The sequence below is a fragment of the Phoenix dactylifera genome, chromosome 1 (assembly GCF_009389715.1).
Source record: "Phoenix dactylifera cultivar Barhee BC4 chromosome 1, palm_55x_up_171113_PBpolish2nd_filt_p, whole genome shotgun sequence".
NCBI classification, from domain to species: Eukaryota; Viridiplantae; Streptophyta; class Magnoliopsida; order Arecales; family Arecaceae; genus Phoenix; species Phoenix dactylifera.
In genome coordinates this window covers 1861794-1983689 of record NC_052392.1, presented here as the reverse complement: position 1 = coordinate 1983689, position 121896 = coordinate 1861794, and the positions used below count along the sequence as shown (strand labels likewise).

General features: G+C 38.8%; 2 protein-coding genes and 1 non-coding gene across 4 annotated transcripts; all 3 read right to left on the bottom strand.

Annotated features, from left to right (window-relative positions):
• Positions 1-10693: 10693 nt before the first annotated feature.
• TRNAH-GUG lies at positions 10694-10765 on the bottom strand. The gene has a single exon. It is a non-coding gene; the product is annotated as a tRNA-His (tRNA).
• A 3575-nt stretch (positions 10766-14340) lies between these two features.
• LOC103720139 (mediator of RNA polymerase II transcription subunit 13) lies at positions 14341-46576 on the bottom strand. Of its 2 annotated transcripts, XM_008809716.4 has the most exons (23): positions 46375-46563; positions 45750-45864; positions 43642-43715; positions 43410-43549; positions 43242-43328; positions 43011-43098; positions 42841-42924; positions 39947-40024; positions 39761-39843; positions 36214-36292; positions 35657-35992; positions 35494-35580; positions 27407-27668; positions 25320-25589; positions 23055-24404; positions 20435-20696; positions 20213-20348; positions 20009-20096; positions 19793-19871; positions 18939-19231; positions 17392-18481; positions 16923-17294; positions 14341-15261 (listed from the first exon to the last, which is right to left on the bottom strand). In XM_008809716.4, the coding sequence occupies exons 2-23, from the start codon at positions 45771-45773 to the stop codon at positions 14624-14626; spliced, it is 6000 nt and encodes a 1999-aa protein (XP_008807938.3). In that variant the 5' UTR covers positions 45774-45864; positions 46375-46563; the 3' UTR covers positions 14341-14623. The 2 variants fall into 2 exon arrangements, with proteins under 2 accessions (XP_008807938.3, XP_038979457.1); XM_039123529.1 differs by lacking the exon at positions 14341-15261 and having other exon boundaries at positions 17066-17318; positions 46375-46576.
• Positions 46577-54362: 7786 nt separating this feature from the next.
• On the bottom strand, positions 54363-74357 carry LOC103720145 (double-stranded RNA-binding protein 8-like). The gene is made up of 4 exons (XM_039123516.1): positions 74004-74357; positions 72800-73059; positions 55287-55500; positions 54363-55192 (listed from the first exon to the last, which is right to left on the bottom strand). The coding sequence occupies exons 1-4, from the start codon at positions 74248-74250 to the stop codon at positions 54741-54743; spliced, it is 1173 nt and encodes a 390-aa protein (XP_038979444.1). The 5' UTR covers positions 74251-74357; the 3' UTR covers positions 54363-54740.
• Positions 74358-121896: the final 47539 nt, after the last annotated feature.

Below are 121896 nucleotides of genomic sequence, written 5' to 3'. Positions count from 1 at the left end.
AGTGTGCTGCAAACGCCATGCCAAATATGAGAAAATACTCCAAACTAGAAATGCAACGTCAAAATCAGAAGCCAAGTCGTCGAGAGGAGTGCTGAAGTTGGAAAGTTTCATCTTTACGCGTAGCGTGGATTCAGGACTAGACAGTCTTGGGTCTGCTCTTAACTCCATCTATCTCCAATATTCTTTTTCTTTAAAAAAAAATGAAAGATTAGGCAAAGGGTAATGGCTCTAGCAAGAGTCAACCTTTTACCTAATCAACGCAAAGTTGATGAGAAAAATTTCTTGTTGATGTAACGAAAAATAATTAAATATGATGAAGAACAGGCTCTTAAGGGTCTTCCTAGTCGAGTAGTTTTCCAGGAGAGACGTTCATGGCTGTCGTTATCTTGGTTCGGAATTAGTCTCAAGTCTAGTCCACGGGCATTAGGATGTTAGATTTGAGAGACCGGTTCCATCTGTCACGCTGCAAATCTGCAAGATAACAAGATAATTCTATGATAGGGTACCATCTATGATAGCACGAATTATAAAAAATTTATCAAAAATAAAATATAACAAAAGATCCAAATTTATCATTCATTAAATAAATAATTAAATATAGAATTCCCAAATATTTGAAAATCTATTACCTCAAAATTTATAAATTAATCAACTAAAACCATAATAAACTAATAAATTAAAATTCTGCCACAAAAGCTTCTTCGTATGAACATTGAGCCTGAATCATTTCCTACTCCTAGCAACCTTAGTCATCTGAAGAGTTAGAAATATAAGAGATATGAGCTACACCATTTGGTAAGTAAATTGTACACTACGGATCAAGCATAAGTCTTTTACATTAACCAATGTATCATCTAAAGAAAATAACTACCATTGTAAAATAGAATATTTACATATATAGTGTCATAAAACAAGTTAAAAATCAATCATGATTTTGCATATACATAAATCATGCAAATTTCATAGATATGGTTCCAAGTGCATAGCATAAACAAAGTCATAAATCATGCCAACTTTATAAATAAGTCCTAAATCCTTTGTCATTTTGCCGCATCATAATTCATAATACTTCTCATGGACTAAATACAAAGATCACTTTATATCCGTGAGCGAACCATAATCAATAATATGCCAGCTACTATAACTCACTGGTGGGACCATATGCCAAGCTACTATAACTCGTTGATGAGGACTATATGCCAACTACTATAATCCATTGGGGAAAACTGTATGCCAAGTTACTATAACTTGCAAGTGTGAGTTGTATGCCAAGCTACTACGACTTGCTGGTGAGGGTTGTATGCCAAGCTACTGCTAGCAAAAGTCATATGCCACGCTATTTGTAACCCGCTAGCAAAGGTTGTATCCAACTACTATAACCTACTGGCAAAGTCATAAATAGTTATCTGAGAGCTTATAATCATATTTTCTTAAATTATACATGAATAAATAAGATTAAAGATGCTGAATAGTTTTATAAAGTTCAAAGTCTATGGATATGTCCTTAACAATAGAGCAATCGTGAAATCATTCTTTTTTATAATAAAAATATAAATTTCATAAATATAGAGTTTATATTTCATAAATAAGTCATTAATATTAGAATAGTCATGAAACTATTATTTAGCAATAAATCATGAGTTTATGATCCTTAATTTTAAGAAAAATGTAGTATCATTCTTTTCATTATAAAACAACCAGTCGTTCGAAAAACTGGTAAAAGGTGTCAAGATTACATACCTCTTCCATTTTGAACCTTCAAAGTTCAACTATATGTATCATCTGATTCTTTCAAAGCTACTAAAATCCATAATCAACAACTTTGAAACTCTATAAATTGAAAACGGGTTAAAATTAGGCAAAATGACCCAATTTAGGATACTGCATGATGTGTGGCTTTGTGCTCGAGTCAAGTTGTAGGAAGGACAGAATAGGCTAGATAGCTATGCCCAACTACATGGTTTGGTGCAAACAGGATGAACTCAGCTGATCAAGATCAACTAGGTTTTAGGTGACTCAATAAAACTCGATGATGACCAAATTCTAAAAGTACCTTGCAAGGGCCGAGATGGAATCTGGCATGATGCCCGATGACCAGGGGCCAGGATCTATTACTGTAGTCTACCTATGCTATAGCAGATCCTATTGGTGGGGCCCATGGATCATGAAGAGGAGAGAGAAAGGTAAGGATGAGATTTTTTATTTCTTTTTTTTGGCAGCATAGAAGAGGAAGACCTTTTGCAATTCCCTAGGAAGAACCGAAGAAGAGAAAGAAGAAGAGAAAGGGAGAGGGTGGTAGTGACGGCAATCTAGTGAGGTGTGGCGGCAGAGCCAACAACCCAACGATAGTCGAGTAGGGGAATGGCTGGCGATGGAGACAATTGGAAAGAAGAAAAACAATGTCAGAATAGGGTATGCATATGGTGAAGGCCCACCTAGGCCTGATCCATTTGAGCGGCCCAAGCTTGGCCCAAGGGAGGGCGAACCGCATTCATCCCAAAGACTCTCAGATAGCTATGTATGGCTTCTCAAAATGGGGTAGATCGACATTCAGTTTCGTACGACCATGCCAGCGGGTAATAGTAGTTGGCATACAATTCTACTAGTGGATAATAGTAGTTAGCATACAATCCTACCAGCGGATAATAGTACTTGGCAGACGACCTTCTCAGTGGGTAATAGTAATTGGCATATGACTTTGCGGGTAATAGTAGTTGGCATACGACCCTACCAATGAGCAATAGTAGTTAGTATTTGTTGACTACAGCCTTGTCAGGATATTATATGACCTAGCAGGAATATCTATGAGCAATTTTTTAAACTGTGATATGGCTAAATGGTAGAAGAATAATTTATAAATTTATCTGCAAAATAAATTTGAAACCATGTTTATGAAAATGAATAATTTATGCATGCATGATTGACTTTATGACTTATTTTAATATATTCTACTATAAAATGTTCTATCTTGCAATAATTATTATTTTTACTTTATGATGCATCGATTCATGTAAAAACTTATGCTTGAACCGATAAAATACTGAAAAATATATTTACTGAGCTGTGTCGCTCGCATATTTTTATTTTTTGTTTTCTCTCTCCAAACGAATAGGATCGATAAGAATGAAGAATAGTATAGGCTTGAAGTTCATGCTAGCAAGCTTGAAAATTTTGTAGAAGAATTTAGTATTTTAATTGACTATGAATTTGTAGCTAATGATTTTCTAAATATTGAGAATTATGGATTTGGTGTTTATATTTGGATTTAGACGCCCTGAACTAGTAATGGTTTTGATCTATAGGGTGATGAAATTTGACTTTTAATTATTATATTTTGTTTGTGATAGATTGAAAATTAAGATATAATAGTTGGCTTCATGTTATTGTGGGTTGTATCCTACGGTAGCACAGTCGTGTCATGCTTTGGATGGGCGTGACATATATAGGATGGTTTTCTTCGTTAATTTTCGGTGGATTTCTCGACTGGTGATGAGCTCCAACATAAGGGAAGATGAGAAGAAGAATAAGCTCCAACATAAGAGAAGATGAGAAGAAGAATAAGGAAGGAGATTAGGCTCTTACTTGGCTCTGGCGAGCATTGTTATCCCGATTTCTGGTGGGCACCATATTAAGAAGTGGCGAACTCGAAGAGGGAAATGAAAGAAAAGGAAGGGCTATGCTCAACGATAGAGGGTCATGGAGGCAAGAGGTTTTCTTTATATAGATGAGCCTAGGGTTCTGGAGTTCTTTAATTGATTCAATTGGACCTAATAAAACTAGGCTTAACCTTATTGGATAAGGATGGGAAGGCCTAATTAATTAAAAACTCCTTATTAGATAAGGAACTTAATTCATGAAGTCCAATTTGGATCCTAATTGGATTAGGATTCATATGAATCAAATTGGAGGACACATTGAGTTCTAATTGGATTAGAATTCAACCGATCAAGAGGGACCAAAAATTTTCTAATTTGGATTAGAAAATTTGAGCATGAAAGGATGGGATTATCCCATCCTTCATGCGGGCCACACAGGGAAGAAAAGGAGGGGCGTCCGCCCCTCCTCCTTGTCACACGCCTAGAGAAAGGAGGGGGGCGTCCCCCTCCTTTCCTACATTGGTCCCGCATGCCATATGGAGGGCATCCGCTCCTTCTCCTCTTTCACGTGGATTGCCACACGGTATAAGCTAAGCCCTTAGATTCTCTCCAATCCTTTTTAAGTAAGGGGTGTGATAAAATTAAGTAAGGAGTGTGGTAGAATTTGGAGGGATCAATCAAGGAGTGATTTATCATTGAAATTATTTCTTATTTGAATGGGCATGAGATGCCTAAAAATGGGGGCCAGGCGTGAGGCATTATTGGAATTGAAAATTCTCTAGAATCAGCCACCCACCCCCTTCCTCCTTCTTCTTCCTGGCGTGAGCAAGAAAGAGAGCTGTGTCCTCTTCTTCTTCTTTTTCCTTCTTCTTCCTCTCAAAGCAGTCAAAGGGTTGATTAAAAAGAGAGGAAATCAGCCATCTGCAAGGGAGCTAGCACCCCGGTGAGATCTTGGAGCGATCTGTACTTCGTGTGGATACCCCTATAGAGGCCGGACGCTTATGCGGCTTCAAGCGAACCAAATCCAACGATCATCAGATGGCGGTGAAGTTCTACCCGCTCAAAGGTAAAGATTAGATCTTTATAAATCTTTTACAATTAAGAATTGTAATAGATCTGAAAATTAATCTAGTATTTAATTTTAATCTTTTCTTTAGATTTCATAAATCTGAGTTAGAGAACTCTAAATTTTTTTTGAAATCTACGTTCTCTAGGACGTTCATGAGATGAACGACCCTGCACGTGTCTTTCTGCTGCGATTGTCGCAACACGTGCGGGGGTAACCCGACACCATCTTCAACCACCCACTTGCTTCCAAGAAAGAAAGAAGAAAGAAAAAGGAGAAGAAGAAAAGGAGAGAGGGAGGACCATCTCTCTCTTATTTCTCTCTCTTATTTTTTCTCTCTTTCTTCTCTCTCATCTTCCTATTTCTCACTCTAAGAAGACCCATGGATCCATGAACCGAGTCCTATCTCCCTATCCTATGGACCCAAGTTGACCCTTGCAAAGGGCCTTGCTCCGCCTTGGTGCCCGGGCCGCCTATTGAACCGATCACTACAACCCTGTTGAATATCCCTGAAACCCCCATTTATGAACTATGTTGATTGATCTTGGCCTGATTGAGACTAATTCATTGAGAAAAACATCTAGACTTGACCCACACCAAACCACCGTATGCTCGATCAAGTCTTCTCGAATTATTTATTTAAAATTATTATTTAAAAATTAATTTTGTTGTTAATATTTTAAATAGGTCTAGCAAAATCGTCTAACAAAGTCTAACAGTCTACGACGAAAGAGATAAGTAAATTTTATACCCCCTACTAGTTTTTGAATTTATAAGTAACCCTAACACTTTTTATTAGTTTTCAAATTTTTACTTATTTTTTGGTATTATAAAAAATATGAAAATAGTATTAAATGTTGATGATATCATGTTTTCTTAAAATCAAAAATCAAGCATACAATATTATGAAACTCATGATTTATTGCAAAAATAATGATTCCATGATTGTTTTACCGTTAAGCACTACTTATGAACTATAAACTCTATATTTATGAAATTTATGTTTTTGTTATAAAAAAATAAGTTCATAATTATTCTATTATTAAATGCTTATTTATGGGCTATAAACTCTATAAAGCCATTTAGTATTTTATTCATATATAATTCAAGAAATATAACTTAAGAAAAATTATTTTAAGAACTATAGTAAAAAGACTCTCAGATAGCTATGTATGGCTTCTTAAAGTGGGATAGATTGATATCCAGTTTCGACCCTGCCAGTGAGTAATATTAGTTGGCATATGATCTTATCAGCGGATAATAGTAGTTAGCATACGACCCTGCAAACAGGTTATGGTAGTTGGTATACGATCCTCCCAATGGATAATAGTAGTTAGCATATGACCCTACGGATAATAGTAGTTGGCATACGACCCTATCAATGGATAATAGTGGTTAGTGTTTGTCGATTATGGCCTTGTCAGGATATAAAATGACCATAGCATGAATATCTATGAGCAATATTTTGAATTGTGATATGGCTAAATGAGAAAAGAATAATTTATGAATTTATCTGTAAATAAAGTTGAAACCATGTTTATGAAAATGAATGATTTATGCATGCATGATTGACTTTATGACTTGTTTTAATATTATCTACTATAAAATGTTCTATTTTGCAATAATTGTTATTTTCACTTTATGATGTATCGATTTGTGCAAAAACTTATGCTTGATCCAATAAAATACTGAAAAGTTTACTTACTGAGCTGTATCACTCATATATTTTTATTTTTTATTTTCTCTCTTCAGACGAATAGGGTCGATAGGAATGAAGGATGGTCCAGGCTTGAAGTTCGCACAAGCAAACTTAAAAATTTTGTAGAAGAATTTAGTATTTTAATTGACTATGAATTTGTAGTTAATTATTTTTTAAATATTGAGAATTATAAGTTTGGTATCTATAGTTGGATTTAGACGCTCTGAACTAGTATTGGTTTTATTTATTGGATGATGAAATTTGACTTTTAATTATTATATTTTGTTTGTGATGGATTGAAAGCTAAGATATAATGGTTGGCTTCATGTTATCATGGGTTGTATCCCACGGTAGCACTGTCGTGTCATGCTTTAGATCTGGGGCATAACATATATAGGATGGTTTTCTTTGTTAATTTTCGGTGAATTTCTCGACCGGTGATATTGAGCTCCAACATAAGGGAAGATGGGAAGAAGAATAAGCTCCAACATAAGGGAAGATGAGAAGAAGAATAAGGGAGGAGATTAGGCTCTTTCTTCGCTCCCTGCGAGCATTGTGATCCCGATTTCTAGTGGGCACCATATTAAGAAGTGGCAAACTCAAAGAGGGAAATGAAAGAGAAGGAAAGGCTATGCTCAACGATGGAGGGTCACGGAGGCAAGAGGTTTTCTTTATATAGATGACCTAGGGTTTCGGAGTTCTGCTGCCCAATACGTGCAAAGCACGTACGGGGCAGCGATAGGTTAAGCTTAGGTTAGGCCGGTCTGATGGATCGGGCCTTGACGATCGATCAGGCTTTCGCATCACCATCCTTCAAGCCTGTAGAGTCGGTCAACTAGGATTTGCCGCTGGTGTAAGAATATTTCTCAGCGTTGAAAATTTCACCCCCTGCAGGTGGTCCAAAGGCCAAATTAATCCCCACGGCCGGATGCATGCTTTTCTCCCTTACGTGTGGGCTAGGACTCTCGCATGCGTACGTTTAACTGTTAATGAACTGGGTTGGATTTCTCTCAATTAAATTTAGGAAGGAAAAAAAACGAAATGATGAAAACACTAGAGCTTGGAAATGATTTGTAAACCTTTCTTAGATCTGAAACCACAGTGCTACACACCACCCCCACTACCGCTCCGAGCAAAGAGCACTTGGAACGGAGCGTATTTTGACACCCATGGCCGACAGCAGAAGGTCGATGGTTTCTCCTCGGTGGGTGGGCGAAAAGGACGTCCGAGTTCTGCCACATCTCTCTCCCCAGTTGACTGCTTGAGGGGGCCATTCCTCTCGTACAGCTCTCCTCTTTCTTTGTAATTTCTTCGGTGGGCACATGAATATCCCACCATGGCCTCTGGCGAGCAGCCAAACAAACCGCACCAAGTTAGCAACCAAGTCGCAGAAGCGAACAAAAGTCCAACAGCTGTTCCTTGTTTTCTTTTCTGTTAATCTTTTTTATTATTATTTTTACTATTAGCTAACGTTAGCTTCAAGTCTGCGAAGTCTCTGACTATTTGCATTGCCTCTTGAACGGATTTTTAACACAAAAATGAAAACAAATGCATGAGAACCCTTGGATTTATGTTCCGTTGCTAAAAGAGTGAGAGGATTTACCTTATTAGAAAAAGCTATAAGTACTTACCTTATTACCAAATTTAATATGGTGCTAGCTTGGCTAGGGCAAAGTAGAATATTTTAATCCAATCCCCTCTGAGTTACACTAATCCTCTCCTTTCATATTGGACATGGTAAAATCTAATAGCATCAACTTCATTTCCTTTTTGTATCATGGTTGAGATTTAAATGAAGCATGTGAAAGAAATATGCTAGTTCATGTATCTCTAGGCATACCATTGTATATGTATTACAAAGAGTAGAAGGTATCTACCACTCTTAATTTTAAAATCAACGTCCGAGTACTAGAATCGAATGTTCATATTATTGATCATGATATATGCCACTAGAAATGCCTAAAAATCAAAAATTATGTATTTTGGTTATCTCTAACTTATGTATCAGGTAGAAACAACAAATGAATAGTTTTTATTATACTAGCATGTTAAAGAATACAATAAAATTTTATATTAAGAATCTATTTTATTGATCATAATCTATGTATATTAAAGTATGTATAGATTGAAAATAAATAGATTTCAATACGGAGATCATAATAAAATATGATTTTATATTATTTTAACTATATGTTTTTGCACTCACTCAATGCATAGGCTAGAGATCATAAAATAATTGTGATTTTTGGTTCTAGGCATTTTTATTAGTATATACGATGATTGACTGCATGAATCTTTGATTTGAGTACTTGAATATTGACTTTGAACCTGAGAAGGGTAAATACTCTCTCCTCTTTAAAAATGAAGATACATACTAATTGTGTATGTTATTTAGTCACACGATGCAAGATCACATAATAATTACCATGAAATCTAGGTGAATGCATCCAAACATTGTAAAGATGGATATATGAGATGGAAAACTAGTGTGTGGGACTTCTCACATGGATAGATAGATTAGAAATTGAAATAAAGAGATGCTATGAAAAGACATGATAATGGTTTTAATAAAAAGATATGATGGTGAAGGGATGTGATTGGTGGCCATTTGATTTAATCCCATGGGCACCTTTTCCTAAGTGACTATTGATAGAGGGATATGATAGTGAAGGGCAGCACCTCTTTATAAGTGACTATTGATAGAGAGACATGATGAGAAAGGAATACACCTCTTCATAAATGACTATTGATAGTCTATAAATACATAAATTTTGATCCAAGCCACTCACTTTTCTTTCATCACCACAACCATTACACATACTACCATTCTCTTCCCTTCTTTCTCTTTATTTCTTTTCAAGAAATTTTGTATTCCTAACCTTCCTTGTTCGATCACTAGTCTAGCAACAATCACACAAGAGTGTATTCTCCATCTCAAGTTATCAATAAAAGAAACATAGCTTATCCTTGTATGTATTTATATAGGTACATATATGTGTATACATACATATATACATATATGCATACATACAAACACACATGTACACAAATAAATAACTATTAATAAAAAGACATGATGATAAAGGGAAGCACCTCTTCATAAGTGACTACTAATACAGAGACATGATGGTGAAAGAATGCATCGCCTTCTAAGTAACTATTAATAGAGGGATATGATGGTGAAGAGATGCAACTCTTCATAAGTGACTGTTGATAGAGAGAGGTGAAAGGATGCCTCTCTTCATAAATGACTATTGATAGTTTCTAAATATACAAGATTAGATCCAAGCCACTCAGTTTTCTTTCATCACCATAACCATTATATATACTACTATTCTCTTCCTTGATTCCTCTATTTTTTTTCAACAAAGTTTGTATCCCCAACCAACCCTATGTAACCACTAGTCTAGCGACAATTACACAAGAGTTTATTCTCCGTCTCAAGTTATCGATAAAAAACCATAGCTCATGCATGTTTGTATGTATGTGTATATATAGATATATATGTATGCATATATTTATGTGTGTGTATGTATATATAGATGCGTGTATGCACGGATGCATACATACATACTTTCATGTATATATATGTGTTGTGTATCCAATAGGGTAGCTCTATACAAATTCTTTTTATTCCCCTAAGCCCCAGATTTTAGTCTGAAGACTGCTCAAGAACTTTTAATCATGACTAGTTGCGTTGCTACCTGAAGTTCCACATGTCCTATATATTCGGCTCCACAAGCATCCATCCTAATGTAACCAAATTTGGTGGGCAATAGAAATCGAGACCCACACCTTTAAAAGGCGTGCGCCCGTCAACTTATTGTCACAAGAGGACAACTTGAAGCTGTCATCATGGTCAAGGGTGTTGCGAGATACTCGAGATTCTCCTACTGGTAGAGCTTTATTCTGCTGTAAATCATGTCATAGCAGCCGAAAATAGGCATTCTTACCTGTACCCAAGTGCTGCTATAATTCTAGACTGAAAGTAGATTAGCTAAAACCAAAACTATTCATGTGATCTTCTTTTAAGAATGGTACGTTCGATGGCTAAGGAGGAATTGTTTTCTTCCCCAGCCGACAGCCATGGTGGGGGGCGTCAGCTTTTGTGCTGGATCAAATCGTTTGTCCAAGAGCTGAAAGACAGCTATTTAGATGCTCTCGTTAATGTGGACTGAGGCATTTGGCCTGACTACAAACCATAGAAGCTGGCTCGACCATCTTATAAAAATAATAAGACTATTAACTTATAAGATGAGAAATACTAAATTATATATAAAAATTACTGAATTACTTGAAAATCAAATTCAAAAGCTTCAAAAAAAAAATTACTGTGGCTGCTGGGATTCGAGCCCAGGTCTCCACGGCCACAACGTGGAATTCTAACCACTAAACTACAGCCACATGATAACCTTATGTTTAATAGCGATGCCTATAAAAGTAGGGATCTCACTCATTGTGGGCCACCAGGAAGAAACTTAATTATAAAGTATACAAAAATATGTTGCATATGAAGTTTCAAGTTAAGGTCAATTAGATAAGCAACTCCAAGTTTAACATATGAATATTTATAAAGAATATTCTTTGTCAATGTCTTCGCCCTCTTCTTACAAGAGATTGTATTGAACCATGAAAAAGATGTGCTTCGTACACTGTTATGAAATCCTTTAAATTGCTTTTTTTTTTTCATTTCGTTTCCTCTCCATTTTGAGTTATCTTAGATTTTGCACCTTTAAGCTGCAATTGGAATAGATGACAGACAGGAGCAAGATGTAGTTACAATTCTCCCCATCCTCCTTGCTACATATTTTCTTTAATAATCATGTATTAAGAATCTAATTTTAGAAGTTTTCTTTCTCTCTTAGTTTGGGTTTTCGATCAACTTTTATTTGCATTAATTTTCTCAAAAGCTCCTATTCGAGTGAAAATAATTTTACTGATGACTTGAAGAAAACTATTGCCTGCATAAATTATTGAATATATCTCTATCTCTAAACCACTTACACACCCACCATCAGATGATTTGTATAACCCTAACTTATACATCAAGCAGTTAAAAAAAATATTATTTCATCTTATTGAAACTATCCAGCCTTTTTACCACTCAATGCATAAGTTAGAAATTTCAAGGTCATGTGATTTTTTATTTATAAGTACTTCAGAAATAGTAGATCATATCCAATAATCTGGTCATCGACGTGAAATTCCATCATCTAATTTAGATCTGATTGAATCTGAGTGGAGATCCATTTGAGTGTAGCCAAATCATTCTCTCTTCCTATATATGCATCATTTTTTATTGCAAATAATAAAAAATAACTTTGAAATGTGGGAAAAGCATGTGGTGTTATCAGAAATACACCTAATCATCACCCTTGGCCTACCTTCCAAGCGGAGGCTCTATTTTGGACTCCTCAATGAAGCGCTCCCAAAAATTTAGATCTAGATAATTATAATACCAAATGCTAGACATATCAAATAATAAAAACAAAGCTTATTATGTCAATGATGTGGCCCAGCCATGTTGCAAAAGGGATACGCAATAGGACAACAATAGAAACATGAAGTTTGGAATCGTATTATACTGCGTATTATTGAGGGATTGAACCTATCTTGCGAAATAGCTTTGTCTAGTATTTGATTGGAGGGATAAATTCACAGAACAAAGTGAACTGGATTACATGGTGATTTGGATTTTATTATAAAGATGAAATTGCCCTCCTGCTTCTTGCTCAAATTAAAGAGTAGATAAGGGAAAAAGCCATTTATTCTTCAAACTATTAAATACCTAATTTTCCAATCATCAAACCATGCCTCAATTAAGGCATGGACCATGATATTATTATCACTATCATAAAGACATGGAATGGATTTGATCAAAGAGCCATATCTGTATCTGCCCTATTAATAGTCAAATTGGTCTCAGCGAACTCAATCCCAACCAAATTATAAAATATCCCATCCAAAGCCATTTATCGTGAGTGGATACAATTGCCATCCCTCTGCATGCCGAGCTCCAACCAATGGTAAAATCTATATGTTGAAGGAAAAAGGTGAACCGAAGCTCACATTTCTTAGATAAAATTGATGTATATATGGCATTTAGTTGATATTAAGGATATGGATCAATCAACTTCTTGCCAGCTAGACCTGAAAATTGGTGAAGTTGACTCATGATCCAAAGATTGGATGGGACCTGGTTGGACCTGCTTGTGAAAATCCATGGGGCTGTTTGGCGTCAAAAACTAGTTCTACTTTAAGGTCAAGGTAAAAAATTTGTTTTAAGATCAATCCGAGTTTAGGTTTTGTAATTTCTGACCGGATCCAACCTAACCCTTTGCCTCAACCCAAAATATACTTAACCCAGCATGGATCGGACGACCGGATCCAAAAACCTAAATCATTTATAAACCCCTTCATCTTCTCCCTAGCCTTTCCTCATTCCATTCAATTAAACCTCAGCCTCAACTCATCCTTTGCGATTGATTCCACCTGCTTTCACCGCCCCTCATATAGCTGTGTTTAATTTTATCGTTTGTTTCAAATTTATCGAGCATTTACTTTTTATAGTTCTAATTCGTAAACCTTGATGCTAAAAGAATCCATTTTTTACCATAACAAAGAATGCTTTTTGGAAAGAAAACTCATGTTTATTTTATCAAAACATTTAGCTCGCTTCAAAAACGGTTAGTCATTTGCGTTTGATACCAACTTTCATAATTTTCAGCTGTAAAAGAATTGCTAAAAGCTTTACACATGTTGCAGACTAAACCAAATCCAGTTGCAACCCAAAGTTTGAACGGGCTCAACCCAACCCTGATCAGGTTGGATTGTTTTCGGGTCCAAAATCATGACCTGAAACCCAAGAATATCAGGTCAAGCGACCCATTTGCGACCCTATAAACAATCCCCGCATCCAAAAAAGACTAACTCGTTTGGTTCGCGGGGAACGAGAATTGTTGAAACTAGCATATTGGAAGATCAATCGGCCAAAATAACCATGAGCAGCTACGATATTATACGGGAAAAGGAGGAGGAAAATGTGGTCAACGGAAAAGTAATGAAATGTCTCTTGTTTGGTTGGAGTTTTCAAAAGAGAGAGATGGAAAAGTTGTATTCCCATGGGAATATGATTCCCACATTTCATGAAAAAGTCTTTTCCATGAGGTGGGAATCACTCCATTTTTATTTTTTCCCAAAAAGACCCTTCAGCATTAAAAAAACATTAAAGAGGCATTAAAGACCTAATTTTTATTAAAAGTATAATAGAAATTATATATATCTTTTCCAAGAAAGCGGATGGTCAACCAAACATATACTTTGGAAATCTGTCACTTTTCCATGGTCAACCAAACATGCCAAAAGTACTTTTCTAGGCATCCTCTTGCTAAAAATCTGCTTTCCAAAAATGATATTTTTAGGAGGAAAAATGCTTTCAGCAAACGAAACGAGCCCATCTTGAAAATACCCATTTTCACCGTCAAAATCCCTGCATCCAAAAGGAAATTGAGAGACTCCATATGTTATTTTCTCAGTCATTCACACTCTCCGCTTGTGCTGCAGCAAGAACGAAGGTGCCCTGCTGATAAAGTAGCTACAGCTTAGAACTGATCCAGACGACCCTGTTGTCACCAACACACTGGTAATATCTTTGATAATTATCTCTGATCAAAGCCAGCGGAGTTCAAGGAATCTAAGATTTATGAAAGAGGGCTGTCGCTGTTTTGGAGAAATCTAATAATTTAATCCCTTTTCCCTCCTCTTTTATGTGTAATAATAAGAAAGGAAGGGAAGGCGATTAAACTATTAATGGTCAGCAGTAAACCTGATCCAACTAATAATTGTCCCTTCTTTTTTTTTGGTATAGCGCATTACCTATGGGCCTTTTTTTCCCAAAGAACGAAACAAAGACATGAGATCCGTTGAGGAATGCAACTGATTCCTCAATATGATGGATTAAACCAAAATATCACAACACATACAGCAATATGCTTAAGGAAGCATGTTAAAAAAAAAACACAAGTATACAGAATGAGATGATACAGATGAGATCCTCAGTGAAAATCAATTGAATGTGATGACTATACTTACAAGAATAGATATATATTACATCTCCAGGCAACCCAAAATATCAAAATTATCAGTAGCAGCCTGCCGGGCATCCTGGTGTTAGGAGCAACTTAAAATGTACAAGATATGTTTAGAAGAGAAAATCAGCTGGTAAATTTGGTGTTATAGACTGCCTAAAGACCGTAAGCTTGTCTAAGTTTGATGTGCCTTTTCTGGTGGCCGAGAAAACTCTTTATCCGCATAGTGCAGTAGCCTTCTTAGTCTTAGAAGCATTTCACAGTGAAAAGGTAGTGCAGTGCGCCTTTCAAGATACACCGGACTTGCAGTCATCCAAGAAAGAGAGTGAAGCTCAGCCGCTACAGACTCTAAAACCAAATGCGTCTCCATCTCACAGTCCCTATTGATGGCCTCCGGATTCAGACTCCTACCTTGCTTACCAACAGTGATGTTACCAGCACCTCGGACCATCTTTTCTTGGATGCTGTTATTGTTGCGTCCGTAGTGATCAACGAGGCTGACTGCAAGAATAGAAGGCCAATCTTCCTTTGTCAATTCTGTTGGGTCTTTTCTCATGGTTGGGACTGCTTTGGAAACGACGTATCCAGTGGCCAGGGGAACTGCAGACCCTTTGCTATGCAAGAGATGGGCAAGGGGCGGAGACTCCGAAGTCAGGCAAGTGGGAAGTTGCAAGGGTGTTGAAGGTAGGTAGCGCAAACTGGGCGAGGGGATTAGGAGAAGAGATTCCTGCATAGACCCTAGAGACTTCACTGGTGTGAATCCTTCCAAGTAGCCTGAAAGGCTTGAGCTGCTGGTGCTCTGAGATCCTCCACCTGTATCAAACATCATTACCATAATGACCAGAATTTTGCAGTAAAATTATATTAAAAAAATGAATATTCCCCATGCATATGACAATCAAAATTTCATAACTTGGATAAGCAGTCTTACTAAAATATTTTAAATATAGTTAATTATATTCGAGCAACATGTGACTGATTTGAGCGCTGATATATCAATAATCAAGATAAGTTAGGATATGATAACAAAAGCTAAGAATTCATACTATTGAGACAGCAGAAGATAATGCATGTGTTAAATTCATGAGTTTATAATGTCCATAGATTCAGTGTTTAAAAATGTGGTGCATACTACCATATATGCACCTGCATATATGTATAGAGTACCTTGAATACAGTGTATCACCAATATACAGTATTATATGCAATTACACTGCATGCAGACCAAAAAGACAGTCCACTTAGCATTGCATGGCCACATATATGGCTTGTTTTGTATTGTAAAGCTGCATATGTAAGCCCATGTATCATTCTGGAGCTATATATACGCCCCAATCTTATGTAGGCTCATGTAAGGGAAGCGGGTTCAAGCTGATAATTAGGTTTGATGTGGTTCCATGAGGGCCTGATACAAATATTCTTATTGGATATTAGATACCAAGTAATAAGCAATAATTATTAGTTGTTTTTGTTATTAATACTGCTGCTATCCATCCATAAAAAATTAATAGCATTATTATTGTTTTTATTGTACTTAACATATTATATTTAATTTTAAATATTTAAAAATGGTAACCACATATGCACCTGCATATATAGCCCACAAGTTGTCTATGCACTATGCGGTCCCTTGACCGCCCATATACTGCAGCCGCTTTTTAAAACACTAAATAGATTGGATGAACTCTAGAGGTGGAAGATTAAGAACAAAGACTCCTGTTTCTTTAACACAACTTGCCAAGAAATTAAAAGCCTGAAACCGTATCAAAAATATGACACAAGAAACCAACAGGGATGCTAGTATTGTTCAAACTAGTGAAGGCACATGCAACCACTGAATAGATTGAGCACAGAAAATGCTTGAGATAAATCTTAAGAACCTCAAAAACTTTTAAAACCCAATTTTTTGAGTTCTGCTTTATAGCTCATCATCCACCAAGCATTTCTATTTGGGGCCACCTCAAAAAGGTTCGATAATAGATTAATGAGCAAAAACTATCCGTGTCTCAAGTCTGCCAAGGAGTCATTAGCCAGCTAACGAGTTGCAGTTTTTTGGCTTTAACAGATGCTGAGAAATGAAAAATGCCAATTACTGACCATCTGCCATTCAAAGCCATGGATTTACTAGAATGACAACTAGCTTTTGCATAGATCTACTAAACTGTGACTACGGCTTAGGTTTGCAAAACGAAACCAAGCCAGTCAATTTCATTGTTCAATTTTATTGCTAAAGTTGATTTCAGGACTCGCAGTTGTTTGCATGACTGGACGATCCCACCAATCCAGAAAAGCAAAAACACAATTTCCATCCTCATATAAACCGCATTTGCATCACGCAAAGAACGGTCCACCTCGACACACCCTTCAGCCCTAAACATGTAACACATAAGAAATGCAACATACACTAATATCTCATAAATGCATATTTGATTTTCTTGACACATTTGCAATTCAGTAAAAAAGATGGGACTTACCGGCAGAAGATGCATCTGGTTGAAGGATTAAATGCAACGTATGATCAATAGAAACTCCAATTAAACTGATGCTCTGCACCAATTGCAATAACCCCCTTGCGCTGTCCACACCTGTCTGTCCTGCTAAGAGCTGTTTTTTGGTGCTAGATTGAGCCAGACCACCTTTAATAAAGCTGGACTTGGAATGAGGGCTGTACAACGAAGGGCCAGGTGAGGAAAGTAGGTTTCTGTCTTGAATTAAACCCAATTCCTGCTGCTGCAGAGAAGTCCCATTAGTTGTTGAGGGAATGCCATCAGGCATAGACCGCCGTAGTTGTAAAGGCCATTTCTTGACTTCATTACCGCCAACTGAGTAGATAGCTTTCTGCCATTCTGTTCACAACAAGAAATTGGTAACTGAAAGAACAGAATACACATGACCTGCGTTACAAAATCTACAAAATAACATAAGTTTAAGCATTCCAAATACCTTGACATTCAAGCTCAAAGAAACATCCAAAACGTGTGATTATTATGTCCCTTGGCCTGGCAGTAGAAGAATCAGTGGATGGACATGATAATATTTGACAGCCCTGTTGCAGAATCTGAACAAAAAGGCTTTGGAGAACCTTCGTGTCTTGGCGGCTACTGATGCCACCAAAGGGAAATATGTAGCCGTCAAGCAACTCTCCTCTAGAGTCTGTCCAGATGCAGACTAGCCAGCGCCAATCCTCAGTCCACCCATAACAACAATGAAGGCTTGCTGTTTTAGAGTCATGCTCCGATCCATCAAGCAGGGAGGTTGTTCCAATATCTGCATTCGTTCCAGATGTTGAACTTTGCATGTACATGCCACTGTCATCAATAACAGATTTTAAACTTGAAGTCTCTGACACTGCACTCCCAAACACAGTGGAAGGGGTTCCATGCTCTACCGAGCTGGGTTCTGCCAATATAAAAAGTGGTTCAAACATGTACCTAGTATCATCCTGACCACACAAGTCTACTGGTCTAATTGGCTCGCAAGTTAACCCTGCACCCCTTGATGGTTGCCATGAGTTATCCCAAGTGCCAGGTCTCAAGGCAGAATCAAGTTCAGCCTCTCTTGTAAGAGTTGGTCCAGATAACCGAGGAGCATGACAGTCCTTCCACAGGCCTGGAATAGGAGAAGTTACATGCATCAATGTGGATTGAGATCTCCCTGAGGCAGCTGATGACTGAAGCACGTCAGAGGCAGGAGCAGCCCACGGGATTCGTCGAGCCTTATTGTATACAGTGAATGCAATGTCCTTCAAAATAGCGAGCTCATTAACTGGCCTATTGATTCCTAGCAAAGATTCCACAGTTACAATCTGCAAAACAAGCTTAGGAATACTGAACCCTGAGAGCATTACAACATTTGATGCTGATGCTTCATCTGCAGCGGCAGTACAGTTTAGGGCCCTAGCAACATGAGAATGTAATAGAGATCGTCTTTCTTTGTCTGGTGACAGAACCACTGATCCAAGAGCACTGGCGCACTCAATCAGTGTTTGCAGAACAGCCCTGGGTTCAGGGAAGGGGCATACGACATAAACTACCTGGACAAATTAGAAAGTCAGGTAAGTCTGTTATTTTAATTTAGCTATAAGACCCTCTATGTGTACATTTTTTTCCATTTACAACCAACAATGGAAGATCACAGATCATTCATGAGCAGAAGAAAGTAATTATCTAAATAAATTATTGCAGAACATTCAAATCAGAAGTGTGACTATATGCAATTAAAAACCTAAAAAGGCAGTGGAATCAACAGAAGTATGAGCTGCAATAGAGAATCTCAAGTAATATGAGACAGAGCCATGTGTCAACATATCTTATTTCCTTTTCATATAGCAAAATGTAATGTTTCCAGATCTTCACTGAATCAACAAAGAATTGGCATAAACATAACTATCCCATCAAGCCTCGTAAAAACAACCTGAAGAACTTCATCTTGCCATCAAATATCAAATGTGAGGTTTTAATGTACCAGAAAATAAGAATATAAAGACATACCGTACAAGGCCCACTACTTCCTTCTTTTTGATTTACTGACAAATTTGGAGCAAGTTTCAATTCCTTGATAACCTTTGTAAGAGACTTAACGAAGTTCTTCACATTCCAACCTTTGGAAAGGGCCAAAAAATAATCACGTATTGAGCTGATAGCAGTAATATGATTGCTGGCGATCTTCACTTGTTGAGGGCAATCAACAAGGACAAGGCCAGAAGGTAAACATTTTGCCGAGGATGGGTCCATCTGTCCACCTATTTGAGGTGAATGTGTTCCCAGCTTGCATGCTTCATAAACTGGAGAAACAAGAAATTGGTTAGGAAGAATAGCACTTACTGTGAAATAACCTCATATGAATATCAGAAAACATCACAGACATATATCCAGGCCCATTCAATTTAATATGACAAATTTAAGATTCGCAAATTATTTTCCCTGAAAACTTAGAAATGTCTTTTCTACAAAAATAGATATAGACCTAGAGGAGAAAGGCATGCAAATTTTTCACAAATGAGGATTCATAAAGCTAAACCAAACAGTTGGGACAAGGCTTGATGGTTAGAGTCATGGTTAGCCATGATATGAGACTTCAATATGTAAGATTTGCCATGCACATCTGTGATGTCATCTAGAGTTTGTCATATTGTTCATGTATCTACAGGATGCCCAATGATCATTGGAAAGTTTTATGCCTTGGTGTGTCCGAGTTATTTCCTACTGGAAAACCCAAGGATGCTGGGTCTCACTTCCATAACTGTCACTGAATTAAGAGAATAAATCACAATTGGAAAAGGATATGCTTTACAAACTAAAAGAGAAAACCATACATCAATAATAAAACTAGATAATAGACTTACTGGTTCCTAACTGTTGAAAAAAATCAGCAGCAGCAGATGAAAGGAGATCAATATCTGGACATAAAGCATAGAAAATAATCTGCAAGCGCAACAGCAACAAATGAGCATTACTAAAACAAAATACACTCAAACATCTATGATGACACCAAAAAAACAAGAAAGTATTTGAGAATTTTGATTCTTTATGGCACTTAGAGCTAGCTTTTAGTAACTTACTGGCTTCGGTGAAGCATAAGGTTCAAGAGGACCCTTTTCCCAAAATTGTAGATTCTTTGCTGGCATATCCAGCCAATCATCCTGATACCTATTGCATTACGATATCATGTGTCTATCTCATATAGGATTCACATAATAAGGTTGCTCAAAGTAAAAAAGATTTGGAAAATTAGCATCAGCAAGCAACCAAAGAAAAATACATACCCAACACGTATAGCAGGTAATGGGAGAATTGTAAGTATTGGCCTGAAACGACAATAGCCTTTTTGTTGTTCTGACTCTGAATTGCATATCTCTTGGCTTGATCTCCTTTGAGATGACTCATCAATTCTTGCTCCCTCTGTGGCAGTACTTTCTCAGTCAATTATAATGTTGACATAGTAAGATACCATGAAATATGAATCCTGTATGGGCAGCAAGATATACCTCTGATGCAAGATGAACCGCCGGTAGACTGAGGTGGGCTAATTGGCTCTCCAGCCAGGGTTACAGTGCTTGAAGAATCTTTAGCTTCACTTACAGTGCACTGAAAAGAATATCCATCTCCTGTGGCTTTCGAATCACCTGATTGGCCACGACCCCTGCACCAATCGATCGCAGATAGTGGACCATCCAAAATTCCGAAAGCAGATTTTAAGGCTAATTTTATATCTGATTGCAGCAAACTAATCACAGATGATGCTTGAATCTGTAGCAAGAAAAGAAAGTCAAACAATAAGCTGCACGACCACATTGATATCCATAAAAAACAACCATAGAAGGAAACAACACCAAAGACTTCAATAAGCACTCTATTACAGGAAATGTCACTAATATAAAGTACTTGATGATGCTATAAATTAATATGGCATCGAAAGCAAAATGGCAGTACGAAGTGTCACCAATACAGGAAAGAAAAAAATCTCTTTGCTGATTAACCAGTGATACAAAAGGAATGTATCCAGGCACAAACTTTAACCTTCTCAACTTTTTTCCCTAGAGAACGATGTTATGCTTATCACCTTGATGCGCATGGCTTATTCTTTCTAGAGTTATGTTAGATCTACAAGGCAAGATGAGCTGCCCCCTCCCTACTCTAGACTTTCTATCAAGGTAGTTGTAGTAGTCAACTGTAAATCTTATAATTACTCAAGGAATTAAAAAAAAAAGAAAAAATAATGAGTCTTTAGTGGGCGTGGAAATGTTGTAGCCTTCTACATGGTCAAATAGTTTCTTCAAGGATGGTTTAATATTATTAATACTTTTTGTTCAACTGTAATATCCTCGAGAGTTGAATAAATTCAAGTCTCAGATCAGGACACTAAACATCGAAATTTCAAAACTTGCAAAATCAAATATTACTCTTAATTTAATACTTTTTGAACTTCAAATAAATAAATATACGACCCCCGCAAAAAAAAGGGAGTTGTTGGCCATATACTGAGATTCGGCCAAAAAGTAGCCTTGGAATTTGGCTGATCCCATGGAATCGAAATATTTTATTTTGATTTCAAAGTTTCAAAACCTTTAAACCATGATGCCAAGTATTAACTAGGTTCAAGGTAACCATCATTATCTTGACCAATATTCCAAGCCATCCGCCCCCCATAACTCAAATGTTACAATGAACATAACAACAATAGAATTTTTCAATTTACCACTATTGAAATCAATTAGTACCACCAATTCACCATCATAAATCATTTGTCACCTCATTTGTAATCCTACTTCCAACAACTTAATATGTTAGAAAAGGTGGGAAATTTGAATTTCCATGACTAGCATAAACTAATCATATGCTAAAGGTTCCACGCCCTTGTCAAATGAACTGGCATGGCAATAAACAAGGAGAAAGCCCAAGAGAGAGATCAGATATAATAGATTTTATTTCAAGATAAAGCTAAATAAGGCTCGATATCAAGACCTAGAGGCCAACCCTTTTTATTTCTCCTCAATAAAAAAGTCTTTCTCTTGTGTCACAGCTAATCTAGCACATTATCTAAACAAAGTCAAGAACCCAGATAGGACATGTTAGATGTTAAACTCTAACTTCATTCTGAACTGATATCTGCCACAATGTTTTAAATCAAATATTGCTACCCATGCATCTTCCTGACCATGTTAATTCTTAATTAATTCCTTTGTCTTCTTAATAGATTTCTTATTTCCAACAACTAACAAGAGTTTATTTGATTTATATCCAGCTTTTCCTCTCCCTCAACTTAGCTAATCTTTTCTTCTCTCATCACTTACTCAATATTGTATAAATCATTATATAATGCATACTCAACCCTAGTGGGTTTTTTCCTGACTTGTTAACCATCTAATATCTTTCATTTTTTCCTTTTTTTTGTCATTTGTTACTTGTATTCCTTGAAGCAAAATCTCCATTTTTCCACCTTCAGCCATTGACATTTCACCAGATATATGCATTGCTTATTCTTGAGATTATATGACCTCTGACAACACTTTGGCATATCTTCTCTTCTTATAATACAAACTCTGGGGGCGACTCCACCCCCATGTTTGGCTCACGTTAAGTTGACAATTCTTTTTTCCACTCTTTTGGTTTTTCTTCTTAGACAACTATCGGCAGGATCGCCCCTCTTGACTACTGAGCTCACTTTCTTTCCATAACCACATGCATAGCACATGAAAAATTCTAGTGTGATTTAATTAGATCAGGATGGATGAATTTGGGGAGGTAATGTTGAACCGTATGAGTAATAATATGCCTTCATTGTGTGAGGGTGAAGGAAGTTTGTACCACATTGACCAAAACTGATAGGAGGAAAGAATGTTATATGACAATAGGAGCATTATAAACAAAAGGATGTTATAGGGCAATGTTATCATGCTTAAGAATTTGATGTCTGTTCACACTTCAAAATTTTATTAATCAATATATAGAAGTTAATTTTGCATAAAGGATGGTATTCTTGTAGCAAATGAAAATGGATTGCCTCACTATAATAATTAATGCAAGTACAAACAAATAGTCAGCTGTGCAAAATTATGATATGAAAAAGCAACAATATTGAATCACAGATCATAGACAGAAGCTTACATCAGCAGAAAGTGGATCAATTAAGTCAATGCCAGCAATATCCACAGAATGGCATGTGGCTAGAAGTCCACCACAACCTGCATGAACCATAGATGGACCACAAGAAAATCCACGCCTCCGCTGCTCTTGTAGTGCAAGCCAACAATATGAACCATCACCATCATCTGAATCAAGTGAGACATCAACGAAGGAAGTAGATTGCTGGACTAACAAGGCCATAGCATCAAGAAGATCCTGAAGAGGTTGCCTTTGCCCATAGACATTTAAATTCTCGTCATGCAATGTACTGAGTAGCAAAGAAGAAGAATTTTCAGAATTGCGTGTAATTGAAGACTTTGTTCCTTTAGGAGCTCCAACCGAGCGCCAAACACCCACTTGTGCAGTAACAGGCCCGTCATGCATTCCTCCATCACTATCACCAGCTATTCTGACTGGTATGTTATCTTTCTTCTTTATCTCATATTTACCAGTCATAATGTCGGATTTGGTGCTTGTGTCACTTTGTACTAGATCTGATATAGCACTTCTCAACCCAATAGGAACTTTATTGCTAAGAGATAATAATGTATGTCTTATCCGACACATGGCAGCTTGGAACATGGTGCATTCAAGTTCTGTAGCAAGCACAGTCTTCAGAGACAGCAGAAAATGTGCTGTCTCCAACATGTTTTGGTTCTTCCTTTGGAGAGTAGGGACAGTAGTTAAGGAACTTATGCTGGATAAACAGAATGAAACGTCTCCTTCACGTGAAGAGACGTCATCATTAACGGATCTCTTGTTAGTCTTTTTTGTCCCACTCTGTACATGCGTGTATAATTTTGAAGATTGAAAAGACAAATTCCCACCATGCCCCATGGAACCCAGTTTGAGTTTAGCTGACACCTCAGGCTTTTCTTCTAATGTCATCATTCGAGGAGAAGGTGGTGCTGCATTATATACATAAGCAACAGAGCTAGAATGTGAACTCTCAACCTTTCTAGATCTAGGCAAGTATGGGCTTTTAAAAATTGATGTTGGAAGCTCGCTAGCAGGCATCTCAACTGCTGCATATTCTGGGGCAAATGTCATCATGGCTTCAGCTTTTGTCAGATAGTCAAACTTCCCTGTTGAGGGTGTTGAAGAATGGGTTCCTAAAACAGATGACCTAGCATCCTTAGTAAATTCTGCACTATGGTTTCTAGTATCCTCTGTAAGTGCAGTGGATTGGGGGTTAATTCCCTCAAAAGATGCAAGACCAACAGGAGAGAGTTTCTGATGTGACACTTCCATTCCTCCCATAGGGCTACCACTGATATCCCCACAATCTGAAGCTGGAAAAATAAAAGCTTGCGACTCTGCAGTACCTGGGGGCTATATAAAAGAAATAAAACTTCAGCATTTGTTATCAAATAATATTATAAATAATAAACAAGATGCTATTTAAAAACTATAGAGAGAAGCAAAATATCGTGCATCCATCACAAATGATTTTCTCAAATCACGACTAGGTTAGATAGTTAAAAAAGAGGACCTTATAGGGAATTTGTCTCAATTTGCATCTTTCATGCAGACATGTGCTTAGCCTATATTGAACCTTCCCATTTACCTTCATCATTTCAACAGTTTGAAAGATAAACCAAACTGTAGCTTGCTTACAAGTACCATGAGCTTAAACTATATAATCATATAATGATTAGGTTCATTCAAACCAACAATAAACCAAATTTCAGGGTGATGTTATGCACTACTCTAGACAATATTCCTAGACTGAAGCTGTCAAAGAATCAGCACAAGGAGAGGGCCATGGTACGTTATACTGGCCCGAACCAGACAGTACAGGGTGTACCATGCTATACCGGTTCAGTACCGGTATCTAGTATAGGTCGCGTACCGACCTTGGTACACCAAAAAAAATCAATACCATACAGTACCGACACTGTGCTAGTGTGGCACCGGTATAGGATCCGGTACCAAGACAGCAAACCTTGGAGAGGACCATACGGTTACAGTAGTCAGAATAAATCATCATTATTTTCCTATTCTACCAATCTCCATCTTTCAATGCATCTTCTCTTATATAAGCAATTTTTTCAGATAATAACATTCCAGCTTTTTGATCTCAACTGTATGTTAGACACTGCTGGAAAATATAAAAGTGCACACATACAAGTCAAAGAGTGAAAAATATAGCATATTAACATCAAATTATTACTAACAATAATACATGTAGCTTAAGACAATATATTATGCTCTAATCCAATCAGTGCCCCTGGGGGGAAAAAATACCTCACCAAAAGCCAGGACATCATTTTCAAAAAAGTCACCAAAATCTCCAAACTCAGAGATGAGTGCTTGGATGTCCATGCCAACGCCTCGGTCATCATCATCCCAATCCCAACGAGATCCAACCTGGATATTTGCTGCTCCTGCAGCGGCTGAATTGTTTGCTTCAGCAACACTATATTCAGTATTATAAGCATCCTGGGTAGTTGCACTTACAACGGTGCCTGCTTGACCAGTTGTTTCTGTTGTGCCAGTGCGTGCACGTTTGGAGACCTAAGTTTAAGAACAAGCATATATCAAGGTCACTAGATGACATATCTGATTCGTATAATAGACATGTAAAAAAACGTAATAATTTCCACTTCAATCAAATAATCCTAGTATTGAATAAGACTTCAAATAATTTACACAACAGAATTTAACCAGGACAGTTATTTATGATGGTCCTTAGGAAGCTAGAATAATGCATACTATGAATTATGGTTTAAAAAACCACTGAAGTGGGATGGTACGACCGGTACTGCCATTCCAGCACGAAACCAGCATAGGTACAAGTTCTGGGATGTCAAAACAGCTGCAGTAATGCATACCAGCTGTATGGCTATGTATCAGTCCATACTGATGCATACCGACCGACAGTACCATACCATCCGTACTGGTTTGCATGGAGGTTTTTTAGTTTTTAGAATATGTTATTTTCAGCATGTACCGTCAATACCAGACTGTACCAATAGCATACCCTTCTAGTGGAAAATGATACGCGGTTCGACACCGGTATTCAAAACCTTGCTTTGGATAATCCATGCTGGCTGGTACCACTACATATCTGTCTGTATAAAGGCATGTGAAACTATACATGGCAGCACAAACTTGTACAAAGTGGCATTGCCTCAGTCCTACCTTCCCATTATAAACATGTGCATGGCTATCCTAAATCTGAACACCCTAGGTTTCATTTGAAAGCTTAACTTACAGATGAGACAACGTAATAACAAAAGCCCATTATCCTTCACTAACCCAGGTTAAAAATTAAGGTCACATAGAGCACATAGCTTCACTATTACAACAATTAATATAAGACCAACAGTATTGACACTATATATACAAAACACCTAAATGTGTTGTTAATATTACTAATTCCTTTATTCCAGTTAGTAAGAGGGATCTTGAACTAAGAAATAGACCTAGAAGCTAAAAGAGGGTATCCTGAGCAATTGCAAGAATTGGGTTCATTGATATTCCTGGTATAGTAGATGCTATCACACATACAGTCATACTCAATTCGATGGAATTGTTTGATCTTAAAGGAGATCTTCTATAATTTCGCACGTAAGGGGTTATTTCTTGGTTTCGTCCAATCATTAATAACCTAATTATTTTTAGATAATTTCCATTTTTGTATCATCAATTTTGAGATCATTTGTGTTGTTACTTGTTAGGATGTAAAAATGACTGTATCTGTTAGTTTGCATGATAAATTACTTAAAACTATTTAATGCACGTGCTGAAAGCAATGATTTCATATATTTAGAATATTGTATTTCCATTAACTTGTTGAAATCAGATTTATTTGCTCACCACATGCATCAAGACTAGTACAAAGCAGTAACTTTTGCTCTATGTTTAAATTTGATTAAAAAAGAGGAATTAATTGATGCATTGTGGATGCTAATTGTGTTCTTTTTGTTACAAACTTCTGTATTTCCCAACGCTAATGCATTATAACTGTAAGCTCAAAGTACAATTGTATGCATATCATGCAAGCTCCTGACTGGTTTGAGCATGGCACATAATATTTTTTTCATGCATGTTCAATTTGGACAAAAGGCATGAAATGTTAGACTAATTATAAAGCATACATACAGTAAGCACTTCCAGATATCAAAGCAAGAGTAATCAAATTTTAGCACTTATTTATAACATCAATCAGATTACACAAAAACAATAAAAAAATTCTCAAAGGATGAGAAGGAAACATATCAGTGATGATTACAAAATTAAAATTCTGATTCCATAAAAAATTGCAGAAATGATTTTCTTTATGTGCAAGTGAAGAATAGATAGAATTGATGCCTATCAGTCTACAGTACCATTTTGCGACCATCATTCTCAAACTGATCATTGGAAGACAAACCAGAATGTCTACATGTAAGAGAGTCAGCATCGGCTTCAAGATCACCAGCTCCAGCAGCCACTGCATATTCACTATCGCTGGATGTACTGCTCACACTGCTGATGCTACTAGTTATGCTGTTACTGCTGCTATTATATTGTTTTTGCAGTCTCATACCACTAAACTCACCTCCAAGTCCATCCAAGGGCCCACTACAACAAGTGTTTCCAAATGCAAAACTGGATAGAAGAAGAAAATCTTAAACAATATAAAATAGATAAAATAGAGGACAGTTTCAAGAAAATTAAAGCCAAAATACAAGGACAAAAAATATTATAAGCACCCATCATACCGCAAAAATGGCAAAAGCATAAGTTATATAACATAGAAAAATTACTAAATGCATTACACAGTAAAATAGCATAAAATAGTTAGTGCAAAGTTGTTTGCACACTATAATCCTCCCGAAAACAAGCCAAAAAGGTATAGATGCAAGCAAAGATCACAAGAATACAGGTTATCAAAGATATAACATATATGTCACAAACAGACACAAAGGACCAGTATATATGATATTCTTGTCTGGAGTGTCCTTAGAATGCTCGGTGTGTAAAAGAAGAGGAGATTTGGTTTTAGTTTTGAAAGCTAGTTAAAAATGGTTCAACAAGACTGCTGAAAAAATAATAATAATTGTTTGATTTTAACAGTCTCAGATTTACAAGGACCCTGTGCGAACTCAAAGCTACTACAACCCCTTTCAAAGATCAAAAGGATAAGCCCTTCCAAAAATCATGTTTCTGCTCAAAACAACTAGATGCAGCAACGTACATAATATGACACTAATAGTGGGTACAATATACATCAGTACACATTAGCAAACTGCCCATCACATCATGCACTTGCCTCGCATTGCTCTTCAGACAATTTCTAGAGAGAGAGAAACAAGAAAGCCATACTAATATAAGAGGTATGTCAATAGAGAGAACTTTCTTTATGTTAGACATCCATAAATCCTAGAAATAAAAGAATATAAGCCACCAAGACCAAGCAGCTTTCCCCATGTGTTAACCCCATTTAAAAATATCCTTTAAGAATATTAAAGCTACTATAGACTATGGTTCAGTTGCTCCCACAAAAACCCTGTGTGCAAGTTAGTTTGCCTTCTTTTCCAAATTTTCAACCTAAAATAAATGAGTAGCACTTGAAATGGTTCCCCATCAAGGTTACAGTGTATTTTTTTCTTTTTGTGGTTCTGGGATTCGAGGAAGAGTAAACCTGGCAGCTGAGTGCCTTGGCAATTGGCCAACTCAAGGACAGTTTTGGATGGTTCAGGGCGATTTAAGCAATTCCATATCAATATATATTGTTCAAGCATGGACTAATGCCAAATTTTTCACGATAGTCGATATTTCAGGGTTTTTTTTTGTGCACTAGACACTTTGGGACATTTAATGACACACCTTGACACTTCAAATCATTAAATCAAAATATTAACACCGCTATATGTTACTTTTGGCAATTCTACAAAAAAGTTGCGCAGTCTAACATTATCGTACAAAGACTTCATCATATTAGAAGATTTCACATCAATTTGTTCGATGATATCTACAAATTCATAAATAATTGGCGTACTCATCTATAAGATACATAGTAACTCCAAAACTCATTACCTAAAAGTTTCTGCATCGGATTTTTCTACCTTGATGCTTGACACCCATGCCACATGTCCAAGTAACATTGCTACAACTGAATGAAATGTTTAGCCCATATCTGGCCCAGCTCGAGGGTAGTTTGGAGCAAATAGACATGGATTTAGCATGGTTCTTGTGTAGTTCGCGCCCCCACCCAAGGATTTAAGTACCAAGTCATATAGGTCTGTACAGTCCATAGTATGGACTCCATACCATAATAAAATACAAGCAACGATCCATGTCAACACATGGCACTTCACCTCATATTTTGATATGTTGGCAAATACCTTGTGTTGATATGATACCATACCATATCAGTAAGGTTCTAGCAATGGTACTTCAAACTTTCTACCACCAATTATATAACTCACTAGCATACAAATTGAACGATCCAACAAGAACAAAAAAAGATAGAAAAATTAAAAATAGAATCATGGCCAAATTAGGGGCTATTTCACTTAAGCATAAACAAAAAATGATCAAATTCACATTCTGCTTCCAAATGCTTGTTCGATTACTTCAATAAGTGTGATGATGTAATAGCCTTGACAAGGGCTACAACAAGAGTGACAATGGCAATGCTCGATCATTCGTGGCATCTTGTTATCATTTTTAGGTTGCATTTGGATCTTAGTCCTTATAGTCCTATATAAATGTACTTGTTTAAGGCTTTAACTAGATGAAGACACTAACCATCAAGTACTTCTAAGCTGTTGGAGTCTTGTAAGTTGTTTAAATGCTTTGACATTCAAAAATTGTCAAAGGAGCATGCTATTTGTGTTGTTCTTTGAACCAATAAAGATTGTTTCCTATTTGTTTACAAGTAACTAATATTCTTCAGGATGATTTATATGCAGCTATTTTTTTTAATTTAAGCCACTCTTGGTGCACTGGAAATAAAGTATGTTTGCCTTGCATCAAAGCATTTTTTACATCGTATATAATCACAATCATAATCATCTAGCCTTTTTCCAACTATTTGGAGTTGGATGTATGAATCCTCATTCACAAAGTATTCCTATATACTGGCACGTTAGATGTTATCCAAGTTTCTCCATACCCTTCCTCAAAATCTCCGTCCATGTTAATTGAAGTCTTCCTCTTCTTTCCTTACAACCGTCAATACAAACTAAAGTACATTTCCTTAAAGTAGCATCCTCAGATCTTCATTCTATGTATTCATACCATCTCAATCGATTTTTCATCACCTTGTCCTTAATTTGTACAACTCCTGTAACTCATCTGATATATACATTCCTTAATCTATCCTTCTTAGTTCTACCATGCATCCATCTTAACATTGATATTTCTACCACACTTAATTTGTTTTCATGTACTTTATTGCCCAAGACTGAGCCATACAACATTGTAGGCCTTAATGTTGTTCTGTAAAACAAAATTTAAGTCTCCAAGATATGCACCAATTATATAATATTCCAAATAACAAGCTCTAATTCTATTGCATATATTTTCATTTATCTCCTCATTATTTTGTATAATAGATCCTGAATAATGAAATCGAACACTCTAATCTATTCTAATTGATACTACATCTTCATTTTCATTCTCATTAAATTTACATTCCATATACTGTCTTTGTTCTACTAATTTTTCTTCCAAAGTGTTCCTCCACAAATCCACATTAGTATTTAATCTAGTTTTCTTTTCATCAGTTAACAATATATCGCCTTGAAATAACATGCACCATGGTATATCTTCCTGAATATTAGTTGTGAGCTTATCCATAGTTAATACAAAAAGATATGAACTGAGTGCTGACCCTTGATGTAAGCTTATATGACTACAAAAATACTTGTACCGCAACAACTCCTAACACTTGTTATTGCCCTAGCATACATATCCTCTATTATACCATTTATGCACACCATTCCAAAAGCACATCAAATCACTGTTGTTGACACCCTATCTTAAGCTCTCTCTAAATGAATAAAGACAACATGTAGATTTTTTCCCTTTTCTCTAAATTTTTACCAATTATCGAAGTAAAAAAGATAGCCTTCATTATGGATCTTTCAGGTATAAAGCCAAATTGATAATCTAAAATTGTTATTACTTTTCTTAATCTTTGTTCAATTATCCATTCCCCATAATATCATAGAGTAACTCAAAGCTTAATTCCCATATAATTAGAACCATCTTGTACAGCACCTTTATTCTTATGTATAGGTACTACAACATTCCTCCAATCATTTGGCATTTTCTTAGTTCTTGTAAGTTCGTTCAATAGACTTGTACGTCATTTTAGCTCAATCTTCCATGATTTTCCAAACATCACTATATATTTCATCTAGCCCTAATACCTTATCTTTTTGCATTATTTTCAAAGCTATCTCAACTTCATCTTTATGAATTGTACAACTAGTACCACGACTTCTCCTTGATGTACTAAAGATTTCTTTAGCAGAATCCTCATTTAAAATTTTTCAAAACAATACCTTCATCTTTCTTAATTTTCTCATCTTTCACTAATATCCTACTATCCTCACTTTTAATGCATCTAGCTTAATCAATATCTTTAGTTTTCCCTTCTCTAACTTTAGCTATTTTGTGAATTTCATTTCCACCTTCTTTTGAATCCGATAATTTCATATAAATTATCATATGTCACCTATTTAGGCTTACTAACTTTTTTTTGTCTTTCTTAGCTTCCTTATATTTAATGAAAGTATCAACATCTTTTGTTTTTTTGTCATTGTTTAAAGCAAATTCGTTTTGTTTTAATTGCCTCTTTACCTCATTATTCCACCACCAAGTATTCCACTATACTTGTTAATTGCCTCTTTACCTCATTATTCCTTTGTCTCTTTTAAAACATCTTTAGCTATCTTCAATATAGTTCACCATTTGGTCCCACATTTTGCTTGGTTCAATCCTTCAATTTCAATTGCCCCTCTTTAATAATTTACCTTAAAAGCTATAATATTTTTACCTTTAAATTTCACCATCTTATTTTTTGGATATTCGTTTTTTCTTTTCTTGTTGCACTTGATAAAAACCCCTCTAAAATGAGTAATTTATGTTGTGTGGTTGATATCATCTTAAAATCCTTACAAGTTGACAATTCTCTTTTCTTAATGAAAAAATAATCTATTCATGACAAATTTTATCCACACTGAAACGATCTCTTTTCCTAAAATATGTATTTACAATTGCTAAATCTAGTGCAAATTCAAGGATAGAATCTCCCATTAAATTCCTACCTCCAAAACCAAACCCCCATGAACTCTCTCATATCCTATACTATTCTTCCATGCATGCTCATTTAGGTTACCACCTCTAATTATCCTTTTTCCCTTTAGAAATACTTTGCATTAACCTCTAATTATCCATTAAATTGTCCCTTAAACCTATCCTCTAAGCCTATCTGTCCATTTTCCCATTGAGGTTGGACCTAAACCTATGCTCGAGAGATAGCTAGTGCACAAGCACTAACTACATTAATAATCTCCTCATCTAAAACTAATTTAATAGTTATTCATCTATCACTTATACTATTTACATGTAAAATTTTTCAGTTATTTCTTTATCCACTACTACTCCCACTCCAATTCTACTATCATCCTTACCTACATAATTGTTTCTACCATCTCCAATCTCCTTAGATTTACTACTTCTCCATTTAGTTTCCTGTAAACAAGCAATATTGCTTCTCCTACATATCATCATATCCACTAGTTTTCTACTTTGTCCATTTAAGGTTCCAGCATTCAAGTAGCAAATTTTATTTTCTTCTTTTGTACTGCTTCTTTGCATGATGTAATTCTCCTAGTCTCCTTACGGCTCCACTTGGCCTCCACTATTCTAAGTTACTACTAGAAGATTCCCTAATCCAAAATACTAGTCATTTGTCACCACATTCAGGTTATACCACAGCAAGTTGTTTATGGCCAACAACTTAACCAATCCTTGCCTATTTGTCACTGCGACTAAATATGCTATAACACGTTTCTTATAGGCAATGATCTAGCCAATCAATGCCTATTTCTCAGCACAATTGGCTCAGGTAGTGGAGCATCACATAAAATTGAGAATACCCTAGTATCTATCATGTATCAAATTTGGATCCATTTCATAGTTTTTGACATTATCTTTATGACCAACTGTCAGCCTAGCATCAACCCTCCACCTCTCTCATCTAGGCTTGGGAACAGCAATGGCGGTGTTTTTTATGTCATATATAACATTTTCATATTTTGTTAATTTTTCAAAACTAATTTACAAAGTTGATTAGCCAATTAACAAGTTGACACACTAGTTGACATGTAAAATAGTTGGAAAATATTAGTCAACTCTAGTAATAATATTTTCAAGTTCTACAGGTATTCTATAGACCGTTGTGTAAGATCAAGACGACCTTGTCTAGTGCTATTGAGGTACCATTGTCCACGCATCTAGAGCTATGCAACTTCAAACTACAATACTAATGATGTAGCCATGCAAACAATCATTGAATTATTTACTGTTTGGTGCATCAAAGTGCAAAGATGAAGAAAGTACGAACTCATCATGCCTCAAGGTTGTCAAACCACCTAAATGAGGCCAAGCAGTGGACCCCTTGTATGGCCTAGCGAGTGCCTAGGCATCTATGCGGCCACCAAGAGAGAAGCCCTCCAAACTTAATTATGCATGCCTTTAATGGTACACATAAATAAGCATGTCCATGCATCATTCATAAGCACTTTCTTCACTTCATATGGCATCGTTAAATCTGTTTTCATAATCTTAACAGTACAACAATAAAAAATTCAGAACCACAAGGAGAGAAGCACTAGCACTGTTATGGCCAGGAAACATCCAACAAGAACTGGAAGAAGAGGACGGAAGAGGAGGAAGAGAAGGGCAGGGAAGCAATAGCCAATAGGCTATAGAGCCATAGACAACACCTATTAAGAAGAAGGAAAAGAGGAGGAACAGAGGCCACCAAGCTGAACAAGAGGGAACACAGATAAAACAGAGAAGCTTGGCAAACGAAGGAGCGTTGTATAACTTCATGTTATTACAAGTAAATATATAATTATTCTCCCTATTCCCTCCAATACTATCTGCCTTTCCAAACTCATCATATCCTTCCGCCTCCATGTTCATCAAAGTGATAACCAAAAACGGGTCCAAACCCAACCTGCCTGCCTAGGCAGCAAAATTGCTAGGAGCTGTGTCCCAGAGTTCACCAGGCTTACGTGAGTGCCTAGGCAGCATATATGATCATTCTTTTTCTTAGAAAAAAAATTCTTGTTTACCATATAAAGATAGCAATACTGAAAATGCTGAGTTAGCCAGAAAGATGGTTTTATTAGGTCTAAGATATTGGGGCAGTGACAGGACAAAAATAATCAGGAATTTGCCCAATATGAACTAATGGCTTTGTGAACATCTAATGACAACACAACCAGAATTTCTAGGAGATCAAGAAAAACTACAAATAATTAGAAAATCTGATTCGCGGAGGGCAACCTTGGGGCAAACATAGTTTATACCATACTCCAAAATTATGTGCATGAGGTAATAGTTCTTTTACATTTTTTTGGTAGTGTGGAAGGATTTATGATTAATATATAATATATGTTGCATACTATCTAGGGCTCGTTTGGTTCGCGGAAAGTATTTTTCCTCCTAAAAATATGATTCCTGCGAAGCAGATTCCTGGAAAGAGGATGCCTAGGAAAGTACTTTTGGCATGTTTGGTTGACAATGGGAAAGTGATAGATTTTCAGAGTGCTTATATTTGGTTGACCATCCACTTTCTGAGAAAGTTATGTGCAATTCCTATTATACCCTTAATAAAAATTAGGTCTTTAATGCCTCTTTAATGTTGAAAGACTTTTTTGGGAAAAATAAAAATGGAGTAATTCCTGGCTCACGAGAAAGTAACTTTCCATGTTTCTCATGGGAAAGACTTTTCCATGAAACGTGGGAATCATATTCCCATGAAAATACAATTTTTCCGTCTCTCTCCTTTGAAAACTCCAACCAAACAAGAGGCATCTCATTACTTTCCCGTTGACCACACTTTCCCCCTTTCTTTTCCCGCGAACCAAATGAGTCCCTAATGGATTTTGCACTTGGGTATTCCTATGTCATGACAGTTTTACTTCACTTTCTTCATTCAAAATGATGTGGATGTGAAAACAATTAAAAATAAAGAAAACAGAAAAAGGTAGACAATATGCTTTAGCTGAACCTGCATAAACATAGTCAGAAATAACATGTCTCATGCCATCTATATCAGGTGAGAAATGCTACATTAAATAAGAAAAAAGCTAAATGGAATGCTTGAACAGTTCATTGCCAAAAAAAAAAAGACTTGAAGATCAGCAAGGATTTCTTGAAGAATATATTGAATTATAAGACTAACCAGTGCTCAATACGAGAGGATCCCAAAAAATTCCATATTGGCCACATCTCAAGTACTGATGTTCCGACCCAATTTTGCAGCCAGAATCTGCAAATAAAGGAAAACCATTATGGCACGGCAATCAAATACGAATTAAAAGGTATAGAATGTTGAAATTTAATACCTCTTGACAGAAGATCGAGCAAAGGCTCTGTGCATCATAGGAATTACCACAGCATCTGCTGGGTAAATGAATGTTCTTTCAAGAATTGGAAGCTGATAAATTGTTCCCTGCTTCTGCTGGCCTTTTCCAACAGATGAAAAATGAGACTCTTCGGTATGAGGACGAATGGCATTGTTGCTTTGATTACTATTTGATTCCAAAACTTTATCACTACAAGTGGAAGGGCAGCCAAGGGTGACTTCAACATAGCAACTTTGCCCCCTCAACTGGCAGCCAGAAGATTGAGCAACAGGAAAACGCACACCAACTGTAAACCCATTTGACACCTTTGAGTTGCTGAAAATGTTCAAGAACATAAGACAAATCAGGAGAAATCATACATCATATTAATTTCCCTATTACTAAAGAAATTCAATCAATTTTATCTTTTAAAAAAATAAGGGTGTGGAAAGATTTGTACTTGAATTGTCTCTTCACCGCACTGGGCTTCTAACTTCCTTAAATTTGAATTCATGAGCAAAAAAAAAAAGCAAGAAGAATATATACATTACAAGTACCTGATATATACTTGCTTCACAAGATCACTGGGACAACATCCAGTAAGCCTACCTCGCATTCCATTAGGACCAACAATAACTGTCAAAAGAGTCCAATATCAGAATTATCCGTGCAGGCTTTTGGCAAAAACCATATACTTGAAACAAAACATCGCATTAACATGCAAGGATAGTATGAGGTTGTCCTATAATATACATTAAGAAATACTACTTTTGAGTTGAATCCGATATGAGAAATATCTGCAAGTAGAAATTATGTAAGGAAATAGTAAGGCGTCCATTCAAAGAACAAGAGTATTAACAAAATTGAAGGATATGCAGGCTCCTTTGCAAATAGTAAATCACATGCCGACCATCTCATACAACTCACAGTCTCATAAACCTCACATGACGATAAGATGTATCAGCCTAACCTCAGCAAATGAATGTGCATGACGTGAGTGGCGCTACCAATTAATTTGTGAGTGGCACTAGTTTATTCCTGTTAATGAAACTTGAGGGCTGAATTGGATAAGACCAATTTTCTACTGCATCTATAAGCACAAAGCAGACTCACTCAGAAAGGCCCACAAGAAGGCCAACAAAAATAGTGCATTTAGGGAAAAATAGTTCCATAGCTAGATTAGATAAATAGCAATATTCTGACAGACATAATTCATGCAGGATATGGAAATGCATCTGCAGTACTTTTTATGGTTTGCCAGAAAAGCACTGTTAACTGGATAAGTAACAGGTGCATGGTGTCCAGAGGATTCAGACACAGGACCCTTTAAGAAAACTTGAGGACGGAAGCCAGTTTTATTCTTTTAATCAGTATCAAGGTTCGTTGCCTCGGTATCGAAACCCATATTGGTACCATCCTATTAAAGTGTCGGTATGTCTGGTACGGTATCCAGTTCGGCATACCGGGTGTCAGTACGCCCCCCATACGACGTACCAGTTTAATACCAATATAGTACGATACAGTCGGTATGCACGGGTACCGACCAATGCAGCAAACCTTAGTCAGTATATATGTAAGAATAGGCATATAGGATTAAGGCTGCAAATGGGTCGGGTCGACCCGTGACCCGACCCGACCCGACCCGACCCGAATTTTAGGACCCGCGGGTCCGGGTCGGGTCCTAAAATTGGACCCGAATCATTTTCTGGGTCGGGTCTGGGTTTACCAAACGGACCCGACCCGACCCGAATGGACCCGAAGAGAGAGAGGAAAAGCAAAAGAAAGTCTTTTCTTTTTCTTTTTCTTTTATGAATTTAACTCCAAAACACTTTTATGAATCCTTTCTATCATCAGAAAAATTACTGTCTGTAACCTTTCACAGCTCGGCAGATGTGTTTCCTGCCATACTTCATTGTGTAGAAGACATTGAAATGATCATTTGCTAACTTACCATCACTTGCTGACAGGGCAATGATGATTCTTAGTATTGCTCCATTTAAGTTGAAAGTTTAAATATGCACATGCAAGGCACTTAACATCTGTGGAAGTGTATTTTTTTTTAATGCTCAACAAAAATTCATAGCACATTGTGTTTTCAACCATGGGCCCTTTCACTCAAAGTCATGCCAAGCAATGTTTAACTGGTAAATTGCCATTTAAACACCAGACCCAGTTCCTTTGTTTCTTTATGTTTTGTTAATTCTTTCTAAAACACCTACCATACAGCATACTGCATTTTTTGTGAGATGCATAAGCCCCTCTAAGAGATTAATTGAATACATTCACTTTAGAACATCCCAACCTCACGTGCACTACCAAAATTAATGCCAACGTACAGCGCTTTTTCCATGGCAGCCACTCTAACACTTAATAAGTTGGGATAGCTTAGTAAAACCAGTTAATTGGGAAGCATTGATTTGCCCAAATTTTTTCCCAAAAGCAAAAAAAAATTGGACCCGATCGGACCCGAACCCGACCCGAATCAAACCCGGACCCGATCCGAACCCGACTCGGACCCGACCCGACCCAACCCGATCTTCAACCGGGTCGGGTCCGGGTCCAAAATTGGGACCCGAACAAAAAACCGGGTCGGATCGGGGTCACCTAGGACCCGACCCGACCCGACCCATTTGCACCCCTAATAGGATAAACAGTTAGTAAGACCTACTACAGTTAATCCATGGAAAATTATGTAAGGCGTGCAAAAAAGGCAACAAGTGACAATGGGCAGAAACAAATTATATCAAAAAGACAATAAACAGCAAATAAGAAGCTTCATGTCACACATACATTTCCATTGAGAGATACAACCTATGTAGAACACACATATCACATAGAAAACAAACGATTATGGTTACCATGCGGCCATACACTATTCAGAAAATTTTCTCTCTTGAACTCTAAAATCAGAACTTGAATCTAGGTTCCTTCTGCTCACCTTTTTGAGGAAAATAATCCGTTTACAAATTCGACCACTTACCATGTTCAAACGCAGATACAAAAGAGAAAGAGAGAGAGAGAGAGAGAGAGAGAGAGAGAGGAAAAGAAGCAGAGCTCTAAATCTGAACAAGTATAACCAAGATCATCGAGTGAGCCATTAATCCTTTAAGGCTATTCTTCTTGACTGCTCTGGCAAAAATACTTAAAACCCTAAAGAATAATAAAATGGTAAGAAAAATGAGCAAAGAGAAAAAGATTAGAGGAAAAAGGAAAGGAGAGACGGATTTCGGAGAAGAGAGAAATCAAAAGCTTTTGGCTACTTTGATGGCCAAGCAATCATTTTTTTCATTTAGGAAAATGGCCAAACTACCCTTTATCAGCCAGATTTATTTAGACACATAATTTGTTAAATACATATCTAAAAGACCATCAAATACAAGCCAATAAATATCAAAATGTATAAATAAAGCAACCAAATGAATTTAACATCTTCAATACTTTTCATCAAACAGAAGCAAAGATATTTTCCAAGACCAGCTTGGAAATATCTGAACTCCTGGTCTGTTTAGTCGCTTGAAGGCCCCGGTTGGTTGACCAGGTAGCTATATCCATACCCTCGGTATCCCCTCCGAGATTCTCTTACCCCTAGTTGGTAAAAAGTGGTGTTTGGATGGAGTTTGTAGGGTTAACTAAAAAATATGGGACCATTGATGGAAATAAAGTTGGTCTCCAAAAGTAACCAAGTTTGGTGGGATAACAAGATAACCCACCTCTATTCCAGTGTTATTCCGCAACCAAATACAGCCTAAAACTCTAGACTAAGCAGAATCTAATGTCTACTTATGAAAGAAAACACCAAAATGTAAATTAAGCATATCCAATTAAGTGTGCAATATGAAACAAAACTCAAATATGTAAATGATATGGTGGTGCAGTAACAATAGATTAAAGTGTACAATATACAAAAGATACAAATTAAGCAAATCCACAACATTTCCTTGGCATACATAAAAATAAAGCATATTCTATTAAGTGCAGATACAAGTTTTTAAACTAAGTTGAATTCCAAAAGGCACAGTACAGCAACTAGATATGCAATCATCACCACCCAAGGGGAATGCATAGGACAGCGCAGTAGTAGAACAATAAAATTGCATCATATACCTGGGAGCCCTTCACGAGTGGAACGAGAGGAACCATTCCTTGATATTCTTTCTATATCATCACCGCACAGTCCCCGGATATGCCTAGAAACCAAGTACAGATACCACACAGTGAGATTCGAACTAGACTATAAATTTAGTAAAGAAGAACTGGTGAAACAAAATGATAGATCATAAATTTACAGACTTTGCGGATATTATTGCATGCACATAGATTGCTTCTTCCGTGGCAGAAAAGATGAACTCAAATGTTGGCTGTGCTCTCCTGCAACAAATGTACATAACAAAGGAAGTATTTGAACATACTTACAATACCATTACAAAATCCTGGCCATATTTTCAGCATATAAGAGCATAGAATATGCAAATCCTAGCCAAAGCTCAAATTATCAATATTCACTTGAAACTATTAAAAAATAAGATCTAGCGAAGCAACTACAAGAGAACTCTCTACATTGGGCAGGTGCTCCTATAAAGTAAGCCCACCATTCACCCAGCACCGTAGCACCATTACCAGAATCGCTAAGCATTTTCGAAGTTTATAAAGCAACCAAGAAGAATAAACCCCCTTCTGATGGACAGAATGGGTCCCAAATGTAGGCTTACAGGGCGTAATTGAGGAACAACTTGAGAATAATCTGTATATAAAGGGTCAGTTGTTTTAGGTTAAAGGATAGCTGACTATTAAAAACCACTATACTATCTGGCCACAAGAAGGAATTGTTCAGTCAAACGAGGTATTGGTATAATTAGAAGTTGGCATTAAGTTTTTGATACCAAATTGTATTAGCCATTAACCACTTTTATAGGGAGTAATGTATATTTCTCAAGAAGGTTAGCATGATGAAATTATTGGATTGGATCTCGTAACTTGTGAACATATACTTCTATTTGTACATTGCATTTATTATGTATCTGGGACTTTTCTCATCCTATATCTATAAATTTCACATTAACTACCCTTGTAATTCTTTTTCATGTTTATTGAGCAGTTCAGTATAACATTTCCATTAAAATTTTAGACCAGATTTATCAGCGGATAAAATTTATTAAAATTTATTTTATAGTTATCAAAAAAACTACTAGTTAGGCTTCAGTTTCTACCAAAGCAGATCGAATCTGTACCAGATGGCTCTGCAACAGCTTCATACAATCCCATGCCAATGTCGGTTATATATAGAAAAGTTGGAGAGCTAAATAAAACACTCAAAGCAAATTACAGTGCCCATAATAACAAACATGAAGAGAAACTCTAAGTACCTATTGCATGATCGTGCTCCACCAAGAGCGATGAATGAGATAGTAGAGATGGGACATGAGTATCACAATTGGCCAACCAACTTAATACTAACTAATTGACCCTAAATGCTTAAGTTGACATTGAAAGGGTCGACAATGTATACCGGACTTTCATACCCCCTGGTGCAGCCCAGAACACTCATGTGGAGACTAGACCAGGGGCAAGATGACAGTTGAGGAAATTAAATAAATAACCAGTATGGAGATAGTTCGAAATTGTGACCAACAAACCTGAGATGCAATACCATGTTAACTAACCAATTTACCCCAAAGCTTGAGCTGATAGGCAAAGGACAACAATGTATATCAGGCTTAATGAGAAATCAGATGCCCCCCCCCCCTCCTCTAAAACCTAGCTAGAGAGAATAGTCATGTGCATTTAAACAGCTTGAAAAAAGGGAAAATGTGAGATGTGTTCGTCAAGTTCCCCTAGCAGAAATTTGAGATGAGTCATATCATTGATCCAAAATTGACTTACGCAAAAATGTTTTAGAATCCTGAACTAAACATAGGGCATAAGGCAATTCTCAAGAACCAAACCCACAAGAATTGGCTCATATTGTGTTTAGAATGTTTAGATACTAACTGAGAGCAGACTACCACCTTAACGCCACAATAAGTTACCTCAAGGAAGTAAATCTGTGAATCAACTTTTTTTTTTCCACATGAGCAACACATGCACAACATTAGATTTAACTAGTCTAGCACATTAATATGCTTTATACCCCATACTTCCAATTACAAATAGCACAACCACTACTCCGGGCTCTCTTCAAAAGATTTAGCTTCCTCATCTTATTCGATTTGTGATTCTACAGTATTAATAATGTGTTTACAAATGTTCTTGCAGACTAATTTTTTCTTACATTGGTTTTTCTTTAAAAAAAAGGCTCTTGTTCCAAAAGTTCTATATAAGATACACAAATCTTAAAGATAAGAAATAGAAAACAGGATTCCTAATTTCCATGGCAACAATAGAAAGAGATAAGGAAATGGAAAGGTCTTATTGGACAAGATCAAAGATTCTTGGCTCTTTTTTTTTTTTGATCTAGCCCAAGGAGCAAAGCCGTTTAATCTCCACAATCCAAGCGAGATAGTTACAAATCCATTCTCATGGGAAACCAAATAAAATAAAATAAAATATACTCCTCTGGCCATAGAGTTTCTGCATACCTACAGCTTACAATCCTAGAATTCCCAATCATCAGAATCATAGTTAGCTGGAATCTAATAAATGCAGTTCTCCAAGCCTTTCCATGGCAAAAACATTCCAAAATGTTTTTTTAGTATTTTCTGCTATTTGATGTTTTGAAATGTCCAATGCATGCAATTCAAATTTCTACAAAAATAAGTATACCTATAAGTATAGCTGAGGCTCTGACGTGCATAGCCTTCCATTTCCTACAGCAAATCCTTTATGGCTGTTGAGAGCCTCCTTTCCATTTATCACTCCAGAACTTTTTTTATCAGATTATGTTGTCTTGTTTTGCTTTCATATCGGAAAAGTAATGTTACCTATCATCATTAGCCCTTTTCTAACATTAGCTTGCGAACCAAATCCCATAAAGATTTTGTAAGTACAAATTTATAATTGTAGTTGAGAGTACTCCTAGCAAAAATTCATAAAAACTAGGTTTTCTCATTGCATGAGAAGAAACTTTTGACAGTAAAATAACATCAAAGTTATGGAATTTTGAACAAGTGCAAGAATTATGTGGCAATACAGCAAGAATGTTCACTAATAGATCAATCTATTGAAATACAGAAATTCAGTTGACAAACCTAAAGCTTTTTTCATTTGGTGTGAAAGGATGACATCTTGTGAAAACATCTCCAAATCTCACGTACGAAAACCCTCTAAGTGCTCTGTCAATCCCATAAAATGAATATGAGACAAGGTTTATATGCATACAGACATATTTTTAACAGCATCAGGAATAATGAGGAATAACCTTTCTATATAATTTCTTAAAGCCTGAGATAATGCAAGAGCAACCTCTTCTGAATCACCAGGTGCCAGCCACAGCCCACTTCCCACAACTTTAAACAAAATACCCATGTATGCCCCACAAATATGCTCAGTTAGTTAAAATTCAAGCAAAGAAAAGATGCAGAAACCTGACACAGTAACAGCCAATGTATACTCCTTAAAGAATAAGGTGAAATCTAAGAAGAAGTAAAACCTCTCAATCTGGATACTGCAGATTGAGCAGTATCAATTATTGACGAGTGACGACCGCGAAGAAAAAGCCAGAGCTTGATTTTCTCATCTGTTCATATAACAAGAATTTCATGTTCACCTGCTGAAAGAACTAAAAGGTCAAAAACCAGCCAATGCTTAGAATCCTCACCAGGGTTGTGCACTCCCTGAGATGGGTCCCATGGACCAAAAAAGGAGTTAGTCCATGTGCTGAGAAAGCCTTCATTTTGTAGCTGTAGATGAGCTGAAAGAATCAGATGAGTAGCAGCATCTTTCTGCTCTGCCTTTAAACTGGAGAAATATCATTGAGCAACAAAAGAAAAAATGTGTTAAATCACTTTAATGAAATTTTTATACGATAAATGCTCCACTAAAATAGACACCTTTTCTCAGGTAGAGAGTTTGGATCAGAATCACAAGGGAGAAACTGAAACCATGAAAATGTTTGAAGCTCTCCCTGTGAAAATTAAAAAAAAAAGACAAAAAAAAGAAAGTTAATCAGATCTCTAATTAGGCTTGCAGTGTTAGAAATAACTAAACCAACAAACTTTGCTTCTGATTATCTTGATTAGCAAAGTGGACCTCAATTTATATGGTCCACTACAAAATTTAGTACCCTAGCATTATCAATACCATTGATTCTGAGATCACTTGATGCAGGGCTAAGGAACCTTCAAAATATTTGGTTTTTATTTTTGGCTTTTCATATATTATAGATTATCAGTGTAAATTCTACAACAGCCCATCAGTCATGTAGTTTGCACTAATAAAACTTGCACTCGCACTCAAAGCCTCTAAATAGAGTTGTAGCTCAGTGCTCTCTCTCTCTCTCTCTCTCTCTATGTGTCTGTACATAAATGTATGCAAGTAAAAATAAATTGATGTATACGTACTTGCATTCATGCATGCATACATGCATACATACATACATACATATCCATGCGATTGGGATAGAGGGAGAGGAAAAAACCAAAGATTTTGCATAAAACTTTTTTTTTAATTGAAAAATCAATCTGATTGATTTCATGCCCTTCGCTCGACAAAAAAATGGGTGAGGTTCTACAAGATGAATACTTATCCTTAGACAAATCAATTGCAAAATAGTTATGTAGAGTGTCCAATATCTATTTTACATCTTCCATTCAAAAATAGTCAATTCTCATAAGATCTTCTTGACTGTTACACAAAAGGGAAAGATATCTATGAATGTATGTACAAATGTATGTATGTATGCAGACACACATACACACATACATACACATATATATATAGATGTATATGTGGATCTTGATAGATTCCTATTTATCTTGCCATAAATAAATACTTATATATTGATATCATCTATCCTTGTTCATAGACACGATTACATATTTGGACATAAGGGTCAAAACTCAGACAAAAGACCAAGAGATCCAAGAGAGAGGTGTAAGTGTGGTAAAAAAATATACAGAGCTCATTATCCAACAGCAAAAAATACAATTGAAGGATACTGGTAGCAAGTATGCAATCCCTCCTCACAGCAGCAGTTAGAACTTGAAAGTTTGCCTCCAAAAGAAAAGTGAAGGAAAAAAAAACATTTTGAAAATGAAGAGTTTTCATTCATTAGTGAACTCAATCAGACAATGTCTGTTATCCTTTAAATATGAAAACATTAAAACTCTCTAAGTGTACCTTCTGAAGCAGAACTAGAATACTAGATAAACCCACCTTACATTGATGGTGACTTGAGCCAAGCTTATCCTGAAGTAACTTCAGGCACAAAAATTGGATTGACGCTAGCCAGAGGTGTAAATATGAGACCATCCTATATGCAACATGGACAAGATACCATTCTAATATTCATGAATTTCCTCAGCTAAAAATTTCTTTCTCCATCATCTTGCTTGCATATTAAAAGCTTTTTACCCTACTGTATAGCCATGTCCCATGTCCGTGAGTATCAGATTTTAGCTTGGGAAATCCTTCATTCACTAAGTTATTAAAGAGTTGTTATAATTGTAAGCAAAAATATTGTATATGCATGCCCTTTTTAAAAATTTGTGCAATTTATCAGGTGCCCAGTTAGAATTGGGAAACAATTTTTCTTATATGGTTAAACAGAGGAATACTTGCACGCTTAGATTTAAAATCTAATAGTTTCTTTGACCAACAGCATGTTATACCTAGCTCCAGAAAATGTCATGCTAGTCTACCCACCAAGTCCAACCATATCTTGTAGAAATTATAACCATGATAGTCAGCACCAGCGATCATTCTCATGGCATGATAATTGACAGAAAAGTTAGTGTTTAACAATGAAGACCAATGTATGGAAACCGCAGAATCTTATATTGAACAGAAATAATAATATGATGACCAGACAGGCAGAGGTGTTTCAATACCTCAGCAAGAACTTAAACAGTTAATTAGGATTAAAAAAATGCATCAGATAGCCTTTCAAATCGAAAAAACTGCCTAACCATATGAAAGGAAAAAAAAATCAAGGACATACAATTCTGAACACATTCGTCCACATGTCTTTGCAACCCCAAAAGTCTCTATTTGGAAAGTTGCCAACACTTGTGAGTCAGACAGTACACATTATGTCTCCTGCAATATCTTGTTTCCTGGAGGACAAAAATAAAAACAAAGGTATCCCTTAATTATGGATTAAGAGATGTGATAAAAGTGAAATATAATAATATAACTAATATAGTTTTCTAAAAATGACCGAAAGTATCTATACAAAGTTGGATAGAGCAAAATACTTAAAAATAGCTAATCTTTCTCGCAGCAAAAGAATTGTAAGCGTTGAGCAATGGAAACATTTAACCAACTGAAAATAACTACTGGCGGGGCATCACTTGGCTTTATTTGTTTAACCACAAAAATTCAAACCTAGCTCCAAAATAAAATAACCACGCGCGGATCGCTGTGGACAGCGGCAGCAACTAGAGGCGAAGCAGGGAGAAGGAGAAGGATGGGAGACAAAGACATGAGCGAGATACTTAGTGTAGCTTTCTGAGCTTAGGGTTAGGGTTAGGGTTATGATTAGGGTTCCGCCGGCGGCGGTTCTAGGGCTAGGGTTTCCGCGGAAGAAGAGAAGAAGGGGTATGGGGAAAGAGCAAGGAACTCACCGGGGATCGGAGGATCAACGAGAGAGGATCGGACTTGGTGGCGTCCCAGGAGGGAACGCGGTGGCCGGATTTCTCTTCTTCTGAGTCGGTCGGCGAAGGCCGCCGGGCGGACTGGGCTTAGCTCTCAACAAAAGTTGCGTTTCTTTTGATCTGATGGACGTGGACCGGATCTGGGCGCACGCCGTGTCCGCCTTCTACCATATTCGCTCATAAATTCGGTACGTGGCAGATGTCGATTAGGAGAGTATTATTTTAATTTAAAAAGCGGTGATGCGACGCACAGGAACAATTTATTTGGCTTACGCCAGGGTTTCCCGGGTGACGTCCGGTTCTGCCAATATTGGAAATATTTAATATGATGTCATTATATTATACTATATTATATTATATTATCATAATTTTAATGTAACACCATATTATATTAATATAATATAATTTTGTATTATATTATTTTATATGATATGATGCTATAGATTTAACATTATATAACACCAGAAAATTTTATTTTGTTGCCACGTAACAATACTAATTCAAATATGCATAATTTAAAAATATAGTTTTGATGGAAGAAATATTAGATACCTCGATCTCAAATCGAACCAACCTCGGTACAAAATCGAGATGAACAACTTCGACCCTAGCCGAAGAGCTATCAACATAAGACTGATAAACACGTGCCGACAATGACTGACAGTTCTAGCAATAAGCTGTCGTGATAGCAACAAGCCATTATGACAGCTCCGCATTCGGCGCGCAGTCAGCATCATATGTCGCCCACACGAACTGATCCCCGTACCGCGGTCATACCACTAAGGCTACAAATGGATCGGGTTGACCCATGACCCGACTCGACTCGACCCGCTTAAACCTAACCCGACCCATTTTGGAGGACCCGTTGGGTCAGGTCAGTTTTTAAAATCGGACTCGTTTCATTTTTTGGATCGGGTTTGGATTTACTGAATTCAGACCCGACCCGACCCGACTTATTTGAAATTAGGATAATTTTGGATTTTCAATCCTACGACCTGATTTAACCCGACCAGATCCGAAACTGTAAAATTATTTGGGCCCGTAAGCCGCAGCCCACGGGGGTACAAATACAAGTTCTAAAGCCATGGATGGGTTGACCCAACCTAGACCTGAATTTTTTAGGTTGGGTCCAAATTATATATAGACCTGACCCGACCTGAATGACCCGTTGAGTCAAAAATTATAGCGGTGGATCCGACCAGACCCAACCCGATATTCTATCGGGTCGGATCTGGGTCCAAAATTAGGACCCAAACAAAAAACTAATTTAGGTCGGGTTACTCATGATCCGACCCATTTGCACCTCTATGTACCACCGGTCGCTGCCTGGCATTATTGCAACCCGAAGGACTTGAGGTATGCGCATAATAAGCACTCACCATTACTCATACATACCACCCTCTACTAAAGCGTTCTCCCTTCCACATTGTTGCCTATTTATCCTAACTTAAACATTAGAGGGTTCTCCACCAAAAACTCTCCGACAAACGGACTTCTTGTAGGTTATCTTCGAAGGAGATCAACTTCCTACACCTTGTCCACCTCAATTCTTATTAACCTCAAGACTATACGAGTCGCGCTCTGACCTCAGTCCAAGACTCATCAGTAACACATACGGTTACAACTTTTTATGCCCACGCCTATATAAAGAGGGCCAAAGGATCCTAAAAGAGGGGCTCTTGTAGTCAGGAGCTCCCATAGCTAGAGGCACTCATAGCTCAAAACTCTTATGGTAAGAGGCTCACAACCCCTTATCCATCATTCTACCCTCTTCCTTTTTGACAAGTTAGCAGGTCTATGAGCTACCCAAGGCCGAGGTGAAGATCGGGGCCAAGGTAAAAAGGCCAACCAGAGGAGGCCAACTAGAAGAAGACAATACTATACACTAATCTTTTCCTTCATATATTCTATTTCCTGTTGCTATTCTAAAGCCCTCTCTAACTTAGGCATCGGGGGGGCCGACCGGAGCCAATCCAATGAGCCTTTCTGTTGCCCAAGGTGACAAGCCAAGAGGGGGGGGTGAATTGGTTTCTTTTAATTTTAACTATCTTACTTGTGATAAATGATGAGTTAGTGAACTTAAACAAATCACAATACAAACAACAAGAAGTATAGTGGTTCGGTGCTCTCCTTAGCACCTACGTCCACTCCCCAAGCGACCCCTTGGGAATTCACTATAATCCCGCGGATTACAGTTGGATTGTTTTCCGGGCTCACAATCCAAAAACCTTTACACTTTGGTTTTCCGGGTTCACCAAAAACCTATGTTGGTTTTACGGGCTCACCAACGAACCTATACAATTGGTTTTACAGGTTCACCAACAACCTACGTTGGTTTTACGGGCTCACCAACGAACCTTTACAATTGGTTTTTCGGGTTCACCAATCAACCTATTCCGTTGGTTTTGCGGGCTAACCAACCAACCTTTACAAGTAGTTTGATAAACAAAGGAAGAAGATTTAAACTCCTAGATGAGCAAATATAACAATATAATCTACAAAGAAGAGTTTAGAGAATATTTATCGCTTGATGTGACTTCTCTCTTCTTTGTCAAGGATGCTTCACTCTTCAAGGGTGGATGGAGCTCTTGATGACTCTTTGAATCTGCTCAACCACTTTCTTTTGATTCTTGAATGAAGCACTTGGATGAAGCTTGCCTTGCTAGGGTTCTCTCTTGAATGCACTTGATGTATTTTCCAAAGCTTACTTCCTCTGATGAATACTTCCTCTTAAATACTTCTCCAACCTCCAAATAGTCCTTCCTGACCGTTGGATTGAAGAAACTAGCCGTTTATAGCCGTTGGGAGTCCAAAAAGCACTTCTACACAACTAGCCGTTATGCTTCTGCCCGTGCTTGGGTCGGCTCAACCTGTCCTTGGGTCGACCCAACTTTCACTTGGGTCGACTCAAACATTCCTTGGGTCGACCCTCTCAGAAAACACAGAAACTTGAAATTCAGCCTTCCTTCCCATGGGTCGACCCAACCATTCTTTGGGTCGACTCAAAGTTCACTTGGGTCGACTCAACTTTTTCTTGGGTCGACCCTCTCAGTAATTCCAGAGAACCATTTTCTGTCTGCCTTTCTGTCTTGCCTTTGGGTCGACCCTCTCAGGGTTTGGGTCGACTCAAGCTTGGGTCGACTCAACCACTGTTTGGGTCGACCCTCTCAGTAAATCCAGAGAACATATTTCTTTCATGTTTTGAGGTTCTTGAAGTTTGGGTCGACTCATGCTTACCTTGGGTCGACCCAACTCACTGTTCATCTGTGCCAATTTTGCAGAAGTGTGCCAAATGACTTCTTGATGTGCCGGGGTCGACCCAATCGTCCTTTGGGTCGACTCAATCTACACTTTGCTGCATCTCAAGGTTAGATTCATTCAAATGAACAAAGACATGTATCTATATCAATTCATACAAATATACTGAGAGTAATGAACTTATAAATGAAGTATCAATTTAACTTATAATATACTCTAGATAATTGCTTGTTAATCATCAAAATAACACTATCATCCTCACTTTCTCTTTTTTTCTCTGTGTACAATCGGCATCTCTCTATAGATAGACTGGCACCCTCCAAACTTCCATAGTCAGATCAGATTCAATAATAACAAATTGGCGCTAAAGGAAGGGCTTAGCTCCCGCTACATCAACATCAATCGAAGAGATAAACAACCAATATGAGGTCAGGAGGAGCCCGTGGTGCATCGCATGTTTTGCAACACCGTGCTCCAACCTCCCAAGGATCTCTGCAAAGCTTGGGACCTGCTTCGCCGGAACAACCCGTCATACCACAAGTTGTTGCATGGCTGGGAACATATAGGCTCAAGCACCTCGACAATGCGCCGATCCTACGGACTTAGAACTACAGCAACCCTTGACATCTACTACAAGTAAGATTCATTGTAATCCAAACTTATTTTGAATAAAAATCTTCTTGTTGTATTTGTCTTTCAGATTGGAAAATTATGACAAACGTACTCGACTTTGGACAGCCAAGGGACTCCTTGACCTCCTTAAACCGAGCCCCCTTGGGATTCCTTTGGTAGGCAACCCAAGAGATATCTCCGGAAGCATACTCCAGAGATGAACAGAGGCACCGACCTCCTAAAGACCGAGCCCACTCGGATTTTCTCTAGTCGGCAACCCTAGAGATGCCTCTAGGAGCGTACTTTAGAGATTAATGGAGGCGTCGACCTTCCGAAGACCGAGCCCACTCATATTTTCTCTAGTGAAAAACACCAAAGATGCCTCCATGAGCATACTCCAGAGATGAACAGTGGCACCGACCTTCCGAAGACCGAGCCCACTCAGATTTTCTATAGTAGGCAATCCCAGATATGCCTCCAGGAGCATATTCTAGAGATGAACGAAGGTGCCGACCTTCTGAAGACTAAGCCTACTCGAATTTCCTCTAGAAGGCAACTTAAGAGATGCCTCTGGAAGCATACTTCGGAGATGAAAGGATGCACCGACTCCCAGAAAATCGAGCCCATTCGGATTTTCTCTGATAGGCAACCCTAAAGATGTCTTTAGGAGCATACTCCGAAGATAAACGGAGGCACTGACCTCTTAAAGACCAAGCCCACTCGAATTTTCTTTGGTAGCCAAACACTAGAGATGCCTTTGGGAGCATAATCTGGAGATGAATGGAGGTGCCAACCTCCTGAAGATCAAGTTCACTCGGATTTTCTCTCGCAAACAACCCAATAGATGCCTTCAAGAGCATACTCCAGAGATGAATGGAGGAGCCGACCTCCTGAAGACCGAGCCCACTCAAATTTTCTCTGGTGAACAACCCCAGAAACGTTGCCGGGAGCATACTCCAGAGATGAACGGAGGCGCCGGCCTCCTGAAGACTGAGCCCACTTAGATTTTCTCTAGTAGCCAAATGCCAGAGATGCCTTCGGGAGCATACTTTGGAGATGAATGGAAGCACTGACCTCCTGAAGACCGACCCTACTTGAATTTTCTTTAGTAGGCAATCCCAAAAATGACTCTGAGAGCATACTTCGGAGATGATCGAAGGTGCCAACCTCCTTAAGACCAAGTCCACTCAAATTTTCTTGGGAGCCAAACTTCGAAAAGATCAGCAGGCCAAAGCTCCATAAGGAGAAGAGTCTAGTGCGATGACCCGAACTCAAACCAAGAAATGAATGACAACACAAGTAAAAAACCGAAGTCATATACTTTAGAAACTATCTATACTTTTATTATCTCATAGTACCTACCTGACCCGAAACTGAACAAAAAAAGCTACAACAAAAGGTCAAAACTTGAGACGACAACCTGAACTTAAGCAAAAGTAAATAGAAAGGATGAAAATCGAAGTCAGATACTTTGAAATTTTTTTTTTTTATTTTCATTGTCTTTGTACATATACACTGGCCTCCATAGAGGCCGAACAAAACAAAAGGTATACTAAACTCAGTGTACTTGAAAAGGGACTTCATTCTTCGTCATCGTCTCCATCGCCGCCTTCACCATCGACGCATTTTCGAGGCTTCATGACAAAAGCTCCATCCTCGATCGAGATAACGACATGGCTTCCACCGTCCGAACTGCAATGCAATTCAGCTTCGAAAATGGGGGGCAAGTGATGGAAGAAATATTGAACATCTCGACCTCGGACTGAACCGACCTCGGTACAAAACTGAGGTGAACAACTTTGGCCCCAGCCGAAGAACCATCAACCGAGGAGCTGATCGACGTGTGCCGATAAGGAAGGATAGTCCTAGCAATGGGCCGTCGTGACGGCGACTGGCTAATGCGATAGCTCTGCATTTGGTGCATGGTCAGTGTCGTACGCCACCCACATGGACTGACCCTATGTCGCGACTGTATCACCGATCGTTGCCTGGCATCATTGTACGCCACGTCGTATAAGACTAGCCCCCCCATATAAAGGGAGCAACTCGGGGGACTTGCGGTACATGCATAATAAGCACTCACTATTACTTACAAAGACCACCCTCTGCTGAGATATCTTCCTTCTACATTGTTACCTCGTAATGCTGACTTGGACATTGTAGAGTCCCCCACCGAAAACTCCAAAAAATGATTTTTTTGCAAGCTACCCAGCAGAGGAGACTAGTGCCCAATGCCTTAACCAGCCTGCTCAGCTCACCTTGAGCTAACCTAGGATCGTCCAAGCTGCACTTTCACCTTAGTTCGGATTTGGCGACAACAATTTCTAAACACATATCTTAACAGTAATGCTATAACCATTAATATCAACGCTTGCAAATTAGTATTTTGTTAATAATATTACACAATATTTATAACATATCATATTGTCCTATATTAATAATATAGTACTAATTATATAATTTCATAATATAATATTAATAACTTAACTTTATAAATATTATAATAATTATTATTATAATTAATATGATAATATAAGTTATTCTTTCATAAATGAGCCAAAATATTTTATATAGTAATTATTAATATGATAATAATTAATAAGAATATATGCTAATAACTATTGTAATTACTATTTATAGTTATATATTGTAAATATTTTATAAAAAGAACTAGTAAGATACTTTCTCAACCTAGGGCTGCTTTATTTAGCACCATTCGAATTTAAAATATTTTAAAATTATCTTTGAAGTTAGTTAAATATTTTTTTTTTTGGTGCAGCGGCGTCTCACTACAAATCGTGAGTACGTCCAGAATAAACACAAAGTAAAACACGCTCAAGCGCCCAACGCTACTGGGAGTATAATTTTGCTCTCGCTTCAAAAATTGACTTGCCATTACTTCAAATCTCAATCTAATCTCTATTCTCCTTTTCTGATCCTTTCCCACTGCCGCCGCCTTCTCCTCCTCCCCCTTCCGTCGTCTTCATCCCTCATCTTCATTTAACCCGGTCCCAAGCCCCATGCGCTCCCCTTCTCATCCCTCCATCCTCTCCTGCATCACGGAGCTCTACTTCTCCTTGGTCACCCCGTCTCTACCTTTAACCTTGTGTGCAGCAGCATCCATATGCCGCCCATCTCCCCATCTCCCGCTCCATCCCATAACCATGCGTCACATGGAAATCAAAGAGCTCCGTGCCATGCGTCATATGCCTCGTCAGCGACGACCTCGCCGGCGGTTTTCTTTCAATGGTTCTGGCTCTCGTGAGAGGGCTGGAGCTAGACGGTGCAAGAGTGGGGAAGAAGGGGGAGAGGGAGCATCGTGCGAGGTACGCGACGGGGATGAAGGAAAATGTTAAATTTCCAAATGGTAAAGATCCCTTACTTTCTTCTTAAGTTCTTATTGGCGCCAAATAGACAGCATCGCGAGGAAGTGCTATCAAGATTAAAGGATTTCAGTCACAAAAATCTTACATCATCATCGCACGAGAAGAACTTATGAACCTAAATAAATAAAAATAAACGATAGAATCACATTTAACTGCTTGTCTAACTTCAGAAGCCACTTCGAAACTTCCTAAACTTAGATGGTACTAATACTTTCTAAACAAAAATGATACTACAAGAAAGTTAGCCTCAAATTGAAAGGATATCTAAATATTTTTTTAATTTTATAATTATGATATTATATAATAATTAATGCTATAGTAATTTAACATTATGTTAATTGTAATATGATAAATAATATACTATCAATATTATAACATATAGTAATAATATCAGAATATAATATAATTAGTATTTAGTGCAGTATTATACCAATATTATTTTATTTTATATGATTAATTATAATAATATTATAATACTAATTACAGTAATATATATAAAGTTAGGACAAGAACCAAGGCAGTTCTCTAGAGACCACAAATTGATCAACTCCAATATCCAATTTCTTTAGATTCAGAAATCGAAAGGTTATGCCATTATTTTGGTTACAAATTCACAAAGCAAAAGGAGTTAGTGACACTATTATGACAACCAGACACAATTCACGGTTAAAAAATCTTGTGGTCAATTATATGACAAGATAATGACAGCATTGCAAGAAATGCCAAAGTACAACGATTACCTCTTCATTAACCAAATATACGATTCAGCTAGAAATTGTCATATTAATGATAAATATTCTTTCTTCGAATATAAAACAATGGACGGGTAAGGAGAGGTAATTCACTGAATCTGTCAGAAACGCAACTACATTCCTGTATGAGAGAGTAAAAGAAGACACCTATAAGAGAGGCAAATCACTGAATCCAAGTCGGAAATGCTACTACAATCTGAGAATCTGAGCCTTGGGCACTCCAATGCACAAATCAGTTACCGCTAAACCAGAATCTACCCTTCACCTGACTCTAAGCTAGTTCCTCACAGGTGAATTTTCTAGCTTTTTTGGAGGTGAAATCCCAAAACTACCTCATATTTTCACCCATCACTCTTGTTGAAGCGTCCATGTTGGAGCTACCTTGCCCGCTGCAATGAAAATCCAGTCCCTCTTGTTTGTCATGGCAATGTCCATTGGTCTCCATTGATGGCATGTTCAGACCTTGCTGATTCTCAAATATGACCGATCCCCCAACCTGACCTTGAGAATCCTTGCTCACCTCGGACATCCCAGCATCATTGCCGGAAACCCTTGAAGCATCATTTATCTCAACATTTCCAAGTTCATCATTGGTGGATTGCACCACCCGCTCATCTTTATTTCGAGCAAATCTCCTTTTAGACCATTTTTTCTTAAAATTAGTCTTCTTGGGTTTAAGTTGTTTCACGGCTTCAGTGTTTGTTTCCTGCTCTTTCCCCTTCTTCTTGCTAGGAAGAACAGCATACTGCGAGGCACCATTTGTTCCTGTCTCTGACTGTCCTGCAAAGGACAAGACCAGATCATATTGAAAATGTGGAGAAATCCAGGCAAAGCCTTTTATGTTCAAGCAAATAGATAATAGCTAGTAGCCTACTCTGGATTGCTAGAAGAGCTGTTCGTGCTGCTTTTATCTCTGCTTCCTTTTTTGTTCTTGCAGAAGCTCCAATATACTGAATCCCACCGACCTCAACAGTACATGTAAATGGATTTGTCCCGGAGGGTTGCTTATTGCATACGTAGGACGGGATTGCATAATTCATTTTCTGTGCATACTCCTGAAGCAGATTTTTGCATAGGCCAGTTTCATGCTGCAGATAACAGTTTCTGATGTTAAAACTAAAGAAGAAGACTAAAACATGAAGATCTACGATACTGCAAATGGGCCCTATCATGAGAAACTGGTTACTGTAAGCATCTGTTATGATCTTATGGAACAAGGTGCAAATCCTTTTCCACATAATACCTAGACATGTAAGGACTCAGCAAGTAATGAACTTAAATTTTAAACAACTATAGAGCTGTTTGGTTTGACAGAGACTAATTGCACTGATCTGAATGAGCACATATTACACACAACTCGTGTCAAATACCATGCTTGAATCAAGTGAACTTGGAATCAACCAAATAGGCTGTCTTGTTCACATGCTTGAATCAAGTGAAGAAGATGATTGACAGATGGAATTGCTCCACATTCTTTAGTACAAATCACAGACTTAGACAAGCCCCTTTCTTCATTCAGCAGTGGAACAACCCTACAAAAGTTTGACTATACAAGACAGGCGGGAAAACTTCACTCGAGAGAGCATATAGGATATGTGGCAGCACCTTTTATGCACTTCCAAATCTTGGGTTAAAAAAGGACACAGAACAGGAGGCAGGACAAAGCATAGCTGCAAGAAGACCAATAAACATGCATAACTATGAAACCAATTTTCAAATAGGCCCTGTCAAAATGGACTCATCTTCTTTATCCCAAAAAACCGTTCCATGCAACAGCCCCTCGTGTTGCTAGGTTGTCCATGAGAACGATATTTCCTTGAATGCTGTATCTTAACAAATGTTTGTTTTGTAATAGTAAAACTGGACTTACAGACAAGTTTTTTCTTCTCAATTATTTTTCCTTCTAAAATAACAACCTCCATGAGCTTTATAAGAAAAAAAATATTATTTCATAACGAAAGGGAAAAAATTCTCTCATTTACCATCTCCAGTCTAGAGTTTGACCCTCCCTATCAACCCCAACAATAGCCACTAATAAAATCATAGACTTCTCCATCCATTAACATCTCAATAGCATGGGTTTTTTGACTGAAAATACGGATCTGAATACCTCAAACACTTAAAACCCATTTCCCCAGCCCTTAAATTTCTACATCAGCTACCAGTTTAGGGAACAGAACAATTTCACAGCATGTCTGTCCAAAACTTGACTCCATCAACTTCCACCACTCTAATGATGAACCCTGTGTAAACTTCTTAGATGATTCTGTCCACTTCTTAAATGAGTCTGTCCACATGAGAACCCAAGACCTATTCATGATCCAGTTGAAATAAAAACACCCTCTATAATTCGAACTTGCATCGAAAATGCCCATCATTCCTCCGTCTCGTTTCCGTTCATACGTATAAAATACATTACATATATGGAATTGGCTGAAATTTCATGTGACCCGGTAAACAGAATATACATTCTATCATTGGTAGATCGAACCGTATAGTTCGATGAATAGTGAGTCAATAATAGGATTTTTTCGATAAGCAGGAAACTTAAGATTAAGATGCTCTAGAATGGAAATAAGGGAATGTATACAATACCTACATTTAGTCGGATTCAATTTGAGAGATTTTATAGATTCATTAATCAGGGCTTGACGGAAGAATTTCATAAATTTCCAAATATTGAAGATCAAGAAATTGAATTTAAACGAATTAGTAGATGCTGCCTGTTGCTGGAAATTGGACCCGGGGGCGGCCGTCGGCTGAGGAGGAGGAGCTCCGGCGAGAACTGGCGGGCGGCGGTCCGTCGGCGGGCGGCGTCCTCCGAGAGACCTGCAAAAATGCCGGTGGCCGGGATTTCCGGCGCCGGCCCTCCGATGCTTAAGTCAGAGGGAGGCTTAATTTTGGAGAAGGAGAGGGACTGTATTTCGAAGTCCGAAGCCCTCTTTTTTATAGGGAGAGTGGTAGGGTTACCTATAATGTGACTGGGCGAATTAATGGGTTACCGTCACGATTGGACGTGGGCGTTTGAAGTAATGAGTTGCCGTGGATGGCCCGTTCCCATCATGGGAGGAGATGGCGCGTAGCCAGAGCTTGCTTGTGGCGCGCAGTGCAGTACATTCTTGGGAATGGTGAGGCGTTGACAGTCGTAGCAGGGTATGGTCTCTGATTGATATGTCATGGCGTGGCCGGCAAGTAAAGCATGGTGCGGTGAGGCTGCTGCAGGGCATGGCCGCAGCATATAGACGACGAGGTCGGCCTTCAGATATCAGCTCGGCCTTCTGTACTCGACCTTCTGAGCTCGGCAGCCTTCTGTGCTCGGCAGCCTTCTGGTCTCGGCCTTCTGTGCTCGGCCTTCTGAGCTCGGCAGCCTTCTGGTCTCGGCCTGCTGTGCTCGGCCTTCTGAGCTCGGCAGCCTTCTGAGCTCGGCAGCTTTCTAGTCTCGGCTGCTGAGCTCGGCAGCCTTCTGGTCTCGGCAGCCTTCTGTGCTCGGCAGCCTTCTGGTCTCGGCCTTCTGAGCTCGGCCTTCTGTGCTCGGCAGCCTTCTGAGCTCGGCTTGCATGAGCTCGGCTCGGCCTGCATGAGCTCGATCTTCTGAGCTCGGCTCTCTGAGCTCGGCCTACATGATGAGCTCGGCCTGCATGATGAGCTCGGCTCGGCCTTCTGAGCTCGGCTCGGCTCAGTCTTCTGAGCTCGGCTCGGCCTTCTGGGCTCGGCCTGCATGATGAGCTCAGGCTTGTTGTCAGATTTGGGTGCTTTAATTGTACGTGTGGGGTGGTCTATTTTTTTCCCTAACACTACCCCCGACTTCCGAGTTTGAGCTACTTTTTGGCTCGGGCGAAGAAAGTAGTCCAGTCGTCGATCATCCTGTAATATAGCCAAATATATATGGAGATGTGCGTGCCAAGTAGGGTGTACCTCTCATGCAGTTGGAGTCAAGTGCTTCAGGTCGACTCAGCAGCCTTCTTTGGCTTGTGGTCGACTTAGCTCTCGAGAACGTCGAGACGACGCGACAGATTTTCCGCGTCGCACTTCTCCTAGCTGACAAGGCAAAAATTCAGGCCATGAGCCCTTTTTTTACTGTCGGAGTCGAGCGTCTCACGCTGAGGTCGGCAGCTTTGCTCCTCGACTAACTTTTGCGGACGCTCTTTTGTTCGGGGTCCGCTTTCTAGGGACACCGGCACAATAGGAGAAATAGTTGCCATTGGAGATCTGTGTGGGCGTTGCTTTGTTGTTATCCACGAACATTTTGGGGGTGCTTTGTTGTTAATCACGAACGTTTTGGGAGGCCGCGAAGGTATTACCCCGTCATCCCGAGGTCGAGAGAGCTCGGGCTCACTGTCGACTCGTCGAGGCATCTCGACCTTAGTCGAGGAGGCGCTACGGGAGGCCGCGAAGGTACTACCCCGTTGTTGGTGTTGAGCGCCACGGAGGGCCGCGAAGGTACTACCCCGTCTTTCCGAAGTGTCGAGGGGTCTGGGCACGCACTGTCGACACTCGGGGCATCTCGACCTTAGTCGAGGAGGCGCTAGGGAGGCCGCGAAGGTACTACCACGTTGTTGGTGTTGAGGGCCACGGAGGGCCGCGAAGGTCTACCCCATCTTCCCGAAGTGTCGAGGGGTCTGGGCACGCACTGTAGACACTCGGGGCATCTCGACCTTAGTCTAGGAGGCGCTACGGGGAGCCGCGAAGGTACTACCCCGTTGTTGGTGTTGAGCGCCACGGAGGGCCGCGAAGGTACTACCCCGTCTTTTCGAAGTATCGAGGGGTCTGGGCACGCACTGTCGACACTCGGGGCATCCCGAACTTAGTCGGGGCATCATTGGAGATACATACAGGAGATGGACTTTGTTGGTGATCGTGCGCCCTTATTCGAAGCGGGGCGACGTTGGAGATAGGGATACCCATAGGTCGTTTTTTGGATTCTCCAACCTGAAAATAGATGAAATATTGAAATTATTTGAAGCCAAAGTGGCGTCCTGTACCTTTTGAAGATATTTTGATGGCTCTCGAGCTTCGAAGTCCCTCAGGACTTGGCTCAGCACCGGCCTTCTTTGGCTCGATTTTCTGGGAGGTGTTCTGCGCTCGGACTTCTGAGCTCGGCAGCCTGCTGAGCTCGGCCTTCTGAGCTCGGTTTGCATGAGCTCAGCTCGGCCTTCTGAGCTCGGCCTGCATGATGAGCTCGGCTCGGCCTTCTGAGCTCGGCAGCATGGATGATGAGCTCGACTCAGTCTTCTGAGCTTGGCTCGGCTCGGCCTTCTGAGCTCAGCGGGGGCTTCGGTGATGGCAACGCTCTGAAGGAGAGTAACGTCGCGGGCGCCGTCCTGAGGACTTACGCCCGTGAGGAGGGAGTACATGCTGGTTTCTTGCTGCCGGAAAACAGAAGACTTGGAAGGATAATGAGATTTAATGGGGCTGTACCCTTTGCCACAGAGGCTCACAATCCCATTTTAAAGCTCCATAACTCTCCTTCTCCAGACCTCAGCTTTTATTTCTCTTTTCCTTCAACTCGTTAACGTGAGACTTGGGCTACTACTTCTCACTGGTTGCCCCCACATACGTCGTTGCAGCGGGAGCCATGCCTGATTCGAGATGGCTCGGGAGAAAGTTTCTTCCTCTGCTTAATATGAACCCGTGGAGGCGGCACAGGAGGGGCCTCCATTTGTTGCAGGCTTTGGGCTGCAATGGCTAGCGTTTGGACTTGCTACACTAGCACGTCGAAGTGCTCGGGTTGGACTTGTGGAACTTGATCTACCGGAGATCTTGGTGGTAAATTCTGGACTGAGCGTTCGGGACTTGGAGCATGATGCCGAGAGGTGTTAAAGACTCCTCTGCTCCTTAGTTTCATGGCCGCAACTCGGGCCCTTCCTCTAGCGCCAACTGTTGCTGGAAATTGGACCCGGGGGCGGCCGTCGGCTGAGGAGGAGCTCCGGCGAGAACTGGCGGGCGGCGGTCCGTCGGCGGGCGGCGTCCTCCGGGAGACCTGCAAAAAATGCCGGTGGCCGGGGTTTCCGGCGCCGGCCCTCCGATGCTTAAGTCAAAGGGAGGCTTAATTTTGGAGAAGGAGAAGGACTGTATTTCGAAGTCCGAAGCCCTCTTTTTTATAGGGAGAGTGGTAGGGTTACCTGTGATGTGACTGAGCGAATTAATGGGTTACTGTCACGATTGGACGTGGGCGTGTGAAGTAATGAGTTGCCGTGGATGGCCCGTTCCCATCATGGGAGGAGATGGCGCGTAGCCAGAGATTGCTTGTGGTGCGCAGTGCAGTACATTCTTGGGAATGGTGAGGCGTTGACAGTCGTAGCAGGGTATGGTCCCTGATTGATATGTCATGGCGTGGCCGGCAAGTAAAGCATGGTGCGGTGAGGCTGCTGCAGGGCATGGCCGCAGCATATAGACGACGAGGTCGGCCTTCTGAGATCAGCTCGGCCTTCTGTGCTCGGCCTTCTAAGCTCGGCAGCCTTCTGTGCTCGGCAGCCTTCTGGTCTCGGCCTGTAGTGCTCGGCCTTCTGAGCTCGGCAGCCTTCTGAGCTCGGCAGCTTTCTAGTCTCGGCCTGCTGAGCTCGGCCTTCTGAGCTCGGCAGCCTTCTGGTCTCGGCCTTCTGTGCTCGGTAGCATGGATGAGCTCGGCAGCCTTCTGAGCTCGGCTTGAATGAGCTCGGCTCGGCCTTCTGAGCTCGGCTCGGCCTGCATGAGCTCAGTCTTCTGAGCTCGGCTCGGCCTTCTGAGCTCGGCAGCATGGATGATGAGCTCGACTCAGTCTTCTGAGCTCGGCTCGGCTCTCTGAGCTCGGCCTGCATGATGAGCTCGGCTCGGCCTTCTGAGCTCGGCCTGTATGATGAGCTCGGCTCGGCCTTCTGGGCTCGGCTTGCATGATGAGCTCAGGCTTGTCAGATTTGGGTGCTTTAATTGTACGTGTGGGGTGGTCTATTTTTTCCCCCAACACTGCCAAAAGGAGTGGCAATGCCGTAAGCAAAAAGAAAGGGACTCAGAGAATGGGAGAGGTGACTAAAGGCCCTACTTAATCAAAAGCTGGATATGAAAAAGTAGATTCTTCATCCGTAACATTAGACTACTCTTTTTAGAATCCCCATCCAGGTTTTCCTGGGCCTTATATAAGTCATGCCGAGGGGCTCGGCCTAAGAGCTATATCATACCCTTTTGAGGAAAAGAAGGTAGGGTTCCAGCACTCAAATCAGAATTTGGTTGACCCCTTATAACTTAAATCAAAGGACGAGAAAGAGATTATTGGTTTTCTTGCTCCTGCTTCTTCATCTGCGCTCGTCAAGCCAACTTAGCTTTTTGGAAGGTGAAACAGCGGTTGAAGCAGACATTTCAAAATGACAAAATCAAAGATATTTAATATGCATTTGTTGCATTGGGCTCTTTCATAAACCGATGTAAAGATCAATTAGTCCACCATATTTTTCTTTACAGAAAAATAATGAGATGGCTCCATGTCCTCTGGTTCATCATTTGTATTCTGATCTAGAAGCAATACCAAAGTGTTTTATCATCTAACTGGCACATCTGTCCTTTGCTCCTCTCCATATGCATGGGCTTTAGCCCTGATTACTTAATTTAATTTCTTATAGAATAGAAAGAAAAAGATATTCATCTTACTTATTGCTTGTTTGGATTGAAGTGCACTAGAATTCTTATCGATACTGGAACTCATAGGGAAGAAAATGGATTTATGGATGGAATCAAATGTGCAGTATTTATAGAAAAAAGTATTCAGTTATTGGGGAACAATCAATATACTTTTAATGTCGAACAGGATCAACCCAGAAATAAAGCATTGGGTCGAACTCTTCTTTGGTGTCAAAGTAATAGCTATGAATAGTCGTGACCTGGAAAAAGGTAGAAGGAAAATGGGTAGAAAAACTTATTAGATATCATTCAAATGATTTCAGTATCTAATAAGTTCTACCCACTATTGAATTTGAACCAATGACATCCGCCATATGAAAGCAATACTCTAACCATTGAGTTAAGTAGGCTATTTATCACCAAACAAAGGACCCATCACTTAAGCCAGTCCCCTAGTTCTTAGTCTCACGGCTCAATTTTCATACTCAATTAACTAACACATGATTGATCTTCAAACTATGACTCCCTAGCCCAGCATCTTTCTTGGACAAGTTTTATTCCAGTCAAATGGATACAGATACTTGAATACTCCTAAAGCCAAAAACATCCCTCCCGTCCATCCAAAATGCTGTAAGCATCTTTCTCCACCATCATCCTTGGAGAACTGTATTTTGATCAAAATGGGAATCTATAGAAAATAATCTCTCCCACTCCTCCATAGGAATTCCAATAAGCACCTTTTCCAGCATCTGAAAGGTAGAGATAAAACTATACTGGCAGATCAGAGTGAGCAAATTCACGATTCAACTTGTCTCTCTACATCCGATCAACCATCTTTAAAATCTTCACAACACCACATCATAATGAACAGGCAACCTCTCCATTATACACCCCAAAATCAACCACCTATCGCAACCCACTTCCCACTTATAAACATACATAGATTTTATACCATCTATACAGCTCACTTTGAGGACAAAAGCTTCTTCCATCAAAATTAGAGAAGCAATGAAATCTAATACTCAGCCCAATATCAAGTGTCTGTAAATCAGGATTAAATTTCTAGCTACGAGAAAACCAGGCATGCAAGGATTCTACTATCAATAACAATTGGCAGGAAGGGTTACCACATACCAGTTTATGCTCATTCAAACAAAAAGAAACCCACAAGTTTCCACTATCTAGAACAAGCATTGAATGAGAAAAGAAAAGGTAAGTTTTGATGTAAGATCTGCATGCATCTCTGAGGCAGAAAATTACAAGCCAAAATGACATGCAATCTCATCTAGATCCCAGATAAAACAATATATCCTAAAGCATAACAACTTCTTCGATTTCATTTCATTTAAATGCCTCATGTTTGCATTTACTATACATTGAAACCAAAATATAAGTACCCCTAGTTGTGTCCATGGGTTAACCTTTTCAAGATTTAGCAGTGTATTACTTGTATAGGTTTTCTACCCTATTATTAGCTGAGTTGTTAATTTTCACTAAAATTATGAACATAAACCATGCAATTGAAGCCTAGAGAGCATGTCTTTATCTTAGCATAACTGATAACCAGCCCAAGTTTACTGGGTCTAAATTGATGATGTAGAATGCACCTGACTAGAGAGAACCTTGCATTTTAAAAAGCATGTTAATGTAACCAAATAATATGTAGGCACATGGGAATATATTGCAAACCTAAAGCAAGCAAAAATATGTAAAGAAAAGGATAAGCAAAGTAAAAAGTATTTAAACAAGAACCAGCATGTCTAATGTAAATAAATAACTAGAGACCTTTCACTCAAATGTTCAAATGTTCAATCTAGATACAATATTATCTTGGACCTTACATCATTTCAAATGGCAACTATTACTTTCTCAACAATTTTGTAACATATCATTTTAAAATTTGTAGGAAACAAATTGCACATAAAAAGCTTCTAGAAAAGTGTAAAAATGCAAAAAACTATCTGAAGGAAGGCCTACACCAAGGTAAGTTAGACCTTGTTCTTAAAACAGTATCTTTTTGGACTCTGGAGTGCATGTGCATGTCCGCTCACACGTGAGTGAGTGAGAGAGAGAGAGAGCAGCAACAGCAGCAGCAGCAACGATGAGTGAAGACAACATTAAAAGTGTGTGGTCATTCATTGAAGCTCTCTGTGTGCCTCCTGCCATAGTTCAAGTATGCCAAGCTTCTATGGGCAACATTGGCTCCCAAAACTGCAAGGTTTATGGTAAACTATTCCAAATACCATCAGAATGCATAGATAACCCAAATTCTGTAATCACTCCTAATCTAGAGTTAGTAGATCTAAATGTTTGCATAGGCAATAGACATGAGCAAGCTTTCCCATCATCCACTACACAAACTTCAGATTTAATCATCATTCATCAACCTCTGATTTACTCCCTTGGCAACTATGCAATGATTCCAGACAGGTAGGTGAATAAAAAAGTATGCTAGGTGAGGCCAGTTGAATAAAGAAGGCAGGAGAGAATATTAATTTAAAGGGAATTGACGACTTCTAAGGGAATATAATGGGTAAGCCCCCTATTTCCACCCTTGGTTCTAGTGATCTTCCTAACATGAAAACCAGCAATGGCAGTGATTCAAGAGGTCAGCAAATAAATATGGTAGGATTTAGATTGAGGGTACACAAATGGGGAAGGAAAGATGGAAGCTACTATAACAAGAGTTGAGATCTTTGAGAAGTCTATGGCAGCTGCCTATCCTACTAGTTGTGCCACTGGATGCCTTGAGCCCTTATGCATTAACATAAAACCACTAATCAATCCCTACCTTTAATCCGCTGAGTCAAATGATCATCTTTATGAAATAAAAAGATGTAGAAAATATCAGTCAATGGTGCAATGATAGAGACAGAAGTAGACAGTGGGTATGAAATGCAAAACCATTTACATTTCTTGAGCTTGACTGGAAAAACCAAATTACCAAGATCACCAGCCTAGGAGGTAAATGAGAACCTTTGAGGGGCAAATTACAAAATTTGACTGCTAATACAACCAAACATAAACCACACATGATATTTAAATCTTGTCAGCATTGCAAAATCTAAGGAATCAGCAATGATTTAAGTCATGATTTCAACCTGGAAGAACTTGAAGATGTTAAATACTGCATCACTGCATCAGCTCACATAAGAAAAAGACAATCAAACACAGTAGACATCATATAATATTGGCAATTCCTACATTTTGACAATTTCATACTTCCAGTGCCACCCAAATATCAGAAAACCCAGCACACATTGGGCTTCTACACAAGTGTCCTTTCTCTTGAGAAAAGCAAATTCATGGTGCCTTCTTGACTACCTTCCCTCGACCACTGGTTCAAAGCCAGGCAGAAATATGACCAGATGTTTCCCTTTGGCCAAAAAAGATGTCCAAGTCAACAATGGCACAGAATAATCCATGTATCATATGTAATATTGCAGTGATGCAATCCAAGTAATAAAATCCTCTAACCTCACGACCTTAGGATTATACATAAAGCCTGTAGAATCTGAAAATTACAGTTGACTTATACAAACACTAAATCCCGAATACTAAAGTATCCTGTTTTAGCAGTATAAGCATAGCAGAGACGGGGAGTTTGATCTCTCCTTCTTCTTCAGTCATTAGGAATTGAGAGTGAGGAGGTAGGCATTACTTCAAACAAGATTGGAGAGATGCTAGCATGAGTTGGAGACAGCTTCCATTGTTGATCTCGAGCCACATCACCACCAGAGCGGCAAGGGAGGGAGGCAAGGAAGGCGACAGGAACTAAGGAGACTAATGTGGGTTTGGAAGATTAAGGCAATGTAGGAGTTTGGGGATGGTTGACTGCTTGGAGATTAGGAGATAAGTGAGGGAGAGGTGAGAAGAAAAAATGGGATAGGTACCAGGTAACGCCCTTACTAATAAGATGATGTTAGGGCAAGCATGAATGGCTTCAAGTCTTGGTAATTTTTAATCAAGGTTCGCCGTACCAGTGCATACCGCTCTCTATTGAGCATATCTTACTAGCACCGAACAAAGACTCTGTACAGGGGCACATCGAGTCTCGATATGCTGAACCGACCCTATACCAAGTGTACCAACACTATATCAACATGGTACCGATACAAGATCTCATACCGAGATTCCAAACCTTAATTTTAATCATTAGATCAAATGGTTGAGGGTTGTAAAGCCTCCAAGTATGAAAGCATTAAAGCCACTAGATCAAGATCCCATAGGTAATATACATGCACTCTTATATAGCCCAAGTTAACATACCAGAAATAAAATATAGTAATATATTCCTTACAAAATAAATAAGTTACACAGCATATAAATTTTGTCCTTTTTAATTTTTCAAACCATATTGAGCTAAATATATGTGAGCTTGCCCCAGCACATGCTAAGCTTGTTTAAAATTCAAGCTCTAAAACTCGGATCATATTAACTTTTTAACTAATCGAACAAGCCGGAATCTAGCCAACATGAGTCCAAGGTCTGTCAGATTGATCGTACCGACATACCGGTGGGCACCGATATTGATACCGGTTGGAACCGGTACCGAATCGGAGACGCGCGTGCGGATGAGACCGCGGCGAACGTCAACAAAAAAAAAACAAAAGAAAAAACAACGTGTCCGCGGCCCACGCGGGCTGCTAGCCCGCATGGGCATGCTGCCCCATGAGGAGAACCGCGTGGGTTCAGTTCCCTGTGCGGGAATTGCGCGCGGGCGCGCGATTCTCCACTCACGCGTCTGCGCGCGATTCCCAAAAAAACAACTATGCGTCCGCGCGCGTCTCCGGTTCGGTACCCGCGCGGGCGCTCTTCCCACACGTGGCATTAAATGGGCAGCCCGCATGGGCGCTCTTCCCCATGCACGGGCGCGTAGAAAAAATTCGCTTGGGCTGGTGGGATCCTTCCGGTTCGCACCGGAACAAATACGGAACCGATTTTATATGCTATACCATACCGGTGTCGGTACAGGCTGAACCGACCGGAACTGGTTGATTCAGCATCCCATGCATGAGTCACTAGCAAATGGCTCGTTCATTTGATAGCCCTATGAATGCCGACTGGGAAATTTGTAACCCCAATGTTGGGATGGATGTATGTGGGTGCACCTTTCAGTCTTATCCCATGCATTCTCTTGGTTTTTCTTTCCTCTCTCTCTCTCTATCTATCTATCTATCTTCCCTTCCCCAAACAGAATTGGTAGGAGGCTATTTAAGTTAAAAAAATGTTTTAAGTCAATCCGCATGATCTATCTCAAAAGCATCTTGGTGGGATCATAATACATCATATAATATTCAACATTTTATGCATCATAGAGTTTCTTAAGAAGTCTGATACAGAAGGTGCCAACTTCTAAATTGGTAAAGTCTTCGATACCATCCCCACCCCCACCCCTCATTTTGTAGCTCATTGTCATCTATCAGAAAAAGAAAAATACAATAAAATGTCTAATACAACAATACAAACAAACATTCAAAATCCAAATAAGGAAAGTATGATTGCAATTAAGAAAGATCTTGTTTAATATTCGTAACTGCAATACAAAATCCATAACATGTCTATCCTTTTAGGGACAAAAAAAATGGAAGAAAAAAGAGAGAGGAAGAGCTGCCTTAAATGTGTGTGTTTCCCCTTCTTTCCCCTTTAATGCTTGACCTACAACTGAGCCAAGTCGGGACCGAGATAAACATGGTCCTAACTCAGACCCAATTTCATTTTGGGTCACAATTTTAGACCTTATACAACCAATCGATGAACTAGGTTAGGTTTGGTCAGGTTCATATATTGGGTGGGTTGGGTCAAAGATGACCTATACCCAACCATATGCATTCGATTCAAGGTCTACATAGGTTAGGGTCAAGGTAAGGGCCTAATGCAAGAATAGAAAAATACAATATTCATCATATATTTAGAAAGAAAACTAATAATGATATGGATAAGAAGTACATAGGTTTAGTAAAAGTACGTTAATATGGATTTCTACTACTTATATTGCAATAAGAAAATGGTTCAACCTTAATTAAACCTTCAGTCTACAAAAGTATAGTTTTAGTTTCCAATCTACAATCTGACTAACATGGCAATAAGACAAATAACAGCGGGTTTAGGGATTTTAAAGTTCGAGTTTTTGGGATAAGCTTCAAGCAAAACTGGGTCAAGTTAGGTCAAGTCATCCAATGTTTTACATATACCAGACTTGGGTAGTATATGGGTCAAAGTCTAGTCTAGGTTAGATAGGAAATATATTGCCCTCCTTAGGCTGATTCACTTTCTTAAATGAGTTATCTTTCTAAACTTAGGCTTGATTGATGGGTTCAAAAAATAGGGTCGGGTTAGGTTTAACCAAATGAGGACTTGTTCAGATTGCAAATTGACCTGACCCATTAGCAACCCTATTATCGCTATTTCTAGAAATATTAATATTTAAAATGTAAATTTAAATATAATCAATATGTAAAAAACTAGATTGTTCCATTGTGACATGGAAGTCACGAGCTCGAGATATAGAAATAGCCTCTCCACTCGTGGGGAGAAGGCAACGTACATCTGACCCTACCCCAACGTTGGCAAAACCGGTACCAGGCACCGTACCAGTTTTCTGACGGGACAAATCGGTACGGGCCTGTGCCGAGCCGGGCCCATACTGACACAGTTGAACAGACGGGGGAGAGAGAGAACGAGAGAGGAAGAGAGAGAGAGCGGGGGAGGGAGGGAGGCCGGTGGAGGCTGAGAGGAAAAAAGAGAGGGAGACGGGGAGGGAGGGAGGGAGGTCGGCGGAGGCCCAACGCCAGCCTCCACCGGCCCTCCGCTGGCCTCCCTCTCTCTCCCGCTCTCTCTCTCTCTTTTTCTTCTCCTTCTCTGCCTCTGGCAATGGATTTCATTTCCGTTGCCAGAACCATACCAGTGAGTCACCGATACAACACAAAATGGTAGAAACCGCTTCCAATTTGGGACAGTTCCCCCAACGTCCTACAGTAGATAGAGCCTCATGCACTAGTTGCCTATAAAAAAAATAGACTATATGGAAGTTAATTAATTAGTAGATATCTAAAATAAATAAATAATTATATTAGATGATGTGCACGCAAGAAGGATCAATCCCATGGCTTCTAAATATGTTTGTACCAGACAATACATAGACAATTGAATGAATGGCTATAGCGATTTTTTTCATGTTTATATATAATACAAGATTGTAATATCAAGCTAGAAAAGCTAATGATGCCAAAAATTCAGCTTCCACACTAGACTAGGCCAAGATTTGCCAACTCAATCTAATATTAGACAATATCATGCTTTAGCAACTGACTTTGCAAGTAGAATCTCGTTTCTAAAAGTTCACAGTAATTGCATCTTTAGCAACAAATACAAATTTCTTGTAAAATTTTATGTTCGCCATCTATTAAAATAAGGTAATGTTACCATAGACTTTACATGTTAAGAGATACAACTTCACAAATTAAGAGTAACACAAGTAGCATGATACAAACTAAGCTCTTTACTGGCCTATTGTTTCCCCTGCTTAAGTGAAACCCTGCATCCCTCATTATTTTGAGGTACAGGCTAGCAACACTATGGTGAAAAGAGAAAAAGCCATGAGCCTAGAGGCATCTTCAATGCATGCTCCATCTTGATGACTTCCCATCTCAATAGAATGATTGGCTTTGACTTTTTCTAGTATTGTTTTGATTTACTTAGGTTTTTTGTTGTAATTTGAAAGATAAAAAATAAATAGTAGTGATTACGAGATAAAATTTAGGGTGGTATGGGAGAATATCTTTTGCTAGTGATAAGTAACTTAAGGTTGGTAAAAATGGAAGTTTAAATATGATTACTCATTACATCTTAAATGGAATTAGTGAGCACGTGATGGTACCTATAGTAGGTTTTTTCTCTATGGCAATAAAAAATAATTATAACTTATGACTAAATTTTAGTATCAAGACTGGTAAGAAATTGAGCCTAAAAATGCTAAATTGCACTGTAATTCCACAACCTATACCGGAGCATACTCTTGGTTTTTGCCTTCAATTGCATCTCATACAATAATGGCACATGATTTGAATTGAACCTCTCCAGTTAGACAACATGAAGAAGATCCAAACTCTTTATATCTAGAGACCACTTGCTCTACCTTTACCCAATATTTGAAGTAATCGACTCTTTGCTATTTCATGAGCCTATTTATAGAGAACAAATCTTTGAAGCCATCAGCATATAGATGTTTATTTATGTCCTTTGTAGGAAAAAGATAACATCTTTTTCATTGTGCATTATACATACAAAATTAAACCACATTCTGCTAAGTTAAGTAATCATTTGTCACCTTTTATCGAAAGAAGTCTAAGTAATATTTCATTGCTGCTAATCTTTGAAAACTTCAACCCCGAGCACACGCAATGGAGCCGTAGACAGTCAAGTGAAATCCAATCCACGAAATAATTTGATCTATGGACAGCATCGTTGTGGTAAAGGTCATAAATGCTCTCATATTCTACCTCATGTGCATTGCATGTGCTTCAACTAGTTTTATAAAAGAAAGTTATTACAGTTTTCGGTCATAAGATTTACAATACTGATCAGAGTTGATGACCCAACAAATGAATTCTTGTGGTCGACAAAACCATCAATTTTAATTGTGAAAAGGTGATAACTGACTAGGAGGGTTGCTAGGTGTTATAAGCATGTTGGTCAGAGAGAACGGAGGGGAGGGGAGGGAAGGGGGGCTAGATAGATAGATATATATATATAGAGAGAGAGGAACTTTAAGGTTGGATGATCCTTTGATAACTTGTAAGCATCCAAGGTCCTGCACATGTAATAGATATAGCTAGCCCTACATGCATGCATAGGCACATGTCTATGTGTGTGCTCCTTCATAATTGTATCATCTTTCAGAAATTGTTCTCTTAATGGGTATCTTTGAGCATGTAAAGCTAGACAGATGTCTAGCATGAAAAGCACATGCAACCACGGAGATAAAGGAAAAGAAAAGAATAGAGATAAAGGAAAAGAAAAGAATAGAGACTTTTTGTGTGGCTGGCCCCCAGGACGACAAGAAAAAATATGTCCAGAATCAAGGAATATGATACAGTTCAGTCTAGAATCATCCCATTGCTGCATGAATAAAATAGATATTTACAATAGATTATGAATTGACTTTAAACATCCTAAAATGCTGAAAACAAACTGCAGAAATTAGATCCACTCTATGTCCCTTAAAAGGAACATACAGCACAATAATAAAGTAACATCAAGAATTAATTAAATGGTGAGTAACTCGATACATGTGAATACTGTGGAAACAGGTAAGCATAATGACGAAAAGATTACCTTAACACATGCTAATCCTCCAAATCTATTATTTTATAACATGAATATGTAATAATGGCCAAACTAAAATGCCTGTTTACTCAAAGTTCAGCCACTGAAGGGTGTTTACAAGCCCAATTAGATGAGGAACACACAAGCCACATGACATGATCATAATTAAATTCATTTGTGGACATACTGGAACTACAAGAGAAGATCTCTGCTCCATTCAGATGAGTCCCCAATTATCCAAGGTACACTCTATCTTAAATTGAAAATTCATTCACTACAGAATTTGAATGGGTGCCACAATCCGATTTACAAATTTGGCCATGTCCTGGTGATAATTTATCAAAATATAACCCAAAAACCAGCATTCAAATAGTGTCAACCCGAAGATAATCCATGTCCATTTCTTAACATATTAAGAGCACCAATCCATGAATTTCAATTTTTTATTCATAAAAGAATTATATCCTGTGGCAAAATGAACAAGGGCATCCAGCATAAGAAAAGTCAAAAATCCAGATATGGCGACATTATTGATATATAACCACATACATGGATATTGATTTATTCACAACTTTGACATGGTTTCTTTGATAATATTGCAATCAATGTTGCATATGTTCTTGTACCTAGCATACCATATCATACTGATACCGAACCGATACTTGGTATAGGAGACATATCGAGAGTTGATATGCCAAACCGACTGATACTATGCCAATATGGCACTTGTACCGGGTACTGAAACAGGTTTGCAAGCCCATGGCCATAATGACCATGTCTGAAACCAATACAATGGCCATTGTTACATTATAACAGCCATCATTCTAAACCATGTTTAGTATTGCTCCAAAAAGAAGGGGAAAAATCTAAGTTGTCCCATTTTTTTCATCCTAGACCAATGTAGAGTAATAAGAAGACTAAAACTAACCTTAAAGAAGACCTAAAATTAACCTTAAAAGTTAATCTCAGATATCCATCTACTTTAATCAAACATAATTACTTCAAACTTCAGATGTATTCACTTGAGGAAATGCAGTCACTACCTATCTTAAGCTAAGCATCACCTTTCTATAATTTTTACAGCATTCGATGCAAAAAATAAATTGAAGGGAAAAAAGAACCTTATTAGATTAAAGTTGTTTGATTGCATCACAGTCCTACGCAAGCAGACTTCAGAGTATGGATAAGACAAACACATCTCAAACAAGTTAGAGAGAACAAATTGGATTATATGAACGAGATAAGAAGAATAATATATAGCCACAATATATCCGCCGGACGTGCTTCAACTCCTATATCAATCACCAGGTAAGGGATATGAAAGATACATAGAAAATCCTGCTTCCTCGAGCACTATTATGCATGGAAAGGGGCACTTTATAATTGCATGCAGATATAACTATAAACATCCAGAAACACTTTCTGTGAGAAACATCTCAAACTGTAAAATGAAAAGCAAAATGGACTTACAACTGTAGGTAAATTTTCTTTCATCTGGCCTGACTTGTGTATTTCCATAAGTGCAATCTCAGCAGCTGACTGTTCGGCTGCCTTGCGGTTGAAGAATCCAGGCAAAGAATCATATCTAACATTATTAACAATCACTGTTGACTTGAAAACAGGCTCATGTGAAGGGCCTTCCTTCACAGTTTGATATTCAGGAGTTGGAAGGCCAACTTTCTGTGCATACTCTTGCAATCGACTTTTGAATACATAGCAATTTGCCACCCCTATAATCAAATGAAATGATAATCATTAACACATTTGTGAGGTAGGTAACTTCCAAATGGTTGCAAAATCTCACTAGTCAAAGTTACTAAAGGTATTTCCTTATTCACACTAACATGACTTGAAAGAGTTTTCTCCTAGTAACTATCACTAGAATCCATGCCATTAGTTCATCCGATACTTGGTATAAAGATAGCATCATTTTAACTTAATTTCTCCCAAAATACCAACTAAAACTCACTGTATATCTTCCGAGATAATTAGAAATGAAAGGCAGTCGAAGCAAAATGAAGTCCTTTCAGAGTCATTAAAGACATCTGACAGTATAGAACAAATGGAAGGGAATTATTAGGAAAATGATGAGCAATTGAAGGATAGCTACTGATATATATTACTCCCATTGACCCAGAGTTCCTTTTTGTGGATACAGCATTATGCACAGAATCAACCATGCCTTACCACGGCTGAAAGAAATTGACTGTCTCGCTTTTTGTCATCCCCAAAATATCACCTGCATGGTGCCCAAAAACTGGAATTGGAACTCACCCCAAGGAATTATCTTCTCCTAGCACTTCCAAAACTTACATCCAACCAAACTAACCTACAGTAGATTAAGGAGCTGAGCCTACAGGATGTTGCCTCATACCTGTAGATGCCTCTTTTCGTTGAAAACTAATTAATCTATATTACAACGGCCATAATCCCGGAAATTCACCTAAACTCACGCAGTAACTTTTCAAGCATAACAGCAAGAAAAGAGATTGAAATATCACAATAAGATGCAAAAATGTCAAATATGCTAAAATCGATCGAGCATATGAGCAATTCACAGGCGTAAATTACAAAATTGAATAACAAAAGTTGCAGGGATTGAAATTGATGATAATTTAACGACAGGATAATGAAAGCTGTTCCTGATTTCATAATAATCTTGAAGGGAAATTACCATTAGGGCGAGACGGCGGGGGGTTCGGGAAGCAATGGGGGCCGGAGAAGGCCGCCATGGGGTCGGCGTGGCGGTCGAACCTGGGGGCCGGCGGTGAGCTCTCGGCGGCGGGCAGCGGGTGGGGAAGAGGATTGGAGAGGGGAGGCGAAGAAGAGTGGAGGCTTTGGGTGGAAGGGGGAACGGTCGCAGCCTCGGCCTCCAAGCACGAGGCTTGCAGTCCTTCTCCACTCCTCGCGGAGTCCTCCATGGGCTAGGATTTACGCAGTCCGGCGAGAGCCCTAGTAACGTTATAGGAGGAAGCGAGCAGCGACATGGATCGAGTAATTGGGATCCAAACCCGAACCGCCATTACTCTGGTCTTACCAGGATCCGCATCCGGACAAAGATTTTAGGATTGAATTTTTTTAAGAGAGAGAGGGAGAGAGAGAGAGAGAGACGGTGACAATTATGGCCAAGTCCGAGTTCCTACGTTATGATTGAAGTAAACCCTAGCCATTGCTATATCATTATATATTAATAATAGTTGATATTTGATCTTTGTTCCACCATTATGGCCATCCTAGATTCATTTTTTGCCGGTGACAATAATTTAAATTTCAATCAATAGTTAAAATATAATTTTTATTTTATAAATAGGAAATTGAATATATAGTACAGGCATTTTTTTTTTTGCTACTGGTCATTATTTGTTAAATAACAGTAAATAACAATCACCATAGTCATGGTGCTTTTAAACTCAATCAGTTTATAATATTCACGTAACTTTCAAATTATAATAGTCAATAACAAAAAAGAGAGAAACCATCTACACTATAATTATCCAAGCTTAAATTCCAAGGGATGCACCATTCAATATTCAAACTCAAATCCTTTATTTTCAAGCAAAAAGGTATGATTTAATATTGATCTTTATTCCATTGTAATAACCATTCCAACAGGGAATAAAATTCATTTTTAATTCATTGTTTGCTATTGAAAAAAAAAAACTCAACCAACAAGCATAACTTTTATTTTATCAATAATAATTTGAATAAATAATGAGCTAGATTTTTTATAATTGGTTTTTTTTGTATAATATCAAAAGATGATCATTGTGATCAGCCGTCTTTTAAACTTTAACAATTTTTTTCTTCTATAAAACTTTCAACAGCCCCGTGCACTATCCGCTACATACTACCTATTGATGCAGGAAAGGGGTAGGATAGGGATAAGAATGGGTGAAAGCGTCTTACCTACACTCAAACTCTCAAAAAAAACTGGCGTCTCACCAGTAGATAGAAGCATCTCACTTTAGAAAAATGAATTCAACTTCAACTCTGCCATTGCTTATTCATCATCCCTCCTTTTATAAAGAAGAAGGTTGGAAGTGCAAAAATTCAAATTACAAACGAAAACAGAAATAACAACTAGTTGATATCCAGCTGAAGACGAGAAATTGAAATTTGAAATAAGTCAAATTCAAACTTTGAATGAAAATAATCAAACAGAAAGACTAACTAACTCCATGATAGAGAAAACGCATGAATCCTAGGTTGGATTCACGCAACAGCTCCAGATTCCCATCATTTCTCTCCGGTTGAGAAAAAACTCGACTTCGGCGAGTTGCATGACTAGTAGAGCTCATACAAATCAGGGTTTAGGTATTGGACCTCCTCTGACTCCCCCATGAACAATCAGATAAAGGGCGATTCTTTCACTTCACCAAAAATTTCTGATATCCCCCACAACGCATCTGTTGAATTAAATCAAATATTTTAAAATTTTGAAAACCAAATTGGTCAACGGCCAAGTGGCAAGCATCCGCGCACAAACAAGGGAGTAAACATAAAAAAATTCTCAAAGAAAGTAGGCCATGACAAGTGTCATGCATCTAGCGCAATAGCAAGCATGAAAAGGCCCCTCGAAGAAGGAAGGAAACATGGACAGCCAAGATGCAATAAGCCGAAGGATCAAATGAGCACAAGAAGACACGTCATCAATCCGCGGGAGGAGAATCTTCTTCTTTTGACGTGCCTGAGCCTATATAAAGGGCTCTAGGAATCATTTCAAACTACAATCAAAAATTTTAACTTCTTTCTATTCCAAGTGTTTATATAAAAAGGGCTCTAGGGATCATTGGGGAGAAAAGAAATAAAGAAAATTTTTCTTCTCATAATTTTTCTAAGTTTCTTTTGAGCTATCCGTAAGCGTGAACATGCTCTTCTTTCTTTCCTAGAAGCGCACTGATGGAAAAGACGTGGTTCTGTATTGGGTCGTCATATCTCTAGGAGATCTGTGCCAGCAGACCCGTGCATGGGGGGCATAAACTTTTCTGGGACAACGCATCAACGTGCTTCGATCCATAGGCCATCTTCTCTCTTTCTTCATTTTATTATTATATTGTCAAGTTAATTATTTGCTAGTTTATTCTTCTTATTTACTATTTTTGAATATTAGAAATATTTAATTTATCAATTATATTTGTGCATCTAGGCTAACAATCCAGGAAAGTTTATATACTGTTAGCACTAGATTTTAGATTGCAACATTTATTATATGTTGCTGCATAATTATAAATTGTTATATTTTAGTTGTTACACATTTATGCTAGCTTTACTTTAGTGCTTAATTTTTTAAGGAAAATATTAGATTGCCAAATCTCCAAAAGGTTTATTAATACCTCCATTTGGACTCCTCACGGAGTAATTTTCAGATTCTATTCAAACAAAAATTTGAAAATTGATTAATTCATAGGAGCTAGCTTAATATTGCACTTAGAATGAAATTGAACGATATCCAGTAAAATTATCTATTGAATAATGATGTCTAAAAAAAGCTTGTCAAAAAAGTATACGTACCTAAGAAAAGCTGATACTTAAGTGAGCCAAGTACTCCACCACCGATCTGGAGCTATTCTGGCTGCTATTCTTTGGATTTTTCAACTAGACATCTAAAATTCAAATTAGAAATCAATGCAATAATTTGACATAAACCTTCTCTCATAATCAATGACTTTCCACACATCTAAAAACCTTAGTACTAAATCTGAGAAGTTTGATTTTGAATTTGAATTTTCCCCCATGTGGCTGATTAGGAAGTAATTTCAGTTGTCCCACCAACAAGCCATGTATGGCACATGAGTCTCAGATCTATATAAGAGAGTCATAGGCCTTTTGTGAGAAAATATCTTTGATCATTGTATTTGCTTTTTAATGCACTTAAATTTAATCCCAAAGTCAGAACTTAAGAATAATGACAAATGCGAGATATGTGTAGAGGCCAAATTACCTAAAAGACCCTTTCGCTCTGCAAGTAGAGATTCTGATCTCCTTAAACTCATACATAGTGATGTATATGACTCAGGAAGAACCTCAAGGGGTGGAAACAAATACTTTGTAACTTTCATAGATGACCTTTCTAGATACTGTCATCTCTATCTTATCATAGCTAAAAATGAGGTCTTAAATAAATTCAAAGTCTATAAAGCAGAGGCTAAAAACCAACTAGATACAAAGATTAAAATCTTAAGGTCTGACAGATGAGGTAAATATACCTCATTTGAGCTGACCTAGTTTTGTGAAGAACATGAGATAATTCATGATATGACAGCTCCTTATTTATCCCAATCTAATGGAGTAGCTGAGAGAAAGAATAGAACCTTAATGGATATGATTAACTCTATATTAATTAGTTCAGGTGCACCAGAAAATCTTTAGGGGGAAGCACTAGTGACTGCATCTTATATCTTGAATAGAATTCCATTCAAACATAATAATAAAACTTTATATGAAATCTGGAAACATAGAAAACCTAACTTAAAATACTTAAAAGTGTGGGGGTGCTTAGCTAAAGTAAAAATTTCAGAAAATAAAAGAAAAAAAATTAGACCCAAAACAGTAGATGCAATATTTATATAATATGCAATTGAGAGTAATGCTAATAGATTTTTAGTGTTTAACTCTCAAATAAATGAAATTAATAACAACACCATAATGGAAGCAAGAGATGCAATCTAATTTGAAAGTATATTTTTCTTTAAAACAAGAATAAATGATCAAATAAATATCAATAATAATTTAGGGACTAGTTCTAGCAGAACCAGATTTAGAGAGGAAGAAGAAGAAAAAACTGAACCTAGAAGAAGTAAAAGAACTAGAGTTGAAAAGAACTTTGGAGAAGACTACTATACATTCCTAATAGAAGACTCACCCACTTCTTTAGAGGATGCCTTGAAATCTCTAGATGCCCCCTTTTGGAAAGAAGCAATAGATAAAGAAATGCAATCCATAATTCAAAACCACACTTGGGAATTGACAGACCTACCCCTGAGAAGTAAACCCATAGGGTGTAAATGGATCTTTAAAAAAAACTTAGCCTAGATGGAACTGTAGACAAATACAAGGCTAGGTTAGTAGCTAAAGGTTTTACTCAAAAAATCTGGGATTGACTTCTTTGATGTTTATGCTCCTGTAGCTAGAATCACTACCATTAGGATCCTTGTTGTCTTGGCTTCAATTCGTAAGCTGATTATACATCAAATGGATGTTAAAACCGCTTTCTTGAATGGGGACATAGATGAAGAGATCTACATGGACCAACTCGAAGGTTTCATTGTCCCGGGTCAAGAGAAAAAGGTATGTAGGTTGATTAGATCTCTTTATAGTCTAAAACAAGCTCCCAAACAATGGCACCTTAAATTTGATGAAATAATCCTAATTGATGGATTTAAAATTAATAATACAGATGAATATGTATATTATAAAAAAAGAATAACAAAATTATAATCTTATGTCTATATGTAGATGATATTCTAATTTTTGGAACAGATTTAGAAATTATTAATGAAATAAAACAATTTTTATCTCTAAAATTTGACATGGAAGATTTAGGAGAAGCAAACCTAATCCTTAATACTAAAATCATGAGGAACGAAGATGGAATAACTTTGTCCCAAAGCCACTATGTGGAGAAGATTCTTAAAAAGTTTCACTATTCTGATGTCATCTTGTATCTACTCCCTATAATCCATCTCTCCATCTAAAGAAGAATTTAGGTGATCCAATCAATCAAAGCTTGTATGCCCAGATCATTGGTTCTCTAGGATTTCTTGCAAATTATACCAAACCTGATATTACATACTCTGTGAACCGACTGAGTAGATATACCCACAATCCTAATAATGATCATTGGACTGCTCTAGAAAGAATTCTCAGGCACCTTAAGGGTACCATATCTCTGGAATTACACTATTGTGGTTATCCTGCTGTTCTGGAAGGCCATAGTGATGTCAACTGGATCAGTGATACAGTTGACACCAAATCTACCACTAATTTTGTCTTCCTTTTAGGAGGTACAGTTGTATCATGGAAGTCTACCAAACAAACTATAGTGGCTAGGAGCACCATGGAATCTGAAATGATTGCCCTAGATACCACTAGCATTGAGGCCGAGTGGCTTAGAAATCTACTGATAGATTTACCTCTTAAGGATGATAGTGTTATTTTGATGATTAACAAGCAATTATCTAGAGTATGTTATAAGTTAAATTGATACTTCATTTATAAGACTATTACTCTTAGGATATTTGTATAAATTGATATAGATAAATTTCATTGTTTATTTGAATGAATCTAACCTTGAGATGCAGCAAAGTGTGGATTGAGTCGACCCAAAGGATGATTGGGTCGACCCCGGCACATCAAGAAATCATTTGGCACACTTCTGCAAAAATGGCACAGATGAACAGTGAGTTGGGTCGACCCAAGGAAAGCATGAGTCGACCCAAACATCAAGATCCTCAAAACAAGACAGAACAATGGTTCTCTGGATTCACTGAGAGGGTCGACCCAAGAAGTAGTTGAGTCGACCCAAGCTTGAGTCGACCCAAACCCTGAGAGGGTCGACCCAAAGGCAAGACAGAAAAGAAGACAGAAAATGGTTCTCTGGAATTACTGAGAGGGTCGACCCAAGAAGAAGTTGAGTCGACCCAAGTGAACTTTGAGTCGACCCAAAGAATGGTTGGGTCGACCCAAGGGAAAGAAGGCTGAATTTCAAGTTTCTGTGTTTTCTGAGAGAGTCGACCCAAAGAATGTTTGAGTCGATCCAAGTGAAAGTTGGGTCGACCCAAGGACAGGTTGAGCCGACCCAAATACGGGCTGAAGCATAACGGCTAGTTCTGCAGATGTACTTTTTGTCCTTCCCAAAGTCAGTAACGGCTAGTTTTTGAATTCTAATCATTGGGGCTTGTTCAATGGATGTAGGAGACTATTTAAAGTGGCACTATTCATCAGATAGAACAACCTTTTGAAAGCAATATCAAAGAGTACACAAGAAAACAAAAGTGCCCTAATCTTCTTCATCCAAGTGCTTCATTCAAGAATCAAAGAAAGAGGTTGAGCAGATTCAAAGAGTCATCAAGAGCTCCATCCTCCCTTGTAGAGTGAAGCATTCTTGACAAAGAAGAGAGAAGCCACTTCAAAGCGATAAATATTTTCTATACTCTTCTTTGTAGTTCATATTGTTTCATTTGCTCATTTAGGAGTTTAAATCTTCCTTCTTTATTTGTTAAACAACTTGTAAAGGTTGGTTGGTGAGCCCGGAAAACCAACGGAGTAGGTTGATTGGTGAACCCGGAAAACCAATTGTAAAGGTTCGTTGGTGAGCCCGTAAAACCAACAAAAGTTTTTGGTGAACCCGAAAAACCAAAGTGTAAAGGTTCGTTGGTGAGCCCGTAAAACCAACAAAGGTTTTTGGATTGTGAGCCCGGAAAACAATCCAACTGTAATTCGCGAGATTATAGTGAATTTCCAAGGGGTCGCTTGGGGAGTGGACGTAGGTGCTAAGGAGAGCACCGAACCACTATACTTTGTGTTGTTTGTGTTGTGATTTGCTTTAGCTTACTAACCATTCATTTGACTTGAGTAAGATAGTTTAAATTTAAAAAGAAACCAATTCACCCCCCCTCTTGGCTTGTCACCTTGGGCAACAAGTGGTATCAGAGCGAGGTGCTCTAATAGTACTCATTGATCTCACAATCAAGAGTTAAAGATCATGACAACCCAAGTGGAATGTTCTATGAGTGAGGGGCAATCCACAAATAGACCACCTCTATTTAATGGCACAAACTACACATATTGGAAAGCTAGAATGAGGATATTCATTCAAGCTTCAGACTATGAACTATGGCAAATTATCACTAGAGGACCTCACACACCCACACTTAACATAGAGGGCACTATCATACCCAAACCAGAAATGGATTGGAATGAAAGTGATAGAAGATTAGCACAGTTAAATGTAAAAGCTATAAATATACTTTACTGCTCATTAGATGTAAATGAATTTAATAGAATATCTACTTGCACTACTGCCAAAGAAATTTGGGACAGACTTGAGGTCACACATGAAGGGACCAATCAAGTTAAGGAGTCAAAGATAAACATATTAGTACACAAGTATGAATTGTTTAAAATGGAATCTACTGAGTCCATAACTGATATGTTTACTCGTTTTACTGATATTATAAATGGGCTTAAGAGTTTAGGAAAGTCTTACTCTAACTCTGATTTGGTGCGAAAAATTCTCAGGTCTCTACCAAGGAATTGGGAGGCCAAGGTAACTGCTATTCAAGAAGCAAAGGACCTCAACACACTGCAGTTAGAGGAGCTTCTAGGATCACTCATGACCCATGAGTTGACAATGAGGCAAAATTCAGAAGATGAGGTCAAGAGAAGAAAGCCCATTGCCCTAAAGACTACCACCCCTAAACAACTAACTGAATCAGAAGATTCAGATGATGATGAAGAAATCGATGAAGAAGAGATGGCTGTGCTTGGGAGAAAATTCAGAAAATTTATGAGAGGTAAGAATAGGTTCCATAAAAAGAAACCCTTCCTTAAAGGTAACTCAAGCAAAGAAAAGGGTAAGGACAAAGAAAAGGAAAAAGAAACTCCCATTTGCTATGAGTGTAACAAACCCGGGCATTATAAGATAGATTGCCCAGATTTTAAGTGGATGGCAAGAAAGTTGAAAAAGAAGAATTTCATGGCTGAATGGAGTGAAAGTGAGGAATCAAGTTCGGAGGAGGAAGATCATCAAGAGACGGCCCAAATGTGTCATATGGCCAATGACGATGAGGTAGATTCTGAACTTGACTGTGATTTTACTGTTGATGAATTACATAATGCATTCTTAGAACTCATGGAAGAACATAAGAAACTAATTAATAGAAATAAAGTTCTAAAAGAAGAAAATCAATCTCTTATTAAGGACAAGTTAAAACTGTCTCATACCTGTGAAACTTTGAGTAGGAAACTTACAAATGAAACCAAGGATCTAATTGCTGAAAATATCAAGCTAAAAGAAGATGCTGAAAAATATAAATCCTTGGTAGATAAATTTACACTTAGTTCTACCAAATTAAATATGATTCTTGATAGCCAAAAAGCTGTATATGATAAGGCTGGTTTAGGATATAGAACAAATAGGAAATAAAAATTCTTAAAGAACATTTTTGTAAAAGCTAAAAGTGAAAATATTACTTGTTATTGCTGCAATAAGTTAGGACATAGAGCATATGAATGTAACTTTAGAAAGTCCAGTCAAAACAAATCAAGTTATAATCAAAAGATTAACTTCAAGAAAGTTTGGGTTCCAAAAGGAACATGGAGTACTAACCCTAAAGGACCCAACTTAGTTTGGGTACCTAAAGTTTCTTCTTGATCTTGATTGCAGGTGTGTCTTACAGCTGATAAAGTAGAAAAACGATGGTATCTAGATAGCGGCTGTTCAAGACACATGACCGGTGACGTAGATCAATTTGTCACCTTGGAATCAAAGAAAGGTGGAGTAGTAACCTATGGAGACAATGGTAAATGGCATATCATTGGAAAGGGTAAAATTTTCATTGCTCCATCTATTTTTATAGAAAATGTCTTATTAGTTAAGGGTTTGAAACATAACCTTCTTAGTATAAGTCAATTTTGTGATAAAGAGTTTAAAGTTACATTTGAAGCATCTGTATGCATAATCACTAATCCTAAAGATAATAGCATTGTACTTGTAGGACAAAGGCAAAGAAATATTTACTTAGTAGATCTTCATGAGTTAGGCAGGAAAAATGGTTTATGCTTAATTACTAATGAAGAAAAGAAAAATGAAACTAGTTGGCTTTGGCATCGAAGATTAGGACATGCTAGTATGGAATTAATATCAAAACTAGTTAAGAAGGAATTAATAAAAGATGTGCCAAAATTGATCTTTGAAAAGGACAAAATATGTGGACCATGTTCATTGGAAAAATAAACTAAATCATCTTTCAAATCGAAGAATGTAGTATCAACAACTAGACCATTTGAACTCATACACATGGATTTATTTGGACCTACTAGAACTACAAGTCTAGGAGGGAAGAAATATGGACTAGTTATTGTTGATGATTTTTCAAGGTATACATGGGTTTCATTTTTGGCACATAAGAATGAAGCATTTTCAGAATTTTTGAAACTATATAATAATATCATAAATGAAAAGAAACTCACCTTAGTAGCAATTCGAAGTGATCATAGTACGGAATTTGAAAATCAACACTTTGAAGAATTTTGCACTAAAAATGAAATATCACATCAATTTTCAGCACCTAGAACGCCTCAACAAAATGGGGTTGTTGAAAGGAAAAATAGGACATTGGCAGAAATGGCACGCACAATGTTGTGTGAGTCAAATCTTCCAAAGTACTTTTGGGCTGAAGCTATAAACACTGCTTGCCATATTCTAAATCGAGTTTTAATACGACCTATAACCAAGAAAACTCCTTATGAACTCTGGAAGAATAAGAAACCAACTGCTAAATATCTTAAAGTTTTTGGATGTAGATGTTTCATCTTAAACAATGGCAAGGAGGATCTAAGTAAATTTGATGCCAAGTCAGATGAAGGTATCTTCTTAGGATACTCCACATCTAGCAGGGCATACAGAGTATTCAATAAAAGAACCTTAGTAGTGGAAGAGTCAGTCAATATTATATTTGATGAGTCTGATAGTGAGTCTGCTAGAAAAGAAAATATTGTTGATGATGATACAGGAATTATCGATTTTGAAAAGTTGAATATTGATGACGTGCCAAATCAAGATAAGGGAGATGATAGCGTGCCACCACAATCCCAAAACTTGCCAAAGGAATGGAGGTATGCATATGGACATCCTAAAGACTTAATCATTGGTGATCCATCTCAAGGGGTAAGAACTCGATCATCTCTTAGGAATTTAAATAATTATCTTGCTTTCGTTTCACAATTAGAACCTAAGACTTATGAAGAAGCTGAAAAAGATACTAACTGGATAAATGCCATGCAAGAAGAATTAAATCAATTCAAAAGAAGTAATGTATGGACATTAACTGAAAGACCAAAGCATAATTCAGTAATTGGAACAAAATGGATATTTAGAAATAAATTAGATGAAAATGGATTAGTTATAAGAAATAAGGCTAGACTTGTAGCTAAGGGATACAATCAAGAAGAAGGAATAGATTTTGATGAGATATTTGCTCCTGTAGCTAGATTAGAGGCTATTAGATTACTTCTAGCATTTGCATGTTTCATGAATTTCAAATTATATCAAATGGATGTGAAGAGTGCATTCTTAAATGGTTTTATTGAGGAGGAAGTATATGTAGAACAACCTCCAGGTTTTGAGAATCATGAATTGCCAAATCATGTCTTTAAACTACATAAGGCATTATATGGATTAAAGCAAGCACCTAGGGCTTGGTATGATCGATTAAGCAAATTTCTGCTTAATAATGACTTTAGTAGAGGAAATGTAGATAAAACTCTATTTCTCAAAAAAAGGACAAAAATCTATTAGTGGTACAAATATATGTAGATGACATAATCTTTGGTGCCACAAATGATACTCTTTGCAAAGAATTTGCTGATTTAATGCATGGAGAATTTGAAATGAGTTTGATGGGAGAACTAAGCTTCTTTCTAGGATTACAAATCAAACAAACTAAAGAAGGCATTTTCATTCATCAAACTAAGTATACAAAGGAAATACTAAAGAAGTTTGGGAATGAAAATCATAAGGGAGTAGGCACTCCAATGAATCCCACTAGCAAGCTAGACAAGGATGAAAAAGGGAAGAGTATTGATATCAAGCTCTATAGAGGACTAATTGGATCCTTGCTCTATCTTACTGCTAGTAGACCCGACATCGTATTTAGTGTAGGAATATGTGCTAGATACCAATCGGATCCTAAGGAGTCACATTTAAGTGCTGTTAAGAGAATCCTTAGATATTTAAGAGGAACTACCAATATAGGGCTATGGTACTCAAGGGACTCCTGTCTAAATTTGCTTGCGTATTCAGATGCTGATTTTGCCGGATGCAAATTAGATAGAAAGAGCACAAGTGGCACATGTCAATTCTTAGGAAATAACTTAGTATCATGGTTTAGCAAAAAACAGAATTCAGTGGCACTGTCCACAGCTGAAGCTGAATATATAGCTGCTGGTAGTTGTTGTGCTCAAGTATTATGGCTTAAGCAACAACTAGAGGACTATGGAGTTAAACTAGATAATATTCCTATTAAGTGTGATAATACTAGTGCCATCAATCTTACTAAAAATCCAGTTCAGCACTCTAAAGCCAAACACATAGAAATAAGGTACCATTTTATTAGGGATCATGTGCAAAATGGAAATATATGTATTGAGCATATATGCACTGAAAAACAATTAGCCGACATATTTACGAAACCATTGAGTGAAGATAGATTCTGCATGCTAAGGAGGGAATTAGGCATATGTGATCCTTTTTATTGAAGAAATATAAAAGGGAGCTAGTAGTCTCATGATACATTCTTCCAATTTCTAAAATCCCATGAAACATGAGTCAAATTTGTTATCTAGAGATTCCTTACTGGGAGCTGATAAAGGTGAGTACGTGCGAAAAGCAAGAGGCGAGCCCTTACTTCTCATGTATCATTGTCCCATAAAGAGTTTATAAGGATTGGAAGCAAGAAAAATTCTTAGAAGCAAAAAGAAAGAGAAAAGAAAAAATTCTGCACTTGGGTCGACCCAACCCTGAATAGGGTCGACCCAACGTTGAGTCGACCCAAGAAAAATCTTGAGTCGACCCAACGTCGGGACCCCACTATTAAAAGGGGACCCGAGAGCATTGTTAGGGCACTGTTTGCCCTTGTCCTCTTCTGAATACTCCAATCCCCACTCTCTAAACTCCTCCAAACAGTAGATTACCTTGAGATCTTAGAGAAATGGGACCCAAAAGAGCCGTAGCCAAGAGATCCGGAAGAGTCACACGGATCCAACGGGAGGAAAGGCAACCTACGGAGCCATCTACCGTGTCTCCACGACGTGAGGCACGTGCGGAGGCCCCTCCTCCTCCTTCCTCCTCAGTGATACTTGCAAGATTTGCGGGGAGACCGGTTACAACGGGGAGAAGGATCCATTCCGAGTTCTTTGATCAAGAAGGGTTTCGGTTGAGGAAATGGATCCAAAGGCAAGGTTGGGAGTATCTTTGCTCCCTAGACGTGATGATCTACCCCGGATTGGTTCAGGAGTTCTATGCCTTCCTCAAAACTGGTATGGGAGGGCTTGTTTCGGAAGTTCGAGGGGTTCGAGTTCGAGTTTCCGAGGAGAGCTTGAGTGAGCTACTTCATCTACCCTACGTAGGAGCCACTCCGGAAAAGCCTGAAAACAAAATGAGAGCTCTACAGTTGATCATGGAAAATAAGAACTTCGACTTTTCCGCGAAGGAATAGCTAGTTCTCTTACTGCTGAAATGAGATTACTGCTCAGTATAATAAATAGAATCTTATTTCCAAAGACCAGGAGATTCGATCTCATCACAGAGCGAGATCTAGCAGTGATGGAGTGTATGATTCAGGGGATTCCCCTAAATCTTCCGGCCATGATACTGAGACAGATGAGGAAGGTGATTTGCAACTCCAGGGTATCACTACCTTATGGTATGATACTCACCTTGATTTTTCGACAGCACGGTTTAGCTCTCGAGGAGGAGGCATCCAAGAGTCTGCATCATACTGACACATACACTGCACGGACACTTATACGCATGGGATATGAGAAAGTGAACGGGCAGTGGATTCACACTGGAGCAGGCATTCAGGGTGAGGCACCAGAGGGAGATGCACCAGAGGATGAGGATGAGGAGCATATGGATCATCCTACTGCACCTTCAGAGGCTGGACCATCATCATCCGTTCCTCCGAGAGATACGGATGAGTTCTGGAGCAGGATGACTGAGCTCATGTCAGCTCAGGCGAGGACTATCACTGACGGGCTGACGAGCCGATTGGACGTCATGTCTGCTGAGATCAGTGATCTGAGGCAGCAGATAGGAGCATTCCGGAGAGAGAGAGACCCATGGACCATCTGTGCCACAGGCTGCTGAGTCAGAGATTTCGGCACAGAGTCATCCAGCTCGTCGTGCTCCACGCCAGACACAGTCTCACCAGGCTCGACCTCCCCTCGCCACGTACACTAGGAGGATGAGGACTAGATCCCAGCCGTTAGAGTCTCCCTAGGCTGATCTTAGCATCTATGTTTAGAGCCTAGGCTAGATATCTAGTTCTCGTATGTATTTTGCTTTTATCATGTATCTTTAAAACTTTGATTCAGGAACATTGTATCTGTTTTTGTTTTTGGCATGAATGTATGAAAATGTTCCCATTTTGATCAATGAAATTTGAAGTTTGGTATTTATTGCATCTTTCCCATGTATCTTTTTGATGATAACAAAAAGGGGGAGAAGTAAAGAAAGAGTATTTATTTTAGAAGAAGTAAAGATCTTAGGGGAGAAGCAAAGATATTGTTTAGAGTAAATAAAGTAACAAAAAGGGGAGAACTAAAGATATCTTTAGAGTAAGTAAAGAAAGATTAATAAGAGCAAAAGTAAAGAAAGTTAAAGAAAGGAGAAGTAAAGAAAAAGAAATAAGAAGTTATGTAAAGAAAGAGAAATAAGAACTTATGCAAGAAAAGAGAAATAATTGGGCAAAGTAAAGAAAAAGAAATAAGAAGTTATGTAAAGAAAGAGAAATAAGAACTTATGCAAGAAAAGAGAAATAATTGGGCAAACAAATTGAAAATCATATAAGAAAGCTTATACATCCAAGGAGGAGCAATTTGTAACAACGAAAATCATCAAATCAAAAATTTTTATCAAATTTCAGAATTTGGCACATATAATTTCAGAATTTGGCACATATAATTTCAGAATTTGGCACGCACCTCTCGCACCCCGATACATAACCTGAAACTCATATTTTATCTCTAATTTTTGAAGTTTCATCGTTAATGAATTATAAATGAAAGGGGGAGCAATTCAAAAAGTCAAATTGGCAACATTTAAATGAAATAGGGGGAGATTTCACTCTTATATATAAAAAGCTGAAATTCAGCAAGTTAAGCCCTTTTAAAAACTGATCTTAAAGACAAGTATCAATAGGCTCATACTCTTTATTTTGTAATCATCAAAAAGGGGGAGATTGAGGATGATAGTGTTATTTTGATGATTAACAAGCAATTATCTAGAGTATGTTATAAGTTAAATTGATACTTCATTTATAAGACTATTACTCTCAGGATATTTGTATAAATTGATATAGATACATTTCATTGTTTATTTGAATGAATCTAACCTTGAGATGCAGCAAAGTGTGGATTGAGTCGACCCAAAGGATGATTGGGTCGACCCCGGCACATCAAGAAATCATTTGGCACACTTCTGCAAAAATGGCACAGATGAACAGTGAGTTGGGTCGACCCAAGGAAAGCATGAGTCGATCCAAACATCAAGATCCTCAAAACAAGACAGAACAATGGTTCTCTGGATTCACTGAGAGGGTCGACCCAAGAAGTAGTTGAGTCGACCCAAGCTTGAGTCGACCCAAACCCTGAGAGGGTCGACCCAAAGGCAAGACAGAAAAGAAGACAGAAAATGGTTCTCTGGAATTACTGAGAGGGTCAACCCAAGAAGAAGTTGAGTCGACCCAAGTGAACTTTGAGTCGACCCAAAGAATGGTTGGGTCGACCCAAGGGAAGGAAGGCTGAATTTCAAGTTTCTGTGTTTTCTGAGAGAGTCGACCCAAGGAATGTTTGAGTCGACCCAAGTGAAAGTTGGGTCGACCCAAGGACAGGTTGAGCCGACCCAAACACGGGCTGAAGCATAACGGCTAGTTCTGCAGATGTACTTTTTGTCCTTCCCAAAGTCAGTAACGGCTAGTTTTTGAATTCTAACCATTGGGGCTTGTTCAATGGATGTAGGAGACTATTTAAAGTGGCACTATTCATCAGATAGAACAACCTTTTGAAAGCAATATCAAAGAGTACACAAGAAAACAAAAGTGCCCTAATCTTCTTCATCCAAGTGCTTCATTCAAGAATCAAAGAAAGGGGTTGAGCAGATTCAAAGAGTCATCAAGAGCTCCATCCTCCCTTGTAGAGTGAAGCATTCTTGACAAAGAAGAGAGAAGCCACTTCAAAGCGATAAATATTTTCTATACTCTTCTTTGTAGTTCATATTGTTTCATTTGCTCATTTAGGAGTTTAAATCTTCCTTCTTTATTTGTTAAACAACTTGTAAAGGTTGGTTGGTGAGCCCAGAAAACCAACGGAGTAGGTTGATTGGTGAACCCGGAAAACCAATTATAAAGGTTCGTTGGTGAGCCCGTAAAACCAACAAAGATTTTTGGTGAACCCGGAAAACCAAAGTGTAAAGGTTCGTTGGTGAGCCCGTAAAACCAACAAAGGTTTTTGGATTGTGAGCCCGGAAAACAATCCAACTGTAATCCACGAGATTATAGTGAATTCCCAAGGGGTCGCTTGGGGAGTGGACGTAGGTGCTAAGGAGAGCACCGAACCACTATACTTTGTGTTGTTTGTGTTGTGATTTGCTTTAGCTTACTAACCATCCATTTGACTTGAGTAAGATAGTTTAAATTTAAAAAGAAACCAATTCACCCCCCCCCCCTCTTGGCTTGTCACCTTGGGCAACACCTCTTGTGACTTCACTATTACCTTCTATATCTATTCATTGTGACTGCAAATCTACTATAGATAAATGCAATCAAGAAAATGCAAATGTGAAATGAATTGGCACTTGAAAGTGCATCATAAATCATTGAGATACAAATTAAAGAATAACTTGATTGCATTAAATTTTGTAAGATCCGAAAGAAATCTAGCTAATCAGCTTACCAAAGGATTGTCTAGAACAGTGGTTCTAGAGTTGTCGAGGGGGATGGGGCTAAGCCCATAAGTAAAGTCACCAGGGTGGTAACCCAACCTGAAAAGGTTCAATAGGTAGAAACAAGCTAGATAGGTGACTAATGAGGAGCACTATTTGTTTTTTCCATCCCTAGGGCAACAGTGCTCATAAAAAGCAAGGTTTAGGTTGAGTTTTTACTCTTAATAAATCCGAGACCCATGAGGCAGGGTACCTACTTGCTCGTACCCTTTTTAGGATTCACCTATATGCGTGTAGTCATGAGGCCGCGACTGTGAAAAGTGGGATGTTCCCTAATAACACATATGAAGAGATACCTGTGCACGGCCGTAAAGCGCAAATCCGCTTCGAGCATGTTCATGCTATATTATGTGTGCTGTTGATGAAATCTGAGCCATGGACTAAGGTTCAAGGCATAGTCCAACTTGGCTCCACAGAGGTAATCAATTGTCACTAAGTGAAGGTTCAAACCAAAAGGTACCTACATCTATTACATAATATAAGATACTCAATATTTTATTTTGATTTTTTTTTAATTTTTTTTTGATTTTTTTAATTTTATTTTGATTTTAAATTTTTTAAATATTTAATTTATGTGGGAGATTGTTGAATTAAATCAAATATTTTAAAATTTTGAAAACCAAATTGGTCAACGGCCAAGTGGCAAGCATCTGCGCACAAGCAAGAGAGCAAACATGGAAAAATTCCTAAAGAAAGTAGGCCATGACAAGTGTCATGCATCCAGCGCAAGAGCAAGCATGGAAAGGTCCCTTGAAGAAGAAAGGAAACATGGACGGCCAAGATGTAATAAGCCGAAGGATTAAAGGAGCACAAGAAGACACGTCATCAATCCGCGGGAGGAGAATCTACTTTATTTGACGTGCCCGAGCCTATATAAAGGGCTTTAGGGATCATTTCAAACTACAATAAAAAATTTTCTCTTCTTCCTTGTCACGACCCCCGCCCCGTTCCCGGCGGGCCGCCGCGACGGTCCTAGGGTGCGGGTAGGCATAAGGCCACCAGCCACCACGTAGAACCCTACTACCTATCAATCATCCATAAATTCTGAAAAATTTTGGCATGATGCATGCACAAAATGATCACCTTTCCTATGGTGACCTGTCAGGATTATCTCAATACATATAACACACTACCTGTCAGAGCAGTAATCACATAATCTGTCACATAATAAATCTGGACAATATATAGCAATACATTATCACAGGCACACAACTGATCTGCACACACATATATATATACATGCTTCCCAATCCATCCATGGTCAACCCATATCCACAACAGGATCTATGACTGTAACTATACACTATATACAACAGAAGGTTTATAATACACCAAAAGGGTATAAACCTCTATCTACATTATACTATACTATGGAGCGGCACAGCTAGCAGGCAACCACTAATCCTGCTCCTCTCTATACAATACCTGCCCTGCAATCAAAAATATCAAACTGGGGAGTGAGTATATAAATACTCAGTGAGTGGAGTAGAGAGTACTATGCACATGAGACAAGATATAATCATGGCTCGAGATGAAATCTCAAGATCAATAACAAGATGAACATGATCTCAACATAGAGAATATGGAGTAAATCATCAATATCACCACAATCAATATCAACTCATCTGAAGCATATATGGAATAATCAAGTAAACATATATGCTACTCATGAATATGCTCAACAGATCATAATGCTGGAACATACAAATCAGGTGTCAATATGCTGAAATCATCACTAGACAGCTATCGGGAGGTGGATTTTACGCCCCAGGCGAACCAGCAACAACTCCCTACTGCCATATGCATATATCGAATATGACACCACACCAATATGTAAATCATCACTAGACAGCTGTCGGGAGGTGGGTTTTACGCCCCAGGCGAACCAGCAACAACTCCCCACTGTCACATGCATATGCAGGATAAGACACCATATCGATAATGTAAATGCTAGACAGCTATCGGGAGGTGGGTTTTACGCCCCAGGCGAACCAGCAACAACTCCCCACTGTCACATGCATATGCAGGATAAGATACCACACTGATCATGTAAATGCTGGCCAGTATCCAGAACAGAAATCCATCTCACATCTACATACTAAACGGCACCTCGCGGGAATTCTACATCCGCGGAAAGCCATACTGCACCTCGCGGGGTCTTACTATGCCCGGCGGCAAGCAGAATATAAGTCGTAGGACCGGCCGATCCTACGCCTAGGGCCGTGTCCCCCCCTAGGAAGGGACTGGGCTCCGCCCACCCAGAAGGCTACTATGTGCACAAAGGCCGATGTTCAACCCCATCGACTATAGGTGTCCTGCAGATACTGCCAAGCCATGCATAAATGCCATAATGCACCCTCCCAATACTCTACTAAAAAGGAGTATGATCAAGACTACCACTCACTCGATCATGACCCAATCATAAACTAACATCAGGGTTAGGAGTGAGGGTCAAGGAAGTGCAATACAACTCAATATACCACTAAGAAGGCTCTACAAATCTTTGAAATGGAGGAAATGAAATCAATTTACAAAAGAAGTTATTTCACAATTCAGATCAAATTTAACTACTCATAAAGGAGTATAATCAAGGCTACCACTCATAAGTCTTTGAAATATAGGAAATGAAATCAATTTACAAAAAAAATCATTTCACAATTCGGAATCAATTTGATTACTCATCAACCCCTCGTAATTCCTCTCAATGTTCCCTCAAATGCATGTACAGAATAATCAAGCATAGAGAATCAAGATTATAGAGGAATCTACTATAACAATTAATCAATAAGCTCAGGTGGAATCAAGTCACACTTGGCAACATTTATGAAAATGAATAAGGAATGTGCTCATGGTGCAAAGTACAAACTCCCACTCACCTGTCAATCCGGCACAGCCCTGATACGCCTCCAAAAATCTACAGCAGGCAGTGGGAAACTTCTTCCTCTTGTTCCCTAGCTTCTTGCCCAACTGTGACATGCATTTACAATACATTTAGTTTTGTATCAAGGGCTATAATCTACGTGCCAATTATAACATAGGGAACTTTAATTGATTCAACTCCCCTGTTCCCTAAATCTTTTCTTTTCTTTCTTCTTTTTCTTTTTAATTAATTAACTCACCATTTATGTGTATTAGGGACTCCTTTGCATGAGTACAAGGTCCCTTTTTGCTTGATCTAGGCTTAATACTCTATTATAGCATGAAATCCCCTATTTTCCACCCGGATGAACAGTAACCCGAACTGACAGTGGGTTACTTCATCCCGGTTTTGATCCACTTTCAGACTCCAAATTTGATGAAATTTTTACCTAACATTCTACACTCATAGAGGATTCCAGAGAGATAACATGCATCATCATCGGAGGCCGTTTGACCCCCTAAATAATTCACCGAATTTGGGACTTCGACACAGTTTTTCCGTAATGCCGGAAAAATTTGTCGAAATCCGATTGTTCCTCTTTTAACCATCTCTACAATCCTTATCCGACCCCTCTAGACTATATCCACCCTTTGTATAGCCTAATGTCATCAAAAGACTAGATAGGGACGGATATTTACCTTTTTCTTTTTGAAAATCGAGGTCCTTGCGTAGAGAAGAAGGAGATCTACACTTTTTCCGTTAGCTGGAAGTGCAACCGGAACTCCCTTCTACCTCGAATCCCTCTTTCTTCTTCTTTTTCTTCTTCTTCTTCTCTTTTTCTTTCTCTCTGTGTCGTCTGAGAACCCTCCCCCTCTCCTTTCTGTTTCACTCCCGTGAGCCGGCTCAAACCCTCCAATTAAATCACATCAAGATACTATTCACCCTTTTTTAATATTATTAAATTCCCATTTTGCCCCTAACACTTCAACATATCTACCGTTATGCCATTAACTTTTGATTCCTTCCAATTTTACCCTTACCACTTCAATGCATCTACAACTATGCCATTATCTTTTGATTCCTTCCAATTTTACCCCTTATATCAATTTTAAAGGACTATTCTATCCTTTTTTATATTAAAAAAAAAAAATTTTGGGGTTATTACATTCCTATTCCAAAAGTCTATATAAAAAGGGCTATAGGGATCATTGGGGAGAAAAGAAATAAAGAAAATTTTTTTTCTCCTCATAATTTTTCTAAGTTTTTTTAAGCTATCTGCAAGTGTGAACATGCTCTTCTTTCTTCCTTGGAGGCGCACTGATGGGGAAGACGTGGTTCTGTATTGGGTCGTCATATCTCTAGGAGATCTGTGCTAGCAGACCCGTGCGTGGGGGGCATATACTTTTCTGGGACAACGCATTAACATGCTTCGATCCACAGGCCATCTTCTCTCTCTTTCTTCATTTTATTATTATATTATCAAGTTAATTATTTGCTAGTTTATTCTTCTTATTTACTGTTTTTGAATATTAGAAATATTTAATTTATCAATTATATTTGTGCATCTAGGCTAACATCATCGAAACTAGCTGAACGTCTAAAATATCTTCAATTTCATCCTTGAGAATAGATCGTTGAGGGAGTGTAGGTACTGGTGGTGCATCTTCCTTTTATGAATGGTGCCCTTCATACAGCTGCAAGTCTTCTACGTTGACAATGGGGCTAATTTGGAGGTCCTCGGATAATTCTAGCACATATACGTTTGGCCCCAAACGCCTAAGAATCTTGAATGGCCCTGCTCTTCATGGATAAAGTTTTTGATAACTATTGTGAGGGAACCGCTCAGCCCTTAATCGTATTAGAACAAGGTCACCTTCCTTAAATTCAACAAAACGCCTTCTCACATGAGCCTGTTGCTTATATAAATCAGCATTTGTAGCCAACCTGCGCTTAACCTCAGCATGTAAATCCTGAATATGCCTTGAGAAATCTTCTTCCCTTTCACTAACTCGCAAACTGATGGGTAAAGGAACCAAGTCGTGGCTTAATTCCCAACACTACTTCGAAGGGTGATAGCGCAGTCATGCGATTAATGGAGCTGTTATACGCAAATTCAGCATTAGGCAAAATAATATCCTAAGAAGTAATGTGATCACGCACCAAACAACGGAGTAAGATGCCTAGACTTCGATTCATGACCTTCGTTTGTCCATTTGTTTGAGGGTGAAAAGCACTTGAATAAGTTAATCGAGTACCAAGCTTTGCCCACAATATCTTCCAAAAATAGCTCACAAACTTGACATCCCGATCTGAAACTATTGTTTTTGGCAGCCCATGTAAACGAACCACTTCTTTAAGAAATAAGGAGGCCACCCGTGAAGCATCAAAAGTTTTAGAGCAAGTCACAAAGTGTGCCATTTTCGAGAACTGATCAACAATAACAATTATTGAATCAGAGCCACATACTGTTTTTGGCAGTCCTAGTATGAAGTCCATACTAAGATCTTCCCAAGGAGAGTTCAGAAGTGGCAAGGGTGTATATAGTCCAACATTAGTCTTCGTCCCCTTAGCTAGCTGACACGTGCGACATAGCTTGATAATTCTGATAACGTCCTTCCTCAGTGTGGGCCAAAAGAATCGGTCTTCAACCATAGCAATTGTTTTATCATGACTAAAATGCCCACCAAACCCCCTCCATGAATTTCTCTGATAACGTGATCATGTAGAGAAGTCTCTAAAATACAAAGTCTTGTGCCACGGAATAGGAATCCATCATATAATGAATACTTCATGTGCTGCTGCCTATCTCTTGCAGATAAGTCCAAAAATATAGGCTTGAAAAAAGGATCTAAAGAATACAAGAGTCTCAGCTCCTCAAAACTAATAACTGCCACGTTTAAAACAACCAATAGATGAGACTTTCAGCTTAATGCATCTGCTACTCGATTCTCCACTCCAGATCGATGCTTCAAGATAAAATTGAACTGCTGCAATACATCCATCTATCGAGCATGTCGTGCGTTAAGCTTCTTTTGAGAATTTATGTACTTCAAGGAGTCGTGATCTGTATATAACACAAATTCACGGTGAAGTAAATAATGCTTCTAATGTTTAAGGGCCTGAATAACTGCATAAAATTCAATGTCATATATTGAGTATTTCCTCTTCGCTTCATTAGGCTTCTCACTAAAAAAGGCCATCAGATGCCCTCCTTGACTTAGAACTCCCCCAATACCTACGTGAGATGCATCACATGAAACTTGAAAAACCTGCTCAAAATTGGGAAGCCGAAGAATTGGGGCTTGAGTGAGTCTCTCCTTAATCGCTTCAAACACCTTTGTAGCCGCGGGTGTCCAATTAAATGAACCTGCCTTCATACAGTCTGTAATTGGTGCCATTACTGAGCTAAAGTTGCGGATAAATCTGCGATAAAAGGTGGCCAACCCAACCCATGGAAGCTCCTTGCTTCATGTATGTTGTTGGAAATAGGCCAGTCACGTATGGCTTGAATTTTCTCCAGATCTGCCTCGACACCCTGATCAGAAATAATCAAGCCCAAAAAGGAAACTCGTGAGTTAGCGAATGAACATTTCTTCAAATTTATGTAGAACTTCTCCAAGCGTAGAACTTGCAGAACTTGTTGAAGGTGCTCCTTGTGCTCCTCTCTGTTTCTACTAAAAATCAAAATATCATCGAAATATACCACCACAAACTTCTCTGCAAATGGCTTTACGATTTGAGTCATAACTCTCATAAATGTGCTTGGAGCATTGGTCAATTTGAATGGCATGATGAGCCATTCGTAAAGGCCATCTTTCGCCTTGAATGTCGTCTTCCATTCGTCCTAGGGTCTAATCCGAATCTGATGGTATCCGCTTTGCAAATCTATTTTTGAAAAAATTAAAGAACCATGTAATAGGTCAAGCATATCATCTAAGAGTGGAATAGGGATATTTAATAGAAATTTTATTAATTGTCCTGTTGTCGATGCACATACGCCAGGTGCCATCTTTTTTAAGAGAGAGCAATGTAGGAACGGTGCAAGGCCTGAGACCCTCCTTGTTAAAGCCCTTGTCCAATAATTCTTGGACTTGTCGACATAGCTCTTTATGTTTCTTGGGGTTTGGCCGATAGGCTGGTAGATTGGGCTGAATAGATCTCGAGACCAAGTCAATCGCATGCTGGACATCACACATTGGTGGAAGCTCTCGTGGCAATTCTTCAGGTGCTACATCAGAAAAATCCTCCAAAATTGGCATGAAATCTAGTGGTACCTTTTCTGCATGTGCAAAGTTGAATTCCCTGACAACCAACGCAAACACAACCCTAACTTCGTGGCTTAGCTCCTCAAACCGCCTCATGGGTAGTGTCCTTTGAAATGCTAGACTCTCGGATTTAAAATCAGCAATTTGTCACAGCTTCAAAATTATTTTCTTCTCGTCATGCTTAAGAGAGTAGCAGTTTGAATAACCATCACACTTTACCCATCGATCAAACAACCATGGTCTCCCTAACAGGATGTGACACACCTTCATGGGTAGAACGTCGCACCACATAGCCTCCTAAAAATCTTTGCCCATCGAAAAATGAACCAGACACCTTTTTTTCACTGGAATGGATGTGTCATCAATCCTTCTCACATGGTATGGTTTGGGATGAGGCTCAGGCTTCAACTTCATTTTGTCAACCAACTCAAGAGAAACTATGTTCATCCCGCTCCTGTTATCAATGATGAGATTCATCAATTTGTTTTGGTGCTCAACCTGGGTGTCGAAGATGTTTGTATGCAACTAGTTTTCTTCTGTCTTCTCCCTGCTTATGACCTAACAAGACCCTACGAACTACACATACTGGCAAGTTTGATCCTTCAAGCTCCACCACTAGTAATTCTTCTGCACTCCCTTCCTCCACCACGCCGACCTCTGCAGGCTTAGAGTTACCTTCTAACTTCTTCACAATCTCATCTTCCTCGCAAACCAGTGCAAAACGCTGATCTTTTGTGGGACACACCACTGCAAAGTGCCCCTTGCCACCGCACTTATAGCACTCAACCTGGCCTTTTCTTGCTCATAGTTTTCTTTCCCTTCTCGTTGGTTCGTTCTGCCCCTTGATGAGAGCACAAAAGTGCGATCTACATATCACTTAAATTAGTCTTATTGTTAACAGATGATGATAATTTCGTCGAGTTAATATTATACTTTTGTTTCGTATAGGTTATCGTAAATCAGAAATAAAATGCATATTTGATACAGATTTGGTACAGGAAGATGCATAGCCCAAGCTGTGCGCACCCGATCTCGCCATGGCCTAGTCGAGCCCATCATCTCGCAAGCATCTCCGCATGCAAGCCGCATCCCCTCAACCAGATTTCACCCACCTCAACCATTCACGAGTCCAAAGAACTGTGATCTTTCCCCCGAATCAGGATATGTGATCTAATCTCCCGCACCCAATCTCCAGCTCCTCTCACGCGTGCATCCCCTATTTCCGCTCACCCAAATTTCATCTGCCTCGCATCTCCCATGAGGATGATAGTGTTATTTTGATGATTAACAAGCAATAATCAAGAGTATGTTACAAGTTAATTCGATACTTCATTTATAAGTCTGTTACTCTTAGTATATTTGTATAATAAGATAAAGATACATTTTATTGTTTATATGAATGAATCTAACCTTGAGTTGCAGCAAAGTGTGGATTGAGTTGACCCCAAGGTTGATTGGGTCGACCCCGGTACATCAAGAAAGCATTTGGCACACTTCTGCAAAAATTTCACAGATGAACAGTAAGTTGGGTCGACCCAAGGAAAGCATGAGTCGACCCAAACCTCAAGCCTTTCAAAGACTCAGGAAAATGGTTCTCTGGAAATACTGAGAGGGTCGACCCAAGATGAAGTTGAGTCGACCCAAGCTTGAGTCGACCCAAACACTGAGAGGGTCGACCCAAAGATAATGACAGAATACATGACAGAAAAGGTTCTCTAGAAACCCTGAGAGGGTCGACCCAAGAAGAAGTTGAGTCGACCCAACTGAACCTTGAGTCGACCCAAAGAAATGTTGAGTCGACCCAAGTGAAGGAAGGCTGAATTGCAAGTTTCTGTGGTTCTGAGAGGGTCGACCCAAGAAAAGGTTGAGTCGACCCAAGTGAAAGTTGGGTCGACCCAAGGACAGGTTGAGCCGACCCAAACACGGGCAGAAGCATAACGGCTAGTTCTGCAAAAGTACTTTTTGTCCTTCCAACAGTGAGTAACGGCTAGTTTTTGAATTCTAACCATTGGGGCTTGTCCAATGGATGAAGGAAACTATTTAAAGTGGCACTATTCATCAGAGAGAACATTCTTTTGCAAAATATCAAAGAGTAAACAAGAAAGACAAGGTGCCCTAATCTTCTTCATCCAAGTGCTTCATTCAAGAGTCAAAAGAAAGTGGTTGAGCAGATTCAAAGAGTCATTAAGAGCTCCATCCACCCTTGAAGAGTGAAGCATCCTTGACAAAGAAGAGAGAAGTCACATCAAGCGATAACTATTCTCTAAACTCTTCTTTGTAGATTATATTGTTATATTTGCTCATCTAGGAGCTTAAATCTTCTTATCTTGGTTATTAAACTCCTTGTAAAGGTTAGTTGGTCAGCCCGCAAAACCAACGGTATAGGTTGATTGGTGAACCCGTAAAACCAATTGTAAAGGTTCGTTGGTGAGCCCGAAAAACCAACATAGGTTCGTTGGTGAGCCCGTAAAACCAACATAGGTTTTTGGTGAACTCGGAAAACCAAAGTGTAAAGGTTTTTGGATTGTGAGCCCGGAAAACAATCCAACTGTAATCCGCGGGATTATAGTGAATTTCCAAGGGGTCGCTTGGGGAGTGGACGTAGGTGCTTAGGAGAGCACCGAACCACTATATTTCTTGTGTGTTTGCATTGTATTTTGTCTTACTTTACTACAATTACTTACTCATCAATTAACTCGGTTAAGGAATCAAAAAATTAGAAAAACCAATTCACCCCCCCCCCCTCTTGGCTTGTCACCTTGGGCAACAAGTGGTATCAGAGCAGGTGCTCTATAATTCCTTGCCTTTTTTATTTTGACCTAACCGTCAAAGAGCCAAAGATCATGACAATTCAAATAGACAGTTTCCTAGGAGAGGGACAGTTAATTGATCGACCTCCACTATTTAATGGCATAAACTACACACATTGGAAAGCACGCATGCGCATTTTTATTCAAGCACATGACTATGATTTATGGAGTATCATAGTCAACGGGCTACACACAAACACTAATTATGATAAGAAAATGGCTCAGTAAAATGCAAGAGCCATGAATATTCTATATTGTGCATTAGATGATAGTGAACTTAATAGCATATCTTTTTGCACAACTGCTAAGGAAATCTGGAATATGCTTGAAGGTAAATATGAATGCACTAACATTTTTAGTGAATCTGAAACTAGCTCTAAAGAAGAAGAGCAGCAAACTGAAATTAAAAATCCTTGCTTTATGGCACATGAAGATAAGGTATGTATTGGAACACAAAGTGATTTCTCATTCCAAGATAAAGTACATGCTGAAACTCAATCTGATTTTACATTTGATGAACTTCATGATGCTTTTTCTGATCTATACTTAGAATATAAAAAGCTTAGTTTAAAGAATAAAAAGCTAAATCAGAAAAATCTATCTCTTGCTGAAAGCTATGATATAACTCAGAAAAATAATAAATTACTTTCAGAAGACAATGAAAGGCTAAGTAAAGAAGTTAACAAATTTAAGCCTATAGTTGAAAAATTTACTATCAGCTCTGAAAAACTGAATTTAATGATAAATATCAAAGAGCTGAATTTGAAAAGGCTGGATTAGGATATCAATCTTGGTACACACAAAAATTCCTTAATGACATATGTGTTAAATCCTCCACTATCTATCATAAAACGGATTCTAATTTATCTGATGAACCTAATGAACAAAAATAAAAAATTAAAAATCCATCATCTACTTATATTAAATCGATGTTTGTTAAATTTAATAAGAGTATGCAGAAATACATTCCTTATAATTCTAAAATCTGCAAGCCTATGGACAAAATAGCTATTAAGAAAATATGGGTTCCAAAAGGAACAATAATAGCTAACCTACAAGGACCCAAAAGAGCTTGGGTTTCTAAGTTAAAAATCTGAATATTTTCTGTAGGTGTGTCTAGCACTCAAGGCTCCAACAAAAGATGTTAATTTAGACATTGGGTGCTCTAGACATATATTAAAGAATGAAACTTAAAATATACTTAAGAAAAGTAATTGAAATGAAAAGAATAATGAAATTAGTAATCCTTGCATCTCATCATTCTCCTTGCCTTAGTATCTAATTAAAACATAAATTGCAGGTATTAATCAATTTTGTGATATAGGTAATATTATTAAAAATATAATCAAATCACTTCATTTTATAGTATGCTTTACTTACTGCTGGATAAGTTGCTAAATGATTAATCAATTTATTAAGAATAACTCTATGAATTCTCTATATGCTTGATTGAGAGTTTTTATCAATGGTATTATCTTTTATTGATCATAGACATGAGAATGTATACTTGGTATGCCTTTAAATATATGCACTATGAATACCAAGATTAAAGAAACCACTTTTGGCATATAAAATCAACTCATACTAGTATGTACTTAATCTCAAAAGACCTTGTCATTGGTTTACTTAAATTAATTTCTACAAGGTCAAAGTTTGCTATGCATGTCATCTAGAAAAACAAACTAGAATCATTTCGAAATCTGAAAACATTGTTTCCACCTCTTAGTCTTTGAAAATTCTCAATAAGAACTTATTTGGATCTCTAGGATAGTTAACCTAGGAGATAAGCTTCTTGACTTTGTAATTATGGATGATTTTTCAAAGCTAACGTTGGTTTTATTCTTGGCACTTAAATTAAAATATTTTCTGCTTTGGCACAAACTTACAAAAGGTTTCAAATGAAAAAGGTTTGCAAACTGTGAAAGTATCATGGCACAGTTTTGAAAACCAATTTGTTAATAAGGTTTGCACAGAAAACGGTATTGAATACAATTATTTTTGCACCAAGAATACTATTACATATAGGGGTTATAAAAATATAAAAATAGAACTTTTGTTGTGTAAGGACAATGCTTTGTGATAGCAGTTGATTAATGTTATCATCACAGCTTGTCATATTATAAGGTTTTTATTAAATCTATTTTTGAAGAAAACCCCATGTGAACTCATGAAAAACAGAAAATCAAATGGTGCATACCTTCATGTTTTTTTTCAGTTATACATGTTATGTTCTCAAGAATGAAATATGTGCCAAATCTGATAAAACAAGTGTTTCTTTGGATATTACTCTCTAAACAATGCATATAGAATATTCAATGAAAAGATACCAGTTGTAAAAATGTCAATTCATATTATTCTTATTAAAACTAGATCTTTTATTGAGAATATAGTTTGTCATTTTGCTTCTATTTAAAAGACATTAAGAAGAATGAACAAGATGATAATTGGTTAAGTTAAACTAAATCATTTTGAAAGGGATAAAATTTGAAATCTTATTGAAGAATCTGAAAACTTTTTATATTTGGAACAAAACTGAGTTTTTCAGAAACACACTTAATTAAGAAGAATTTGTGATTACTAAAAGAATTAATCAGAAAAGATGAAATAGATCTTGATGAAATCTTTGCATGATTAGAAGCCAAAGATAACCACTTTCATTTGATTGTTTTATGAGACTTGTATTTTGTCAAATGATGTGTAGAATGAACTTCTGTGTGGTTATATTACTAATATTTTTATGTAAAAATAACCATCTATATTTGAAAAATATTCATTACAAACATGATAAAATACTATTTGATTTAGAACAAGCACCAAGAGCATGATATGAATGATTAAGTAACTTTTTGATAGAAAGTAATAGTGATAAAACTATGTATCAAAAAGAAAAATTCTGATATCATAATTGCTCAAATATATATTGATGACATTATTTGTGGTGCTACTAATGAAGTTTTATGTAAAGATTTTTTTTTTCTAAGCTTATGCAGGGTGAGTTCGAAATGAGTAAAATGGATGAACTAATCTTTTCTCTCGAACTCCAAACTAAGACAAATAAGAAAAGGGATCTTCATTGGCCAAAGTAAGTTCACAAGAATAATTTTACAGAAGTTTGGCATGAAGAAAGGTATATCTATGACCCCATATTGTAGAGCTTAAAAATAATGAGCGAGGTAATTTTACTGTTTGAAGCTGTATTACTATATCATGCAGCTTGTAGGCCAAATTGTATGCTCATTTTGTGCTTATATGCAAAGATATCAAACTAATTCTAATGAATCACATCTAATTGATATCAAAAGATTCATAAAAATCTGTTAAGATAATAAAACTAAGTACTCCAATCTTAGGTAAAAGCAAAACAAGCATAATATATTCAGCACATTTGTAAGAATTATGTGAGTATTCCTTTGGATGGGATAAAATCCATAATCAACTATAATAGGAAGAGTTTGGAGTGAACATTTTTAAAGAGAAAAGTTTAACCTTTCTACATTGCTCATCATAGGAATGGTGCCAATGGGGAGGCTAGTGGTAGTACCCGGCACGATTTGACCCAACTATTCGGTGTAGGGTATATTAGGGACGGCACAAGAGGGAGGCTAGTGGTAGTACCTCGTGCCCCTTCCAACTCCACCGGATAGGGAGCAAATAGAATATAGAGCATAGAAAAGTAAAACCGAAAAACAAATGAAGATAATCAAAATGTTCATTGAGTGGTTAAAGAAAGAAATTAAAAAAAAAGATTTTGGAGAATAACTCAATATGATTCTTAGATGAAAATGGGTTAGTTATAAGAAATAAAGCTAGACTTGTAGCTAAGGGATACAATCAAGAAGAAGGGATAGATTTTGATGAAACATTTGCTCCTGTAGCTAGATTAGAGGCTATTAGATTACTTCTGGCATTTGCATGTTTCATGGATTTCAAATTGTATCAAATGGATGTAAAAAGTGCATTCTTAAATGGTTTTATAGAGGAAGAAGTATATGTAGAGCAACCTCCTGGTTTTGAGAATCATAAATTGCCAAATCATGTGTTTAGATTGCATAAGGCATTATATGGATTGAAGCAAGCACCTAGGGCTTGGTATGATTGATTAAGCAAATTTCTGCTAAATAATGACTTTAGTAGAGGAAATGTAGATAAAACACTGTTTCTCAAAAGAAAGGGCGAAAATCTATTAGTGGTACAAATATATATGGATGACATAATCTTTGGTGCCACAAATGATACTCTTTGCAAAGAATTTGCTGATTTAATGCACGGAGAATTCGAAATGACTTTGATGGGAGAACTAAGTTTCTTTCTAGGATTACAAATCAAACAAACTAAAGAAGGTATATTCATTCATCAAACTAAGTATACAAAGGAAATACTAAAGAAGTTTGGGGATGAAAATCATAAGGGAGTAGACACTCCAATGAATCCTACTAACAAGCTAGACAAAGATGAGAAAGGAAAGAGTATTGATATTAAGCTTTATAGAGGACTAATTGAATCCTTGCTCTACCTTACTGCTAGTAGACCAGACATCGTATTTAGTGTAGGAATATGTGCTAGATACCAATCAGATCCTAAGGAGTCACATTTAAGTGCTGTTAAAAGAATCCTTAGATATTTAAGAGGAACTACGAACATAGGATTATGGTACTCAAGAGACTTCTGTCTAGATTTGCTTGCATACTCAGATGCTGATTTTGCTGGATGCAAATTAGATAGGAAGAGCACTAGTGGAACATGTCAATTCTTAGAAAACAACTTAGTATCATGGTTTAGCAAAAAGCAGAATTCAGTGGCACTGTCAACAGCTGAAGCTGAATATATAGCTGCTGGCAGTTGTTGTGCTCAAGTACTATGGCTTAAGCAACAACTAGAGGACTATGGAGTTAAGCTAGATAATATTCCTATTAAGTGTGATAATACTAGTGCCATCAACCTTACTAAAAATCCGGTTCAGCATTTTAAAGCCAAACACATAGAAATAAGATATCATTTTACTAGGGATCATGTGCAAAATGGAAACATATGTATTGAGCATATATGTACTGAAAAACAATTAGCTGACATATTCACAAAATCCTTGAGTGAAGATAGATTCTGCATGCTAAGGAGGGAATTAGGCATATGTGATCCTTTTTATTGAAGAGATATAAAATGGAAAAAGCAGTCTCATGATACATTCCTTCCATTTCTAAAAACCCATGAAACATGAGTCAAACTTGTCATCTATAGATTCCTTACTCATGTATCATTGTCCCAGAAAGAATTTGTAAGGATTGGAAGCAAGGAAAATTTTTAGAAGCGAAAAGAAAGAGAAAGGAAAATTTCTGAACTTGAGTCGACCCAACCCAGAATAGGGTCGACCCAACATTGAGTCGACCCAAAAAAATTCTTGAGTCGACCCAACGTCGGGACCCCACTGTTAAAAGGGGAACCCGTGAGCTTCTAGGGCACTGTTTACCCTTTGTCCTCTTCCGAAAACCTTATTCCCCACTCTCCAATCTCCTCCAATCATCTCAAAACACTAGATTACTTCAAGATCTTGGATAAATGGGACCCAAGAGAGCCATAGCCAAGTGATCCTGGAGAGTCTCACGGATCCAACGTGCGGAAAGAGATGCTACGGAGCCATCTACAGTGTCTCCACAACGTGAGACACGTGCAGAGCCACCTCCTCCTCCCTCCCCCTCAATACAACTTGCAAAGTTTGCGGGGAGACCGGTTACAACGGGGAGAAGAATCCATTCCGAGTTCTTTGATCAAGAAGGGTTCCGTTTGGGGGAATGGATCCTGTGGAGTGATTGATTAAAACCCCGTTTGATTTTGATGAGCTCAAAGCATTTGAGTATATCGTGTGATTACTAATGAATTCAATTGAGTGTTTCAGTGAAAATCCTGCTCAAGTGTTTCTAGACATGGTTTACAGTATTTTGGATAAGTTAAGAAGTCTGCTGAACCAATGTCTGAGACTCGAGTCGACTCCCGAGTTTCACGAGTCGACTCCAAGCGTATCAAGGTCACTGGCACGAGCTCGAGTCGACTCCTAATCAGTATGAGTCGACTCCGACTGAAAACAGACAGAAGGATAGAAGAGCAGTCTTTCAGATCTGAGATTCGAGTCGACTCCAGTGGAACGCGAGTCGACTCCCAGCGGTGCACAAAGAAAAAGTCAGAGAGTGTTTTATGGACTCTGAGATTCGAGTCGACTCCAGTGGAACGCGAGTCGACTCCCAGCGGTACACAAAGAAAGAGTCAGAGAGTATTTTATGGACTCTGAGATTCGAGTCGACTCCAGTGGAACGCGAGTCGACTCCCACCGGTGCACAAAGAAAAAGTCAGAGAGTGTTTTATGGACTCTGAGATTCGAGTCGACTCCCGCATTACGCGAGTCGACTCCAAGATTGTGCGACCATCAACAGAGAAAACCATGTCACTGCCACTGAGATTCGAGTCGACTCCCAGACAGCTCGAGTCGACACCAAGACAAGCTTCACGTCAAAAGGCAGAAGACCAACTTTCGGAAACTGAGAGCCGAGTCGACTCCAAGGAAGTTCGAGTCGACTCCAAGACTGGATGAGCCAAAAGACAGAGAATCGGGAGTTCGGGCTCTGAGATTCGAGTCGACTCCCAGGACAGTCGAGTCGACTCGAGAGGGCAAAATTCAAATTTGTATCCACGGTCTACAGAGGAAAAGCCGACTCCAAAATTGCCAGGTCAGCGCCAGAAGTTGGCGAGTCGACTCCGGGCCAAGACGAGTCGACTCCCAGTCGTGACGGCAACTTTAATTCAAACTTGGAACAGTTGCCGAGTCGACTCCTGAAAAGCTTGAGTCGACTCCCGCTACAGCCGAGTCGACTCCTGATCGCGCGAGTCGACTCCAACCCACCAACGGTCACATTGTCAGGCTGCGCAGAGTGTGCAGAACGGCCAGAAAAAGTGGAGTAACGGCTAGTTTCCGTGGGGGTTGGCTTAAATAGCCACAGAAGACTGTAGCAAAATAGAGAACATACATTCCACTCCAAGCATTCAAGTCTTCAAGCTTTGCAAGTGCTCTTCAACGAGAAAAAGGGGAGATCAGCATTTACTGCGCCACCAACTTCTCCCCAGCATTCAAAGCTTCCTCCTCCTACATTCAAGTCGATCACTCATCCAAGAGGAGACCAGAGTCAAGAAGCCATTCCTCTACTTAAGCTTAAAAGCGTTTGAGGGCTTCTAAACTCATCCTTGAATATATTGTTTCATACCTGCTTTTGAGAAGCTTATTTTCTGTTTTCTTTCTACTACGTGTATTTACTTGGTTCAATCGGGGGATTGAATCAAGGGGATAAAGGTTAGTTGGTGAGCCAGTTTTAAAACCAACGTGTGAAAGGGTTTGATTGTGAGCCCGGGAAAACAATCGGGGTTGGTTCTAGTCGGTGAGCCTGGGAAAACCGACCGAGTTCGTTGTTAGCTCGTAAAACAACAAGTTTGGTTGTGAGCTTGCAAAACAACCGGCTGTAATCCAAGGGGGTTATAGTGTATTCCCAAGAGAAACTTGGGGAGTGGACGTAGGAGCAAGGGATAGCTCCGAACCACTATAAAACTTGTGTTTGTGATTGATTGTCTCTTCCTCTTCTCATTTCATATTGCTCACAGCACATAGTAATTAATTAAATAACTTGGCATAGTTTTTAATTAATCATCCATAACGTTTTAAATTATCCAAATTGTTTTAAAACCCAATTCACCCCCCCCTCTTGGGTTGTCTATCTGGGCAACAGGTGGTATCAGAGCCAAAAACTCTTCCACTCAAGAGTTAAAAGATCAAAATGACAACCCCATTTGGATCTTCTCACATTGAGGGTCAGTCCACCCAAAGACCCCCTTTCTTCAATGGATCCGACTACTCATACTGGAAGGCTAGGATGAAAATATTCATCCAAGCCCAAGACTATGAGATGTGGACCATTGTTGTAAATGGCCCATACATCCCATCCATATATATAGATGGTGTCAAGGTACCCAAACTAGAAACGGATTGGGATGAACATGACATGAGGAAGGCACAATTAAACTCTAAAGCAATGAATGTCTTCTATTGTGCCTTAGACCGTAATGAATTCAATAGGATTTCAACTTGTAATTCAGCAAAAGAAATTTGGGACAGACTTGAAGTGACCCATGAGGGCACGAATCAAGTCAAGGAATCCAAAATAAACATCTTGGTTCATAAATATGAAACTATTTAAAATGGATTCAAATGAAACTATCACATCCATGTTCACTAGGTTTACTGATATTGTCAATGGCCTAAAAAGCCTTGGCAAGAACTATACTAACAGTGAGCTTGTCAGGAAAATCCTTCGATGTCTACCGAGGTTGTGGGAAGCTAAAGTGACAGCGATCCAAGAAGCTAAAGACTTGAACAAGCTTCCACTTGAGGAGCTCCTTGGATCCCTGATGACTCACGAACTCACCATGAAACAACACGAGGAAGAGTCTTCCCATAAGAAAAAGGTAATAGCTTTAAAATCTACTTCTTCTAACAAGGACTTATCTTGCAGCAGCAGCAGTGAAGAAGAAGAAGATGAGGAAGATGGTGGTGAGGCTCTTCTTGTGCGCAAATTCAAGAAATTCATCAACCACAAGAAGTCCTATCATCAAAGGAGAGGGCCCTCAAATTTCTACCGGAAGGACAAAGGTAAGGAAAGAGAAAACGAGGGGATTGGATGTTACGAGTGCAAGAAGCCGGGTCACATAAGAGCTGAATGCCCCTTACTGAAGAAGGGGAGTAAGTACAAGAAGAAGAAAGCTCTTGTCACTACACTATCCGACTCCGACTCATCATCCTCCTCTTCTGACGAGGAACAAGAAGAAAAGGCCAATTTCTGCTTCATGGCCAACGAAGACGAGGTAACTTCCGATACGCATCCTGATTTTTCTTTTGATGAACTTTATGATGCGTTCAATGAATTAATGATTGAGTATAAGAATATAAATGTTAAAAACAGAGAACTAAAAGTAACTAATCAAACTTATATTCATAAGCATGATTCATTAATTAAGGATAAAGATAATCTTACCAAAGAAAATCTAGAACTTAAGACAAGCAATCAACTTTTAATTAAGAAGACTAACACCTTAACTAAAGATAATGAAAAACTAACTAAGGAACTTTCAAACCATAAACAAGTCTTAAACAAGGATCTAACAAAAGAACTAAATGATTTAAAAACAGAAAATCAAACATTAACTAAAGAACTTAACAAATACAAACCCTTAGTTGAAAAATTTACATATAGTTCAGAAAAGTTAAACATGATACTAAATAGTCAACGTGCAGTATTTAATAAAGCAGGCTTAGGGTACAAACCAAGAATAAGCAAAAACTTCTTAGTAATTTCTTTGTTAAAGCTGGGGAAACAAAAACTAAGAAAATCACCTGTTTCTGTTGTGGAAATATAGGACATAAAGCAAATACATGTGACTATAGGAAAAGGAAAACTAAAAGAAAAATTAAAAGGGTATGGGTTCCAAAAGGAACCAACTTGACTAACCATGAAGGACCCAAGAAAACTTGGGTACCTAAGATGACATGATTTGCTTGTGTAGGAGTGTCTTGCAGCCAAGGTCAACAAAAATTGCTGGTATTTGGATAGTGGCTGCTCAAGGCACATGACGGGTGATAAAGACCAATTTTTCACCCTTGAAGCTAAGAAGGGAGGTGTTGTGACGTTTGGAGACAACAACCAAGGTCACATCATTGGCATTGGTAAAGTTCAAATCACCCCTTCTACTTTTATAGATAATGTTAGATATGTTGATGGTCTTAAACATAACTTGTTAAGCATTAGTCAATTATGTGATAAAGGATATGATGTTATGTTTAAACCATCACTATGTATTGTAACAAATCCTAATGATAATAGTTTGGTCTTTAAAGGGATTAGACGTGGAAATGTATATGTTGTAGACCTAGAAGATCTTGCAAAACATAACCAATGTCTAGTTGTAAATGAAACCAAAGAAAATGATGCTAGTTGGTTATGGCACCGTAAGTTAGGTCATGCAAGCATGGACACAATAACTAAACTAGTTAAAAGAGACTCCGTGATAGGTTTGCCAAAATTAAAATTTGAAAAGAACAAAATCTGTGAAGCATGTCAATTTGGCAAACAATCTAGGAATTCTTTTAAATCCATAAAATGTGTCTCTACCTCTAGGCCTCTAGAATTATTACATATGGACTTATTTGGTCCTACTAGAACAACAAGCCTAGGTGGAAATAAATATGGTCTAGTTATAGTAGATGATTACTCTAGGTACACATGGGTCATGTTTCTAGCGCATAAGGATCAAGCATTTTCTATGTTTAAGAAGTTCCACAAGGAAGTAACAAATGCTAGAGAATCCTCAGTTATAGCTATTAGAAGTGACCATGGTACCGAATTCGAAAATCAATTATTTGATGAATTTTGTAGCCAAAAAGGGGATAACCCATAATTTCTCAGCACCTAGGACACCACAGCAAAATGGAGTTGTTGAAAGGAAAATAGAACACTAGAGGAAATGGCTAGAACGATGTTATGTGAAAGTAACCTCCCTAAGTATTTTTGGGGAGAAGCCATTAATACTTCTTGCCATATATTAAATAGAGTTCTATTAAGACCCATCATAAAGAAAACACCATATGAACTGTGGAAAAACAGAAAACCAAAGGTTAACTATTTTCATGTTTTTGGATGTAGGTGTTTTGTACATAATAATGGGAAAGATAATCTAGGGAAATTTGACCCTAAATCTGATGAAGGAATATTCCTAGGTTATTCTACAACTAGTAAAGCCTATAGAATCTTTAATAAAAGAACTCTAGTTATAGAAGAATCCATACATGTTGTTTTTGATGACTCTAGTGACATCTCATCTAGTAAGAAGGTTAATTTTGATGATGATATTGAAATACTTGAAGAAAAGATAGATGAGATGGGATTACGAGATGATAATCAAAAGTTGATTGAAGGAGAATCATCAAACCAAGAGCCTATAGTGGATCATGGGCTAACTAAAGCTTGGAGGTATGCTCACGGGCATCCTAAGGAACTAATTCTAGATGATCCATCACAACCGGTTAGGACTAGAGCATCCCTTAGGAATATGAATAATCATCTAGCCTTTGTTTCACACTTTGAGCCCAAACATATAGAAGAAGCCGAAAATGATGTAAATTGGATAAATGCAATGCAAGAAGAACTAAACCAATTTACTAGAAACAAAGTGTGGGATCTAGTAGAGAGACCTTCTGAATATCCAATTATTGGTACAAAATGGATATATAAAAATAAGCTAGATGAAAATGGAATTGTTATACGGAATAAGGCTAGACTAGTAGCAAAGGGTTATAATCAAGAAGAAGGTATAGACTTTGATGAAACCTTTGCTCCCGTAGCTAGACTTGAGGCTATTAGACTATTATTAGCATATGCATGCTCTAAAGATTTCAAACTATTTCAAATGGATGTAAAGAGTGGCATTTTAAATGGGTATATTAATGAGGAGGTGTATGTAGAACAACCTCCTGGTTTCGAAAATCATCAATACCCTAATCATGTGTATAAACTAAACAAAGCACTTTATGGGTTAAAACAAGCACCTAGAGCATGGTATGAGAGACTTAGTAAATTCCTATTAGAACATGAATTCTCTAGGGGAAATGTAGACACAACATTATTTCTGAAAAGACAAAATAAGGATATGTTGTTAGTACAGATTTATGTTGATGATATCATTTTCGGTGCCACTAACAATCGCCTCTGCGAAGAATTTGCTGATTTGATGCAGAGTGAGTTTGAAATGAGCATGATGGGAGAACTGAACTACTTCCTCGGGCTTCAAATCAAACAATCTGAAGAAGGCATCTTCATCAATCAAGTAAAATATATCAAGGAGATGCTCAAGAAGTTTGATATGGAGGGAAACAAATCAATCAGCACCCCCATGAGCTCATCATGTAAGTTAGACCAAGATGAATCAGGTAAATCCGTCGATCAAAAACTTTATAGAGGTATGATAGGTTCTTTACTGTATCTTACTGCAAGTAGACCTGATATTATGTTTAGTGTGTGCATGTGTGCTAGATATCAGGCTAATCCTAAAGAATCACACCTAGCTGCAGTTAAAAGAATCTTTAAATACTTAATAGGAACTAAGAACATAGGACTGTGGTACTCTAAAGAATCTAGCCTAAACTTAATAGGGTACACAGATTCAGACTTCGCTGGATGTAAACTTGATAGAAAAAGTACCAGCGGGTCTTGTCAATTTCTAGGAGAAAACCTAATCTCATGGTTTAGCAAGAAACAAAACTCGGTTGCATTATCCACTGCAGAAGCTGAATATGTTGCAGCCGGGAGTTGTTGTGCTCAAATCTTATGGATTAAAACAACAATTAGAAGATTATGGCATTAAACAAGATGAAATCCCCATTAATTGTGATAACACAAGTGCCATAAATCTAACTAAAAATCCAATTCAACACTCAAGAACTAAACACATTGAGATAAGACATCACTTCATAAGAGATCATGTATTGAATGGTGATGTGTCACTCCACTTTGTGTGTACTGATAATCAATTAGCAGATATTTTCACAAAACCCCTAAGTGAAGAGAGATTTAGTGTGCTTAGAAGGGGATTAGGAGTGATTGATCCATCCTAGTGGGAGTTACCACTAGATTAATTGATTTGATGATGAGAATGAGGTTTAAAAGAGAGTTTCTATTCAATGATCATCATATCAGTCCTTAATTAGGTGATTTTCCCTCATTTGGCGCGATTATAGCAAGAGTTTTAAGTGCGTGCCAAGTTAGAGACGACTCGAGTAAAGTTTCAGAGCCGGCTCCTAAGGGGGAGTCGACTCGCGCATTTGCGGGAGTCGACTCGCAAAGCTGGCAGCAAAAGGGGAGTCGACTCGCGCATATTCTGGAGTCGACTCGAGGTCGAGTCGACTCGCGACTCAGGGGAGTCGACTCGCAGTCGGGATCCGACTTTTTAACCCTAGGTTTGTCGTTTCGCAAACACTTTTCCTCAAGCCGCCACTGTTCACAAAGCCCTAGAGCCGACTCCTAGGTCATCCCCGATCGTCTCCAAGCCTTTTTCCCGTCGATTCTTCGCCGGACATTGAGTTTCCATCCGTTCCTAGGTCATTTCCGGTCCGTCCCGAGCTTCCTCTGTCCGTCCTTCATCGTCCTCAAGGTATTTTTATTCCCGTTTAGGTCAAGATGCTCGTAAGGCCGTCGTTAGGAAGAGGTCCCGTCCCGCGGCCGTTCCCGAGCGGCGCTCCAAGGCGCGGCATGATCCCGCGAGGCAACCACCTCCGGATCGTTCCCCGCCTAGGAGGTTCATGTTAGGCCATTGGCCGGGAAGGCCGTCTCCACCGGGAGGTATGTCGATTTTGACTTCCTCTCCCGGGAAGGGTTCACCATAGGCGATAGGCTTAGAGCCCAGGGTCTAGAGTACTTCCTCACCTTGGACCTTCCCACCTATCCTGGCCTAGTTCAAGAGTTCTATAGTACCGTCCATCGGGGAGATGGAGGTATTGAGGGCACGGTATTAGGTGTCCCATTACGTGTCACGGAGGATCTCGTTGCCCATATCCTCCACCTCCCACTGGTAGGGGTAGCTCCTGCACATCCTGAGGATAGATTTGAGGCCCTTACGATCGTCTTAGGGCAGCCACCTCAGTCCCCCCTAGATGAGGTATCTGCTAGCTCACTTCCTATTGAAGTGAGAATCCTCTTGAGCATTCTATCCAGGTCCATCTTCCCTAAGACAGGAAGATTTGATTTGTGAATGAGAGGGACCTAGCTATTATGTCTTACATTCTTCAGGACACCCCGGTCAACTTCCCCAAGCTGATTTATAGGTATATGTGTGAGCCTTTAGATAGACCTAGGCTCTCCCTCCCATACGGGATGATATTCACTCTCCTGTTTAGGCAGTACGAAATTTCCATTCCTGAGAGGGAACCCTCTCGTGCCTTGCGATGGACTGATCGCTTGGGTACGGGGACCATGCACAGGATGGAATTTCGGAAGAAGACGGGATCTGGGTTAGGAAGTCCACTCTCACTGCTCAGACCACCAGACCATCACCCAGTCCTGAGCCAGACTCTGATTACCCAGACTCTCCACATCATCCAGACCTTCCATCCACTCCTCCTGCTCCTACCACCTCTGCCGGACCTTCCTCCTCAGCTCCACCATCTATGGAGGTCCGTATTGATCCAGAGCAGCTCCGAGAGCTGCGGCAGGAGATCGTCCGAGATTTGAGGGACGAGCTGCTCCGGGAGCTCCGAGGTTCCGTGCCAGCTGCCACTCCTGCACCCACTCCTGCACCCACTCCATCCTCCGCATTGGTGCCATCCTTGACAGCCGTGACAGACATGACGGCTAAAGTGCGGGAAGAGATATATAATATCAGGGATTTGATGCAGGCCCAGTTCCGCAACATGAGGGAGATCAAAGAGCACCACTCGACTGTTTCGAGAGGAGATAGGCCGTGACATGCACACCACTACCGAGGGGGCCGAGCGCTTGTCGAATGTGATTGTCGGCAAGCTGGACGCACTTCAGACCTCAGTGACTGGGCTTCAGACGTCGGTGACTGAGCTCTCCACTATGCACAGCAGAGCCACCTCGTTCTATCATCACACAGCTTAGCCATGTCACAGAGGCAGTCGCCCTCCTCATGGAGCGGAGCAGATTGGGAGGAGGAGCCACATCCTCCAGAGGAGGAGACGCATCCTCGAGAGGAGGAGCTACATCCTCGAGAGGAGAGCTACATCCTCGAGAGGGGGAGCTACATCCTCGAGGAGGACATAGATGATTTTGAGTTGTGTTTTTATCTTCTTTTGTATTGTTTTGCCTTACTTATAGTATGCTCAAATGTATTCACCTTCATATCAATACAATGAGTAGACATCTTATTCTTTATTTCTGTGCCAATTGACTGTGCCATTTGATGTTTGATTGTGCCATTTGTGCCATTGATTGTGTGTGTGATTACCTCCTTTTTTGATATGATGACAAAAAGGGGGAGAAATATGTATAAATATGTAATAAGGGGAGAAATATGGGTTAAAATATGTAAAAGAACTCTTAAAAACACACACAAATTTGTTCTAAGTGGATTCGGTACCTCGAGGCTCATTATCTCTCTTTTGGGGCTCCTAATGGAGTAATCTCCAGAATCTATTCAAGGGATATTCGGAGATTAGCTTAATCGTACTCAAGAACAAATTGACAGATTTTCCCTCTAAAAACAAAAAATTCAGGTTCAAAAAATTTCAAAGCATTAAAAGGAAATTCAGAAAACTAAAACTAGTTGAATGCATATGTTGAGGGGGAGAATCTGAATTTTAATCAAGATAAATCATTGATAACATATAAGCCAAACAATTGATTGCATAATATGGAGCTTATATAATTCCAAATGAAAGGGAGCTTTAACTCCGAAATTTAAATGTTTCACACCTTTCAAACTTGGATAAATTAAATTTTCAGACATTTGAATTCACTTGTGAATTTTATTTCATTATTTATTGAGCAATTCATTTTTACGTATACTCAAAGTTTTGTCATCATCAAAAAGGGGGAGATTGTGGAGTGATTGATTAAAACCCCGTTGATTTTGATGAGCTCAAAGCATTTGAGTATATCGTTGATTACTAATGAATTCAATTGAGTGTTCAGTGAAAATCTGCTCAAGTGTTTCTAGACATGGTTTACAGTATTTTGGATAAGTTAAGAAGTCTGCTGAACCAATGTCTGAGACTCGAGTCGACTCCCGAGTTTCACGAGTCGACTCCAAGCGTATCAAGGTCACTGGCACGAGCTCGAGTCGACTCCTAATCAGTATGAGTCGACTCCGACTGAAACAGACAGAAGGATAGAAGAGCAGTCTTTCAGATCTGAGATTCGAGTCGACTCCAGTGGAACGCGAGTCGACTCCCAGCGGTGCACAAAGAAAAAAGTCAGAGAGGTTTTATGGACTCTGAGATTCGAGTCGACTCCAGTGGAACGCGAGTCGACTCCCAGCGGTACACAAAGAAAGAGTCAGAGAGTATTTTATGGACTCTGAGATTCGAGTCGACTCCAGTGGAACGCGAGTCGACTCCCACCGGTGCACAAAGAAAAAGTCAGGAGAGTGTTTTATGGACTCTGAGATTCGAGTCGACTCCCGCATTACGCGAGTCGACTCCAAGATTGTGCGACCATCAACAGAGAAAACCATGTCACTGCCACTGAGATTCGAGTCGACTCCCAGACAGCTCGAGTCGACACCAAGACAAGCTTCACGTCAAAAGGCAGAAGACCAACTTTCGGGAAACTGAGAGCCGAGTCGACTCCAAGGAAGTTCGAGTCGACTCCAAGACTGGATGAGCCAAAAGACAGAGAATCGGGAGGTTCGGGCTCTGAGATTCGAGTCGACTCCCAGGACAGTCGAGTCGACTCGAGAGGGCAAAATTCAAATTTGTATCCACGGTCTACAGAGGAAAAGCCGACTCCAAAATTGCCAGGTCAGCGCCAGAAGTTGGCGAGTCGACTCCGGGCCAAGACGAGTCGACTCCCAGTCGTGACGGCAACTTTAATTCAAACTTGGAACAGTTGCCGAGTCGACTCCTGAAAAGCTTGAGTCGACTCCCGCTACAGCCGAGTCGACTCCTGATCGCGCGAGTCGACTCCAACCCACCAACGGTCACATTGTCAGGCTGCGCAGAGTGTGCAGAACGGCCAGAAAAAGTGGAAGTAACGGCTAGTTTCCGTGGGGTTGGCTTAAATAGCCACAGAAGACTGTAGCAAAATAGAGAACATACATTCCACTCCAAGCATTCAAGTCTTCAAGCTTTGCAAGTGCTCTTCAACGAGAAAAGGGGAGATCAGCATTTACTGCGCCACCAACTTCTCCCCAGCATTCAAAGCTTCCTCCTCCTACATTCAAGTCGATCACTCATCCAAGAGGAGACCAGAGTCAAGAAGCCATTCCTCTACTTAGCTTAAAAGCGTTTGAGGGCTTCTAAACTCATCCTTGAATATATTGTTTCATACCTGCTTTTGAGAAGCTTATTTTCTGTTTTCTTTCTACTACGTGTATTTACTTGGTTCAATCGGGGGATTGAATCAAGGGGATAAAGGTTAGTTGGTGAGCCAGTTTTAAAACCAACGTGTGAAAGGGTTTGATTGTGAGCCCGGGAAAACAATCGGGGTTGGTTCTAGTCGGTGAGCCTGGGAAAACCGACCGAGTTCGTTGTTAGCTCGTAAAACAAACAAGTTTGGTTGTGAGCTTGCAAAACAACCGGCTGTAATCCAAGGGGGTTATAGTGTATTCCCAAGAGAAACTTGTGGAGTGGACGTAGGAGCAAGGGATAGCTCCGAACCACTATAAAACTTGTGTTTGTGATTGATTGTCTCTTCCTCTTCTCATTTCATATTGCTCACAGCACATAGTAATTAATTAAATAACTTGGCATAGTTTTTAATTAATCATCCATAACGTTTTAAATTATCCAAATTGTTTTAAAACCCAATTCACCCCCCCCTCTTGGGTTGTCTATCTGTGGCAACAGATCCGAAGGTAAGGTTGGGAGTATCTTTGCTCCCTAGATGTAGGTGATCTACCCCGGACTAGTTCGGGAGTTCTATGCCTTCCTCAAAACTGGGATGGGAGGCTCATTTCGGAAGTTCGAGGAGTTAGGGTTCGAGTTTCCGAGGAGAGTTGAGTGAGTTGCTTCATCTCTCCTGCGAAGGAGCAACTCCAGAAAAGCAGAAAACAAGATGAGAGCCCTGTAGTTGATACTTGAGAATGAAGACTTCGACTTTTCGGAGAAGTAATAGCGAGCTCTCTTTCTGCAGAAATAAGGGTTGTTGCACAACATCATGATAGGATTCTATTTCCGCGAAGAGCGGGGATTTGATCTCATTACAGAGCGAGATCTAGCAGTGATGGAGCATATTATTCAGGGTATTCTCCTGAATCTCCCGGCCATGATACTGAGGCAGATGAGGAAGGTGATCTGCAACTCCAGAGTATCCCTGCCTTATGGTATGATGCTCACCTTGATCTTCCGACAGCACGACATATCTGTCGAGGGGGAGGTCTCCAGGCATCTGCTTTTTACTGATACATACACTGCACGATCACTTATTCGCATGGGCTATGAGAAAGTGAACGGGCAGTGGGTTCGTACTGGAGCAGGGATTCAGGGTGATGCACCAGAGGGTGATGCACCAGATATTGGAGACCCTATTCCTGAGGATGAGGAGCATATGATCATCCTACTGCACCTTCAGAGGCTGGACCATCGTCATCTGTTCCTGCGGGAGACACAGATGAGTTCTGGAGTAGGATGACTGAGCTTATGTCAGCTCAGGCGAGGACTATCACTGATGGGTTGACGAGCAGATTAGACATCATGTCTGTTGAGATCAGTGATCTGAGGGAGCAGATAGGAGCTCTACGGAGAGAGAAGAGAGACTCATGGACCATCTGTGCCACAGGCTGCTGAGTCAGAGATTTTGGCACTGAGTCATCCAGCTCATCGTGCTCCACGCCAGACTCAGTCTCATCAGGCTCGACCTCCCCTCGCCACGTACACTAGGAGGATGAGGACTAGATCCCAGCCATTAGATACTCCCTAGGCTGATATTAGTATTTCTGTTTAGAGCCTAGGATAGGTATCTAGTTCTCATATGTATTTTGTGTTTATCATGTATTTTGAACTTTGATTGAGGAACATTGTATTTGTTTTTATTTTTGGCATTATTGTACTAAATGTTTCTATTTTGATCAATGAAGTTTGAATGTTTGTTATTTTATTGTATCTATTCCCATGCACCTATTTGATGATAACAAAAGGGGGAGAAGTAAAGAAAGAGAATTAAGTTGTGTAAGAAAAGAGAAATAAGTTGTAAACAAATTAAAATTATATGAAAAAAAAGAGAATAAGTGGTAAACAAATTAAAAATTATAATGGGAAAGCATATACATTTAAGAGGGAGCAATTTGTAACAATAAAATGATCAATCTAAAATTCAATTGAATTTCAGAATTTGGTACATAGAATTTCAGATTTGGCACATACCTTTCACACCTCGATACATAATCTGAAACTAATGCTTTATCTCAATTTTTTGAGTTCATCTTTAATGAAATATAAATGAAAGGGGGAGCAATTCAAAAAGTCAAATTGGAAATATTTGGATGAATAGGGGGAGACTTCACTCTCATATTTGAAAAGCTGAAATTCAGCAACTTGAGCCCTTTTAAAACTGATTTTAAGATAAGTATCAATAGGCTTATACCCTATATTTTGTAATCATCAAAAAGGGGGAAATTGAGGATGATAGTGTTATTTTGATGATTAACAAGCATAATCAAGAGTATGTTACATGTTAATTCGATACTTTATTTATAAGTCTGTTACTCTCAGTATATTTGTATAATAAGATAAAGATGCATTTCATTGTTTATATGAATAAATCTAACCTTGAGTTGCAGCAAAGTGTGGATTGAGTCGACCCCAAGGTTGATTGGGTCGACCCTGGCACATCAAGAAAGCATTTGGCACACTTCTGCAAAAATGGCACAGATGAACAGTAAGTTGGGTCGACCCAAGGAAAGCATGAGTCGACCCAAACCTCAAGCCTTTCAAAGACTCAGGAAAATGGTTCTCTGGAAATACTGAGAGGGTCGACCCAAGATGAAGTTGAGTCGACCCAAGCTTGAGTCGACCCAAACACTGAGAGGGTCGACCCAAAGACAATGACAGAATACATGACAGAAAAGGTTCTCTGAAAACTCTGAGAGGATCGACCCAAGAAGAAGTTGAGTCGACCCAACTGAACCTTGAGTCGACCCAAGAATGTTGAGTCGACCCAAGTGAAGGAACGCTGAATTGCACGTTTCTGTGGTTCTGAGAGGGTCGACCCAGGAAAGGTTGAGTCGACCCAAGTGAAAGTTGGGTCGACCCAAGGACAGGTTGAGCCGACCCAAACATGGGCAGAAGCATAACGGCTAGTTCTGCAGAAGTACTTTTTGTCCTTCCAACAGTGAGTAACGGCTAGTTTTTGAATTCTAACCATTGGGGCTTGTCCAATGGATGAAGGAAACTATTTAAAGTGGCACTATTCATCAGAGAGAACATCCTTTTGCAAAATATTAAAGAGTAAACAAGAAAGACAGGTGCCCTATCTTCTTCATCCAGTGCTTCATTCAAGAGTCAAAAGAAAGTGGTTGAGCAGATTCAAAGAGTCATTAAGAGCTCCATCCACCCTTGAAGAGTGAGCATCCTTGACAAAGAAGAAGAAGTCACATCAAGCGATAACTATTCTCTAAATCTCTTTGTAGATTATATGTTATATTTGCTTATCTAGGAGCTTAAATTTCTTATCTTGGTTATTAAACTCCTTGTAAAGGTTAGTTGGTCAGCCCGCAAAACCAACGGTATAGGTTGATTGGTGAACCCGTAAAACCAATTGTAAAAGTTTCGTTGGTGAGTCCGAAAACCAACATAGGTTCGTTGGTGAGCCCGTAAAACCAACATAGGTTTTTGGTGAACCCGGAAAACCAAAGTGTAAAGGTTTTTGGATTGTGAGCCCGAAAAACAATCCAACTATAATCCGCGGGATTATAGTGAATTCTCAAGGGGTCGCTTGGGAGTGGATGTAGGTGCTTAGGAGAGCACCGAACCACAATATTTCTTGTGTATTTGCATTGTGTTTTGTCTTACTTTACTACAATTATTTACTCATCAATTAACTCGATTAAGGAATCAAAAAGTTAGAAAAACCAATTCACCCCCCCCTCTTGGCTTGTTACTTGGGCAACATCCCAGCGTCCGCCTCCTCCATTCACGCGTCCAGCTCTCAGCGTGATTCTTCCGTGTTCATGGTCCTAGCGTTCGCTTCATCCACGGCGTCTAGTCCTCCTCTCCCTACAAGTCCGTCTTCACCCCGTGAGCAATCTTCTCTCGTGATCCCGGCCGCGATCACCTCCCAGCCGAGATCAGCGCCCGCCTCTTCCTCCGTTCCAGCCGTTCGTGAGCTTCTACCCATCCATCTGCCGCGTCTGCATCCCAGAACACCCAGCCGACCGTGCCGTCCGCTTCCTCCACAGCGCCCAAGATCACCTCCCGGATCCGTAATTTGATCTTCCGCCCATCTCACGCATCTCCCATCTGTCCACGGTTCGGCTCCCAGGCATATCAACTGATCCCAGTTCTAGATCAAGCAACAACACCACCAGCAACCCGTGAAGCGTCGCAACGTTCGCGCATCGTCCGCACCAGCATCAGCCTAGCCGTCCGCAACGCACGATCCTTGCTGTCCGCTCCTCCCCACGCGCGATCAGGGAATCATCGATTCCACAGGCTCTGGGATCTATATGAGGAGACCTCTGATCCGAAAGTAGGGGGGGGGCCATCGAAGAAGAAGAACAGGGAGGAGCCGGGCTGCTGCAGTAGAAAGAAAAAAAAAAGTAGAAAGAAACAGTGCCCTGTTTCTGTTATTAAAAAAAAAAGAGTGAGAAAGAGAGAGGAAGATGATGAGCTAAACTCCTTGGTGATGGGTGAAGGAGGATCCTTTGGTGTACCGAGTTCATGATGTAAATTATAATCCTTGCTTGTACGATTTATCTTTTGATTATGTTATGAT

Bases quoted from the DNA above. Each gene is read 5' to 3' on its own strand.
- LOC103720139 (XM_008809716.4), bottom strand. From the start codon at position 45,773: ATGTGGACGAATGTGTTCAGAATT. The intron at 43,099-43,241 runs GTTTTACTTCTT...TTTTGTTTAAAG, and splicing joins TGCAGTATCCAGATTGAGAG to TTGTGGGAAGTGGGCTGTGG. The intron at 20,349-20,434 runs GTATATCTTGCT...GTACTGCCACAG, and splicing joins CGGTTCATCTTGCATCAGAG to AGGGAGCAAGAATTGATGAG.
- LOC103720145 (XM_039123516.1), bottom strand. From the start codon at position 74,250: ATGGAGGACTCCGCGAGGAGTGGAGAAGGACTGCAAGCCTCGTGCTTG. The intron at 73,060-74,003 runs GTAATTTCCCTT...ATTTGATTATAG, and splicing joins CCCGCCGTCTCGCCCTAATG to GGGTGGCAAATTGCTATGTA. The intron at 55,501-72,799 runs GTAAGTCCATTT...TGTTATCTGCAG, and splicing joins AAGAAAATTTACCTACAGTT to CATGAAACTGGCCTATGCAA.